This window comes from Orcinus orca, chromosome 12 (genome assembly GCF_937001465.1).
Source record: "Orcinus orca chromosome 12, mOrcOrc1.1, whole genome shotgun sequence".
Lineage (NCBI taxonomy): Eukaryota > Metazoa > Chordata > Mammalia > Artiodactyla > Delphinidae > Orcinus > Orcinus orca.
Genome location: NC_064570.1, coordinates 22,068,819 through 22,212,997, shown reverse-complemented (window position 1 = coordinate 22,212,997; position 144,179 = coordinate 22,068,819). Strand labels below are relative to the sequence as shown.

At 36.0% G+C, this 144,179-nt stretch overlaps 3 protein-coding genes across 6 annotated transcripts; 2 read left to right on the top strand and 1 right to left on the bottom strand.

The window, feature by feature from the left end:
- Nucleotides 1-33,703: 33,703 nt before the first annotated feature.
- Nucleotides 33,704-39,282, bottom strand: NMBR (neuromedin B receptor). The gene is given in 6 exon segments (XM_004263883.1): nt 33,704-34,190; nt 36,637-36,688; nt 36,691-36,980; nt 38,415-38,534; nt 38,986-39,060; nt 39,062-39,282. Coding segments are annotated over 6 exon segments (1,245 nt in total).
- Nucleotides 39,283-62,534: 23,252 nt separating this feature from the next.
- Nucleotides 62,535-64,392, top strand: GJE1 (gap junction protein epsilon 1). Its single transcript, XM_033403972.1, has 3 exons — nt 62,535-62,573; nt 63,250-63,432; nt 63,997-64,392. The coding sequence occupies exons 1-3, from the start codon at nt 62,535-62,537 to the stop codon at nt 64,390-64,392; spliced, it is 618 nt and encodes a 205-aa protein (XP_033259863.1).
- Nucleotides 64,393-74,700: 10,308 nt separating this feature from the next.
- Nucleotides 74,701-140,210, top strand: VTA1 (vesicle trafficking 1). 4 transcript variants are annotated; one of them, XR_007470666.1, is made up of 9 exons: nt 74,701-74,880; nt 93,034-93,128; nt 95,680-95,807; nt 96,444-96,519; nt 114,442-114,550; nt 119,931-120,104; nt 131,197-132,253; nt 135,537-135,579; nt 139,121-139,234. XR_007470666.1 is itself a non-coding variant. In XM_033406110.2 (9 exons), exons 1-9 carry the CDS (start codon nt 74,760-74,762, stop codon nt 139,152-139,154), a joined length of 861 nt encoding a protein of 286 aa, XP_033262001.1. In that variant the 5' UTR covers nt 74,701-74,759; the 3' UTR covers nt 139,155-140,210. The 4 variants fall into 4 exon arrangements, 2 of the variants coding, with proteins under 2 accessions (XP_033262001.1, XP_004263809.1); XM_033406110.2 differs by having other exon boundaries at nt 132,173-132,253; nt 139,121-140,210; XR_007470665.1 differs by lacking the exon at nt 135,537-135,579.
- The last annotated feature ends 3,969 nt before the right edge of the window (nt 140,211-144,179 follow it).

The window sequence follows — 144,179 nt, the reverse complement described above, 5'->3', positions numbered from 1 at the left end:
ACTAAGATCAGGAACAAGACAGGGTTGCCCACTCTCACCACTCTTATTCAACATAGTTTTGGAAGTTTTATCCACAGCAATCAGAGAAGAAAAAGAAATAAAAGGAATCCAAATCGGAAAAGAAGAAGTAAGGCTGTCACTGTTTGTAGATGACATGATACTATACATAGAGAATCCCAAAGATGCTACCACAAAACTACTAGAGCTAATCAATGAATTTGGTAAAGTAGCAGGATACAAAATTAATGCACAGAAATCTCTGGCATTCCTATACACTAAGGATGAAAAATCTGAAAGTGAAATCAAGAAAACACTCCCATTTACCATTGCAACAAAAAGAATAAAATATCTAGGAATAAACCTACCTAAGGAGACAAAAGACCTGTATGAAGAACATTATAAGACATTGATGAAAGAAATTAAAGATGATACAAATAGATGGAGAGATATACCATGGTCTTGGATTGGAAGAATCAACATTGTGAAAATGACTCTACTACCCAAAGCAATCTACAGATTCAATGCAATCCCTATCAAACTACCACTGCCATTTTTCACAGAACTAGAACAAAAAAATTCACAATTTGTATGGAAACACAAAAGACCCCGAATAGCCAAAGCAATCTTGAGAACGAAAAATGGAGCTGGAGGAATCAGGCTCCCTGACTTCAGACTGTACTACAAAGCTACAGTAATCAAGACAGTATGGTACTGGCACTAAAACAGAAATATAGATCAATGGAACAGGATAGAAAGCCCTGAGATAAACCCACACACATATGGTCACCTTATCCTTGATAAAGGAGGCAAGAATATACAGTGGACAAAATACAGCCTCTTCAATAAGTGGTGCTGGGAAAACTGGACAGGTACATGTAAAAGAATGAAATTAGAACACTCCCTAACACCATACACAAAAATAAGCTCAAAATGGATTAAATATCTAAATGTAAGGCCAGAAACTATCAAACTCTTAGAGGAAAACATAGGCAGAACACTCTATGACATAAATCACAGCAAGATCCTTTTTGACCCACCTCCTAGAGAAATGGAAATAAAAAGAAAAATAAACAAATGGGATGTAATGAAACTTAAAAGCTTTTGCATAGCAAAGGAAACCATAAACAAGACCAAAAGACAACCCTCAGAATGGGAAAATATTTGCAAATGAAGCAACTGACAAAGATTAATCTCCAAAATTTACAAGCAGCTCATGCAGCTAAATAACAAAAAAGCAAACAACCCAATAGACATTTCTCCAAAGAAGATATACAGATTGCCAACAAACACATGAAAGAATGCTCAACATCATTAATCATTAGAGAAATGCAAATCACAACTACAATGAGATATCATCTCACACCAGTCAGAATGTACCAAAATGTTCATTGCAGCTCTATTTACAATCACCAGGAGACGGAAGTGACCTAAGTGTCCATCATCAGATGAATGGATAAAGAAGATGTGGCACATATATACAATGGAATATTACTCAGCCATAAAAAGAAACGAAATTGAGTTATTTGTAGTGAGGTGGATGGACCTAGAGAGTCTGTCATACAGGGTGAAGTAAGTCAGAAAGAGAAAAATACTATATGCTAACACATATATATATGGAATCTAAGGGAGAAAAAAAAAAGGTCATGAAGAACCTAGGGGTAAGATGGGAATAAAGACACAGACCTACTAGAGAATGGACTTGAGGATATGGGGAGGGGGAAGGGTAAGCTGTGACAAAGCGAGAGAGTGGCATGGACATATATACACTACCAGCATAAAATAGGTAGCTAGTGGGAAGCAGCCGCATAGCACAGGGAGATCAACTCGGTGCTTTGTGACCACCTAGAGGGGTGGGATAGGGAGGGTGGGAGGGAGGGAGACGCAAGAGGGAAGAGATATGAGAACATATGTATATGTATAACTGATTCACTTTGTTATAAAGCAGAAACTAGCACACCATTGTAAAGCACTTATACTCCAATAAAGATGTTAAAATAAGTAAATAAATAAATTAAATAAGTCACTTAAAATACTTGTTTTGCAATTTGTACCTCCACTAGTGCTAATAGTTGTAGGGTAAATGTTAATGTTCCATATAGTTTGTAATTTTCAGAAAATAACACATAATACTTATGATTTACCTACTGGTTATTAGTAAGAGTAATCTCTTTCAAACATTAATTAATCATTTGCCTTACTATTTTTTGAATAGTTCCTGTGTCTCATCCAGTTATCCACATCTTACTTTAGGGTATTTTCCCCTCTATCAAGTGGTTTAATGTCTTTATAAATTAATAAAGCTAACAATCTGTCACATTTTATTTCAAATACATTTTCATATTTTTTTCATTTAACTCAGTTTTTTGCTTGTTTGTTTTCTGTTTTTTACTTTTGACTTGAAGGCATTGACATACAGTAAGATGCATTGGTCATTTGTAGGTGTTTGATTTTCTTCAGATTCATAAAGCTTGTCTTCATTCACAAATTTGATAAACATTCACCTATAGTTCCTGTTTTTTTTAATTTTCATTTTCCATTTAGCTCTTTCATCCTTTTATTTAAATTTTTATCCTTTTATAATTTATTTTGATGAGCTAGGATAACATAAAATCAAAATGGATTTTTTAAACTAGTTCATCAATACTCTAAGGAGTGCATTTTGAATGATCCATCTCTTTCACCTGAATCATCAGGATTCATTTTTCATGTGTTTACATTCATTACAGGCACTGGTTCCATGATAGCTATTCTATTCTATTGATCTTCCAGTCTATTTTTCACCCACTAATTACTATAGTTTAATCATTTAAATTACACATTTAATTATTCTACTCTTATAGAAAGTTTTATTATCTGGTAGGACTGGTCCCTACATATTATTCTTTGTTTGCAAAAGTTTCAAGACATTTCACATTCTGCTTGTTCTTTAAGGTAAGAATGATGTCCCCATTTTTGTTGCAGTTTTGTAGTGACTAGGAACATTGACTCCAAATCCGGTCTGTATAGGTTAAAAACTCCACATCCATCACATCTAGCTCCATAACCTTGGGAGTTATGCCTCAGTTTTACATATGCAACATGGGTATAATAGTAGAACCTCCCTCTCAGAGCTGTTGTGATGATAGCTTAAATGATTAAATTTATGTAAGGCACTTAAAATAGTACCTAGCAACATAATATAGAATATTATATAGAAATGTCTTCCTATTATTATTTGGCAACAAGCACTTTGCTAAGCTTTACATGCCTTCTATCATTGAATCCTTGCTTGGACCTGTCTCTCGGGATTCTCTCCTTCTGTATTAATGATCTTGTGAAAACTGATCAAGTTAGAATAATTTCATGTTTAGGGGAAAAAATCTAAGACATTTTTCCATTTCTATTTATTTTCAATAGTATTGTCTCACCTCAAGGTTACTGATTCTCTTGACTTTCTAATCAACAGGATGGAGAGAAAATAGATAAATGCTACTGTGAATATGTACATTTAAAATCATTCCTAATTCATTTTTATTAACACATTGCATTATCATATGTTTTTGTTATGATTTTATCCAATCTATAAGATAGAATTTAAATGACTCTTTGTAGCTTATAGCTTGGCATATATTTATTTATGTCTATATATAAATATATGCCTATATATACATGATATGATCTTAGTTTGTCTTTTATGATGCAGGCCCAGATGTACTACATAAAGCAGGGGAGAGAGAGAGAACAGGTTTACCAAGAGAACAACATTGAAGATTCTAGAGATTCTCACTTGATAGGTTTGCACATTTCATAAGACCCTCCCCAACACCCTCCCCATGACAGAATACAGATGGTTCCAAGGAGCATTTTGAGAAAAAATTCCCAAAGAAAAATTTCACACAAATGGAAGCATCTGGTAGTCTAACATGCCTATAATTGTGGCTGGTTCCTTATGAAAAAAAGAAGACCACTTCTCGGATTAAGAGAGGCGTTATCCGATTGCAGTGTGGAATATAATGAGTGAAGAATGGAAAGAATATATAGACACACTTAGATATGCTGCTGGTGTTGTAACAACGCTGTTTCAAATCAACAGCTGCATCATCCAGCAGTGACCCCTCTAGGGTCTAGAGGTCACTTTTCTTTCCCTGAGATGCAGAATCCCTGCTGCAGGGACCAGGTCCCCTTCCTCAATGCCACTTCTCTGGTTTTCACTTCCTTACAAAAAGAAAAAAAATCTGAGACAGTTGCCTAGTAGGAAAAATTCATACAAAGTCTCAGAACATTCCCTGTTTGAATCATGTCTTTCCATAATTGTCTTTCTTTAATGACTTCAAAATTCGGGATGTAGTTTCTGTGTGTCCACATTTCATGGCTGAATCCTTATTTAAATATGGTCAGTTTAAGAGGAAGTAGGAGGAGAAATCATTAAATTTTCCATACTTAAACATACAAATGTGACATAAGAATGTCTTTCAAAGTGCCTCGAATACCTGTCTAGGATCATACATTCAACAATTTTACACTAATTGAGATTTTAACTCTATAAGTATCATCACTATATTACGTAACATGAATTAAACTGCCCACTTTTCCAGTTGGCCAGCAGAGATGTCTTCTCTTGCATCTAGTACCTCCCTCTCTCCAATCACTTCTCTTACCATCAGCAGTTTATTGTAATGAATACCACATGTCAGTGAGATCCATGGTATTTTGAGAACCATTCTAGAGATTAATGTTTCAGAAAGTTCAGAAAAAGTGCAAAATTTGAGTAAGAACTAGAAGAGAAATGGGTTCCCAGAGAAGTATTCATCATGTTTAACTTGCAACAAATTAATATCCTCACGGTCTAACGTGCTTCAAGTGTACGATAAACTTTTCTAGACAGAAAATTATGCTGAGATTTTTTGTCCAAAAATTGATGATCATTTATTGAGCTTCTCTTACTCAATAAATGAGTAAGAGTAATACTCATTTGTATTCTACAATGTAATACTCAAGTGTAATATTTGCTTAGAATTTTACAGACCTTTCACTGGGTTCTGTTAGAAATAGTCGACTTTAAATGATGCTTAAGAATGGTAGTTTTTAATACAGTCAGTTATCTGGGCAGCAATAAAATAGTCAGGTAATAACATCCATCATCCTCAACTCACTGAAGGCAGGTGGTTTTAGTGAATGAGTTGTACATTTCACTGACCAATTTGCTTCACTTAGGGAACAGCCCCAGTAGTGACATAAAGTCTATGGAGCAAGATTTCAAAGAAATACAGAACAGGCAAAAAGAATCACATGAAAGACAGCGAACCAATGTCTAAGAACGAAAAAGTGGGATTCAGTGAACATTGAAAATCTGAGGTATGAAAATAATTGGCTCCTAATAAGAATGAAATAGAAACAGACTCTTTTTCTTAAGCCATTTTAAAGACATTTTTGTGATATTAACTATACCTGAGAATAATTTCCACCATGTCAAGTAAACAATTAGCAACAACTGGCAACATTTAAGATGACTGGAGTACCATTTAGGGAGCTTAATTTAACATTTTAATATCCTGAAAACTGTTCTGATAAGGAGGAACCTTCCCTCTGAAACTTGCCATAGCCTAGTCATTCATATATACAATCAGCTTTTACTCTCAGTAACTGTGGCTTTCCTCACCCCCATCCGCATCTCACAGACTGGTTTAATGCCAACAGATACCATGAGACTAGAAGACCACCATCCTAGAACTTCAGGGCAACTTTGGAGCCGAAAGAGAAAACAGCCCAGGAGCACCACTTCGTGACAAGGTCAACTTCCAGCTGAGTAAGGATAACCCCAGATATGGGGTCAGAAGGCCCAGTTTCAAATTCAGGTGCTTTGTTCTCTAGGTATGCAATCCTAAGCAAATCACACCACCCTCTAAGCCTCAGTTTTCTCACTGTGGAGCAGTGATAGTTACACCTAACTCATAGGATTAAGTGTGGCCCTGCATGTGAAATGGTCTTGTTCAGCTTTACATGTAGAAAGCACTTGGAATTGAACCTACATCCGAATGTTGAGATGATTCCATAGCCCCTTATTTAACTTCGACTCTCAAACCTAACAGTTCATGTCCACACCAAAATGGAGGGCGTGTCCTCTCCAGTGCACACGTGGAGTACATACATGGAGTGCACACACAGTGTCAGTAATCGTCCTGTCTATTACACATGAGGGGTCTGCATTGCCCTGTACCTATTTCATGTGCAGTTCACTTAGTGGCAGGAGAAGCAATTTAATAAATATTCCTGACTTGTATAAAAATAATAACAAACGCGATGTGCCAGGCACTATTCTAAGGGTATTACCAGTATTAATTTATTTAACCCCAACAATAAGGTAAAAAAAAATGTTAATTTATTTTTGTGTGCCTGAAAAGCATAGGCAACAAAGAGACTAGAATCCCTTGTGTCTTAGAAATATTTCTAAATAATGAGAAGCTTGATTTTGTGCAGCTGCTCTTTGCATCCCCTAAGGTCCAGTTTATTTTAATAATACAGGGAATCACTCCAAATCCAGGATATAGGATTCCATAGAAATTGTCCAGGTGGCTGGCTGTTTAAGAGAGGTGCACAACAGCTAGAACTATAAGCTTTTGCAGCTAAAGAAGAGGAAAGGTCAGCCTAATTCAATCACAATACCATTAATCAAAACAACTTTTCTGTAAATCACTGAGGATTATAATGTATAAAGAGGAAGTTTCTTCCTTTCACTTTTTACTTTTTCATGATTTTTTTGTTTTTACATTGATGGCAGGTATAGTCGTCTCTTGGATTCCATCAGATGGTTGGAAGTATTGAAAAGATCTCATTTTAAGATGTCAGAGAAAAAGACAGAATAAAGACAGGCTCCTGTTGAGAGCATTCAAGGGCATTTGGTGACATTTTCACCTTCCAAATAGCAGTGCTTCTTATTGTTCTTTTTCTTTCCTACCATACTGGCAGTTATATAAGTGTTTGCTGGGATTCAACACTTTTTGCTTTAAAGTTTGAATTTTTTAAATTATTGAATCATCTTCCAGCAAGAAGCAGCATTTATTATATTTGTACATTTTGAGGCAATGAAACAAGTACTTCAAAACAGACGTAAGACATTCAAAAGCATTCACCCGAATGTACAATGATTTTAAAAATCAAATTTTGAAAGCCTTGTACATATTAAATTTTCCAATATGATAAGGAGACAGTGCTTCCTTCTCTGTTATAATATGTCTTGTTTCTTCATATCAAATTCTATTTTTTACAGTACACTATTGCTAACTATAGTAATCATTCTGTAAGTTATATCCCCAGAACTTATTTATAATTTGAAGTTGTACCTTTAGACCACCTTCACCCATTTCTTCCATCCCCGCTCCAAATTCTTCAGTATGTGATTTTTCTATTTTTAAACGTATGAATCTCAGCTAATGTTTTCCTTTTCTTGTCATACCTTAATACAAATCCCAAAACTATGTTACTATGTTGCCAATGCTTACATTTCCACATAAATTGGATTCTCATTCGTTATATAATTATTTTTTAAAAGGAAAATTGTGTTCTTGCATCTCTACGTTGAGGGGTAGTGATGTTCTGATAATTGCTTGACACCTGTTCTGGGGATGTGTTGCCGGGAAGCCCTAGTTTATATTGCTTGCCAATTTACATGGGGTAAATACTCCCACTGTAGCTCATTTCGAGCTACCCAGGTAAAGTCACAGAATAGGGAAGAGATATGTAGTAACATTCATTTTGTAGCGTTTCCAACATAGAGATACAAAGCCAAATTCTGGAACTAAGTTGTGTGCACAATTTAGCAGTATATTAAATTGCAAGGACAGCTGTAGGTTTCCATCAGATGCAAAATAGACGCAAGGATCTATTTGTGACACCAGACCACAGTCTAGATGAGCCCATGGGTGACCATGGCATAGTGGCATGGGTCTCAAGAGATGTGGAGGAGAGGTGTGGAAAGACAGGCAGAGTCACAATGGGTGTAGCAGGGGCCAACGATCAGTTAACAGGCTCTTAACAGAAATCCAGCTGTGGTTCAGGGCCTTGGGTCATGCTAGCCCATAATAAGGTCTATGACATTTAAGAGAGGATTATACATCCCAGGTGAAGCAAAAGGAGGGTTTTAGAGTATGGGAACCACACAGGGTATAAAAGTGTTCAGCTTATTTGCACTAGCCCCTCTCCATTATCCTGAAGATCATCTCTTCCTCATGAATGGTCACTGCCCATGGGTATATAATTATTTACTCCCAGGATAGAGAATAAAGGCACTTTCTTAAAATGCAGGGTTTTTTTAATGTATTGTTTATGCTCACTAGTTAGATTCCATGCAAAATTAAAATGCAGTAAAACAGGCCCCATCAAATACTATATATGAGGAGAGAGGTTGAGTGCCCGAATGTTAAATGTGCTAATTGGAGTAGTCAAAAATGATCATTGTATCTGGTAGCTCATATAGTAAATCAGTTCAAGGGAAAAGCAGCTGCAAAGTGTCTGCATTAGTAACACCTTGAGGAGGAGGAGAAAGCAAGACAATTTTGTTTTCTAAATCTAGCACTGTTTTAGACCATTTCTGCTTTGAAATCCTTTATAGTCAACGAAAAAGCATGAAAAGTACCCTGATCTATTTCTTGTACTGAAATAAATCCTTTCAGTTTCCTCCTTGTATGTTTATTGTACTTAACAACAATACAAATTATGTTAATTTGTTTTAAAGCAATAGATCTCAAAAGCCAACTTCACTATATTTCTGTTTTAAAAAAAAAGAAAAGGAGCAAAAGAATTTTAAAGGCTCAAGAGTTTCTCAGTGCTGCTATAAGGGGGGAAAAATAAGTGTTTTGTTTTCTCTAGCACATTTTCTTTCCTAGTACTCTGATTTTTTAGACTGTTTCTTTAAAAACATTTCACTCATTCCATCGGGTTTCTATAGTAACAAAACTTAATTTCTGGGTTTTCTTCATGAGCTATGATCATGTTGAAACCAAAGAGGACTCACGGGTCTTACAAAATTCATAAAGTCCTGAACAAATAGGACTGCCATCTTCTGGCATTTGTCGGAAATGACAGATGTTGTACCAATTCTGCATCTTAACCGTCAGATTTTCCCCCTCATATTTCCTCCTGCTGTTGCCAACCCAGCACAATAACGTGGAACATTCAGATGATTCTTGGGTGACCTCATCAAGTTGCAAATAAGCCTTCTGCCCCACAGGGAACATGAAGAAGAGAGGATATCTTAATGCAAATATTTGTTCCAGAAAGTTGGACAATAAATGCACTGTTACTGAAAGGATCAGAATTTTCTCCCTTCTTTCAAGAGGTTATTTAATTGTTTCAGATTCAGAACAATTCAAAGAATAAACCATGCGGTTCAAAAGGAAATTCTACCAGTGATTACTATGACAGACCTTTTCTCTTCTAGGAGAGAAAGGAAGGAGGACAAATGGACGAGGGCATATAGGATGTGCGGACTTCCTCCCACCCTTTTCAGCTGACAGCAGTGAGTTATGAGGTGTTACAGAGTAAAACAGAGTTACCGTGAGAGCTATCCAAATAACTTATGACATTGAATCACAACACAATCTTCAGGAGATAATTCATGTCACCAGTGAATATTCAGTAATATGGATTTTCTCCAAAACACCATATTTAACAGGCAACACCACTGAGAGGTGAATTTAATGGCAAAGTGAATTATTTAATAGAATTGAACTATACTCCAACATGGAACAAGAGCTGATTAAAATGTACGCATAGTTGATAAAGTCATTTAAACTAAATACAGGTTGTGAGTGAGAAATAATAATCAGTCCAAAATGTTAAGAGGCAAGCCAAATCAAAGATTAAAGAGAGTAAAAAGTAATCTATTTAGGATTTGTGCATATTTCAACAACACCTTTTTATTATTACTGATGTAATAGTAAATTAAGCTTTAAATGGAAAAGCAGATATTTATTCTATCAGAATAGTTTATTGTTGTAATATCGGTTCTTTATAATATTAGTCACAATAAATAATTACTTGAATAAATGATTTACTTATCCTAATATTGATAGACACTACCACTCTTAAAAGAATATATTTCTCCATGATTAAGTCCTGTGCAGTTGTGGAGTTCGAGTCACAAAGTAAAAATGGCTCCATGAAGCGTTTCATTTATAAATTGAAAGATTATCTGGAGACTGTCCCAAATGTAAGCTAGAGTCTGCTCATCAATAATAGATTAATTGAGGTATCTATGTAACATTATAATATGCAATGATAGTAGTAAAATATTGTTATTCCATTTGAACAATATTACTACCACTTGCCTCAAGTAAAACTGACTCAAAAAGACCAAAATGGGGGTTTAAAGCACTTACCCCCGGATCATACCGCTGTGAAAAGAGTTGCAATATTATAATTAGTCATTGATTTTTGGCTCTATAATCAGTGTGACATTCTGTCCCAGTAGTAAGCCCCAACTTTGATCCATTTCTAACTGTAACTGGTCAGTTCACCCTGCACAACTACAAACATTTCTCTGGAATTGCTAATGCTAGTGAATTTCTCTGTGATGTGTAGACTTTAAGTTTCTCTCTGAAATTTGAGTCTTGGTCAGAGTGCCTTGTTCTCTTTCCAGATCAAGTAATTTTCCACTTCACAGGTTCCCTCAATAAAAGAGCTAATAGTACCAGTAAAAGTCTCAGGTACGGACAATTATTAAAGTGCAGAATAAATACCTAGTACAACTCCATGTACCCTGTTGAATACTCTGCGAGCGCGATTTACCTTTAAATTGTCTTTTACACCCACTATCTTCTTCCTATTCCCAAAACTCTAGTTCAGGTCTTCACAATTTTTCATCTGCACTATTCCAGGCAATAATCTCCAACTTGTTTCTAACAATTTCTCCCCTGCACAAACCATCCTCCATGCTACTTTCATATAAGTTACCTGAAGAAGCAACTCTGTTAAAACGTCTCTTTGCTCAAAGTCAGTGATTGCCCTTAGCTTGCAATACAGAATCCAGTTTTGGCATGTCTTTCCAACCATGCACAGTCTGACATCAATTTACCTTCCTAACTCTTGCTTCAACAATTTCATCTGGCAAGTTTATGCTCCAGCCAAAATAGACCTACTACTATTTTTAAGACTTACCTATTATACACTATTCCTTCCTCCTGATACTATCTCATCCCAGATCTCCACTTATTAAATCCTAACTATCTTTCAAGGCCCTGCTTAAGTACTACCAGCTCTTCAAGGCTTTTCTGATAACCAGCATCTAGAAACTCTCAACCCCTGAACTCTCATCATTTGTACATTTCCTACAATATCTAATACATTTCTCAAGATATTATAATTATCTGTTCTTATTTTTAGGTCCACACTAAAGATGAATTCTTTAAGTCAGATATAAAATTAATTTGCCTTCACTCTTTTATTCATAACATCAATAAACATTTGTTGAGGACCTACTAAATCCCAGTCTTCATGACAAGCACTGGGTATAGAGTTATGCGCATGCTGAAAAGATTTCTGCCACAAGGAACTCACGTTCCAATAGGAAAACAGAATGTACACAAGCTAATAAGTAAATAAATAAGTAGCCTAGATATTGGGACAAATTCTATAAGGGAAATAAATATGGTGATATGAATGTGAGAGATAATTTTGCCTAGGGTAGTAGAGAAGACTACACTGAGAAGAAAATTAGGCTGAGACTTGAAGAATGAGAAGAAACGGACTTACGAAGCATTCAGGCTGGTCATTCCAGCTGAAGAAACTACAAGAGCAAAGTCCTGGATATTAATGGTTTGGTACATTTTTTTAAAGTCCAGATGGAGAGTATAGCGGGGTATAAGATCAACTTGGAGAGTTCGTTAGATCATGCCAACTATGAAGGTCATGGATAGAGTTTGGATTTTGTTTTAGGAGCAATGTGAAGAGACTAAAGTTTATTTATAAGTGTATCCTTTCATTCTTTCAACAAACACTTATTAAGTACCCACTTTATGTCACAAATAATGATAGTTTTTGAGAACTTACAGTTGAATAATAAATTCCCTCCCTCAAGAAAGATACAGACTTTCATAAAAATCATTCAGTCTTTGTAGAGTTTAGGCATAGCTGGCTGCTAAAAGAATACAGAAGAAGCAATAATTTCAACAGAGACCATATTGAAGTTGTTCATCCCATTTCCAAGCAGCAAAAAAAATGTTTTTCTTTATTTACACTATATCTTCAACCTGCTTTAATGGCCAGGAAATAGTCACAAGCAAAGATGATTTTTTTTTCCTGTACTTTGGCCAATTTGGGGCTGGTACAGTCCTAGAGAAAAATCTGGAGAAAACCATGAATGATTAAAATCAGAGGAAGCCAAAGGAAGCTTGATGGTATCATGTTAGCTTGATGGCTAAAGTGAAGCACCACGGCTTCCTCATTCATCAAAGAACCAGGACAGGCTTTGTGTTACAGTGGAGTCAGTTAGTGCATGTAGAACATGAGGAGTGACATGATATCCCATAAAAGTTCAAGTGCATCACTGTGATAACAATGTCGTGGTCATTACTTGTCTCTAAACTTCTCACTATTGCAATCTTTTTATTAATCCCCAAAATGAAAATATGAGGGAGAAAGAGAGACTGCCAGGCAAGGTTGAATGAAGTTTACAGGTTGCAACTTAAACTTGAATGAATTTTTTGTTGTTGTTATTGTTGTTCATTTTGTTTTTATTAATGATAAAAACACTGATGTCAATGCCCTCCAGCCAAAGACCACCAGGAATGACCCTAGAGTTGAACAAGTTGATTTTTCGCTTGTGCTGTGAGGATGAAGACACATCATGGGACCCACAGGCTAGCTCAGTGACAGGGTGCTAGAGAAGACTTACGATAGGATGTGAGCTTGCGTTAGATGATTGTGGGGAGGATTTAAGGAAGCAGGACCTGGCTGTGGATTGGACGCCTCAGGGATTGAGGATAATTCTATGATTGGGCATTGTAATAAGCTAAACCCAGTCTAACACCATAACTGGTAAAGAAGAAGTAGTTACTCATATTTAGCCAGGATAAGGGGCTGTCAGGTAATTTCTGTGGCTTGGACAAGGCACATATTTTTCTTGGTCCATCATAGTTACCGCATGGCCTTATCTGATTTTAATGTTCTGCAAAATTGCTTATGTTCAACAGGAGAACACTAAGGTCTTGCTTGAGCCAGGGCCAGCTTCTGGATGTCAGGGACTGTTTCTGTCTTTCTCACAGGTTATTCTATATAGCTGTAGTAGATTATCATGGTTTCATTTATTTGTTTGTTTGTGTAGGCACAGTAAACTTTCCCCAACACTTCCATAGGGTAATAGCCCCCTTGGAAATAGACATGCGCACCAGGCCTTAGACAAATGCTTAGTCACTGCTGCATGAGACACCCAAGAAGAGCTCATCAGAATCCTTCTCAGAGACTCAATATGTGGCTGGTGGAAGAAGACATTTCTCTGATTCCTCTGATGTTTTTAATTTAGAGCTGCCTGAGATAATGTGCCCTGAGCCTTGAAAAAACAAGAGAAACACTTTTTTTTGTGCACAGAAACAGAGATAAGAGGTCCATACAAAGTTCAGGAATATCCATGGGCTTGGACACAGTTTTGCCTAACATCCCAATCCACCACTAGATTCCTCAATCATATGAGCCAATACATTCTTTTTTTTCTTAATCTAATTTTAATTCAATTTCTGTCATTTGCAGTCAAAAGCATCTAGAATAATATATAAATATCACACACATAAGTAAACTTCTCCATTCAAGAAATGAAAATCCTTCTATTAAAATTCGTACATAATCCAGCAACAACTCTTTGCATGTATACTCCCGTTTATATCTTATTTTTGACCACTTCTCCCCAATATACATTGCCACCATGCTGATACAAGACATCAGTGACTACACGTCTTTGTCCTGTGTACTACTGCGGTACACTCCTTACTCATCTCCCAACTTCTATTCTCCACAAAGCAGCCAAAATAATCTTCAGTAAGTAGAAATAAGTATACATCGGCTTGGTTAAAACTCTTTTAAACTTCCAATTTCCCCTCAAACAGATTCCAAAGTCTGGAGTTAGGACCACTGCCGAACTCCCAAACCTCGTCTCATTTTTCCCTCCCCCTCACCCACTCTACTTCAGTCACACTGGCCTCCTTTAAGCCCATCAAAAATATCCTGGTTTCTTTCTGCCATCAAGACTTTACATCTATTTCCTTTGCCTGGAACACTCCTCTAATCACCGCTGCCCAACAAACCCACCCTTTAACCTCCGAGGTATCAGTCAGATCTCTTTCAGGTACATGTAATAAAATAATATTAATAGTAAAATAATTTTGAAAACAAGCCTACTATAAGGTGTCTTTCCATCCTTCCTTTCAGCTTAAACATCAGAGGTCGTTTCTCATCCCCACCCACACATTGTTTTTCTCTGTCTCAGCCCTCTATTTCTCTAACAGCACCAGCATCATATTATAATCATATATTGATTTTTTTTGTTTTGTTTTCTTTGCTCTTGTGTCTTTCCCACACTTACCTATAAGACTCAACAATACCCATAAGGCTCACTTTAGCTACCTGACCATCCCACATAAATATTTGTTTTTGCCCATGTTTCTTGCCTAACTTTCCAGTTTCCTTGAATTTGGGGAATTCTTAATATTCTTCCCCAAGATTTTCCTTCTGTTCGAGTTAGCTAGTGTCCGTTCCTGACAATTAAGATTTCTCTGACCATGTCTGCTTTATTTACACTGTACACTCAGGACCCAACAGGGCACCCATTACATAGTGATGCTACATAAACATTTGTTCAAATAAAATTTTATGCTGTTTTATGAAGAAAAAACAGGTCTAAGAACTGTAATCAAATCAATATAGTTGAAGGTGGGACTTCCCTTGTGGTCCAGTGGTTAAGACTCTGTGCTCCCAATGCAGGGGGCCCAGGTTCGATCCCTGGTCAGGGAACTAAGTCCTGCATGCTGCAACTAAGATCCCACATGCTGCAACTAAAAAGACCCCGCATGCCACAATTAAGGCCCGGCACAGCCAAATAAATAAATAAATAAATATTAAAAAAACAATATATATATGGTTTATACACATCTTCTTTACTATTTGGGTCTGCTGAGTAGTTATCACAATAAAGTGTGAAAATGCTGTGTTGGGAAACTTAAACTTGAGGATGCCAAAAAAGTTATTTCATCTCTAATTGAACCATAACAAAAGAAAAGGAAGGGTAGACTACTGAGAAAAATATTCTGACACTGAAGTTGTACACTTCTATACATTACCAAGAAAGCTGTGCAGTGTTTCTCATGGAGATTTTAAAGATGAGATATCACAGTTCTCTTACTAGTGGTTTTGAAGTCATCTTATAGCAGATAAAGCTTTGGCACAGATTATGATTCTAGTGATCTACGGTTGTTCAGAAGTTAATGCAATAAACCTGTAAGAAACCACCATACTTGAAATTGCTCATCAAAGTTACAGTTTAAATGCCATTTTACCATGCAAAAGTTAGAGATAAGAATAGGATTAGAACCTACATTGGACCAGCAAAGTATAGTACCTGGTCATCCTGATGTGTTAGACTTCACATTTGTCCCAAGTTTGATTATTTTTCCCGCTTACTAGTGTTTCACCAATGTAAAATACATCCTGGGCAACTTTATTTTCATTTTTGTTACTAACCATAGAGTGAAAAAAAAAAGACCAGCCATGTTTATCCACACCTATATTTTCAATGAAAATATAAGTCAATGAAACAGTCTCTCTCAATCAAGAAAACATCTGGCACCCAGCTGGAGAAAAAAACCAAGAATTATAAGTCTAGCCTTCCTCAGTGCTTTTACTACATTACACCTCAGCCTTTTTAGGCAACTTGCATCCCAATGGATAAGAGAACCAAATCTGGAGGGGCGAGAGGGTGGTAAATCATACAAAGTATGGAATTTACAGCATTCAGGAGTTCAGAATTTTCAATACAAGAACTAGATCAGAAAAGCAGACACTCACGACAGCAAATGCCCACAGCTCACCCAAAGTCTCTGGCTTTTCCATCCTAACCAGTCAATTATATCCAACCATAATCATTTAAATTGGAAAATATTTGACAGATATTTCATGAATTTTACACGTTGTATTAGAAAACCATTTATCTGTACTACTTATAGTATTAAGAATACTATCTAAGATTATATTATACAATGACCCTTTCTTTCATTTTTTTCACTTAGTGGAACCTTCAAAAAGAACAGAATTCAGTCAGGTTTTAGTTATAAATCCCTAAAAATGGAAGTAAATTTTCATGCAGATAATAATGGAAGTCAGTGGATTACCTCCCAGCTATAGTAGAATCATGGTCCCACAGCCATAAAGTGGCTGCTTTAACCTGCAAGAGTTCTCAGGGTACCCTAAAAGTTGTTTCCTGATGACCAACTGTGAGCTTTCTTCTCATTTCAAACTACTGGACATTTTAAAATAAGGCAAATCTAAAGGCATGAGTATCTCATGAAGCTTTCAGAAAAAAGGGTTCAATTATGCTTTATGCCCTTGGCATTTCCCCTGAAAGGTATCATCCAAATGATACTTTGTCAGACACTCCAAGCTTTGCCTGACGTGAGGAAAGCCATGTTTATGGCTGCATAGTAGTGCAGAGGATATAGAGTATAACATTATGATGAACCCAATACTTCATAGAGTTGGATCAATTGTCTTCCAATTCCTGTTTGAAAGAAGGTTTCCATTTAGTTCAGTAAGAAAGAGAACTACAGGATGATCCCTTGAGGCGTTGTACAAAATGCTTCCATTCTTTATTTCCAGGGACCCTCTTTATCTCCCAGCCCAGCACCATTCAACTCTTCATTTATTCAGTCTGTAGTTACTTGGTGAGCACCAACTACATTAAACTATATTCCAGGAACTGTTTTAAGCCCTGAGGATATGGTACACATTAACACAGATAAGTGCCTGCTCTTATAGGACTTTTATTTAAGATGAAGGAAAAGGACCATACAAGTGAGTAAAAAAAGAAACAAGATAAATACCGTAGGAAAATAAATCAGGACAAGGTAATGGAATGAAATGATCTGATAGTGGCCTCTATGAATTGTTTGGTGACAGACAACCTCTCTGGCAAGAGTCAGCCATGCGAATATCTGAGAAAAGAGACTTCTAGTCAAAAGGCACAAGTGCAAAGACATTGAAGTGGGAAGCTGCCTGTGTGCTAGAGGAACAAAAAAGAGGGCCAGTGAGGCTGGAGTTCAGTGAGCTAAGTGGGAAGTGAATTTGAAATGGTAGTCAGAGACCAGATTATGGGGTCTAAGCAAGTACTTTTTATTTTATTCTAAGTCTATTGGGAAACAAAGGTGTGACATGGCCTAATTTAAGTTATGATTTCTGTTTGCAGCGTGGAGAATGCCTTTAATGTGAACTAGAGTGAAACACGGAGATTAGTTAAGCATTTACTGCATTAATCTAGGCAAAAGAGGAGGGTAGCTTAGAGCATGTGGTAACAATTGAAATGGAGAGATAGTGAAAGACTCAAGATATATTTTGAGAGTAGAATCAACAGGTTTTGCTGATATGGAGGGGCAAAGAAAGAATTAAGACACTCCTGGGTTTATCTCCCTTCAGTAAAGTGTGGAAGTCATGATATTTGCTGAAATGCAGAAGAAGGAGGGATCAAGTTTAGGAATGATGAATTAGATGCAGACACATTCATTTGAGAAGACTTTGAAATATTCATGCAGACAGTGTGATTTGCAGGTCTGGACCATAGCTGTTGCCCTCTTTAAGGCCCGTCCAGAACCTATGTCCCTTGCTCTTGGACAAATCAGTCTCCGAGCTAAAACTTGAAAATGAGCCTTACAGTGATTCAAAAAGCCCTCCCCTTTTCTTCTCTTTTATTTTTCTCATCCTTTTTGGAACTCTTCCTTTTCTTACACCCAAGAGTTAAACTGTTTATCCCAGGACACTGTACCACACTTCAGCATAGCTTTGGGACTTTAAACAATTCTGTATTTGATCTTAAACATACCCACTCTACCAAAAGAATTTATTCCTATCTCTGCTCTCTTACTAATGACTGATGGTGAGTCCTCATTAATCAGAATCCCCTTAATGCACCAACTGTTGACAGCCACTTCCAAATCAAACCCTTACCCACCGCATCTCTAGTTTAGTGGGCCGATTCAACTGAAGTCTAGGTTCCTCTTCAAAGTCTTCTACAAAGTAATAAACAATGTCCCCTTGATTTGTTTCACAAGTTCTGGGGCATCCTATGAAATAATTTATTGACTGCAACATTAAAGAGCAGTTTTTAAAGTTTTCTGGAACCTTCATAAAAGAATGCATTAAAGATGTCTAAATAGTCCATATCGACACAGAGAATGCTCTCTGAAATACATAAAAGCTATCATAAAACATTTTGACTCTGTTTCTCTGATAAATGCCCAGTAAAATAAGCTCCCATTAATTATATTTCTGATTTTTGTCTTACTCTAGAATATTTTTGGCTAAAAAAAGCCAATATCTACCTTTTCATAAGAAATTATATGTAAGAAGGCAAATCTTTTGCTACACCTGACCTAGTTATTGTCTCCTACTTTCTATATCTAATAAGCAAATCCACAGAGGCTTTCACTGAATATTTGCAGTGGTTATTATTGTTGCTAAGAGCTCAGGACAAAATTCTCATTTGTTTAGATAAAGAAACTATGAAAGAATAATTTTTCTTTCATCATGACTAAAAAGTAGGTGGAAACATTAAGAAAAATATTGATTTCATATACTTTGAGGTAACTGACTCAATTTAAGAAAAACATAAGAAACTTATACTAACGAAATAATTTATTTATAGTTAACCTAGCCACTAAGATCTACTACAAGAGTTTAAGCTGTAACAACACTAAAATATTGCAACAAGATGAAAGATTGACATAATCATATAGCTATTTCATCTAAACACCAAATAATAAGAAACAGTAAGGTGATTGTGTGGAAGTTTCACTTTCCATCCAGATGTTTGGCACTCTGTTGAAATACCATTGGTTTGTATGTTTCTAGTGGACAAGAATGCTATCCAACCGTAAAATACATGTGCAAAAAGGAATGAAAAATACCCTTTAAAGATTAATCAAGTGCAGCAATTTTTGCTTCAAGATTCCAGACCCATCTCTCACTTTGCAATGCATTACTTTATGAAAATTTGAGTTAAGACCCTCTCAGTTGTCACCACTTTTGCAGTCTTTCTATTAGGAGGGGTTGAGATACTAATATGCATTAAATCTTATAATACAGTTCTGAAGAGTATGTGCCCAGAAACACTTCCTCTAATGGTGGTTTCAATCGGTACAAAACTCAGTTACTGCAACAGAAAACCATGCAAGTAATTTAAATACCAGACATCATGATGCACCAACCAATTAAACTGTTAAAGCCAAAGAGACTTCTCACATCTTGAACTTTGAAGCGAAAACTCTCAACACGTATACTGAGAGGGCAAGATTTTCTCTTTCCTTAGAATACACAGTTGAAATTAAACCCACGTTTTTTACAGTCAAAGTATTTTTGTCTGAAATAACAACTTCAACTTCATTTCATTTCTCTGTAACCCTTATAGATTTCAAGTTTCTGACATATGACATCCTCCTTTTTGTAAGCAGCTATATATTTTACACTTTTTTAATGTGGATAATACTGCTCACAATTGAGTTTTATGAACAAATGCTATTATAATAAAAAATAAATTTATTCATGATGCATTGACTTCTTTTGTTTATTAAGTCAAAGAATATAAAAAGTAATTACACATACTTAAAGAGATACAATAATTGCAATCAATAATCTCTGGCCAGTCCCTCAGTGAAAATTCACTCACTAAAAGCACAAGGTTCAAAATAAATCCAAGATTATTTATTCAATTATGTCATTGACTGAGATAGAAAGGAAAAAAACACTCACGTTAGAACTGATTCTAATTTAGCTTGCATTAAATTTATTATCCCTTTAAAATAACAGTGAACAGTCATACTAATATATCAAATGGAATTATTAATTCCCCAATTCTGCACATTCCCACAATCTGTATGTTGCCAAATCATAACTCAAAATTTAAAGAAAATTACCATAATATCCTTTATCATGACATCTAATTCTTTAAAGTTTCAAACAATAGAATGAATATCAACTAATAGTAACAGCAAACATCTTAAAATCAGGTGTTTAAAATTCTAACGATCACTATATGGGTTTTTTACTTATAGTATTATTTTTCCGAACGAATACTTCACGTTGGCATTCATCTACCCCCATCAATATGAAAAACATAACACAGAAGAAAAGAATAGCTTCCTACTTTGAGCCAAGGGCTCAAAATCATAGGCAAATTGTCCTAATATGCACCTTAGAAATCTAAACAGCAGATTCTGATTGAAACAATCACACTAATGCCCTAAATAATTCTGGGGTAGGATGGTATGTCATTAAAATGGAATAAATACCACTTTGTAAACTTCAAAAACTTCATTCTTTTCTAACAAAAGAAAAATGTTCTTTATATTTGAAGCTGAGAGGCAGGTGGACTTGAGCGTAGTGAAATTGGTTCATCTGTGACTGTATTGCTAGTTTGATATTTTGAATTATTTCAGAGGGCAAATAAAATATTCCTCAAAAATATTTAGCAGCAGGCTTCCAGAAAGATGGCGGAAGAGTAAGACGCGGAGATCACCTTCCTCCCCACAGATACACCAGAAATACATCTACACGTGGAAGAACTCCTACAGAACACCTACTGAACGCTGGCAGAAGACCTCAGACCTCCCAAAAGGCAAGAAACCCCCCACGTACCTGGGTAGGGCAAAAGAATAAACAGAGACAAAAGGATAGGGACAGGACCTGCCCCAGTGGGAGGGAGCTGTGAAGGAGGAAAGGTTTCCATTCACTAGGAAGCCCCTTCGCGGGCGGAGACTGCGGGTGGCGGAGGGGGAAAGCTTCGGGGCTGCAGTGGAGACCGCAGCCACAGGGGTGCGGAGGGCAAAGCGGAGAGATTCCCTCACAGAGAAACAGGGCCGACCGGCACTCACCAGCCCGAGAGGCTTGTCTGCTCACCCGCCGGGGCGGGCGGGGCTGGGAGCTGAGGCCCGGGCTTCGGTCGGGGCGCCGGGAGAGGACTGGGGTTGGCGGCGTGAACACAGCCTGCGCCACGGCTAGCCAGGAGGGAGTCCGGGGAAAAGTCTGGACCTGCCGAAGAGGCAAGACACTTTTTCTTACCTCTTTGTTTCCTGGTCCGCGAGGAGAGGGGATTAAGAGCGCTGCTTAAAGGAGCTCCAGAGACAGGCGCGAGCCGCGGCTAAAAGCACGGACCCCAGAGACGGGCATGAGACGCTAAGGCTGCTGCTGCCGCCACCAAGAAGCCTGTGTGCGAGCACAGGTCACTATCCACACCCCTCTTCCGGGGAGCCTGTGCAGCCTGCCACTGCCAGGGTCACTGGATCCAGGGTCAACTCCTCCGGGAGAACGCACGGCGCGCCTCAGGCTGGTGCAACGTCATGCCGGCCTCTGCCTCCGCAGGCTGCCCCGCACTCCGTGCCCCTCCCTCCCCCTGGGCCTGAGTGAGCCAGAGGCCCCAAATCAGCGGCTCTTTTAACCCCATCCTGTGTGAGTGAAGAACAGATGCCCTCCGGCGACCTACACGCAGAGGCGGGACCAAATCCAAAGCTGAGCCCCTTGGAGCTGTGAGAACAAAGAAGAGAAAGGGAAATCCCTCCCAGCAGCCTCAGAAGCGGCAGATTAAAGCTCCACAATCAACTTGATGTACCTGCATCTGTGGAATACCTGAATAGACAATGAATCATCCCAAATTGAGGAGGTGGACTTTGGGAAAAACGATATATATATTTTGTTCCCTTTTCCTCTTTTTGTGAGTGTGTATGTGTATGCTTCTGTGTGAGATTTTGTCTGTATAGCTTTGCTTCCACCATTTGTCCTAGGGTTCTATCCGTCCGTTATTTTTGTTGTTTTTTAATTTTTTTTCTTTTTTTCTCTTAATAATTATTTTTTTATTTTAATAACTTTATTATATTTTATCTTACTTTATTTTATTTTACTTTATCTCGTTTCTATTTTTCCTTCCTTCCCTCCTTCCTTCCTTCCTCCCTCCCTCCCTCCTTTCTTTCCTTCTTTCTCTCTTTCTACTTCTACTAATTCTTTCTTTCTACTTTTTCTTCCTTTTATTCTGAGCCGTGTGGATTCAAGGCTCTTGGTGCAGCAGCCAGTAGTCTGTGCTGTGCCTCTGAGGAGGGAGAGCCAACTTCAGGACACTGGTCCACAAGAGACCTCCCAGCTCCACATAATATCAAACGGCGAAAATCTCCCAGAGATCTCCATCTCAACACCAGCATCCAGCTTCACTCAACGACCAGCAAGCTACAGTGCTGGACATCCTATGCCAAACAACTAGCAAGACAGGAACACAACCCCACCCATTAGCAGAGAGGCTGCCTAAAATCATAATAAGTCCACAGACACTCCAAAACACACCACCAGACGTGGACCAGCCCACCAGAAAGACAAGACCCAGCCTCATCCACCAAAACACCGGCACTAGTCCCCTCCACCAGGAAGCCTACACAACCCACTGAACCAACCTTAGCCACTGGACACAGACACCAAAAACAACAGGAACTACGAACCTGCAACCTGCAAAAAGGAGACCCCAAACACAGTAAGATAAGCAAAATGAGAAGACAGAAAAACACACAGCAGATGAAGGAGCAAGATAAAAACCCACCAGACCTAACAAATGAAGAGGAAATCGGCAGTCTACCTGAAAAAGAATTCAGAATAATGATAGTAAAGATGATCCAAAATCTTGGAAATAGAATAGAGAAAATGCAAGAAACATTTAACAAGGACCTAGAAAAACTAAAGAGGAAACAAGCAAAGATGAACAACACAATAAATGAAATTAAAAATACGCTAGAAGGGATCAATAGCAGAATAACTGAGGCAGAAGAACGGATAAGTGACCTGGAAGATAAAATAGTGGAAATAACTACTGCAGAGCAAAATAAAGAAAAAAGGATGAAAAGAACTAAGGACAGTCTCAGAGACCTCTGGGACAACATCAAATGCACCAACATTCGAATTATAGGGGTTCCAGAAGAAGAAGAGAAAAAGAAAGGGACTGAGAAAATATTTGATGAGATTATAGTTGAGAACTTCCCTAATATGGGAAAGGAAATAGTTAATCAACTCCAGGAAGCACAGAGAGTCCCATACAGGATAAATCCAAGGAGAAATACACCAAGACACATATTAATCAAACTGTCAAAAATTAAATACAAAGAAAACATATTAAAAGCAGCAAGGGAAAAACAACAAATAACACACAAGGGAATCCCCATAAGGTTAACAGCTGATCTTTCAGCAGAAACTCTGCAAGCCAGAAGGGACTTGCAGGACATATTTAAAGTGATGAAGGAGAAAAACCTGCAACCAAGATTACTCTGCCCAGCAAGGATCTCATTCAGATTTGATGGAGAAATTAAAACCTTTACAGACAAGCAAAAGCTGAGAGAGTTCACCACCACCAAACCAGCTTTACAACAACTGCTAAAGGAACTTCTCTAGGAAAGAAACACAAGAGAAGGAAAACAACTACAATAATGAACCCCAAACAATTAAGAAAATGGGAATAGGAACATACATATCGATAATTACCTTAAATGTAAATGGAATAAATGCTCCCACCAAAAGGCACAGATTGGCTGAATGGATACAAAAACAAGACCCATATATTTGCTGTCTACAAGAGACCAACTTCAGATCTAGAGACACATACAGACTGAAAGTGAGGGGATGGAAAAAGATATTTCATGCAAATGGAAACCAAAAGAAAGCTGGAGTAGCAATTCTCATATCAGACAAAATAGACTTTAAAATAATGACTATTAGAAGAGACAAAGAAGGACACTACATAATGATCAAGGGATCATTCCAAGAAGAAGATATAACAATTGTAAATATTTATGCACCCAACATAGGAGCACCTCAATACATAAGGCAAATACTAAGAGCCATAAAGGGGAAATCAACAGTAACACATTCATAGTAGGGGGCTTTAACACCCCACTTTCCCCAATGGACAGATCATCCAAAGTGAAAATAAATAAGGAAACAAGCTTTAAATGATACATTAAACAAGATGCACTTAATTGATATTTATAGGACATTCCATCCAAAAACAACAGAATACACATTTTTCTCAAGTGCTCATGGAACATTCTCCAGGATAGATCATATCTTGGGTCACAAATCAAGCCTTGGTAAATTTAAGAAAATTGAAATTGTATCAAGTATCTTTTCTGACCACAACACTGTGAGACTAGATATCAATTTAAGGAAAAGATCTCTAAAAAATACAAACACATGGAGGCTAAACAATACACTACTTAATAACGAAGTGATCACTGAAGAAATCAAAGAGGAAATCAAAAAATACCTAGAAACAAATGACAATGGAGACACGATGACCCAAAACCTATGGGATGCAGCAAAAGCAGTTCTAAGAGGGAAGTTTATAGCAATTCAATCCTACCTTAAGAAAAAGGAAACATCTCAAATAAACAACCTAACCTTGCACCTAAAGCAATTAGAGAAAGAAGAATAAAAAAACCCCAAAGTTAGCAGAAGGAAAGAAATCATAAAAATCAGATCAGAAATAAATGAAAAAGAAATGAAGGACACGATAGCAAAGATCAATAAAACTAAAAGCTGGTTCTTTGAGAAGATAAACAAAATTGATAAACCGTTAGCCAGACTCATCAAGAAAAAAAGGCAGAAGACTCAAATCAGTAGAATTAGAAATGAAAAAGGAGAAGTAACTACTGACACTGCAGAAATACAAAAGATCATGAGAGATTACTATAAGCAACTCTATGCCAATAAAATGGACAACCTGGAAGAAATGGACAAATTCTTAGAAATGCACAACTGCCAAGACTGAATCAGGAAGAAATAGAAAATATGAACAGACCAATCACAAGCACTGAAATTGAGACTGTGATCAAATATCTTCCAACCAACAAAAGCCCAGGACCAGATGGCTTCACAGGCAAATTCTATCAAACATTTAGAGAAGAACTAACACCTATCCTTCTCAAACTCTTCCAAAATATAGCAGAGGGAGGAACACTCCCAAACTCATTCTAAGAGGCCACCACCACCCTGATACCAAAACAAGCCAAGGATGTCACAAAGAAAGAAAACTACAGACCAATATCACTGATGAACATAGATGCAAAAATCCTCAACAAAATACTAGCAAACAGAATCCAACAGCACATTAAAAGGATCATACACCATGCAAGTGGGGTTTATTCCAGGAATACAAGGATTCTTCAATATACGCAAATCAATCAACGTGATACACCATATTAAAAAATTAAAGGAGCAAAACCATATGATCATCTCAATAGATGCAGAGAAAGCTTTCAACAAAATTCAACACCCATTTATGATAAAAACCCTGCAGAATGTAGGCATAGAGGGAACTTTCCTCAACATAATAAAGGCCATATATGACAAACCCACAGCCAACATCGTCCTCAATGGTTAAAAAGTGAAAGCGTTTCCACTAAGGTCAGGAACAAGACAAGGTTGCCCACTCTCCCCACTCTTATTCAACACAGTTTTGGAAGCTTTAGCCACAGCAATCAGAGAAGAAAAGGAAATAAAAGGAATCCAAATCGGTAAAGAAGAAGTAAAGCTGTCACTGTTTGCAGATGACATGATACTATACATAGAGAATCCTAAAGATGCTAACAAAACTACTAGAGCTAATCAATGAATTTGGTAATGTAGCAGGATACAAAATTAATGCACAGAAATCTCTGGCATTCCTATACACTAATGATGAAAAATCTGAAAATGAAATCAAGAAAACACTCCCATTTACCATTGCAAGAAAAAGAATAAAATATCTAGGAATAAACCTACCTAAGGAGACAAAAGACCTGTATGCAGAAAATTATAAGACACTGATGAAAGAAATTAAAGATGATACAAATAGATGGAGAGATATACCATGGTCTTGGATTGGAAGAATCAACATTGTGAAAATGACTCTACTACCCAAAGCAATCTACAGATTCAATGCAATCCCTATCAAACTACCACTGGCATTTTTCACAGAACTAGAACAAAAACTTTCACAATTTGTATAGAAACAAAAAAGACCCCGAATAGCCAAAGCAATCTTGAGAACGAAAAACGGAGCTGGAGGAATGAGGCTCCCTGACTTCAGACTATGCTACATAGCTACAGTAATCAAGACAGTATGGTACTGGCACAAAAACAGAAAGATAGATCAATGGAACAGGATAGAAAGCTCATAGATAAGCCCAAGCACATATGGTCACCTTATCTTTGATAAAGGAGGCAGGAATGTGCAGTGGAGAAAGGGCAGCCTCTTCAATAAGTGGTGCTGGGAAAACTGGACAGGTACATGTAAAAGTATGAGATTAGATCACTCCCTAACACCATACACAAAAATAAGCTCAAAATGGATTAAAGACCTAAATTTAAGGCCAGAAACTATCAAACTCTTAGAGGAAAACATAGGCAGAACACTCTATGACATAAATCACAGCAAGATCCTTTTTGACCCACCTCCTAGAGAAATGGAAATAAAAACAAAAATAAACAAATGGGACGTAATGAAACTTCAAAGCTTTTGCACAGCAAAGGAAACCATAAACAAGACCAAAAGACAACCCTCAGAATGGGAGAAAATATTTGCAAATGAAGCAACTGACAAAGGATTAACCTCCAAAATTTACAAGCAGCTCATGCAGCTCAATAACAAAAAAGCAAACAACCCAATCCAAAAATGGGCAGAAGACCTAAATAGACATTTCTCCAAAGAAGATATACAGACTGCCAACAAACACATGAAAGAATGCTCAACATCATCATTAATCATTAGAGAAATGCAAATCAAAACTACAATGAGATATCATCTCACACCAGTCAGAATGGCCATCATCAAAAAATCTAGAAACAATAAATGCTGGATAGGGTTGGAGAAGAGGGAACCCTCTTGCACTGCTGGTGGGAGTGTAAATTGATACAGCCACTGTGGAGAACAGTATGGAGGTTCCTTAAAAAACTACAAATAGAACTACCATATGACCCAGCAATCCCACTACTGGGCATATACCCTGAGAAAACCATAATTCAAAAAGAGTCATGTACCAAAATGTTCATTGCAGCTCTATTTACAATCGCCTGGAGATGGAAACAACCTAAGTGTCCATCATCGGATGAATGGATAAAGAAGAGGTGGCACATATATACAATGGAATATTACTCAGCCATATAAAGAAACGAAATTGAACTATTTGTAATGAGGTGGATAGACCTAGAGTCTGTCATACAGAGTGAAGTAAGTCAGAAAGAGAAAGACAAATACCGTATGCTAACACATATATATGGAATTTAAGGGGAAAAAATGTCATGAAGAACCTAGGGTTAAGACAGGAATATAGACACAGACCTACTAGAGAACGGACTTGAGGATATGGGGAGGGGGAAGGGTAAGCTGTGACAAAGCAAGAGAGAGGCATGGACATATATACACTACCAAACGTAAGGTAGATAGCTAGTGGGAAGCAGTCGCATAGCACAGGGAGATCAGCTCAGTGTTTTGTGACCACCTAGAGGGGTGGGATAGGGACGGTGAGATAGGGAGGGTGGGAGGGAGGGAGACGCAAGAGGGAAGAGATATGGGAACATATGTATATGTATAACTGATTCACTTTGTTATAAAGCAGAAACTAGCACACCATTGTAAAGCAATTATACTCTAATAAAGATGTAAAAAATATGTATATATATTTAGCAGGATTTTAGTTTTAACTGAAAAATTATACAATTACCTTAACAGAAAATTGTATATATAGTGATATTTAGATTTTGAGTGATTTAAGGAAATATTAATAAAGGAAAGAATATAGTTATTAGATAATTTAAATAGAAATTTCCCTACTTGACACCAGAACAGTGTTCTAAGAAGACTGTAGAACTTGACTCCAGAACTTTGTGATTTTTGTCTTCATATGTGTAACTTCGCACCCTGAGTTTATTAAGTAATATTTTATTAATTAAAGAGAAGTCAATATCGTATTCTAAATCTGAGGTCAATATAAAATGAAATAAAAAACATTAAAAGTGTTCAAACATTTATCTTTATTTTCTATGTCTTGATTTCATTCACTAATAATAAATTATCCTAAAGAAAATGTATTCTCCTGTCCTGTGCAGTGAGGCATGCCAAATCATTCTATTTAAAACATGATACATTTCATTAATATGCTTCTTGGCAAATTGCCTGGAGAGGAGAAACAAGTTCTAATTTTTAAATACTCTAGACAGCTTATTACAGCCTAGGCTGAAATACAAAACAAATGCAGGGAGATCAAGTACTCCTGAAATTCAGCATGCACTTTTACATGGTCCTTACTGATTCCAAGAGATTTATTTGATTAAACACATAAGCAGAAATAACACTGCTCTTCGTAACTGGCTATTTGGGTACATTTATGTTTTTAAAATAAGTTAGAAGTCTACACTAAATTCAATTTCCTATTGAATTTTATTTAGTATCTGCAATATACCACATATTTGTTTGACAAAATTCTTCCTGCTTTGAGGTGGAGAAGTTTTAGCCATTGAAAACCATGAACTTATGTGGATGAGTAAGTCTAATGGAGAAAGCAGTAATACTAAAATAATTTGTGGGTTTTTTCCTCCTACTTCTGCACTCTCATAACACCATGCTTTTTTATACTCTCCTTTCTTTCACACATGCACGTAAAGAAACATGCAAAATGGGGGAAAAAAGGATCATACTGATGAGGGCTTACACTTCTTGGTTTGAAGAATGCAGCAGAATACCACACACTCAAAGCAAATAGATAAAATTCATAAGAAAATTAGAAATTTTAAGCCTAGACTCATGTTTACCAGTAAATTTTTGCAACATATGCAAACAACAATTTGAACATTTAAGTGCTTGATTTTCAGATTTGATTATCTACAATGCCAAAATACCTCAAATGATTACAGGTTTCCCATTTCAACTAATTCTGTTAAGTACCACTAAATATTTTGTAAAATACTTTTTGGGTCCCTAAGTGGGTTACATTTATATTATTCTTCTACAATGAGTAATAATGGATAATTATTATCTGTTTATTGCCCAAGAGGAGAATTAGTTCCCAGAAATAAAATCCTGGTTAAATTTTGCTGTACACTACTTCAAGTACAAATTACCCACAACAGATTAAGACTTGGCTTTGTGTATAAGAAAATTTCCTGCTTGAAATTTTGGGAAGACACAACATATGGACAAAAATAGAGCTCTTAAAGTAACTTGGTAAAATAATTTAGAAAATGAAATGGTGTAAAATGCTGTAACCACAGTATATAAGTAAGGTTTCCTCCAATAACCATTAAAGATACAGTTATAATCGGACTTTCTTTAGCACTCTTATTTTATTCTGTTATAACATTACAAAAATGGCTTTCTGCACTAAAACTGGGCACACCTTGCTCATATCTATTCACTCACACCTTGCTCCTTGTTCAAAAAAGTCTAAGGAAAACAGGCACACATGCTAATTTATTTGAAGTTGAAATGCACATGCATTTCATTTCTCAGAAACTTAGTGGAAATAGTTCCTCAGTGTGCAATGAAGACAGTAATAAAATATGAGTAAGTGGAAAATTGTACTTGTTCAAAATCCACTAACTATTTTACACCTCTATAGAATTATAAACATTTAAGATATGTTCTAACAAGCAAATAGTCCAATAAAATATATGTTTTGGTATCAAAAGGTGTTCCATTAATTTTTATTATTTCTCTTCTCCCTTTTTTGTATAACATGCACAAAACGGAGAAAGAAATGCGGGGGCAGAAACTATGTTCCCACGTTGTTATATATGAAATTTATTTCTGTAAAAGTATTCACATGGGTGACCAGAATTTAAGCTATTATCCTTACCCCAGAATGAGAAAGGTAAGCTCAGAGAACTATTCTTTTTTGTCCTTTATTGTCAGGGAAGCTCTACATTCCAGGGAGGAAAATTTGCATGCTTATTTCTTCTTCCGGTGAATTATCTGATTTCCAGTTTCCTGACAGTATTGACTATAGATGAATTACACAAATTTAAAGTTAGATAGATGAGAGTTCAACACCAAGCTCTTCCATCCTGTACTTATCTGCTTACTAATCCTCAGTTCCTTCACCCATAGAATGGGAACCAGAATCATGCCTTCCTTATGAGCTGACATGAGGCATTCCTGCAAAGGATATACTACAAGATCTGCCACATAGTAAATGTTTAACAAATTTTATTATTATTTTACTACATGCGGAAAGATGACTTTAAAACATGATGATAGAAACTATATTTCCTGAACATGTACTGTTATGCCAGGCACCATGTGAGTACTTTACATGCATTATCTAAATTGACCCTTACAACGTTGTTAACCCATTTTACAGACAAAACAATTAAGGGGAGACATTCTCTAGTCCCAAGCATTTCAAAGATACTATATTTTTTTTTATCTCTTTTAAACTACTCTAGGCTTAAAGAGGAGATTCAGAGAAAAAGACGTAGCCTATATCTACGTTAAAAATAATAATTTGATGAGAAATTTCCCTCCATTATGGCAGATATTACCACATTAGACATAGCTTTTTTCCTAATACTTCCATGAATTACAATACTACTAGATGAAATTATATAAATCAATTCATTGATTGTGTTTTTTAAAGATCTATTTCACCCTACATTTTTAAACAGATTTGGAATCTGGCATTTTTGTTCCATTTCTGGCTAATAATCGGTTTGATTTGTTTCTGTTGTATGATTTCATAGATAATAAATTTGAAGCTTATGTCCTCTAACTTCATTCCTTAATAATAATAATAAAAAATTTAAATGTCCAGAAATAAATAGAAATATTTCACAATATATGTACAATAACTATAAATAAGCTAAGTATACATAAGATCTGATCAAGGCCAAAGTTAAAACTCTAATTTTAACATGAACCAAATCTCCCGTGTGTGAGCATATGTATGTGTGTATGAGGCATGAAGTTTTGTTTGACTTGGAAAATATATGATAAAAGTAAACATTAAATATTTACTTCATCATGCTATATATAGTATGATCATATATCATAGAATATATACTAATATAGTAACTCTCAGGTTTCTATTCCAAAGAAAGGAAATATTTGAAAAAATTGTGCGATTCACAGAACTCCTTGAAAATGAGAAATCATAAAAGTTTAGTGAGTGAATTAAAATTAGAACCCAGTTGTAGAATGCAACAGTCAGATTCACAAAAATGTCTGTACAGATAATCCTCAAACTGCTTAATTCATGAAGAGAGCTCTAAGTATTGAGCATGTCTCCAAAGAGCAGGGCTCAACATTAAGAGACAGTCTGATTTTCAGCATTAATATAAATAGTAACCAGAAAGAAAATTCTAAAAGGCAATCAAAAGTTTGATAATATTGATAACATTATGTAATCAGATATGTGGCTATTGTTAAAATTCTTTTTTTAAAAAAAAGGAAAATTGAAATTTGTGGTGCCATTATTACTCCATTAGTATCATTACAGAAAAATATTTTTAACAAAAATTTTTAATGTTTTTTAATAAAATAAAAATTTTCTAAGATATTTTATAAATAAATATTTTTTCATTCTTAAAAAACAAATCAGATATCAGAGTATATGTCAATGTTATTCTCTTAAACTTTAAATTATTGTATCCTTATAGTTAAGATGTATGTATGTCCTTTTAGTTTCTCATATATATAGCATATGTGAAACTAAATACATATGCAATGTATTGTGTATGTATTCATATATACAGTCTAATATAGTATATATTTATATATATAGTGAATATATACTGTATAATATGTATTCCAAATATCTGAAACTAAAGGGACATAGGCACATCTTAACTATAAGGTCCTGGTAATTTAGAGCTTGAAAGAATAATATTGTTATGTAATCTGATATGCATGTATCTTGTAGTTTTTCATATATACCTATTTCTACCATCACATTATTAACAAGGATAATGGTTCTGCATTGACCAAGGATTCTCACCCAGAAACCCATGGTTCTTTAGATTTTAATGGATGACACTTGAAAGATTTATAAAATACCCAGAGTCAATATAAAATTTGTGTGCGATATTTTACACCTCTCTGATGAGTGGCTTTCCAACTTTCCTAAAGGTTAAGAACAACTATCAGAGTTAGAAGAAAATCAATAGAGAAAGAAAGAAATTGAGAGATGATGGAATAGTGGGTGCATGCACCATGGTATGGTGTCTGGTTTTTAAATCCTACCTCTCCCACATGGCTGTGGAATCCTCTTTAGGTTTCTTTATTTTTTGTTTAATTTTAATAACAATTGATGTTTATTAAAATGGAAAATGTTTTGTTAATTATTTGGATTCCAAATCTTGCAATATTGCAAATAAGGACTCATTAATGTAATATTAAATATTGACAATATATTAATAAACTATAACTTATTCATCAAATTACAGGTGACATGAAAACATTAGGGATTCATGTTTTGTTTAAGTCTTTCCTTCCATGTAATTGTTAGGTGAGTAATAGTGGATGAACTAGGACTACTACTAATGTTTGGCAAATGCTACTAATGTTACACTGTATAAGTGCGACATATTACCTTATGTATTTATTGAAAGACCATCGTAAATATTTTAAATGTTCCTTTTTTAAAAATTTTAATCAAAATTATTCAGAGATGACTGTGATACTATGCAGAGTAAACTTCCCAAGTAGATTTATATACACTTGTCAGGTGCTATTGCAAAAAAAGGATGGTTGAACTCATTAAATGGTTGGACTCAGCAGAATTACATATATCTCATCACAGCTACACAGAATGACCCAAATATCCAGGGATTTAGCAATTATACAAAGATGGTCATGACAATTTCTGAGTCATAGTTTTACAGTTTAGGACATATGATACCTATTTTACATTCAGATCATATTCAGATGATATCTATTTCACTATGCATAATACAAATGTCATCATACATTTTAATCACATACTGAGAAGTTACAGATATAAACTATTTCTATAAATTATGATTAATCATAAAACGATTTGCTCCACCTTTTGAATTTTCTATTAGTTTATTCAAACAAAGGAGATATATACAGGCACTAGTTATGAATAAAATTCACCAGGAAAATATGACTTGTATTTCAGATATTTGGAGTTTGAATATTATACTCATTGAATCACTGAGTCAATAAAGAAATTTATTTCATGCTCCCAAATAAAACAAATTTAAGATAAATGTGCTAGGTTGGCTCTAGGAACAACTTCAATATTGAAGCAATATTGACTTATATGCATATAGCAATACACATATATTGCTTTTTGAATCACTTTTAATGTGAGTAATACATATATTTTTAATGTCATTTAAAGTCTTGTTCAGTGAAAAATGGTAACTCTGTTTGACTTGCCTTTTCTGAGTCAATCATGAAACTGTTTAATGAATTAGCTGAGATATAGTAAGAAAGAAAACGTTGTTTAGTTTTGCTTTACTCAGTAGAGATACGAGAGTAAGTTCTTTTCAGGTAGTGAGTTGAATGGCCAAAATCACTAATGTGATGGCACAAAATCACATGTGCCATTTCCTACTTCACATTGTGCCCACTAAGTAATACAGATTTGGTCACCATGTTCTTAGCATTTTTTTTCAGGGATGTCACACGCACTGCGGAGGAGTTGAGTAGGTAGGTGCTTGATCTCTCTCGATAGGACTTCCTTCCACAACACAGCTGGCTGTTGAAGTGCCTCCTGAAGCTTTCACTGAGCAGATAAAGAGTAAATGGATTGACACAAGAACTGCAAAAGCTCAGAACCCGGGCCACTAAGATGACAATCATGTGGCCTAGAGATGGGTCAATCTCATTATAGTTGAAAGACCTATACATGTAAAGGATGTGATTTGGAAACCAGCAGAAGACAAAGCAACACGCAAAGACCAGCACAATTTTGGCCAGGCCTTTCTGTGTTTCCATCTGCAAATATAAGGAAATAGTCCCACTGATTAAAATGAAAACGGAGGCAGCGACATTCTAAAACACATCATGGTACAAAAGATGTAAAACTTAACATGCAAATGCATCCAAAAGCACAAAAAGGATTTTCCTAGTCAAAGTAATGATTTTAACAATTTGATGAAGTCTATTTTGGTCACTATACTAATTTCACTTTAAAATATTTGACAGTTTATAAATGGGTATGTCTTCATGTTAAAACTGTGATCTTGAAAATTTTCTTATTTTTAACTCTTTTTCCTTTGCTTAACGTCTTATTGTGATCACTATAAATATAAATCATTTGTTTGTATTAAATCCATTGAATTAATAAACCACAGAATATATTCAAGTTTAGAAAATTTTTAAATCAGACTATTTTAAATAAGAAATACTGATCTATTGAAAAAGGGCATGACTTTTTAAAAACCCTTATCCACACACACACAAAAAAAAAACCTTGAGATTTAATTTAAACCCCTGACTCCCATAAATCAAAATAACCTGACATAATTGTCATTTCTATAAACATTACTATGTTTGGCTGCCTAGCCTTAAAATAAAAATAAAAACATTTTCTATCTTTTCATAAAATTCACCTCCTATGTTTACTGTTTTATAAGAAGGTCTTCAGGAATGTGATAAATAGACAAAATTCAAATATGGGACATTAATCGTTTTAAATCTAAAAATCATTTTCTAACATCTAGAGTCCAAAGTTTAGCTCACATTTGTCTAATTTGTTTGAATATTTAAATAAGGCAACATGAAAGTGAAAACATAATTTATTAAGATATTTATAGTAGACAACATATTTTCTGAGCTAAAACTATTGGTAGTTAACTAGAATATACCAGAGAAGTCTGGAAAGGTTTAGGATTGAAACAGATCTGACACTGGGGAGTAAGTAGTAGTGAATGGTGACAGTAAACAAAGGTGCAAGTGAAAAGGAATCTAGTTCAAGAAGCAGAATGTGGTACTCCAGATGTATCCCAGTGGCATAAATTAGGCAACTTGGCCTTATAAATGAGGTGGATGTGAAATTTACATTACTAAGCACAGTCCTCCCTAGCAGGTGGAGCATAGGTGCAAGAATTTCGCAGCAGTCTATACTTGGAGATTCAAATGTATAGGTAGGCTGTTAGCATTGACATTACTTCTTGGCAGATGTCAAGCCCAGTTACCCAGCCAGAGTTTATAAGTCCCAGTAGGGAAATTCACATACACACACACACACAAAAGTCAGAACTAAGACCACTGAAAAACAAAGAAGTGGAGGTGGGGAAGGTCAGAGGAACTCAACTTTAGAAACCAAAGCAAAAACTCAGATACCCAAACTGAGATACAAATTGGATCACAGGGCTCTGAATAAAAGGATTGTATATAAAGGGAAAAGTACAGTGAGCCTGTGACCCAGACATTTTTGCTTCAATGATGCCAGGTATTGAGGTAATAAATATATTACTTTTTCTAATAATTACTTTAATGACTGGTATTTTTTAAGCCTTTAAAGCAGATGTGGATCACTGATATTTATGGACATCAATAAATAGAGGTCACCATCTGCACAGGAAAACCTTAACCAGATTTAGTGCCCAAAGCCCCAGCCTGTGCCTCCAGCTACAGCCCATCAAATTTTAATCATCTGTGATTCAACTCCCCGTACCTACAGAGCCCTTTGGAAGAAGTTCCTCACTAGGAATGCACAAATGTACAACTTGAAACTGTCCCATAACTGCAGTATTTCCATCTTAACGCAACTGGTTTTACCTTACATTAGTACTATGTATTCTTTAGAGAAGAAAAAGTACATAAGGTGCAGGTCATAGTTTTAAAATTAGTATGTAATATTTATTTATCGGAAAAGCTATAAAGTTGAATTAGACCAAGTCCTATTTCAGCACCAGCCCACCTTCTGATCACTCTCACTATTGCTCTGCTGCCCTCTGTTCCCAGTCTCTCATTTTGGTATCTTAGCCAAACCTCATCCCCAGACCCCAGCAGTGTCCTACAGTCCTTTCCTGATGTGTCCTTCCCCCAGACTTTCTGTCATCTTTAGTGAGCTAATGGGAGAAGAAAAAATAATTGAATAAATATATACTTATAATGTGAAATTCTTTTCTGGTTTGTTATGTGTTTCTTTGCATAAACATTTGCACATAAAGAAAAGCCACCAGAGACATTAATTTCAAATGAGCCTAGGCCCAGATGTCAGATAAGCTGGACCTCAGTGGGCTTTTAGAGCTAACACATGGCCACATATTAGAGAACCCCCAACATCCCTTCCAGTTCAGGCTAGTGCGTGTTCCAGTGCCCTTCTGACTGTTCTAATCATTCCTGATAGTGAAAGCCCATGAAATAGAACTCAAAATAGCACCTAATGCTTCTGCCCAGCTTGCCCCCAACACACACACCTACCAAGCTTACCTGTTTTTTGGTAATGTTCATTGTATTCTCCCAGAAGATTATGTGCACTTTTAATTAAGTCCTTGCAATATGATAATAATAAATACTAATAATAACAAGTGGTATAAGGAAGTAGACCGAGAAGAGGAGCACTGAATGAATCTTTGGATGTAATTCATCAGTCTGAGGATAGGGTATACACGCCGTGAAGCTGCCATTATCCAAGCCACCGATGTGTGCCACTTGGGAAAACACGGCTTCTGGAACAGGCAACAGCACCGAGACCACCCAGATACCCATGGCCTTCACACAGGTCCACAGCACTGCCCCTGATGTCTGGATACCCATGGGGTTTACAGTGGCTCTGTACCTGGGCAGATAATACATTTCAAATTACTCCCTTAAGAAAGAAAAGTTAAAAAGAGAAAGGAAAAGAGAGAGAGAGATCTTACTAAAAGAGAGGTGCCAACACCCCATTATTCTCAGGCTGTTACGTACTGTGTGGAATAACTAAGATCCTTGGTGTCTCTCTGTCTACAAGTCATTCTACTGCTTATTAGCACAGAAGACATGAAGAGAAAAGCAAATATTTTAAATTGTCATTTCCCAAATTGCAGTAATTTGCTTACCTCCTTCACAAGTATTTTCTAAATCTACACGTACTACAAGTATCATTGTATATTGAATATTTTTATTTAAATACTTTTATTTCCAAAAAATCTATTACTACTGAAACTGATATAATATACAATAACCATAAAACATAAAATGTTCACAAAATAGTATTATTAAAATTTACCTGGATACTCTTCTAGAGCTTCTGAGGCTGGGTCTCCTACTTTTTTTTCTTAAGGACATTAAGAAATCTTAGAGGCTAATCCAGACTGGGATTTTCTCCCTAATTCAGTCATAAGGATGAAAAGAACTGAAAATGGAATAACATTCTGTCTTTACAGTTCAAATTTCTTTAATGTCAAGACCTCATGCAGTCTTCTCTCCTCCCACCTAACACCATCGTAGTGGTAAATGAACCACACTCCAGGATGCAATGGCTTAAACAATCCAAGCCTCTATACCTCATTCAATTACACATGACTATTAAGCAAGGTAATAAAAATACAAACCGAGCAAAATTGTACATAAACCTCAAATTACTTATATCTGTCTTTAAAAGTATTTCAGGTTACAGTATACCTAGGAGGTTAACAAGATACAGCAGAAAGTGATTTTAGTCAGACAAGTCTGCACTGTTATCTCATCTCTGATATCCTTTGGAAAATCACTTAAGATCTTTTTCTTCATCTGTAAGGTGGGGATAAAAACACCACCCTCAAAGTTTTGTGATTAGAAAAACTGTATAGAACACCTATTACTATGCCTGGCACCTAGCAGATATTAACCATGCCATGACCCTGTACCTTCTCCTTATTTACATTTGAATTAGTCTGATATTCTAAAAATTCATAATATTTCAAGCTACATAACAAGCAGATAAAGTCTCCTTCTGAGGTTCTCTAAAGATGTGTCTCATTGCCCACGGGAGAGGAGCAGCCCCCAGCCTCAATACCTTTCCGAGGGGAGCCTCTAATGCAATTTTAATTATTTTTAAAATAATGATTTTCTTATATTTTTTTCAAGCGTCACATCAGTCAATTTTAACTCCTTTTACTCTAATTCCCAGATACAGTCTCTCTCCTTCTCCCCTCCTCCTCTCAGCCCTTCCTTTCTCCCTCCTCTCCCCAGGTACACTCCCTGCCCCTCTTCACTGCTTTTCTAGGCCACCCACAGTTACCTATGCCCTTACCTGTGGGTGCTGAGGGCAGTGAGAGTGAACACGGACACCCCCACGGAGGTGAGCTGGATCACCCGGATGAGTTTGCAGCCCACCTTTCTGAACATCCACTCGTCAAAGAAGTAGCGGGATTTGTTACCGTATGCTAACACATATATATGGAATCTAAGAAAGAAAAAAAAAAGGTCATGAAGAACCTAGGGGTAAGACGGGAATAAAGACAGACCTACTAGAGAATGGACTTGAGGATATGGGGAGGGGGGAGGGTAAGCTGTGACAAAGTGAGAGAGTGGCATGGACATATATACACTACCAAACGTAAGGTAGATAGCTAGTGGGAAGCTGCCGCATAGCACAGGGAGATCGGCTGGGTGGTTTGTGACCACCTAGAGGGGTGGGATAGGGACGGTGAGATAGGGAGGGTGGGAGGGAGGGAGACGCAAGAGGGAAGGGATATGGGGACATAATGTATATGTATAACTGATTCACTTTATTATAAAGCAGAAACTAACACACCATTGTAAAGCAATTATACTCCAATAACGATGTTAAAAAAAAAAAGAAGAAGAAGAAGTAGCAGGAAGTATCCACAGGGATGCAGGTGATCAGCAGCAGCACGTCCCCAGCGGCCAGGTTAGAGATGAAGATGCTGGGGACTCATGGCGCTGTTGGTGATGAAGATCTTCACCAGCATGATGTTGCCCAGCAAGCCCACTGTGATGATGAGCAGGTAGAGGGACGGGATCACACAGCGGATCACGAACTCCGCAGTGGTCCCGTCCGGGGCGGGTAGGAAATCCCTTTCCAAGACCTCTGGAACGAAACCTCTCTGATTCACGCCCGCGTTCCGGGAGAGGTTGGACAGAGACTCGGGGGGCATGGTCTCTTTCCCAGGAGAGTCCGCTGGAGTTTTCATGCACCCAGGTGCCTTGAAAAGTGCAACGCACTCTTGGGCTTAATGGATTTCCCTCTTGCCAAGTTTACCTCCCGCGGGGATCGCGTCACACCGCCTTGTCCCGAGGAGGACCGGGCCGGGTGAGAAGACTGGCCACAGGCTCCAGCCTTTCACTTTTAGAAGGGGCACGCACATTGGCTCCTGCTGGCTCCGAATTTAAAAAAAAAAAAAAAGGAAGAAGTTGAGTCTTTGTTCCAGTCCTCAATGGTTTGTTCTCGCTTATAGATAGCGGAGAACAGCCTTTTTGTGAACAAAGATTTATCCCTCTGGAATTAATTAAAATACCTGCCAGGGCTTCCCTGGTGGCGCAGTGGTTGAGAGTCTGTCTGCCGATGCAGGGGACACGGGTTCGTGCCCCGGTCCGGGAAGATCCCACGTGCCGCGGAGCGGCTGGGCACCCCCGTGAGCCATGGCCGCTGAGCCTGTGCGTCCGGAGCATGTGCTCCGCAACGTCCCACAGCTTTGCTCTTGTTTCTGCAGTTCCTGCTGTATTTTGTGGGATTGGAGGGGCTGAGTCCTCTCTCGCACACTGCCTCCCTATATAGATCTATTCTTACTCACCTCCGAGTAGGAGACGCCCCAGACAGAAGTCTGTGAACCTCTGAAGATTTGGGGGCTGAGCTGGTGAGTCCCTGAGGCTCTCGCACTGAATTTAGGAAAGAAAAGGAGTGACAAAAGAGGAAGTAAATGAATGGAATTCCCTCCCTACTTTTCTTCCTTGATCCACTTTTCTCACCCCCAATATAGAAACTTTCCTACTGCTGGCATATTATTTTTTAACTTACAGTTTATTGAAATATAGCATGCATAAGGTACACAATTCTTAAAAGTAAGTTCAGTCTAACCACCATTCAGAATCTACAGTCTAACCACTATCCCCTAATGTCACCACTATTCATTCTGCCTTTTATCATCTAAAGTTAGTTTGCCTGCTTTTGAGAATCATATAAATGAAATTATAAAATGTTTAATCTTGTGTCCAGCTTCTTTTGCTCAACATTATAGCTGTGAGATCCACCCACATTTTTGTGTGTAGTATTTTTCATTGCTGTATACTATTCCAGTATAAATATACCACTGTTCGGGTATCCCTTCTAATGTTGATTGACATTTGGATTCTTTATAGCTTTAGCTAATTTGAGTAATGTTTCTGTAAATATCCATGTGCCTGTCTTCTGGTGCACATTGGAATTCCAGACGTGGATTTGCTAGGTCACAATGATTATGTTAAACTTGAGCAGAAAGTAACAATTTTTCAAAGTGAATTCCAAGTTTTTTTCTTTTGGAAACTTGCTTGACAATACCTATTAAGGCTGAACATATGCATGTCTATGACTGAGCAATGCCACCCCTAAGTATATTCTCAATATATATCTGATACATTGTTTTAAATAGAATGTCCCTAAGAACGAAATAACTCTCCAAATTAACACCATTTGAGTCTAATATAAACCTCTCAGGAGTGGCACAGTTCTGAAGTTAGCCAAATAACACTTTTTACATTAGGAAAAAACATCTGGCTAATTCTTGGTTAAAGGATAAAATTGTATGATAACAAGAAAATTGGCCAAGGACTGCCTACAATGATCTAGTCATAAGCTGATGAAAAGTGCCAGGCCATTTGTAAAATTTAAGTAATTTTTTCAGATGCTGCTGACCAAGAACAGCATTTAATTATCATAGTTTAATTAGACAAGGTAAACATTTGCATTGTAATCAGTTTTATGTTTTTCTAACACAATTACAATTATACTCTTCTTGGATTTCATTACTTAAAATAGTCTGTTATTGAGGTTGGCTAAATAGAATGCTTATATAATACATTTGAATATGTGTTAATGAAATTTATATATCATAGATATCAAGGCAATTAATATTACATATAAGTTGAAAATGTCTCTAGGAATTTTATCTTCAAAGTTATTTAAGTTTTCACTTTTAGCATCCTATCTCATTATGCAAGCTAAATTAACTACAAAGCAATCTTCTAAATTCTGAAATCTCTCAGCCTTTCAAACTGCAACTATACATTTTAACCTATTTTATATGAAAACATATTTTAATCTAAATTGCTGTATGCATAGCTGTATTCTCTTCTGATTGTGTCTGGATGATACTAAGGACTTAGATAAGAAAAATGTCTCATCTAAAACTGGATTAATAAATACCCAATTGCCTAGCGTTGTAGAAATAGAGCATCTGAATTATTGATTTTTTTCCATTTCAAGTGAATCCATATGCATTTACTGAAAGGCTTGGGCTCGTAGGAGTGGAGAGTATAATAAATGTGTTAATAGTGATGGCCTTCCTGATATTTTATTAAAATATGTTATAAAGTTATTGGCACTATGTATGTGTTATTTAGACACATCACCAAGTTACATATAGGTACACGAGTGTTGTCACATTTGTATAGGAGCAATATACATCAGAGATAAATATCTGTTGAAGAAATATCTGTTTTTTTTTTAAATCAATGTGTCACACACTACATTAGATTCCTTAGCATCATGACTAATTTAACATTTATAAATATTCTATGAAGTAGGTATTTGAATCTTAATTTTACATATGAGACAATCAAAACTCATAGAGACAAGATAACTTTCTTAATTTTATAAAGACATCAGAAAAACTGCATTTTAAAGCTTATTATATTCGACTTCAAAGTCTATTGTATCTCACTGTTCCCAGAGAATAAAAGTGCCTGGGAAAATGTGATTTCTATATAATTGAAGGATATATTTTTAGTACTAAGGCATTCAATGTTTATAAAATATACATTATACATTTCATTGCCTTAAACTGAACAAATGCTTTTCAGAACTATATATAAACATTTCTTGCTGTTTCAAATTCATGCAAATAAGTTGGAAACCACAACCAAAAATAAGGACAAAATCAGTCAATTTAAACTAAGCCAATAATGGCACAGATGATATAATAAGTAGATAAGGATATTAAAAATGTTAGCAAAACATTATTTCATGATTTTGAGGCGGAAGAGGAAAACATTAGCATGTAAGGAGAGACATGGAGCATATAAAAATAAATATATTGAATTTATATTGAGATAAAAACAATGTCTGTGATGAAAAAGAAACTTTACAGGATTAACAGCAGATCAAACACTGCAGAAGAAAAGGTAGAGAATTTGATAATATAGTAAGAGGAGCTATCTGAAATGAAATACAGAGAGAAAAAGACTGAAAATAATGAACAGAGTATCAGCGCACTATGTCTGTAACTAGGTCCCTGAAGGACAGGAAAGAAAGGAAGAGATTTTTAAATATTTGAAGAAAAAATGGCCTCCAATTTTTCAAATTTGATGAAAGCAAATCCCAGGCAGAAGAAACATGAAGAAAACTCTACCAAGATTGAAAACTAGCAGCTTTCCCACTAAGATCAGGAAAAAGGAAAGGGTGTCCTCCTTCACCACTTTTATCCAACATTGTACTGCAAGTTCTAGGATTGCAATAGGGAAAAAAAAAAGAAAATGAAAGGTATATTGATTAGGAAGGAAGAAATAAAACACTCCTTGTTAGGGAATGACATGATTGTCTATGTAGAAAATCCAAAAAAATCAACAACAACAAAAGAGCTCCTGTAACTAATAAGCAATTACAGCAAGGTTGCAGAATATAAGGTTAATTTATAAAAGTCGATTGCTTTCTTATATACCGGCAATAAGCAAGTGGAATTTGAAATTAAAAACACAGTACCATTTACACTAGCACCCACCAAAATAAAATACTTAGGTATAAATCTGACAAGGTATGTACTAGATCTGAGATTATTAATGCAGATGAATCCATGGAGAACATAACTGGGCTCAGATACTGGAGATCACATTACTTGCAATCAAGGTGGCCTATGGGAGATCCACATAGGTATATTGGGTATATAAAGGTATATTTAGGGGTAACCACTCCCACATGAGTTTGTCTTGGGAAATGGAAAAATTTTCTGTGCAAATGTGTTTCCTAATTTCACTCAGGCAGTTACAATACAATGGACACAACATATATGGTGGATAAAACAAAACTGGACTACCAGGTCAAAGAGACCATCAGGGGAAATGAGACTAGACATAGGTAAATCAACACAAACAGAATTCACCTTTAATGCAAAGAAACATTCAGAGGATAAAACCTTCTTGCAAGAGTATGGTGCCCCATGATATCTTATTCTAGGGAGAAGGCAAATGACAGTAAGCTTCTTAGTCTAGTAAAGAAGCTTTAACTAAATTTCTTCCAAAGGGAAGAAATGAACAAAATGGTAGGAAGGAGCTTGTACTCTGAATCGAAAAGAGCTGTTAGATATATTACTACAGATAGAAGCAGAAGTAGCCCAGGATGGGAGGACAATGTCTAGAACGGCAGTGCAAAGAGTCCACATACATTCTTCCTAGTGAAACAACCATAATTGGTGAAAATTATAAGTAAACATAAATAATCATTTAATGTCTCTAGAAATTGTCCAAAGTACATACAGCAACTGAAGAAATATTACTCAATATTATCTACTAAATCTAAGTGAAAACATCCAGTCTGACATTTGAGACTTGATCTTCTTTTTCTATCCCCGACACTGCTAGCTCTGCATGACAAAATCTCCTCTCTGTGTGGGTGCAACAACGAACACAAGACTCCTTCTGCACCCATCAGAGAAACCAATCATTAAGCACTATGAAGAACCATGGTAATGTGATATCACAGACACACGAAAAAGACAATTCTCCAGAAACCAAACTTAAAGTCATGGAATATTATGATCTAACTGATAAAGAATTCAAGATATAATAAAATAAAATAATTTTATTCAGGAATAAAATTAATGAACAGAAGGAATACTTTATCAAAGAGATTGAAATTCTAAAAACAAACCAAACAAATTCTGGAGTTGAAGAACTCAATAAATGAGATGAAGAACACATTAGAAAGCACTGGAAATAGAGAAGACCATATGATAGAGAGCATTAGCGAGCTTGAAGATAGAAATATAGAAATGAGACAAGTAGAAGAGGAGACACAATTAAGATGTTAAAAAATGAAGAAATTCTATGACAGTTATCTGACTCCATTAGGAAGGGCAATGTTAGAATAATGGGTATCCCAGAAGGAGAAAGGAAGGAGAAAAGAGCAGAGAGTTTATGTAAAGATATAAAATCAGAGAACTTCCCAAACCTGGGGAAGGAAATGAATATACAAGTCCATGGAACTAAGAGAATATCAAATCACCTAAAAGCAAAAAGGACTTCTCCAAGACATATTATATTAAAGCTGTCAAAAGTTAGTGACAAAGAAAGAATTTTAAAAGCAGCCAAGGAAAGAAGAATGGTAATCTACAGAGGAACCTCCATTAGGCTATCAGCAGATTTTTTTCAGCAGAAACTCTACAGGTCAGGAGAGAGTGGAATGACACACTCAAAGTATTGAAAGTATTGAAAGATAAAAACTCTCAGCCAGGAATACTCCACACAGCAAAATTATACTTAAGATATGAAGGAGAAATAAAGGATTTCCTAGACAAACAAAAGCTGAGGGAGTTCATCAACACTAGACTTGCCTTACAGGAAATAATGAAAGAAGCTCTTCTATCTGAAATGAAAAGGGAAAAGCACACAAAACTTTGAGTAAGATGATAAATAGACATACAGGAAAAATGCAACTCTGTTGGGATAGTTTGTTAAAAACTTAATTGTAGCACAAAGGTTAAAGGGAAAAAAGCAGTGATAGTACTATAACTACTTCAATTTGGTAACAAACACAAGAAAAGGGATAATTTGAGACAAAAAAATCAAAAATGGGAAAGAGGAAAAGCATGGAACCCATATAAGCAAATGAAGATAAGATGCCATTAGCAGAAAAAGGACTATTTTATCTATGAGACAGTTTACACAAACCTCATGGTAACCTCATGTCTTTCAAAAATAGGCAGGATTATAGTTTCTTGGGAGTTAGTAGCTCCCAAGAATTTCATTTGAATTCTGAATTTTGTGCTTAAAGGAATCACCACACTGTGATTCAACATTTTCCCCTCTTGCAGCATATGACTGGAAAGTAGTTCATAGAGGCAAACAACTTGACTCAGTTTTCAGTAGAAGGTGCTTTATGTTTTTCAAATATTATGAAGTAAACATGAAAGAATAAATATTATCTTCAAACTCAATATAAAGTAAGAATTGAATAAATCTCGAAAATCATTGGATGTGGCATCAGCACTCCTCAAATAAGAGACAGGATGACTAGCATGTCTTTACCCCCTTAATTCTTATTACTAAACTATAACGTATCTTCATGGGCAATAGGAGTTGACAATTCAATATTTTGTGTCTCATTAGCTCCACCTACTGAGTGCTGGTCACATTTCAGAAATAGTTACAAGTAAATGCAAAAGGAACCAAATCAAAGTAACAGAAGGATGACAATAGAATGATTGTATCTCAGCATTTCTTTTAATCCATGCTATTTGAGTAGACATGCAGTAGCCAGAGCAGTGACCGTCAGGTCAAAAAAAATAAGAATTATCTTTAAATTTCATTTATATGACACTTAATTTGATTAAAATATTTGACAAAAGCAAATATTAAGCCATACCAGCCTTACTCATCAGAATTATAATAAAAATTATATTAAAAATCCATGTGAAAAATCTTTGCAAACCACAAAACACTAAAAAATTTAAAACATTCTATACAATTTAACCCATAATGGAATGCCATTTTCAGTTTTAATTTTTTTCAAAAAACTTTAAAATGCTACAACTGAACTTATGATCTAAGCTAGGCTGTTACTTTAACTTTGATTAATCAAAAAATTTGGGAAAGCTGAAATATTTCATTTCACTGGAAAGAGATTTTCCATATTTGATGTTTAAACCCCTTTCTTAGTATTTTCTCATATCTAAAAATAAAGGGGGGGTATTTTTATAGCCTAAAGTCATATTTTATTTTTCAGTTTTGAAAATGAATTGAATCATACACACTGAACATGGTGTATTAAGACTCAATTGATGAAAATGGAGTGGTAATTCAAACTTCTGACTTCTCTGAAACAACTGAAAGAGTCAGGAAGCACATGAAGAACTTAAAGTGGTTAAGTATCAAGTTTATTGATATGCACCAATTTTGTCTGAACATTTCCTTTTCATGTAGAGCCTTTGATGTTTTGAAAATATAAACATAGCCAAAATATTGAAGTCACTAGTAGTCTCCAAATGCAAATACATGAATATTTAGCAGAAATCTTCCTTTGGCTCAATTCCTTCCTACATTCACATTTTCCTGGCTGTAAACCTCTGGTGATGCCCCAGAGATTTCTCAGCATGAAGAGCCCAATTATGAAATGGGAAAAGCTCACTCAAAGCCTATACATGCAGTTACAAAGTGCTCTGGAGAGGTTAAAAAACTGATAAGAATTTGGTCCACTGAATATAACCTGCAGTGATATTGCTAGAGAAGACAAGAATTTGAATGCACGTAGGTTGGAAAAATAAATTACCTCGTTGCCTTGAAGGCAATCTCCTTGGGTCAAGGCTAAGATCTTTTTCTTTGGTGTTGTGTGGAGAATTATCTTTATCACTTTTGTTTCTCCACATAACTAGGTGGTTTGTGGTCAGTAATCTGCTACTTTTTCACAAATTGTCTTTCAAAAAATGGAAAGGGTTCTCATTGGTTAAATGGAAATGATTGATCATGATAACAAATGTCTTTCTCAAAATCCATCATGACTTTAAATTAAGGTCAGGGTATGAATAGGACTTCTACCTTCCTCATATTTATTTTCTCTCTCTAGGTTTTATGTCAGTCTGTGTCTAGCTAATGTCAACAGCAGAAGAAAATAACATCATGCTTCAAGAAATGCAGTCTTGTTAATATTTATTGAAGAGGTACTGACTTGATCATCAGAAAACATTTCAGTCAAAAACACCCAAAAATGTACTTGTGTCTACAAATACATTTAATTTCTATAGCAGAAACTTTAATTCAAGGAGAAAATAAACTAGTCCTGAGACTAAGGATGGTGGCACAAAACATAATATTTGTAAAGGTCAGTACAACTTACTGATTAGGGTTTCTATGCCAAATAACTTGCTAGACAGTTTACATTCATTATCTCATGTCGTATTCTTACCAACACTACGAACTCCATATTATTATGCTTGTTTTACCAGGAAGAAAACTAAATTTATAGAGGTAAACTAACATATCCAAGGTCATCCAGCTAGACAGTGACAGAAGAGAGAACTGAAGTCTAGTGAATCTCCATTCACCAGGAAAAATGCATCCTGGCAAGGAGCTACATGTGATAGGATTAAGAAATACTTTTTTCTAATTCACTTAGAATCAGAGTCAGTTCACCCAGCTGTGCACCTGTGGGACTGTCTGCCCAAATTAAGTGATTCTTTCTCATTTATACAAAAATGTCCAGGGATCTAGTACCAGCCCCGTGTGGTGACAAATGTTCTACAACTTCAGGGAGAAGTTTGCTTTTAGCTCAGTTGATCAGAAATAGGATCATACCCATAAAATTTAAACTTAGCCTGACAAAAAGCATAGAATTTTAACTAGGAAGATGAAGAGTGGGAAGGTAAAGTAGGACGTTTTTTTGGAAAATGCAAAGGATCCACCCATTGTTCTGTGTATTCTATTAATCTCACAAAAACATATACCTACCCAAACACATACACCCACACCCACACAAAAACATATCTTCAGCCTACAATTACTATAGGAAGCTGTGCACAGAATATTTGGCTCAAAGGGAGTGTGTAGCATTATTAAAACCTTGTTTGAATGCAGATAAAGTTCTTCAAGGGGTTCTATTTTTAGAACCTTTTATGAAGAACTCATGCTCACTAACATGAGCATGAGGTACTTTCACTAACAGTCTTGAAATTCTAGAAGGTTGTTGATGCTTTTGAGTTGTGACATAGGAGGAATCAGGGGAAGGTCTCTCTATCATATCTGTGATACCACTTGATTCCAAATTACTCTGTCTACCAACTCCAGGGTCTTGCTTTTTCCAAGATCTCCTTTTGTCATTTGACAATTGATAAGCAATTTTCAGCCAGGTGTGACTTAGGCATTCTTTTATTTTCTTATCCATCAAATCCCCATTCATAACTGTTACATATCTCAATAGATTTAAGATCTATTGGCATAAAAACATTTTTCAGATTATTGTTATTGTAAATTTTATTCAGTGAGGCAAATAACCCCATAATTATTATCTTTGTAGTTAACATAATTGCTTTAAACAAATTAACTTATAACATCATCATTAGAAACCTGCCACCTCACCCAAAATAAGTTAAGTCTTACATACTTTTTTTTTTTTTTTTTGCGGTACGCGGGCCTCTCAATGTTGTGGCCTCTCCCGTTACGGAGCACAGGCTCCATAGGCGCAGGCTCAGCGGCCATGGTTCACGGGCCCAGCCGCTCCGCGGCATGTGGGATCCTCCCGGACCGCGGCACGAACCCGTGTCCCCTGCATCAGCAGGCGGACTCTCAACCACTGCGCTACCAGGGAAGCCCTTACGTACGTTTTATAGATAAAAAGTGTTATTAGGAACTTACAGCCCATAAACTCACCTTAAATTCTTTGTATCTCAAAAACATAAATGATGGGACTGGTTTCCATTCGTTGCAGTGTACAAGGATCTTGTGATGATAAGGTCACTAAAGGTCACTAGACATTCACAAAACCTTTCACTACATCTTGAAAAGTATGTACCCTGAACATATAAAGCTGGATAAATCATTCCTTCTAAAACTATCAGAGACTACGTGATGGTTTTAGTTCATCTGACTCATAAAACTCAAATAATTATAGTCAGTAGCATATTTATATAATCGTCTCACATATGGTTTCATATTTTACCAGCTCCAGTACATTTGCATCCTGAGATCTATATTAACATTTTAAAGGTAAATTAGCATATCCTAATACTTAATAAGTAGGAATTCATAGAAAAATGGATGTTAAAATTTGCTTCTAAAAGGGAGAAAATATGGTTTATATATTAAGTGTTCATAGCAGGAAAGTCATTAATCAGCTTTCAAAAGCTAAATTTGTCTCAAGCTCATTATTATTCAAAGCAATGAATTTTCCCTGGTAACATGTCACAAAGGGAATAAAGAATGGAAGTTCTAATGATAGCCCAGCAATTTAGAACAGGGTTTTAATTCAGTAATCTGGAGTTTATGCACATAAGACTGATTATATGCACCAAAGTTTGATACTACAAGCATTTCATAAATTAAAGGAATGCTATGTATTTCAACAATGCAAAATATGACTCAGTATATACTGAAATTAAGAAACTGTTGGAGTACACTGCTTTGCCAAATATAAAAGAACCATACTTTTCTCCACACTAAAGCATGGAACAAAAGCACTTACAATTTCTCATTATGTCCAACATTGGAAAATTACAGCAAATTGATCATTTATAGAACCTATACTGATGAAAATTGGGGTGAAATCAAGGATAAGCACTGACAAATGAGTAATATTAAGATTGGGCTTCTGAGTTTGACTCTGTAGCAAATAATTTCGCAAAAACCATTGACTGTCAGATGTTTAGTTCCCTGCAGATACTTGGTTCACAGAAAATAATTTAATAAAACTGAGCATGAATGAATTTTAAAATTTAGTATTTCTCAGGAAGATGAGTAAAGCCTCCAATCAATAAATCTAAAGGGTCCTGTTACAGTGCCATAATGCTCACTAACTCCTTCGGTATTGAAGTAATTTGAAATAATATGAAAACTTGGGCATGTTAAAGGTATAGGCTAATATGCTCATATCTGTAGTCATCACTAAGTTATTACTAAGAATATTAATCCTGTGCACATAGCCAACCCTAATACCTAAGTTTCTCATTTGCTAATGGCAATTTGTAATAACTTCAGATAAGAGCCCTCCAAAGTCAGGTCTATTGATACAGATTGTCTCATATTGGGAGAATCTGTTAATTGAAGAATTACACTAACACACCTTCAGGTTTATCTAGGAATCACTTTTAGGAGAAATGGCCATGTCTGAAAATCTTTTGGAATATGTGGACTATTCAAAAAGTGTCAGGAAGCATGGAAGTTTTGGGGAAGTTAATGTGAATCTGAGAGTTAAGAAATATTCCATCTTCCGGCACATCTGAAAGATAAACACCTCAGCTACCTAGAGCTATCTTTTTTTTTTTTTCCCAAAAGCGACTTTTTTTTTTTTTTTTTTTTGCGGTACGCGGGCCTCTCACTGCTGTGGCCTCTCCCGTTGCGGAGCACAGGCTCCGGACGCACAGGCTCAGCGGCCATGGCTCACGGGCCCAGCCACTCCGCGGCATGTGGGATCTTCCCGGACCGGGGCACGAACCCGTGTCCCCTGCATCGGCAGGCGGACTCTCAACCACTGCACTACCAGGGAAGCCCCTTCTTTCCTCTTTAAGATTGAAATGTATTCAGGAACACATGTATTATAAAGGTTTCCAATTGAAAAAGAAAAAACATTCCCAGATTCACTTGGGCTGCTGAAGGTTGTGTTTAAGCAACACAGGGAAGGAAGGCTTAGGAAACCATCTTAGCAGATGTTCAATAACTCTTGATCTCCATACTCCTGATTCTGAGGCCTATGTCTGGTCTCAGAGAGAGCCAGAGCAATGGATCATCTGTATGCCAAATTACCATTCTCTCACTTGGGTATGTCTCATATTCATGCTCCCCAAGTGTCTTAGATTGGGTTCCACAAGAATGGACTTTGAGATGATGACATGTGTGCAGAAGGTTTATTGAAGAGTGCTCTCAGGAGTTGACACTGTAAGGAAATGAGGAAAGTAGGACTGAGCAGATGAAGAAACACTTGCAATGTGGCTGCAACTGAAGTCTCCATCAATCCCAAGGGTTGCTCCAGAGCTGGAATGGCCCTTTAAAGTTGTTCTGAAATAGGACAGGAGCAGGCCTTTTAACTCTGCATCAGCCAGTTTCTGGCCACATATCCCTGTGCTCTGGGAAGGGACACAAGCTTGGGTGAGGCATTTCCCTGCAATGGAGGGCTGTGTTTGGTGAAGAATATATGCATTGCCACCAGCCAATATTCCCAGCAGCGGGGGTATGGTGCAAAGGCAAAGTGCCATAGCGTTCACCACCCCAAGAAGAGAGCTCTGGCTCAATCAGGTTCCTTCCACTAAATAAGAACACGCCATTAGGCATGGCCTTCTCTACTATACCTACTCATGGCCAGTTTCAGCTGGTGCCCTAAGAGCTTGTTCGGTCTGTTGAAGCCAAGTAAATTGGCCTGCTTTCACCCAAAACATAAAGCAAGGACTCTAGCAAAATGGGTATTTAAATGTTTATAGACTCATCTTCAGTACAACTTCTCAATAACAATCACATCAACAACAATAATAAAATAGTATTTTACGTTAATTTGGTACATACAGTGCTAGGTACCATGTTAAATACTTCTATTTAATCTATCTTACTTAATCTTAATAGCAACCCTATGAGATGTGTACTGTTATTTTTATATTACAGATGGAAAATTGAAACCCAGAAAAAAAAACTGACAAATGTATTTAATATCACATGACTGATAAGTCATGGAACTTAGGGTTTCACACTCCATCATTGTAAGAACTTTACTAAACTATCTACACAACTTGACTTATTACTAGCCATATACTACTTGACACTTGAAAAGAACTCTGTTGACGTCTTATTATTATTATTATTTTTTCTGGTACGCAGGCCTCTCACTGCTGTGGCCTCTCCCATTGTGGAGCACAGGCTCTGAACGCGTAGGCTCAGTGGCCATGGCTCACGGGCCCAGCTGCTCCGTGGCATGTGGAACCTTCCCGGACCGGGGCACGAACCCGTGTCCTCTGCATCAGCAGGCGGACTCTCAACTACTGCGCCACCAAGGAAGCCCGACTTCTTAATTTTAAATGTAAAGTTAGATCTACTGCGTTACAAAGATTGCAAAGTTGACGTTATACTTATTCAAAGCGCATATGATCTTAACTCTTTGGAACGTTGTCAAGAACCATGAAACCAGTGTAAAAGGTTTTATGTTCTGGTAGAAATGGAGTAATGAGGATTGGGTATTCTCTTCTACTTTCTGCATAACAACAACTAGAAAACTGGATCAAAAAAGCTAACCATCATTGTAAAATATGTGACAGCCATTGGAAAACAAGCAGCACAGGACTATAATCACCGAGAAGAGGGAAGCAAACCACGGGAGCCTTGAACACAAGAACTTACTTCCTCGAGGTAGTTTTCAGGCCACTGATCAGGAAGTGGAAACCCTAATAGAGCCCAAAGTCCTCACTGAATTTAGGAACCAGAGGCAGCATCTGAGGAGGCAGAGATGGCTAGAATTTGGAGGGCAGCGTACTACTGAGGTGGGAGCTAAACAGAGAGAACTTCAGAGCTCTGCAGGGGGTTCCACTTAAGGCTTTGACTGAGTACTGATATGCTTATGCATGAGAAGAAACTTCCCATGGCTAGAGAAAGAACCACCCACTAAGATTTAAAGTACAAACCGGGCTGAGAGTAATTTGTGTCTCCACAGGAGAGTGGAAAGACCTTGTAAAGCAATGTGTACCCTGTAGAATACTTAGAAACAAATTATTTGAGTTGTGAGCCTAAATACGCCATATACTACAAGTTAATCTAAACTCAGCTTTGCAATGCTTTGATCAGGCCTCAAGGGTATCCAACTGATTCCGGTGACCTACTTGCATGCCAGAACAAATTCTAACACTATTGAAAGTATGACAATACAATACAGCAACCAACAAGTCAAGCATCCAGTATTAAAAATTATCAGTTATATAAATACCAGGAAAATACAACCCATAATGAGGAGAAAATCAATCATTAAAAAGAGACATAAAAATGACAGAAATGATGTAACTAGAAAATAAGGACATTAAACAGCTATTAAAATATACTCCATCCTCAACATCACTCATCATCAGGGAAATGCAAATCATAACCAGAATTAGAAGTCACCTCACACCTGTTAGAAGGGCCATCATAAAAAGACAAGAAGTAACAAGTGTTGGCAAGGATGTGGAGAAAAAGGAATGCCTGTGCACTGTTGGTGGGAAAATTGGTGCAGCCTCTATGGAAAACAGTATGGAAGTTCTTCAGGAAATTAAAAATAGAACTACCACGTGATCCAGCAATTTCACGTCTGGGTATTTATCTGAAGGAAACAAAAACACTAACTTGAAAAGATATATGCACCCTTATGTTCATTGCATCTGTGTTTACAATAGTCAAACATGGAAACAACCTAAGTGTCCATCAGTGGATGAATGAATAAAGAAAATGCAGAATATATATGCAATAGAAAATTATTCAGCCATAAAAAAAGAAGGAAATCTTGAAATTTGTAACATGGATGGACCTTGAGGGCATTACACTAAGTGAAATAAGTCACTGAGAAAGACAAATACGATATAATCTCACCTATAACTGGAATCTAAATTTTTTTTAAAAAACTGAATTCATAGATACAGAAAACAGATTGTTATTGCCAGAAGTGGGACATGGTGGGTAAGTGAAATGGGTGAATGGGGTCAAAATGTACAAATTTCCAGTTATAAAATAAACTAGTCATGGGGATTTAATGTACAGAATGGTGACTGTAGTTAATAATAATGTATTGTATATCTGAAAGTGGCTACGACAGTAAATCTCAAAAGTTTTCATCACAACGGAAAAAAATTTGTAACTATGTGTGGTGATGGATGTTGATGAGACTTGCTGTGGTGATCATTTCACAATATACAAAAATATCAAATCACTCTGCTGTATGCCTGAAACTAAAATAATGTAATGTTATTTGTCAAGACAAAAAGTGAAATAAATACATATATTCCATCTACATTTACAAAGGTAGAGAAAAATATGAACATTATGCTCAGAGAAATGGAAGACTAAAAAAAGACCCAAATTAAATCTCTACAGCAGGGCTTCCCTGGTGGCGCAGTGGTTAAGAATCCTCCTGCCAGTGCAGGGGACACGGGTTCGATCCCTGGTCCAGGAAGATCCCACATGCCGCGGAGCAACTAAACCCGTGCTCCACAACCACTGAGCCCGCGCTCTAGAGCCCGCGAGCCACAACTACTGAAGCCCGTGCACCAAAAGCCCGTGCTCCGCAACAAGAGAAGCCACTGTAATGGGAAGCCTGTGCACCGCAACGAAGAGTAGCCCCTGCTCACCACAACTAGAGAAAGCCCATGTGCAGCAACAAAGACCCAACACAGCCAAAAATAAATAAAATAAAGTAAAATAAATACATTAAAAAAAAAAACCCAAAACGTCTAGAGCAGGGTTGGCTCTGGAAAGATTGGCAAATTTTTTCTTAAAGGGACAGATAGTAAATATTTGGGGCTTATGGGCAATATGATCTTTATTGCAAATATTCAACTCTCACAAAAGCAACCACAGACAACACATAAATGAATGAGCATGACTACATTGGAATAAAACCTTATTTTACAAAAAGAATGGGCTGATCTATGGACAATAAATAGTTCACTGACCCCTGTCCTAGAGATAAAAATATCAGAAATGAAAAATGGCCTGAATAGGATTAGCTTCAGATAAGATTCTGTACAAGATCAGGGAAATTAACATAGTGACTATTCACAACAAAACACCATGAGAACAATGATTTATAGAGAGAATCAGGTATATTTGGCAACATATCAAGCAGTCTTGTTATATATACATATTCTTAGTCCGAGAACAAGAGGTGAAGGAGAAAGAAAAAAATATTTGAAGAAATAATGGCTGATTTGTTTTCTAAATGTGTTGAAAACAAGTCTACAGATACAGAGAGCTCAACAAATTCCAAGCAAATGAAGAAACAGGTTTAGAGTTGTTAGATAATTTTGCCAATGTATTTCCGTTACAAGCTATGATTCAAATACATGTTTGCTGTTTAAAGAACCCAAGTTTTTACTTATTTGGTAGGCTTCCTCTCAAACTTGATAGAATGACTCTAGTCTCCATAATAAGAGCAAAGGTCATATTTGTTGAGAAGCCAAATATGCATCAAGCGCTGTGCTCCATGTTATCGCATATATTCTCTCATCTAATTACAGTATCTCTATTAAGATACAGATACAGTATCTCTATTAAGATAAGAATAATTTTCCCCATTTTACAGATGAAAAAACTAAAACTCACAGTTAAGACAGAATGTTTAAATAACAACCAGTGATGGTAGAAAAAGACATGAACTCAGGTCTTCTGGATTTACAGGCTGTGTTCTCCTATAGAGCTTGGCTATATGGATGGAGTATCTGAAAAAAGAAATAAAGCATACGTATTATATAACTAGAAACCATGTAGTTTAGGAATATTTAAAATACAAACTCATTGATAAAGATGGAAAACAAGGCCTTCAATTTAACCATTAGGTCAAGTAATTACTGGCATCATAAAAATTACTGACAATAAATTTCAGAGCTAGTAAAATAGCTCCAAGTATGGTTATAAGACTTAGAATAAAAAAAAAAAACATAGATTGTGAAATTATTTACAAATCATAGAATCCAGTCTTTTCATTTTGGAGAAATGGAAACACACCCCAGAAGGTTAAATAACTTGCCTAAAATAACATCATTGGTTACTGACCCTTTATTCTAAGCCATCCCCAGTTCCATTCCAGAAAATATAAATTATTCATGCAGAAGGACAAACCCAACTTTGGCAGGTCAGAGATTTCAATGAGATGTGAATTGGTTAAGGACTGTGATTTATGAAGTGAGGCAGCTATCCAGATTGCCTTATCTCAGCTGTCCTTCTGTGAAGCACACTATTGGGAGCACCTAAATTGACCTCTATTCCATCCCATTCAACAGTCATTGGATAGCTCATGTGGAGGAGGGTAAATACTGTAACGGTGCAAAACTTATATAGAGATCATTTCTTCTTGTTTGCCAGATATAAAATAACCCAAGATAGTTTACGACACTACTCTGAAGGATTTAATATGTCATGCCTCATTTTAAGCAAGTTCTCAGGAGTATACACATCAACTACATGCATGTATACACATGTACACATGTACATACATACATACAACACAAGCACACATGCTCTTATGTAAGCCCCATGAAGGCAGGGGCCACAACGTTCTTACATATTACCAATACCTTACACAGCAGTTGATACTGTAGGCGCTCAATATTTAGTGTATGAATGAGAAAAATGGGTGAATAAGCACAAACGCATAGAAAAGCATAGATCTAGAGCAATACATATAACTCAATTTTAAAGTACTAATTTAGAGCAGATTACTAAATAGTAATAATAACTAACGTATGGATTGATTTTCATGTGTAAGCTGTCATGAATAGTGCTTTTCTACACTGTTAATTTATTCAATACTGTCTTGGGTTCTGCACAGAATTAAAGGTTTACCCCCCTTCCGGGTTAGACCACAAAGGTCTTAAATGTTTTTAATCTCAGAAATTTTAGGACATCAAGAATATCTGTCAAAGATTATATGTGACTTCCAGGGTTTAGATTAGTACTGGAAGGTAGCAGCGATCCATAAATGCCAGCAATTTGTGTGTATGTGTATAGTAGTAGTAGCAGCAGTAGCAGTGCTACACCTGAGCTTGTCTTCACCCCGCTCTCTGAAGTTAAAAGCTTTAAGCAAGTTGGAGCAAGTAAGCTGGTATGGTTGCCTCAAATTTTTGGCCATTTAGTCAGGAAATTGATAGAGGTGTCCTGGTCATTTTTTTAAATCTTTGAGGCTTGGAGAGCAGAGGTAGCTTTTAGTGATTAAATTTACTCAAAGCCCACTGGGGTTCAATCCCACTAGTCCTTGCTGAGCAAAAGTCCATATCTTGCCATCTTAGTAATAGACCCTAACAGAAGAGACACGCCTCCCAAATAGATTAAACAGAGATGAAGAGAGAGACACTGAAAATAGACATGGCATTTGCATGTTATTTATCCTTCCCTGAAACATTCTTACTCTGGCCAACCCAAAGTTTCTTTACATTGAAGAAAGTAGTGGTTCTTCCTTGTTTAAGAAAGATTATTAATATGTTAATATCCTATAGTCTCCACAACAAGGAAAAATGAATAGAAAACAATTGATGGTTCAAGCTCTCATTAAAGACAGGAGGAATAGTCCTCCAAGTGCTTTAATAATCCACATGCAACAACCCTGTGAGGTAAATACTATTGTCATCCCCAGGTAAAGAAGCTGAGATTAAGATAGTAAATTTTCCTGAGATCTCAAATCTAGCCAAATGGTGAAAACAGTATAGATTTTCTGACTCCAGAGCCCCTAATCCCAGATACCATGTGGTCATTTCGTCTTACACTGAGGTCAATTGGGAAAGAAACATCAGCTAAATTCATTTCTGTGGAGTCTTTCATGTTTCTCAAGTACTCCCTCAGCATGTATTATACTTGGTTAGCTCTCTTCATGGCCTTTCATATTCACAATGAGATCTGGCCAGGAGCATGGGGTAAGGGCCAAGCTCTGCAGAACCATCCAGCTGCTGTGTGTCCTGATAACTCTCTGAGCTCTTCTCAGAGAAAATAAGAATGTCTGAGCTTATTTCCCCTTCATTCCCTGTGTTTCAGGATCCTAGCAATCAACCTATTAATATCCTCAATAATATCCTTTAGCTTGTCATTTAACAACAAGTAACTCATTCACTGTCTGTCCCTACCTGGTTTTACCACTTACTAACTGTAACTTTGGATAAATTGCTTAAACCCTCTAAGCCTCATCTGCAAAATAGATCTATAAGAGTACATACTTTACGGAGTTGTAAGAATTTAGAAAGATAATTTGTTTAAAACACTTAGTAGCAAATAGAAACCGTTCAATAAGTGTAATACATTATTATTAGCTTTTAACTACAAGAGAGTTCTTTTCCCATCTGTTCTAGTCCTTCTCATGTTCCTTTCACACCAGGAAGTAGGGGCTCAATGTAACAGCACACAAGCCTGACCTCAAACTTTAGTTCTCATAAATCGATTCTAGGATTCTCTACGAAAGAAAGTACATATCCATGATTCTCAAATTGCATTTTGAAACAGCCAAGATTCTTGAATATTAGATTTACTCCATTTATGCCCCCAGTCATGTGATAGATTGTAAAATTACTGGAAATTCTTCATCTTTCCACATCCATGCCACTGGAATGTGACTTCAGATCTTCCCACTAAGAGCTGGAATCCAAGTTTGCGGTGACACTTGCTTTGGCCAGTGGAACGTTAGCAATCATGAATCATGCAGAAACTTGAAAAGCTTTTGCACATTTGGGCTTTTCCATTACCTGCTGCTTTGGGAACTCTGCAATCACCACCATAATAAGCCTGGGCTAGTCCCCCAAACGACAAGAAACATGTGCCATAGTCACCCTTATCACTCCACCCAAAGCCTGCCAACCACCTGACACGAGTGAAGTCATTCTAGATAACCCTTCTGGCAGCTTATCTGCATACTGACCACACATGCACGTGAGAATCCAGCAGAGGTCAACTGAGCCAGCCCAGACAAGGAAAAATAATCACCCAAACCATAAGCTAAGTAAGTGTTTGCTGTTCGACCATTAATTGAGTGGCTTCCTATGAAAACAATTCTTAACTGATATAGATATTGGTACCAAGGATCAGGAGCTACTATAACAAATACGTTAAAAAAACATGACATCATCTTTGGGACCAGGCAGGAGGCAGAAGGTAGAAAAGTAACAAAGAAACTATTACTAATGTCAGGGAAAGCAATGAGAAACTATTAGTGAAGGCTGGAAAAGCAGTGAGGAAACTACTGTGACAGGCTGGAAATATGGTAACCTTTATTATATGTAGTGAGACAATTAGCACAACAGTCACCTGAAATAACTTGGAAGGTAGAAAATGTATTAATTAAATGTTGGATTTGACTAAGGAACATCCCAGAGAGAATACTAAAGGTAACAGTTTGGTACTACTGGCCACATTTTATAAGGTATAAGAAGAGAGAGATTACCTAGTGAAGAAGCCTAGAGATGAGTTTGCAAAGAAAATTTGGGGAAAATATAGAGGGATCAGGACTTGCCACACAGGAATTTCTTTCTTTCTTTTTTTTTATCCCTAGTGTTGGCCAGTAAAACTTTCTCATGTAAAACATGGTTTGAGGGTAAAAAACAAATCATTCATGTGACTATAACAGCCTTGATAAGACTCAAATACTTAAGGCATGACTAATGATCATCTCAATCAATTAGACAAAAGTTTTCTAAAAATCTTAAAAGCATGGTCTCAGAGAAGCTTAATCCAAAAATAGCAGTAAATAAATAAATAAATATCTGTAAAATAATTGTGGGTATACCTTTTTTTTCCAAATTAATTGCATTAAATGTAATATATAGAAAACTCAAAAAGTGATTAAGAGACTTGTACAAGTAAAAGAACTACTAATTTTACTTAAAATAAAATAGTGGTGAAATTGTAGAAATGACTTCTGGTGCCCCAACTTTCTTCTAACAAGAAGCAGTTTGAGGAAGATAATCAGCTTCGAATATAGCCATTCTTTTAAATGCAAAAGGGAAGATATTTTCAGCCAAGGACCCACTTCCATTAAGCAGTAGAGTACAGTAAATTAGGGAGCAGCTTTCGGGGAATAGTACTATACCTTAATCACGGACATTTTCTGACTCCAGAATAGGAAGAACTGGCAACATTTCCCCTGCAAGATTTCAAAATTGTCATGGACCAGTGACAGTGATGTGCCTCCTGTTGGAGTGGAAGCACCTATTGGAATCATCCTACCCCTTATCATCATTGTATATTGACCTTGTATGGAAAATAACTTTTCCTTTTGTTTCATTAGATTCTGGATCACCAAGAGTCACCTCTGAGCCACATCCAGATTTGCACATGAGACAAGTCACAGAACCCTGTACTCAAACTTTAATGCTATAATTAGATGAGAGTTCTGACATCCTGGGATTAAGGTGAAGACATATAGGAGAGATATGAATATATGTGATCATAGGGCACACTGTGGTAGAATATAAAGTTGGCCACAGATTTTTTTCTATCCTTGTACCCACAGCTCTGCAACATGACTTTGCAGGTCCATCAAGACATAGAATCTATTTCTCGAACCTGGGTTGGGATTGTAATTCATCTTGCCTAATGTAACATCAGCAAACATGAAGCAAGCAGAGGCCTAAACAATGCTTGCACACTGGGGATTGCCCTCTTTTGCTGCTTTTGGAAACTTGCAACTATTAACATGTAAGGAAGCTCAGGTTGTCACCCTAATTAACAGCCCTACCAAGTATCATACATGTGAGGCCAACCTCACTATCTTATCTGGTGAGTTCACCTTACATTTGGAAAGTAAAACTTGGCATACATCATTCATTTCTTAGCATCTTCCCCTTGGGAGCAGGTTGCCCACAGAGATCAATAGTTCTATTCTGCTCTTTTCATGCATAAATCTTATACAGGAGGGGGGCGCTCCATGCTGGAAAGGCAGCCATGATACAGCATTGACCTGGCCTGCACCTGTGTCTGCCTGAAAGTCACACTTTCCCAAAGAGTTAAGCTATGTCCCTTTTCCAACCAAATCTTTATGGTAGTAAGAGTGTAACAAAGGTGACATTTTGGTACCCATCTGCCTTATTCCTTTGTCTTATGATTCAGTCGGGTCATAACCCATAAGAGGAAGACCAGTATTATTTATTTTGCCTCTCATAGATCCCAACAATGAAATGATGCTGCATTTTCCTCTTCTACACATGCAACTAAGGTTCAAGACAATTTCATTCATCTCCGGAAAAACACAGGAAGAACTTTGATGATTTTTACAAGTCTGACACTTGAATATATTTGTCTAAACAAAAACATTTACTACTGTACAATGGTAGAAGTCAAAGCAGGATTCCTCTCATGCCAATGATTGTTTTGGCTTTTGGATACCCCTTCGAAGGAATCAACACACAGTGAACCTGGAATTCTGTTTCACAGAAGATGAGAATATATACCAATTTCTCTTACTCAACAGTTCTGAGGGGTGATTACATTGCCCATTTTTATTTTTTCCTATCCAATACAACAGTCTGGTTCAAAAGGCCACTGCCTCTTGCTCATTGGTTATAACTACATGTGTTATGCAATCACTTCTCCACTTGCTGACAAGAGCAATGAAGTCCATTGGAGTTATCACTTTCACAGATTGCAAACAAAACAAAGATGAGAAAAGCAAGTGAAGAAATCAAGTTTGATCAACCATTGGCTGAATAGTGTTATAGGCGGCTGGAAGATAGCAAGCAGATGTATTATCAGTTAGAAGGCAGCCACTTGTTCTTGGCCCCTGCTCATTCTCAGTACCCATAACCATGTCTAGCAGATGATGTGTCTATTGAGGACAAAAGAAAGGGAGGGTGGGATTATTCACATGATTTATGCTAGATCCAGGTCTTATCTTGGTTAGCAGTATCCTATCTTTTACCTTAGAATCAAGATCTAACTGCAGATTTTTCCATGGCTGTGGTAAGCATTCATCAAAAAGACAAAGATAGTAACACATTAGTAATATTCAGTGATGCAATAGCTATCATAACCTGCTTTACAGTTTCTTAAACTTCCCAGAAATCAGTTTTATTCCATGGAAGTAAACAAGAAAGAATCAGGAATATTTCCCACATACTTATCTTTTCAGACATACCTAAAAGGAAGTCAAAAAAAAAAAAAAAGATCACTTGACATTTCAGAGAAAACGCTAAGCTAGAGAGTCCGCTGCTTTACGCGCAGGAAATTCTTAGGTAACTGAGAGGCACTGAGTGTCAGAACACTTGCTGGCCTGGCCTCCTGCTCTACTGGCACTCCTGTCTGGCTGGCTGGCTATGCTGACAGTGTAAATCAAGGGATTATCAGATTGACCACATGCCCTAGTCTTTTGTTTCTTTGTTTTTGTTTTGTTTGGGGAGGGAGAGAGGAAAGTTGACTGGAGCCCCAGAGATCTATGAAAAAAAAAAAAAAAAGAAAAGGAGGAGGGGAGAGAAATGTGCAGTGATAAGTGCTTTCTGTTGTAAAAGTTATGACAGAAAATAAGAGTTTGATTCTGGCAGAAACAAACTGGCAATGTGGGTCAAGGATTAACCCACAGGGATGCTGGGATAACATCTCCTGAGACATGTCTCTAAATTACATCAAAAACTTCTATGAAGGATGTGTAAGTATTATACAAGCAGCAGCAACAACAATTGTATGAGTCCTATCTGTTATTTTAACATGATTTGCATGAGTGCTGATGAATAAGGTCCTCTACATGTATGGAGAATGATATAAATATCAACCGTTTGCTTCAACATATTCTGAATTTAAATAACTGTAACTAGAATAATTCAGGAATTACTTTTAGCTGTTGGTGCTTTAAAGCTGATCGCTCTCTCAATTTGATAATTGAGAAGAGAAGCTGTAATGACAACTAAATAAACATTATTTGCTTATTAAGATAGTGTGTATACTAATGAATTTAATGTTGGATTTATTATCCAATTATTTAAAAAGGTACTAGATATACTAAGATTACCTTGATTTTATTGCAAAAGGATTACAGGGGTAAGGGATATTAATTAAATTCAAAGCTTTTTACAAGTTTCCAAAATTATTTATGTCATTAGCAACAAGTTCCTATTTGACTGTTGCACTTCAGATTTTCAAAGTGAAAAGGGTAAATCTCAAAATGCAGGATTTGAATTGGGCTTGATGATCTCTAAGTTCCTGTCTTTCTTTGAAACTTTATGAATCTTAATTTTTTTTAAATGTGATAATGAAATCATCCTTTAAAATATCCCCCTTTAATGTTTGTTTTCAAAAGTTTTTTTTTTCTCCTAAAACTGTAACAGATGAAGCCTCCCACCGTGATCGGTCAATTCCACACCCTTTTCTTTGGATCGGTCCGAATGTTCTTCCTTGGGGTGTTAGGCTTTGCAGTTTACGGGAATGAGGCTTTGCACTTCAGTTGTGATCCAGACAGGAGAGAAATAAACCTCATCTGTTACAATCAGTTCAGGCCAATCACTCCACAAGTAAGTGTTTCTGTGTGCACAAATGTAAACCTTACTCCACACCAGATAAAATTGTTTTCTTTTTAAATGTAAAATAATGTCATAATAAGATGAAGAATATTCTAACAGGTATTATTTCTAGAATAATTACCTTTTTAAAATATTAGCTGTATATTTCAGGTAAATTAATTTGAGTTGGTCAAGAGTTTCTTCCAAGTCCAGCATCCTATTATCTATTGATGTTAGAATTATACTCCAGGCTTGTAATTAGAAATGGAAATTGAGTAGATACTAAAATAACGTATTCCATCATTAGTAGTAATTGGTAGGTGATGACAGTAAAATATGACTACATTTTTACAATTACTAAGTGTTTAAAATTTTAAACTCTAAACATCTTGGTATTAAATGAGATTATGTCCAGCATTACCACCTTCATTATATTATTTTTATCCTCATAAGACTTACAAAACTTAGAATTTTTAAATTAGCCTCTATTGAGGGTCAGTGAATTATGGTTTTTTTTAGTGTGTTTTTTCATTACGTGTTGACTGATTTGACTAAGATATTTCTGACATACTTTAGGTGTTCTGGGCATTACAACTAGTGATTGTCCTGGTTCCTGGAGCTATTTTTCATCTTTATGCTGCATGTAAAAGCATCAATCAAGAATGCATTCTTCAAAAGCCCATCTACACTGTGATTTATATCCTCTCTGTTTTATTAAGAATTAGTCTAGAAGTGGTAGCATTTTGGCTTCAGATTCACCTCTTTGGTTTCCAAGTAAAACCTCTCTACCTGTGTGATGCTGTGTCTCTTCGGAAAAAATTTACTACCATAAGATGCATGGTGCCAGAACACTTTGAGAAGACCATTTTTCTCATTGCAATGTATACATTTACTGTAATTACAATAGTCTTATGTGTTGCTGAGATTTTTGAGATAATATTTAGAAGATTATGCTTTCTAATTAAGCAATGACCAAAAGGTTGATTACCTACTGTCATGCCACAATTATTTATCAACCATTTTTATTTAGTTTTATCTCATTCAGTGAGTATCTCAATTTCAAACATAAATATCTGTTCTTCAAACTAACCTCAGTGTGTCTAAAATTTATGTCTAGTATAAAGTACAATACTCAGTTCTAAGGCAGGGATTCTTTTTTTTTTTTTTTGTGGTACGCGGGCCTTTCACTGTTGTGGCCTCTCCTGCTGCGGAGCACAGGCTCCAGACGTGCAGGCTCAGCGGCCATGGCTCACGGGCCCAGCCACTACGTGGCATGTGGGATCTTCCCGGACCGGGGCACGAACCCGTGTCCGCTGCATCGGCAGGCGGACTCTCAACCACTGCGCCACCAGTGAAGCCCCAAAGAAAGGGATTCTTGAACAAAACCTTTGTTCCATTTTAATTTTGTCACACATTAGGAAACATACATGGAACTAATGTTAACTCATTTTTAAATAGTACTTTTACAGAGTTCTTTCATATACAACATCTTAATCAATCACAGTATTTTATGGCCAGAGAAACTTTTATTAACTCTTTTACACAGAGTAGAAAAATGAGGCTCAGGGAGATTAATATATGCAATCCTAGGATTCAGCTTTCCTAACTATAAAGCTATTTCCCTTTCCACTTAACTATGCAGCATAAACTTTGAGGATGTAATTATTGTTGTATTCATGTAAAATATAACTTATTTAAGTGCAAAAGTTGTCAATTAATTATTAAAAGTCATTCTATAATTTGATGACTAACTTGAAGAAATGGAGCACTTACATTTTTAATATTATACTCATACTGTTGTCTTGAAATTTTAAATATTAAATGAGATGGTAATGTGGCCACCAAATAAACAAAAAATGCTATGGAAAATAGTGTGCATGGTTTCCTTGTTGCTTGTTGGGAAAAAAAACCCCTCTGTGCTCATAGATATCCTACAATAGTTTCTATATTCAAGATTATTGAAATAGCAAGTTATATTTATATTAAGCTAGACTTCCTAAATAGCTATGAAATGATTTCAAAGGCAATTTTTTAAACTTTTTATTTTATAAAGGAGTATAGCCGATTAACAATGTTGTGATAGTTTCAGGTGCACAGCAAAGCGACTCAGCCATACATATACATGTGTCCATTCTCCCCCAGACTCCCCTCCCATTCAGGCTGCCACATAACATTGTCAAAGGTAATTTTATATTAATTCAGTGCATTTCTTTTTATCTGCCTATCTTACCAAGAATCATGTCCATTTGACATCATTTAAAAACTTTATGTATGACTGCGTTATACTGGTGCTTTATTAGGGAAATAAGTATAGTCAGTCAAAAACTGAGGTTTTCAATTTTTTCTTAAGCATTATTCAACCTATGGTTCATATCATGAATTTCTACATTAATTTTTAAATCATTGAGGCTTTCTCCACAGAAAAGCACAAGAAAAAATCCAATTTACCTTCATTCAACAAATGGCTACATAGTATCGATTATTAAACATGTACCACATTAAAAGTTCAAATACAAAGATAAACAAGATGTAGTACCTTTATAAGATCATATTCTAGTGAGGGGCACAGTGATATGACAAGAGGCTGGGGGCTGTTGGAAATAGCCCCCTCTGAAGGGAAAGACTATTTGCTCATTGATTTTCTTTAGAATCACTGGCCCTTAGTGATAATAAGCAGCAACAATGTCTAGTATGTTTTATTCTTATTTTTAAATTATCTGTAGATAATATACCCTTTATTGCCTGTACCTAGGGTGGACTCCTCCAACCAATTCTCCCACAAACACATACATCTTCAATATTGTTCATATTTTCCTGCATCTTTAGAAGGCATGTAATTTTTTATTGGGTACCAGACATTGTGTGTTTTACCTTATCGGATGCTGAATATTTTTGTCTTCCCATAAATAATTCTTAAATTTTATTCTGGGGCACAGTTAAATTACTTGGAAACTGTTGATCTTTTGTACTTCCTTTTAAGCTTTGTTAGATGGGACCAGTGTAGCCCTTACTGAAGGGCTAATTTTGCCCCGTTACTAAGGCAAAACGTTTCTGAGTGCTCTATGAGATGCCTCTTTGGTGCTTTGGAAATGTTATCTTTCCACCATTCTCAAATTCTTGAATTCCTTCCTCAAGCTGGTTGACTCATTGTCTTAGTCCATTTGGGCTGCTATTACAAAATACCTAGACTGGATAGTTTATAAACAGAAGAAATTTATTTCTCATAGTTCTGGAGGATGGAAGTCTGAGATCAAGGTGCTGGCATGTTCAGGTTCTGATGAGAGCCATCTTCTGTGTTACAGACTTATTGTATCCTCACATGGTGGAAAGAAGGCCAGAGAGCTCCCTAGGTTTCCTTTTATAAGGACACTAATCTCATGCATGAGGGCTCCCTCCCCATGACCTACTTACTTCCCAAAGGTCCCACCTTCTAATACCATCACATTGGAGGTTAGGATTTCCAAAATATGAATTTTGGGGAGACACAACATTCGGCCCATTGCACTTATGGTTACAACAGAAATTGCTGTAGCTACAGGAAGCAGGTTTTTGCTGTGCCCAGGGAAAGAAGGGAGAAGGGGCAAAAAGACGTTCTTCTTGTTTGCCCCTCAGGATTTTTCTAAGGGACGATCATTTTTTAAAAAAACCAACAGACCTCCCTTAATATCACTGCCCATTCACAGGCGAACAATTTGATTTATTCTTATGCTGATTCATCCTAGGACATTGTCAAAGTATGCTCCTTTTTAAGAGGATTTCTACCCTAGCTGTTGGAAAAAGTAACTGTTCTCAGTTCTGTGCGAATCTTGGGTATTGTTCCTTTTAATCCTTTCGGGTAGCTCTTTTTCTGCAAAGATGTTTAAAGATGTACATTGATCAGGACTCAGTCGAAGACCCTTTACAGATTTCTGGAGCTCTCATGCTTTGTAACTTCTCCCTCTAAGGTGGTCTGTCCTATGAAAACTAGCCTCTTTAGCCCTGGACTCTCTCTCCTCAACTCACAAGGAGGAAGGATAGCATTTCTAAGCCACTAGAGGAACCCTGGTCACCTCTGCTTCTTTTAAGTAAACAGTCCATATTGTTATGTGTAAAGATACAGATCCTGTGAGAGTTGGTTTGGACAGTCTTTTCAATTCCTTAATGATCTATACCATTCTATGATTTCATTTTGTTAGTAAGTATGTCAGGATTGTTAGCACACAGCTGTATACTCCTGGATAAATGCTACATAAAAATATAGCATTTATAAAATATAAGATATTTAAATATAAGTAATACAGTTTAAAATATAAAAACTGATTTTTCTAACTAAACTGCAAATGTAGCAAAAATTAATAAGAATGTCAAAGCTAAACAAATAACTAACCACTTGAAAATATATTTAAAGTTATTCCAGAAAAAGTTGTTGGGTCAAATAAGGTAATTCAAACTGAAGTTTTTCAGTTTGTTTATAAATGAACAACAGTCAGAATATTACATATTAAAACCTATAAGATATTGTCAAAATTGTAGTGCATGGCCAATTGACAGTGGAAAATACATTTCTTTTTAAAAAATAAACAATAAATGTAATTCAAACAGCAAATGTAAGAACTTTAAAATAAAACTAAGGAAAACAAAAATAATTTAATAAGAATAAAGAAAGAAAGTAATAAATTAGGAAAAAAACAGCATACGATGGATAAATCCAAAATTGTTCTTGAAAAAACTATGTGTGGCATATCAAATCAAGTGTGGAAGTATATCCTTATAAGATTTTATAATATATATGAAGTTACATATCACTTGAAGTACACTGTGATAATTTAAAGATGTATACTATTAAATACAAGACAACCAGAAAAGCAACAGAATTTTAGCTACTAAACCAACAAAGGAAATTAAAACATTCAATTAATCCAAAAGATGACCAAAAAGACAAAAAGGGAAAAAAACAGATGGGACAAATTGAAAACAATAACAAGGTAGTAGAACTAAACCTAAAAATATCAACAGTTACAATAAATATAAAGGTCTTAGCACTCCAAACCAAAACAGGGATTTCTGACTGCATTTTTTTTTTTTTTTTGCGGTACGCGGGCCTCTCACTGTTGTGGCCTCTCCCGTTGCGGGGCACAGGATCCGGACGCACAGGCTCAGCAGCCATGGCTCACGGGCCCAGCCGCTCCGCGGCATGTGGGATCTTCCCAGACTGGGGCATGAACCCGTGTCCCCTGCATTGGCAGGCGGACTCTCAACCACTGCGCCACCAGGGAAGCCCCACATTTAAAAAAAAAATCCAGATCAAATTATTAACAAGACCCCACTTTAAATATTTAAAACATTTTAATATTTTTACAAATAAATAATAATAAAAGTGGAAAAAGATATATCATGCAAACAGTAAGCATCAGAGAGCTGAATTAGCTGTATTAATATGAGAAAACTCAAGCAGATTTCAGGGCAAAGAATAATGACGGGGATAAAAGAGACATTTCATAATGATTAAAGTATAATTTCATTAGGAAGCATAACAGTTATAAACGTGTATGCCACCGGTGCCAAAATAGAAGAAGCAAAGCCTGCTAGAACTGAAAAGAGAAATAAATCCAATTATAATTAAAGATTTCAACATTCCTCATCAGTAATCAATTGACAAAGTAGAACATCAGGAAGGAAACAGAACACAAACATTACCAATAAGCAACTTGAACTAACTGATATTTAGAGAACACTCTTACTAGACAACAGCAGAATATACATTTTTTTCAAGTGCAAGTGTAACATTCACCAAGAAAGTTCATTTTCTGGGTCATGATAAAGTCTCAATGACTTTGTTTAATTCACAATGGAATTAAACTAGAAATTAATAAAAATAAGATATCTGAAATATGCCCAAATATTTGAGAAAATAACAATACATTTTTATTAACCCATTGATCAAAGAAGAGATTACATGGAAAATTTTAAACTACTTTAAACACAATTTATCAAAATTTGTGGAAAACAATTAAAATGGTTCTCGACAGCATTTTAAAAGTTCTATATATTATGTTAGAAAAAAGAATTTTTAGCTTCCACCTCAAGAAATTATTTTAAAAAACAGTTTAAATACAAATTACATAGTAGGGAAATAAAAATAAGAGCATGAAACATTGAAATAGAAAACTGAAAGACAATAGAAAAATCAATGAAAGGAGAAGATGGTCTTTGAAAAGATTAGTAAAACTGACCAATTTCTAGCTAGACAGATTGAGATAATAAAAGAGAAAATGAAAATTACTCATATCATAAATGAAAAAAGAAAGAAACATCACAACAGAACATTTAAATGATTATAAGGAAACACCATGAATGATATTATACCAATAAGTTTGATAGTTAGATGAAATGGAAAAATTCCTTGAAAGACACATATTACTAAAAACTGACTCAACAATAAACAGAAAATATGAATATCTCTACACCTATTAAAGAAATTGAATTTAAAATAGAAGCTTTCCCAGAAAAAAAAATCAGGCCCAGATAGCTTCGTTGGTGAATTCCTTCAAACGTTTAAGAAATAATACTTCACAACCTCTTTCAGGAACTAGGAGGGACTATTTCCCATGTCATTTAACGAAGCCAGCATAACCTTGATATCAAAAACTCTTAGCAAAAATAGTCTAGCATATGTAATCCAGCAATATATATAAAGATAATACATCATGGTCAAGTGGGGTTTACCCCAGGAATGAAAAGTTTTTTTAACAGTCCAAAACCAATTAATGTAATTCAACTAGATTAATGGAATAAAGGAAAAAAATCACCTAGTCATCCTAATAGATGCGGATAAAAGCATTTGATTACATAACACCCATTTATAATGAAACAAACAAACAAAACCCCAAATCTCTCACTGTAAAATGGAACTAGCTAAACTTGATGAAAAGCATCTAAAAATACCTACAGGAAATATCCTATTTAATAGTGGAAGAATGAATAATTTCCCATATAATCGGGAAAAAAGGTAAGGATGTGTACTTTTACCACTTTTGTTTAACATTGAACTGAAGGCCAATAAGACTAAACAAAACAAAAATTACATGTATATTTAATATATACTTATTCAATAAATGCAGTAAGACAAAAAATAGAAGATATACAGATTAGAAACGAAGAAATATCATCTTTAGTCACAGACATAATCATGTAAATAAAAAATTCTAAAGGATGTGCTAAAAGTTACTAGAATTTGTAATTAAGTTATCAAGATTGAAATTTCTGTAGAGCAATAAAAAATGAAATTTAAATTTTAAAATAAGATTTACAATATTATTCATTAAGTATGAAACGGGTAGAGATAAATTTTACAACAGATATGCTAAACCTGTACAATGAAAACTACAAAATGGTGTTGAGAGAAATTAAAGATGTTAGGGCTTCCCTGGTGGCGCAGTGATTAAGAATCACCTGCCAATGCAGGGGACACGGGTTCGAGCCCTGGTCCAGGAAGATCCCACATGCCGTGGAGCAACTAAGCCCATGTGCCATAACTACTGAGCCTGCGCTCTAGAGTCCGTGAGCCAGAGCTACTGAAGCCTGCGTGCCTAGAGCCCATGCTCTGCAACAAGAGAAGCCATCGCAATGAGAGGCCCATGCACGGCAACGAAGAGTAGCCCCGGCTCACTGAAAATAGAGAAAAACCCATGCACAGCAATGAAGACCCAACGCAGCCAAAAATAAATAAAATAAAATAAAATAATTTATTTTAAAAAAGAAATTAAAGATGTTTTAAATAAGTGGAACAATAAACCAAGTTCATGGTTTAGAGACCTTAATCTTTTATAACTTCGGTCACTCAAAATTGATGTGTAAATCCAATACAATCCCAGTCAAAATCCCAGAAAGCTTTTGTAGAAATTCATAAGCTGCTTTTAAATTTTATATGGGATACAAAAGACCTAGAATAGCCAACATGATTTTGAAAAAGTAAAAGTAGACGACTTACATTATGTATTCTCAAAACTTACTACAAAGGTACAATAATCAAAACAGAGTAGGGTTGGTATGCAGATAGGCATATTGATTACAGGAACAATAGAGACCAAAAATAGTTCAGCACGTATATAGTTGTTGTTTCTTTTAATTCTCCAATTTAATTCAATGGTGCTGGAACAACCAGATATCCATGTTGAAAAAAATAAAAAGCATTTTTTTACCTTTACCCCTGTCTCAGCCATGGATGTGTAAATGGACCTGGCCAAGTCATTGGTCATCTCTTTCAGTCTTCTGATAGCAACTGTAGGGGGAAAAAACAACTCTATTTTAGGGGATGCTAAACAATCAGAATGTGAGTCTCATATACTGGAAGACAAATTTCTACCATAGAGAGTGTACCCAAAAGAGACAGCTATAGGTATACACTACCCTCATTACATTGGTTGAGCCCTGTCATTTCCCATCAAAATATTGGTGACCACAATTAAAATAGAAAGTTTTGCTGTGAGAAGACCACGAGTACACTGGAGTCCAGGGAATGGTGCAGAACATTTACCTTTTCCCACCAAAACACCGGTCAGTTCTGGTCTCTCTCCCTTTTCTTCTTCCTGTGGTTGCTCCTATCCCCTATCTCTGCCCTCCCCTAACTTGCCAAGATTCTAGCCCCAACCTGGAGGGTGACATCAGGTCCTTCAGCAACTGATCAGAGTTGGATGGAAGAGAGTTAGGTCCTTCTTCATAGTAAAATATCAGTAAATTCTTAATTGTAAATCATCAACCGGAAAAATCAACTTCATGTTGTTAATATTTACCTTGTTTACACTCATACTTACTAGCTGTGACCTGGTGCAAGTTAAATAAATTCTATGTGTCTCATTTTTCTCACTTGTAAAATAATGAAAATGATAACACCTTCTTTGCAGGGTTGTAGTAAAGATTAAATGATTTAAAGTAACTAGAAACATGCCCGATACACAGTAGATACTTGGCAAACTGCTAGCTAGTTATTCTTGCTTTGTTGCGGCACGGAAGAGGTGAAACAATTCATATTTGGTGAACTTAACTTCAGTAGCAGGAAGTGCAGTTTCTGACCAAGGCAATCAGGCTAGAGGATCTGACTTGAAGAGAGTGGAGAAGGCTTAAAACATCAGCCATGTACTGATGATTCACTAGGGCACTGGCCCTCAAACTTGAGTGTGTCAATTTACTAAAGACCTTTTAAAAATACTGGTATTTAGGATCCAACTCAGAACAGTAAAATGCGTAAGCCTGGGCGGGGGTACCTAGACGTGAGCTTTTAAAAAATTTCTGGGTTGGGGCTTCCCTGGTGGCACAATGGTTGAGAATCTGCCTGCCAATGCAGGAGACACGGGTTCGAGCCCTGGTCTGGGAAGATTCCACATGCCGCGGAGCAACTGGGCCCGTGAGCCACAACTACTGAGTCTGCGCGTCTGGAGCCTGTGCTCTGCCGCGACAGCGAGAGGCCCTCGCACCTCGATGAAGAGTGGCCCCCGCTCGCTGCAACTAGAGAAAGCCCTCGCACAGAAACGAAGACCCAACACAACCAAAAATAAATAAATAAATTAATTAATTAAAAAAAAATTTTCTGGGGTGAACTTTAAGGACAACCACAGTTGAGAATCAAGAACTAATAGGAAAGAATAAATGAGACATCATAAGGACAGAGAGATGATTCTGCTTTGCTTCATTAATTTCTCTACCAATCTAGCAACTTCTGACTGGATAGTGGGAATAGAGCATGAGAAAGAAACCATACTATCTTTGTCTGTTCTGGCTGCTATAACAAAACACCACAGACTGGGCAGCTTATAAACAACAGAAATCTATTTCTCACAGTTCTGAAAGCTGGATGGTCAAGTTCAGGTGCCAGCATGGTCAGGATCTGGTGGGAGCCCTCTTCCAAGCTGAGGACTGCTGATTTCTCATTGTATCTGCAAATGGTGGAAGGGCAAGCTAGCTCTCTGGGGTCTCTTTTATAAGGGTATTAATCTGATTCATGAGGGTTCTGTTTGCATGACCTAATCATATGCCAAGGGCTCCACCTCCTAATATCATCACCTTGGGCATTCAGTTTCAACATATGAATTTTGGGGAGACACAAATATTCAGTCCATAGTACATACGTTCTCAACTGGTAATGAATGTGTTGCTGAAATTGGGGAGAATACAGAACTCAAGTTTCTTGTAAAACAGGTAGCCCGCTAACTAAGGTGATGTACTCTGCAAAAAGGGATAGACAAAAATGTGGACTGGAGACAACACAAGGACACAGAGTAGGTTCTGCTGAGCTTGGGGGTGGGGATAGGGTGGAGTGTTGATTAGAAAATAGTAGGCAGAGGGAAATTTCAGAGCTTGAGATCTTGTTTCTTGGAGATGGTGTGATTCCAATGAAAACCAGTTTTAAGATGAACTCTCAAAACTGGGGAGTGAGATAAAATAAAGAAATAAAGATTAAGGTTACTGGAGGAGGTAAATAAAGTGTAAAGTCCTGATAGCATGGGCTGGAGAGGAGAGAAAAAGAACTGATGACGTCACTGATGGTAGAAGGAAAAGTTGATGCCTACCTACAATGGTATGAGTCGGCAGCATTGAGCAAGAACTACTACCTGAACGCCTTATCTGTGCATTGACAAGATAGTAGCTGTCAAATGACTTTGCAAATCTCTCATTACTCTCCAGAAACAAACGATCTACAAATTATTCATTCACTGGTGTATATGCTCTCCAGCTCAGAACAGAAGCTCAATTTTCTTCAAGCTTAATGTGTTAGTATTTATGTTGAAAAAGTAACTGGTTATTTTATCCAATGTGCCCATACAGAAGAGTGTAATTTAAAATGGAAACACATCATCTCTCATCTTACGCAAGAATTGAATTTAGAGTTTCTAAAATTAGAAAAGCTTCTATGGACGCTATTAATATAATCTGAGGTACTGCAAACGATAATTCCTGAAGGATGCCAAAGGCAATTCATGTCTTTACCTTTTCTCCCAATCAACAAACATTATTTTCTTTTTGTGTTTCCCTTTCTACCCATCCTTCAGCCACAAAGGCGGGTAGAGGCTGGAAACAGAAGAGAAATAAAACAAAATCTCTTCTCCCTCCGGCCAGCGGCCAGCAGGGAGCGCTGGTGCCATAGGCAGTATCACAGCCAAACTGCTCCACCTCCTCTGGGCTCTATAACGCTACGAGCCAGGCGCACTGAGGTTGTCCCTGCTGGGAACCCGTAGTTGCCTCGACGTTGCTGAGCAACAGGAAAATGGGCGGGATTTGCCTGCGCGTTAGTGCGCGCACCCTCCCAGACGGAAGCGGAAGTGTCGGTGGCCGGCGAGTAAGAAGGGCTTGTTCCTGGAGTGGAGATGGCGGCCCTTGCTCCGCTCCCCCCGCTGCCCCCGCTGCCTCCACAGTTTAAGAGCATACAGCATCATCTGAGGACGGCTCAGGAGCATGACAAGCGGGACCCTGTGGTGGCCTATTACTGTGAGTCTTTCCGAGTCGCCGCGGCCCTACTTACCCTCCGGGGCCCACACACCACCCCCTGGTTCTTAAGGCAGGCCCCGCTCCCCTAGCTTTAGATCTGAGCTTTGACCTCTGACCTGCCCTGGGAATCCCTTGGGGCCCCTCCCCCCTCAGGGATCTCCACCTTCTCTCCGCCCCCTCGAAGGCCCCAGAAAGGCAAAACTTCAAAAGGACCATGGTGTCCACGACCTACCCAGTCTTGTGCTTAAATATTTTTAAACAGAATACTTGGGTTCATGAACTCTGGAACACACTGTTCTAAGGGTTTTTTTCTGCGTGTACACACAAGAGGCTCCTATCGCTACCAGGGAATCCTGATAATAACCTGGGTAGTTAAGTAATTGAGTTGGAGCTAAAACGAAGGTAAGTGTCCCAAAGACAGTAGTGATGTGGACAAAAGGAAGATTGACTAGTTGAAACTATAGTAATAAGTGCAGGTGAATTAGGACAACATGCAAGCGCATTCAAAAATTCATAAATGGAGAGTAGCTGCTACAAAACAAGCACTTGGATTTGTCCATTCCCCCTTCTGCATTCAAACTACCCTGTCCCACCAATGAGAATTTATAGTCTTGATTTTGAATAATACCTGGGGTTGAGACATTTGGTAGCAATAGTCTTGCTTTGGTTGACTGTGATGCTTATAATCTACAGGTGATGAAAAACACAGATTAAATTTGTTGACACTTTTTCCTTTGCAGTGAAGAGAGTAGATCCGGTAAACTTTATTTCATATTCCATACTCTAATGTTATTGCAAATAAAACACGTGACTAAGCAACTATAAAGCTTCTGAAAAGGATTTTTAGCCTTGAGAAGCTCAATATAATGTGTCCTCTATTGTGGACGTTATAAGATTAGCTAAAAAATGGTCCACTGTCATCCCTGCCATACTCCAGGTAACCCCATTTTCATTTCTCAAATTGCAAGCCTCTTTCAAACCTCCATGTTCTTCACTGTCTTGGACCTTCTTCCTTTATTCTCCAATTAGCAAACTCCTTATGATTCAGGGTCTAACTCAAATGTCACCACTTCTGTGGGCAGTAAGTTGATTACTCTCAGGGCTTTACCTCAGCTTGTTCAAATCGTAGCAGCATTTTTCCATTATACTTGTTTTTGAGGTTCCTTAAGTAGGGACTATTAGTCTTTCATTCAGCTTGTATTTATTAAGATTCTACCTGTATGAGCATTACCAGGAACTGTGACTACAGTTCCTGCATTCATGGAACTTACGTACTATGGGGTGGGGAGATTAAGCAATAAAATGAGTATATTATATAGAATATTAGAAGGTTACAAAGAAAAATAAAGCAGGGAAAGTATAGGGAGTACCAGGAGTAGGGTGGTAGGAAGTGAGGAAGGGATTTCATTTTTAGACTGGTCAGGGAGAGCTTCACTGGGTTCACATCTGAACAAGACTTGAAAGGAGTGAAAGGCAGGCTTTGCATCACCGGGGAAAGAGTACTCTCCATAGAGGGGGTACACAAAAAAAGCACAAAAGTCTTGCTTGAAAGAGGATCAAGGTGACCATTGTAACTGGAGTGATAGAGCAAGGAGAAAAACGATGTGATTAAAGTCAAAGAGGTTATCTCTTATAACAATGAAATAGGAACCCTTGATTCTGTGTAAAACTAATCCCTGTTTATGGGTTCTGTATTATATACCTTTGTGACTGCCCAGAGACCCTTTATTTCCCGTGTCATTATCTTCCCTCTTTTGCTGTTTCTTTCTAAACTTGCCCTAGTTTCCTTTATTTAAAAACTAAAAGGAGCTCTCACTGTGACATTCCCCTAAAGTTGCAGTCCTGTCTGCCCAGCCTCAAAGATAAGCTTGAAATAATTGTCTGTAGTTGTCTTTACATCCTTATCTAATAGAACTTTTTCAGCCCATTGTGGTCTGGTTTTCATGCCCATTATTTCACTGTAATTGCTCTCAGCAGGGTCATGAACAAACATTTTTATTGCTAAATCCAGGTGACAGTTGAAAAATATTTTTGTTATGAAACATATGCATGTTAAAGAACATATATAATGTATGTAAGGAACAGTAAAATGAATGCTAATGTACTCACCATATTTGCTGCTATTAGACTTATATTTTTGCTGATCTGACGAGTGTGAAATGATGTCTCATTCGAGTGAAATTTGCAATTCACTGAGCCTTAATAAAGTTGAGCATCTTTTCATATTTTAATTAACCATTTGTGATTTCCTTTTGAAATACCTATTTATTGCTTTTGACCGTTTTTCTATTTCATTGTCTTTTCTTAATAATCTAGCTACTGATCCATTGGTATATGCGTTGTGATTGTCTTCTCCAAGTTTATAGTTTGATTTTTCACTTGATTTATGAAATCCTTTGATGTGCAAAAGTTTTTAATTTTAAAATATGGCCAGTTTATTAATCTCTTCCTTATGGTTCATGTTCTGATTTTCTAGACCTTGACTTCTTTTTGTGTACCTTATTTGGCACTTTGGCTTCCTGAGTTTGTAGGTTGGTGTCTTTCATTAAATTTAGAAAATTTTCTACTATCATCTGTTCAAGTACTGCTTCTCTGCTATCTCTATTCTCTCCTGCAGTTTTAATTAGGTATGTGTTGCATTTTTCTCCTTTAGCTTCTTTGTCTCTTAATGCTTTCATAGTTTGTATCCATTTTCTTTCTGTGCTACATTCTGTATAATTTCTTTAGGTCTGTGTTCACCTCCACATATCGTATTGTAGAACCCATCTGTTGAGTTTCTATTTCCATTTTTTATTTCTAGATGTTCTCATTTTGTTTTTAAATCAGCTAGCCATTTCTGATAATCTTTTGTTAACTGTGTTTTTAAAACACTCTTCTTTAAATGCTTTAAAAAATATTTACGTTTATATTTGCTGTCTGATAATTCCTGTGCATGTTATATTTTAGGTGTGATTCTGCTGTCTAACAGAAGATGGCTCATGATGACTTTTTTCCTTGTAATTTATGCTCTAGATGTACTAAACCAGTGCTCTTCAAACTTCAGTATGCAAATAATTCTATGGGAATCATTTTCACAGTTCTCAACTTCTGTATGTTTCTTTCCTGACAAAGTTCCTTTGGTCAAGGTAGCAAAGTAGTATGCTTCTTCCTTTTTTTTAAATCATATCCTGTTCTCAGTTGCCCTTCTACTTTAAAGAAGAAGGACATACTCTGATGCCTCATTAGCATTTTTATGGTGTATTGCCCTGGAGAAGAAGGTGGAAGGTACTCCAGGGTGTCCAGAAAAAAGGGACAGTTCAAATAAATTACTGGTATTAGTGAAACCTCAATTAAGGTATTAGGTAGAGCTTCCTATCTTTCTCTGTCTTATTTGGAAGAACACCAGTCAGAGCAAAGAGTAAGCTTTTATTTTAAAATGCTGGGCATGAGAAAGAAAGGATGTCAAAGGAACATTCTAACATATAACTTTTTATAAGGGGAGCGGTCAGGAATGAAACTCAGAAGAAGAAGGAATTGTTCTTAGCTATTAGCAGCCATTGTTTGGTCATTTTGGATTTTATCCAGAGGAGTGCAGAGGGACAGTGTGCGACCAAGATCAAGTGCAAGATGGTGTGGAGAGGCTTAGCTGTGGGAACAAGGACATGAATGTACCACAGTGGAAACTTCTCTGTATTTCAGAGTCTCTTACACTTGTATGTATATATATTAAGGGTAACATCTCATGTTCAAAATTGGCCTGTGTTGAGGTGTTCTGAAGTTTCAAAATGGTAAGAGTTTTCATTATATGACCTTACCTTTTTGTTCTCTGTTCCTTACTAAAGTGTCATTCCGGAGGTAAGAAACAAAAGGGAAATGCTGAAGTGGGGCAGTGCCTTATTTCATCCAAGTCACAAGCTCATGTAAAGGTCTGTAGGTTATCAAAATTTTAGAATTAGAATTCAGAAATGAGATGGGGCTTGCGGGGACGTGTTAACATATTTATTCGAATTAGGGAAGTCATATTTTTCTGAAAAAAGTAAACCTCCAGTGGCTGATTGGTTTGGCTTTAACAGCTGGTTTTGCCATTTATGTAAAATGGTGGACATTCTCCTTAAATGAGGTAAATCTTTAGCTCTGAAGTGTTTTGTTTTTTCAGAAATACATTTAAAACAAGTGACAAAATTAAAATACTAAAAAAATTTTTTTCCTGCCAGCAGATGTTGAAATGAACAGTATTTCCGTTTTCCCAATCCTGTGTCACTGTCTTAGGATAAAAAGAAGCCTTTGAAAGAAAATGATGAGTCTTTCTTTATAAGATCTTTTCTGAATACTTCACAGGAATTGAGAGAATGAATACTCTAATGATGGGGTGACAGATTCTTTCCTAGTCTTAAAACAGATTTTCAGGCAGACCTAATTAAAATGTCAGCTAAGAGAGATTATTAACAATATTATTTGATGATAAGTGATGATGTGGTTTTTAGCCTATAACCCAGAAGGAATTTAAAGAATTCAGTGATTTTGCTGTGACAGAGCTTCCATTCACATCTGCTGCTTTATATGAATGAATTTTCTCCCTTGTTAAATTCATAAAAATGAACGTAGGAATAGAACCAATACTCTACCCTGGTTCATTATGAGGATAAATCATATTAATTCATAGATAGGCAGTTTAACTCATTATTTGATGCATTTCCAAGAAAATTGTAATATTTATACTTAATGATTATTAAAATAAATAATCATGTTGTCTTGATCAATTATACATAATAATAATGGCCAAAACTCAATTCCAGAAGAAATATTTTAACACATAGTAGCTTCTCTCACAGGAAATTTTGTCAAAATTTCAATTTTTATATCCTTTCTGTTGCAGAGCAGTATGATAGGATAATCAAGTAGGACTTTTGAGCATACAAATACATTTTTTTATAATAAAATTCTATAAGATAAGTAAATAGAAATATGGGTTAAAAGAAAATACACAGTATTATTTCTGACTCTTAAAAAAGCTTTTTGTATCTTAAAATAGATTATAGTAGATATCAAATTACTATGGTATTTACAGTTGAAAGAGTGATATAATTTTTAGATGTCAATATTTGATGTAGTACAGAAATTACATTTTTTTACCTGTTTAAACTTCTGATGAAAAGTGGTAGATGTCAACTGAAAAATGTGTGAAGGGATACATTTCTATAAACTTAGAGCAAACAAAAATATTCTAAATTCCTAGAGCAACGAAGAATTTTTTGTGAGAAAAAAATTCAAGATTATTTTGCTAAAGTACTTGCTGATTTATAAAAGTTCCATATTCTCTTATTTCTGAGGCTTTATATATGTTGCTCTCTGCTTGGAATCCCCTCTGACTTACTCTTAATCTAATTTATGCTTACGGACTCAGTACTTTTTGCAGATTGGTTTTCCTGACCTCATAGAATGGTCTAGAAATTGTTTCACATATGTCCCCCATCTTGATCACATTGTGTTATAACACTGTTACCTTTCTGTCTCCTGGATTCTCCTGGAGGACAGGGATTGATACCTTTTTTTCACCTGGCACATAATTGGCATTCATAAATATTTAATGAATGCCATTGTTCTAAATATTACGAATATTCCGTTCTTACTAGAATGTAAGCTCTGTGAGAGCAAGAAGTATGTCTTAGTTGAATCTCTTAACTCCTAATACAGTACCTAAGCCATGGTGGAATTGTAAATTATGTAATTTACATGTAATATCTGTTGATTGAATAAATGAACTATACGGTAATTCTTAGTTTTTTCACATGCTCTTACTACAGTAAGGAAACGTAATGAAAAGAATTTCAAAACACAGTATTTTATGACTTGTGGGTATTAGATTAAGTCATAGATATGTCATAGGATGTGCCCATTGTGCCTCCTCCTTTCCAGTATTTTGTGATTTCCAAAAATGATTTATATCTGGCCTTAATGGGAATTAAACATTTCTAAATTGTTTGATCTTTTATTTTTAAGTCAGGAATGAGTGTTGAAACACCATAGATCAAATTATTTTTTGACTAACATGCTTAGTGTTTACTTCTCTGAACCTTTTAATGTAGTAACTAATAACAAATTATTAAATTTACTCATATTTGTAACATCTCCTCATTCCTGGAAAGAATCCTATTAGATTTTTTTTCATTAAACTTTTTATTTTGAGATAATTGTAGATCCACATACAGTTGTGAGAAATAATACAGAAGATCCTGTGTGCCTCTTACCCATTGTGCCCCAATGGTAATATCTTGCAAAATTATAGTACAGTATCACAACCAGAATATTGACATTGACACAATCCACTAATCTGATTCAGACTTCCGTAGTTTTCCACGTTTTCATTTACGTGTGCGTGTGTTTTTAGTTCTAAATAGTTTTGTCAGGTGTAGGTTCATGTATCCATCACCGTAGTGAAGATAGAGAGCAGTTTCCTAAGAAGAATCCTTCATGTTACCCTGTTACAGCCAGAACTTTATGTTTGGGGGGGAAGTTATTTTTTATATTTGTCAATTTACATTTTAAAAAATTCGACTTGAGCTAATGTTGATGTATTAAAGTTTTCTAGAATATCTTTCATATCTGTCAGATTTTCAAATTTATTAGTTAAAAATTACAAATTTAACCTTCCCATCCTTTCCTCATACCTGTCACAATCAGGCAGTCATCAACATTTAAAATTTTACTTATCTCCTTAGTTTCTCTGATATCATCCCCTCACCTTACATCTAAGCTATTGACATAGCTTCCTACCTTCTACTTCAAGCAGGTAATCCCTGTTGCTACTAAAAAGTTCTGCTTTAAATGCTTAGGGGAAAAAATGCAGAATAAAAGAATGATAAAGTTAACTAAACATTTAGGAATTGTATGTGACACAAACAGTACAATTAATTTATAAAAACATTGCATTAGGAAAAAGTATTTCCAATAGATGAGAGACAAAGATGAGAGATCCAAGATCCAATAGATGAGAGCCAATATCCCTGATATATGAAGCACTCATAAATCCATTTAAAAAAAAAGCAAAACTAAGATCCCCATAGATAAATGGACAAAGAATATGTATGTACTACTAAAGGAGAGAATACTAGTTATTAACATTCAGGTAAGTTAAAATGGCATACCTTTTTTGGACTATAAAGTTATAACTCAGTGCAAATGAGTATATGGTGAAATTTTCATTGATGTGGCTGTGTGAGTTGATTCATAGTTTTAGAAAGCATTTTGTCAGAGTGTATGGAATTGTAAAACTATCTGATGTTCAGTAATTCCAGTTTTGAAAAGCTTGTGCTTAGGAAATAATCACTAATATATTAAGAACTTTATGCAGAATTCTCTGAATGATTATTTATACATTTGTGGCAAGCTCAAAACAACCTAAATATATATCATTGTGGAAATGGTTAAGTAAGTTATGGTATATCCATTAGATAGAAAGTGATGTAATCATTTAAAAATTAGAAAGCATCTTTTGAAACATGGGAGAAAATTGATATAAAAATACAGGATATAAAATTATATATATACTACGATTTGAACTTTCTTATATATACATACATACATACACTTGGAGAAGAAATTGTGGCTTTTAGGTTTATATATGGTTTTCTTTTGATTGTCTTTTTTTTAATGTTTTCTATTCTGTAAGTGGGCATGTCCCATAAATACTAAAAAACAAAAGCTTTATTGAAAGCAAAAATTTTTGTAAAGGTACTTGTGGTAGCTCCATCTGACTATCAGAAAAACTATAAGTGCCTTTAGGAACCACTTATGATTTGAACATGGCATCATCTTTTGTAGTTTTAATCAAACTGAATTTCATTCCGTTTCTAGAACCTTACTGGCTTTCTGTTGTCTCCAAGCTTTCCAACATTGTTCTCTCTCCCTTGGTACCTCTTCCCTTCCCTGCCATCCCCGCTTCATTTTTATCCTTTGGATACTAGCTTGAATGTCACTTTTTATGGGAGACCTTCTCTTAAACTCCCTAGTTTTAAGGTGCATCATCTCTGTATCCTCATTATGCCTTGTATGGCTTTACCTAATTGCTTTTCATTTGCCTATTTTGTCTTCTAGGTGGTAAACTTAAGAAGGCTGCACGCTGCTGGGAGCTCTTTATTCATTTACTGTACCAGGTAGTGCTAGGCCACTAGACATATTTACACAATAAAGAATAGGTGCTCCAAAAATGTTAAATTGATCTGAATTTTAAGGCAGCTATGGTCCCTACAGGGAACCATGGCCTTATAGCTGTCACTGAATAAAGAGGCCAAATGACTAACATTTATGTAGCTCTTGGCATTAATAACAATACTTTTCTTCAGAGCATCGGATTTGAACCTTATAGTTATCCTGATCCTTTTATTAGTAAGTGATGGAGCCAGGACCTGAATGACAGATTCTAGATGAGAAATGGTTATATGTAAAATTGTTGATAGTAGGTAGTAATTAGAATACCACTTACAGAGTGAAGGTAAAGGGACTAGTTAAATTGGTGAAAAAGAAAGGGGGAGCCAATGCAGTAATCTGGAAGATTCCTAATAAGTGGAAGGTAGAAATGGAGGACAGGCTTGATGTTATTAACATATCTCTGAGCTCTGTTATGTCTCTTTTTTTTTTTCCTTAATGAAGCCAGAAAATACTTGAGTCCCTACTAAACATGGGCACCATATGATAACTATTTTGATTCTGTGAAGTTTGGTGGTGTGGATAAAGCTAAAAGTAGAAAGATTCCTTCCTTTTAAATTTGCTTAAGTAACTAAATACATAAAGATTCAAGTTTGTTTTTTTAAAGTTTCCTCTAGGGGGTGATATTGTACAGTTAATAGACATTCAGTGAAAGTGTACAAGTGTTCTTTCAGAGTCATGTTTATATGATCATAGGAAAATTAAATGTAGTTTTCAGGAAGTTGTAAATACATATGGTATATTTCATATACAAGATGTTATAAGATGCACAAGTGTAAATTTTTACTTTAGTTTAAAGGCTGAAAAATATTGGATTTTTTGCTTCATGGTGGATATTAGGATTAATAATCAGTTGCCTGTTATTTTTTTGTTGTTACACAGAAATCGGATTTTTTTAATGACAGATAAGCTTAACTAAGCCAGTGAAGATAAGCAGTGGCTTTTTTTTCTTTTCTTTTTGCTGATTTCTGAATCTGTAACAATTAATTTGAGGCCATAGTCCTCTTATCTAAGTACTTATCATTTTTTATTATAAGCTGACTCGGGATACTTTACTTTAGCAATGACAGGTTAATAAATATGCACAGAAAGTTGGACTACTGGCTTATCCATTAGTACTCCATTCTTTTTGTTTTTGCAAACATATATGCAGACATGCATTTTATATCGTAAAATAGTCATTTTAATAATTACTCCTTTTTTTTTTTTTTTTTTTTTTTGTGGTACGCCTGTCACTGTTGTGGCCTCTCCCATTGCGGAGCACAGGATCCGGATGCGCAGGCTCAGCGGCCATGGCTCACGGGCCCAGCCGCTCTGCGGCATGTGGGATCTTCCCGGACCGGGGCACAAACCCGTGTCCCCTGCATCGGCAAGTGGACTCTCAACCACTGCGCCACCAGGGAAGCCCAATAATTACTCCTTTTTTGAGTAAAATAAATCAGTTTGGTTTTAGACTCTTTCAACCTGTTTCTAAGGTTGAGGGGACAGGATCAGTGTGATCAAGTAACTTGTCCTTATATGTCATTGTCTTATGTTTGGCACCCATGCAAGTTTAAATCATCTTTGATAGGATTCTTTTTTTTTTTAATGACAATTATGATTGTTCAAAGTGAAAGCTTACATCCTCTTGAGCAGCACAGGTTTCAGTGCTTGATAAATTCTCACTTTCATTCAATTCATCATGTATTTTTCTGTGGCTTGTCCAGGTTTTTTGGTTTTTAGGTGTTTTTTAATCCCAGTTGTTTCTCTTTGGAAACACTTTGGAGTCCATTGTACCTCCACTGTGGGCTTATTAGATATTCCTCTTTGTTTTAGTATTTTTAATGGTTGCTCTAGCATTTACAGTCACTTATCACAGTCTACTATCATATAACACCTCACATATAAGTTAAGAACTTCACTTTCTTTTCTCCTGTCCTTCGCCTGTAGTTGTTATGTGTTTTATTTATACATATACCATAAACCCTAGAATATATTTTTTAACCATCCTTTTTAAAAAGATTCATAAAATGAGGAAATATAATTTTTAATATATTCCCACATAATTACCATTTTTAGCACTCTTCATTCCTTTGTGTAGATTGTTTTAAATCTGGTATCATTTTCTTTCCTGTTGAAAAGTTTATCATTTCATTTGTAGGATTGCCATCAATTCTTTCAGCTTCTCTTTTGTGAAACAAGCTTTTATTTCATTCTCATTTTTGAAAGATATTTTTGCTGGTTAAAAATTTTAATTTGTCAATTGTATTTGCCACACCTCCCCACCTTTGGAGGGGAGGATTCCAATTACATGTATGTTAGAGCACTTGGTGTTTTCCCACACCTCACTGAAACTCCGGTTTTGTGTTTGTTTCTCTTTTCAATCCTTTTTCTTCCTGCTTTAAGTAGTTCCTATTGCTATGTTCTGAATTTCACTAATTTTTTCTTTTATGGTGTCTAAACTACTGTTAATCCTGTCCAGTAAATTTTTTATTTCAGATAGTGTATTTTTCATCTCTGGATGGTCCATTTGTGTTCCTTTGTGTATGTTCTGTTTCTCTCTGCATTTTATTCATGGTTTCCATTAAATATACTTTATAATAGTTCCCCAGTATTTTAATGTCATCGTCTGCTATTTCCATTATTTTTTCATTGTTTTATCTTATCTTATTGTTTTATCTTACGTTCACATTCTTCTGCTATTGCCATCATTAGTCATTCTTGATTGGTTGCAGGGCAGAGTGAATTTTAAGTTCTTGAATGTCTGTTCTTGAAGGGATTTAATGTGACCAACAGCTAAGTTAATTGCTGTTCAGTTAGATTCTTTTGTGCTTTATTTTGTTTGTTTTTAGCTTTGGGGAGCAGGTCTAAAGTAGCCTTTGCTTTAGGGACAGGTTAACCCTATCACTAAAGCATATCCCTTTGGGGGTCTCTACTGAATATCCTGGGTAAGCATCTGGGGCTCTCCACTCCTTCTGGTTGGAACTTGAATACATCCCAGCCCTGTGTGTGCTCTGGGGACAGTCCAGCTCACAGTTTCTGCTCATTCTTTGGCCGTGTGGAGTTTTCTCCTTCACATGCACTATGGTAGGGTTCTCCTGAGCCTCAAGTTTACCCCTACACAGATTTCTGGATTTCTTTTCTTCATAGCTTCATCCTCTTCAGAACTCTGCCCCTCAACTTACAGCTGCCTCAGTCTCCGTGAACTCCAGTCTGTCTTCTCAACTCAGCTAGAGGTCTGTGCTCTGCTTTGGACTCTCCTCCTACTCCTTAGACTGGGATGTACCTCCAGGCAAAATGTTAGGCTGATATTGGTGTCACCTCATATGTTTCCTTTCTTCAGATGTCTTGGTCTTACCATGTTTGTTTCCATTGTCTGAAAACTTGTTTTGTATATTTTGTCTAGTTTTTTTGTTGTTTACAGTGGGATCGCAAATCTCACTACTCCATGTGGTCAGAATTAGAATCTGTGTTCTCATTTTAGTAATCAAATCATCACTTAGTGTTCGCTAAGTACCAGCATGGTCTTTTAGTAGGAATTCAGAAATAGCTAACTTTTTCTTAAAGCTACTATATTATGACAGAAGCTCTAAAAAATTTGTTTAAGAAGGAATGAGTGAAGTAAATACCCTTTATTAATATATATTCATTCATACTTTGTTTTTATTCCTTGATTTGGAAGTCCATTCACAAAAGATAATAAAATCCCTGCTTTCACAAAAGCAGGGATTTATAATATACTTATGAGTAGAGTAATATATTTAGTTCTATTTATTGGAATAAAATTTGCTTTTATACATCAGTGTATAGCATAATGATTCCTATTTGAGTGCTACATTAATTTAACCTATTAACTCATAACTCTTCACAATTGCTTTTATATACCTTTTGTGTGCTTATATCATGCATTTCATATTTTTAGATTTCTCATGTATAAGCAAGGGTGTGTTAGAATGTTAATGTTTAGATTTCATGTTCATACCTTCAGGATTAGTAAATGTTTGTCTCCTAAATGTTTCACATTAAAGTTAGGTTGGAAAGTATTTAATCCTTTTGCAAATATGTCTCATTACTCATCTTCAAATAATATTTATTCATAAAAATAAACATTTCCTTGATGAAATAAATCAAATATATTTTCTTATACATGATTCTAGCTACATATTTATTCTGTTTCAGTCGGCAACTTTCCATGTTAGACATTAATTTTTCGTCGTACTGCTGCTGCTACAATGAATTACTTGTCCTGAACAGAGTTCTATATGAAAGTGATGCTTTTTTCCATCCATTATGAAAAAGATCTTTTGGTGTATTTATTAATTTTCATAAGTAGGTTTAATGTCTTTTCACTTTTATTAATATTAGAAAGTGTATCTTGTGATACAACTTAAGAATTGTAAACCATGTAAGATATTCAAACATGTAAGAGGCCAACTTTTATCCTAAATCTTTCCGGGTCTGAGATGATTCTTTCCAGTCCTTCATTTAAAGGTGTTGCTTTATAATAATGTCCTATAATTGCGAAAACTGAATATGCATGTAAGCCAAGAAAAAAATGCATGTAAGTGAAACCATTAAACTATATTGTCATTAAACTATATTTTGAGTACTAGCCATTTGTATTAAGGTTAACTTTTAAAGAACAAGAAGCTGACATTTGTTTATATTTGTGTTGTGAGGGAGATTGATGATGGTTGTGGTGATAGTGAATTGGGAATAATTTGATTTTTGTTTCAAAGGAGATACAGATAATCTTCATTGCTTGGTAGCAAGAAAGTGCTGATTAATTTTATGCATGTTTGCTTAATGGGCTCTTACCTATGCTGGATAGCCATTTATGCCCAAAGTTGGTCCACTAGGTAGCTAACTACACTCCATAGATGGTAGGATTCATATATTGTTCACTACTTTGATAAAGTAAGGAAAAAGACCTCCTAGGGAAATGAAACTGTCAGTACTGTATTTCCTCACATTATTGTGTTATTGTGTTGACTAACAGTATATATAGATAGCGAGTAATTAATTAATGTCTACTAAATTTTCTGTGTGTGTGTTTGGGTGAGGTTTTGTTTGAAAGATGTTTGAAAAAGTCATTTGAGAGGTTGGGAAGATAAGGAAATCCGTCTTACACAATTAATATAAAATGTCTTCAGAGAATGGAGAAAACAGGAGAGAAGATGGTAAACAAAATAGAGAACTTTAATATTTTCAAACCAACTGTTTCACATTGGATGCAAAATGTTGGCACATCATAAAAATATGGATGTTTAAACAACTGTAGCTTGTGCTCAGTTTATAGTGATAGAAAGTGTATTTTACTTTGGTTGAATAAATAATACTGAAATATTCAATTATAAAAAAAGGTATTAAGCTCATTTGAGGTTGATAATTAATGGTATTTATAGTGATGCTGATCTGCCAGTTGTCTCTGTTGCTAGTATGTAGGCATAGGGAGAGAGGATAGTTGGGCTTATATATGAGTGTGCTTTTGCCAGAGGAATGTAATAAAAAGATTCAGGGATAGGAGATAAGACAATAAAGTTCAAGAAAAATCTATCATAAAATCAAAGCTGGTTGCAGAGGGAAGTTAAAGGAGAAAAGACTGGTTGTAATGAAGAAGTAGGGCAACACCAGTGAACTGGAAGCCTGTTGTAACAAGCAGAGTTTAAAATTGGAAGAAAAGGAATTATGCTTAGAGTGAGTGATTGATATACTGTTATTGACAGTACAGCACTTTGAGATGGTAATTTAGTTATGGGGTGACTGGCATGTAAAGGAGAGTATGTACAGTTATTGGAGATCATTGTTGATAAGAATTGAGAACACAGCACTCACTGTATGCATAAGAAATAGATTTGCTTTTTCATCACAGAAAATTCAAAATTACAATTGCTAAGTAAAATAAGGATTTATTCCCTCATTTAAAGGAAAGTCTGATGTTGGCAGTACCCAGCGCTAGTGTGCCAATTCCATGAAGTCATCAGGGACTCAAGCTCTTTCTAATTTCAAGTCTACAAACTAGCACGATTACCAAGGTTGCCTTGTGGTCCAAGATATCTGCTAGAGTTTCAGTCATCCCATTTCTATTCTTGGCAGCAGGGAGGAGAAAGGGGAAGGAGTTAGTAAGGTCCTTTCCTGCTGTCATTCCCCCTTTTAAGGTCCAGAAGTCTCTCCCAACAATTTCTGGTTATATGATATTTGTCTTAGGTAATAACGTGGCTGTATTTTACTTTGAGGAATACTGGGAAATATACTATTTTGGCTAGCTACATTACAACTCCCTAATAATGTGTAGGGATCTAGTTTGTAAAGAACACGGGGAGAAAGGATGCAGGTAGACAGCTAGCAGTCTTTGCCAGAAGTATTGATTATCCATGTGAACAGCGAAAGTTTCAAGATGGTGGAAAGACAAGGAGAGACCCTGAGGTCCATGGGCAATTACAAGCATAACAATCCAATGGAAGAGAGTGGATGAGCCCTAGACCAGCGTATTTAGAAAACATTGAGACAATACTGTAATAGTGGGATGCAAAGAGAAAACCAATCATACCTGCCAATTCTCTTTTTCAATTCTTTTACACACTAGAAGGAATGTAAGAGAATTAAAACTCATTACTTGAGAGGACTGCAAATAAAATTATTTCTTCAAGTGACATTCAGGTTTTAATTAAGACAAAGAGGAAGAAGGAATCTGAGGAGAGGTAAGGGGAGTTTGCTGATTCTGAAACAGTAGTTCCAGGGAATATGGTAGAAGGAACAGGGCTGTGTGGAGAAAATACAGTTTACAGTTGAGAAGAGTAAGGATGCAGTGAGCAGTTATTCTTAACCTTTTGCCCATCTACCCACGAGTTAAAAATAATTAAACACAAATCTCCAATAATATGTAATTATTTATAAATAACATTTCTGTATTGATGTACTAATACTATATATGTATTAGAAAAATACTATATGTGTTATAAAAGATATGTAAAAATAGGAACTTATAAAGAATGAGATAGATGTATTAATAGAAATGCTGATATCTTCTTCCCCACACTCCTGCCAATCCCTGGGATCTTATAGGTCTCAAAGGCTGCAGCCTCAGTATAGCTTAGGATGGGGACTATTAGGGGAAATAGGAGCAACCTAACACAGAATTGATCCCTACTCTCAACTAAAAGCCTTCCCCTTAAAAATAAGAGCAAGAACACTTAAAATTCTTCAGAAAAAAATTTGTAATACCATAAGACATAGTAAGATTAAATTTGGAGGAAGAAAAAGCATATTATCAGTTATAGGTATTATCATGTGAGATGACATTTAATCTGTGATCTCAGTGAAATCAAATAGCCAAGACATATAAAAAGCAAAAACATATTAAGGAACCACAAATCATTAGAGAAAGAAAGGATTATTTCTTCAGTGTATTTGAGACAGATGCCAGTAACTGAGGTGGATGCATGTTATTAAAAGTTAAATTCAAAAAGGAATTTAACTGGAAAAATCATAACTGAATATCCAGTTTCTTAGAGATAAAAGAGCTTTCCAAGCTTAGAATTGATCGGGGGAAAAAATCGCTTTGGGTACATAAATATTTTAAGCTTCTGTGTTTTAAAACAATATTCAAAAATTGGAAGATGGCACAAAATTTGCAGCCAATATTTATTTTCCAAAGAGCTCACGTGATGCACTTTTAATAATAAAAAAAAATGCAACAAAAATGCTGGAAGACCAGAACAATTCACAGAGAGGAGGTGTTGGGGAGTTCAGTCACAATTATAACAACAAAAGCTGACTAAAACAGGTAGAGAGCTTGAACAACTCAAGAGATATGACTGGTTTGAAGAGGGGAGGGGGTTCAGCCATGCTTTAAAAGGCGTGGAGTGGGGAGAGGTGATTAGAACCTGGTACTCAAATGGGTAAACGACCTGGACATGTTGTTAAGTATGACTGGTTAAAAGAAAGAGGAAAAGGCAAAATTTAGTCACACTTGTGATTAAAGCAATGGATAATAAGGGCTTTTTTTGCTTCTCAGATTTTTTTTTTTGTCAGAGTGATATCCAGTGCTGGTTACTGTGCAGTGAAAATGAAAGCATCATGCTTTTTACACTGTAAGTCAGTGTAAATCTATACAGTACTTTTAGAACTCCATTTTTTTCCTCTCATTAATACCTAGATGGATCAAACCCTTAAATTTGATATAGAAATAAATGTGTTAATTAATTAAGCTTAAAGCTCTATAACATGAGATAGCTGTAAAAGCCTAAGCCTTCAAAAGTAGTTCCCTCAGATACAGCTATTGAAATTAAAAATACATGCAGAATACATAACTGTATTATTTGTATATTAATACATCTTTAAAGAAGATATGATTGGGTTGACATAATTGAATTGGAAATCCTGAGAGTAGCTAACATACCAAGCCATGTTCTAAAGCTGCAGTAAATAAAGCAATGATAGACCAGTAGACTAACAAATAACAAAGCAAGATAGACAATATAAAGAATTAGGCCCTTTTATCCCATGAAAACTTAATGTATGCTAATGAATGATAAAAGTGGCATTTAAATCAGTGGGGCAGAATGCGCTATTCTTTCATTCATGTATTTATCTATTCAGAAAATGTTTATCGAAGGCCAGGCACTATCCCAGATGCCAGGGATACATCAAACCAAGTAGACTACAATCGCCATTTTCATGGAGCTTAAGTTGGAGTTGTAGTAGAATCAGAGGATAAAAAAATTGAAGATGATTACCTGCTGAGGAGAAAATAAAGCAGGGAAGGGGGATAGTGTTCACAAGATTCCATTTGGTGGGGAAACATGATCTCCCTCCTTTCTACTGTACAAAGAAATGCCACACGGCAATTTGTTAAAAAGCAAACAACCCAACAGAAAATTTGGCAGATTTTTTTCCTTTTATTTTGATAGCTATTCCTAATTCATAAAGGAGGATATAGAGCTATCCAGTAAATCTCTAATACCTTTGAACAGTGAAAATGCAAAATCAGACAGTGAGGTAACACAGTTCTGAGATTGATAAGTTTAATATCAATTTTTAATTTAATATCAACTTTTTGTGAGTTTAGGAGAAATGGGTGCTTGCATGTGTTATAGATATAACTGCATAGTGGTAATTCGTTTTGGAAGACAGTTTTAAGAGTAGCTCTTAAAGTGAGAAAGGTACTACATATACTATGAGCCAGCAATTCTCGTTCTTGGTATCTCCCTCAGGGAACTCTTGAATGTGTGCTCAAGAAGGTCTGGTAGCGCAACATGGTTTGTAACGATGAAAATCTGAGAACTACCCAAACGTGCTTTAGTTTGTTGTGGCCATAGTGTGGAGCACTGTAGTGCTACGCAGATCTCCTGAGCATATTGTTGAATGTAAGAGGTAAATTATAGGCAGTATATGTACATACCAGTGGTAACAACAATTACCACCAAACTTTACAGCTTTTATCACTGGGAAAGCTATTTAGGATTGTGGTAGCAGAGAGGTTTTTAGCTTCAGCCTTATCTCTAATATTTCTATTTTTTTAAAGAGATGGTATACTTATTTTTATTTGTATATATAAAAATGACCAAAAAAATTCTCCCTGTTAGCCTCAGCTTGAGTGGCATTTCCCCTTGTCCCAGCCCATATTGTGTATTTTATCAGTATTACTTATCTCACCCTTGGCAAGTGCTCTTGTACACATGGTTGTTTTTCTGAATGCCCTCACTTACCTATTAAATTGCAGGTCCCTTTGACAGCTTAGGACCTAGTCCTTTTATTTTTTAAACATAATGCCAAAAGAGAAGGCCTTACTTCATAGAAACTTATCATCATTCATCTTGCATTCTTTGGATAATATTTTTGTGTTCTTTATATTTGTGAATAAGAGCCATAGTAAATCAAAGTTTTATTTTATTTCTCAATTCACTTAAAACTTGAATTATTAATTAGACAAAACATATTTTAAACATTCAGTCCTGGAAATTGTTCAAATCGTATTTTTCTTTGTAGGTCGTTTGTATGCGATGCAAACGGGAATGAAGATTGACAGTAAAACTCCTGAATGTCGTAAATTTTTATCAAAGCTAATGGATCAGTTAGAAGCTGTAAGTTGAACACTGAAAATTTATTTTCTGCTTAATGTTTAAAATGCCATTTTATTTCATTTGTGTGTGTGTTGTCATTTTAGTTCTTCCTGTTGGCAGCAATCAGCAATGTCATAGCTGAGGAAAAATGAGACACATTTTTTTTTCATTTACATCATACTGCTTAGGGAGTTGTAAGTAGGTATAAGTCGGTTTCAGTATCTTTACATATACATTATATCTTGTTCCAGGTTATTGTAGATGACCTTTGAGTCATTCTTTTGTAAGTGACAAACCCTTTCTAACCTTCCTTCATGCAGTCACACCGATGATTGATTTGGGAATTCTTAAATGGCTCTTGTAATAATGAAATCGGGGACTTCCTTGGTGGTCCAGTGGTTAAGACTTCGCATTTCCACTGCAGGGGGTTCATGTTCGATCCCTGGTTGGGGAACTGCAATCCCACATGCTGTGAGGCACGGGCCAAAAAAAAAAAAAGAAAGAAAGAAACGGGCTATTTATTTAGTGAAAAGGACCATGAAGGAAGTTGCCTATTGTTTCTTCCTCCTACTCTTGGTCCCATAACAAGATACTCTTATGGTCTAGGCATTTTCCTCTGCTAGCAGAAATGTGGTAGGTGACCAATAAGTCATCTTGAACTGTGATAGAACTTCACAGGTTATGTAGAAGCACGAATCCAGGGAAAATTGAAGGATTTGATTGGGTGTCAGTGCATCAGGAAGGCATTATTAAACCATAGTAACCTTACTTAGTAAGCAGGGCTCCACCCTGTGCCTCCCATGCCCAGCCATCCCAGTTTCTTTTTTAACAATGTCAAGGTTTACTTCTCATTAATGCATCTCCTCCAAGGCAGTTATATTCATAGCTGTGGCTTACTTTTTATTTGCTTATTTAGTTATGTGACCGGCTCAAGAGAATTAGAAACCTAAATATTTATTTGATCAGTTGCATTATTTTGTTTAGAGAAACAAAATTCAGACATATTAAAAATCAATACACTTATACCAGTCGGCCCAGAACTTTTTTTAAATGTTGAAAGTTATTCAGATCAAAGCCTACTTGTATTAAGCAGCCATGGGCCATAGTGTTCTCTCTAACTTTGTATGGGTGCCTGGCCTTCTGACCCAGAATCCTGTCATCTGCTACTATTAACCATCCAAGGTAGCCTGGTGGCACCACTGATGACAACTCAGCTGCCCTTGGAGCCTGTCTGGCCTTCTACTTCTAATACTGCTTCTGTGGATGCAGGAAGAATTTGAGTACTCTTCTTTTGGAGGGTGGGGTTAGGAGGTGGGAGGAAGAATGTGTCTGACACGTAGCAATACATTTGTACAATACAGTCTCTTACAGACATTTTATATAGAATATATCTCTTTATTAATTTTACAGCTTAACAATAATAGCTAAAATAACAATAGCTTATGGATAAGTCAAAACTCAGTCTTTATAATATGCAAAATGTAAAATCATATTTATAAAGTGACTTACCAGGAATTTATTATTATCTACATTAAATAACAAGTTCATTCCATGGTGAGAACATATCTGCTTGTGCTATAATGTTTATATTTATAGTTGGAACACTTCAAGTATATTATGTTTTTGCTGCCAGTTTTTTATGCTGAAGGTGAGATGAAATGACATGCTCCCACTAAATTTTTCTAGAAATAAATTGCCTCTACAATTAAAGCATTTCGCAGTGTGGATACAGTAAACCAGTGTTATATGTGGGGCTTTCTTTCTGTTTTTGTTCAGGATAAGCATGCTCAGATGTCCTTAAATTCCAGTATTCAAACTCTTCTGGCCTTAATTATGAGAATATGTACTTTGCTGATTTTATGAAAAATCCTCTCGCTTTTTCTAAATTTAATTTGTTACTTTATAATGTTCTTTGAAAAAAGCAATTTTTAAACAGTAGTGTGGTGCTCAGATCTAATATTCCAGAAGGTCATTTTACTCCAATATGACAGTCTGAGTAAAATGTAGGAATTTAGTTTGTTGTTTTTAAAACACTTTAAATTATTGTATGTGTAGGAAAGGGATGTACTGACTGGAAATTTACGTGGTTGTAAATTGTGTTGATTTGAGGTATATATTTGTCTAAATTTTTAAAACTTCCGTAATCCTATTCTAAGTTTGTTTTCTTATACGTTACTTAGAATTAGATCTCTAATGCAGTGTGCTCTGAGAGATACTTTTTTAGGATATAATGATCCTTCTCATTGTATTTTTCTATATTTGATAGAAGAAATTGAAATAGGAATAAATTAAAGATTTAAATTATGTATGGTTAGGAAAGAATTTCTTAATCCCATTTTTAGGATACTTGTTAGTACATTTGAAATATTTGTCTGATGCTTTACATAGATAGTTGGATGTTTTTTTTTCTTGATTATTTTGATATTTAGAGCTAAATTAAACGTTCACGTTATCATAAGTGTCTTTCTTCAAAATTTTGTGAACGTTGGTTTTGATTATTGGGAATTTTTATACTTAAGTATATACTTCTGTGAGCCCAGAATCATAAGTTCTGTATCTCATTTTATTTTAGCTTAAGAAACAGTTGGGTGATAATGAAGCTGTTACTCAAGAAATAGTTGGTTGTGCCCATTTGGAGAATTATGCTTTGAAAATGTTTTTGTATGCAGATAATGAAGATCGTGCTGGGCGATTTCACAAGTAAGTAAAGATAGATAAAATTAAATTTAGTTACTGTATAACCAGAATTTATCCAGTTTTCTCTTGATTACTCTCAGACTTCCTGATTAACGATTTAGATTTTTTTTTTTTTGAATCTCAGAATGAGTTTGGGTTACAAGAGTGATCCTGGCTTTTTAGAGAAAATGGCTAAACGAAGAATACCCAGGGCAGATTCATTTTCTTCATAAATATACCCTAACTAGCCATTTAGTAAGATCTGTGTTGATTTTAGCCAAAAACAGCCTGGTCCAATGATACTGATTTTAAAAATTCCCACCCCTACCGATTCAAATGATTTGTCATTATTATAATAAGACTTAAATACAAAGAAATACACATGGCTTGATATGGATTCAGATAGTACTGTCATTACATTTTCTAAAATCAGACGCATACTATGAAACCTTGTTGTAGCGTATTCACCTGTTATATGTGTTGTAACTTCCTCCTAATAACAGATTACAGAAGGAGCTCCATTGTGTTCTTGAAATCTGATTTTATTTAAAACAATTTCAGAGTGCTTTTATAAACATTGGAAGCTTTTGTCTTGTAGCTACAAGACTAATTCTTACATTTTTTCATTTGAATTAGATGAACTTTTCTTTTCTCTTCCAGAAACATGATCAAGTCCTTCTATACTGCAAGTCTTTTAATAGATGTCATAACAGTGTTTGGAGAACTCACTGATGAAGTGAGTGTACATTCTTTATTGTCTTATTAGCTGGAGATCAGTATTGTTGCTTTTTATTAGTTTTATTATTGCATTGTTTAGTTAGAGCAGCATGTCCATCAGAAATGTAGTATAAGCAAAACGTGTAATTTTAAATTGTCTACTAGCCACATTTTAAAAAGTGAAAACAAAAGATGGAATTATTTTTAATGATAAATGTTATTTTTTGTAGTAAGTTCTTTAAATCCAGCATGTATTTTATACTTTAGTGAGTACATAGCTACTGTATTGGTCTCTGAACCCCAGGTTCAGAGTTTGATTTTATTAAGTGTTTAAATATTACTGATCCTGGATGCTGTTAAATTTCTGTACTGTTATTTAGTAAACATTACTGGAGGCAGAGACTTTTTAGTACTGCTTTTTTCCTATTTTGTTTCTAGCCAGAAATATTATTGTTAAAGATTTGTCTCTATTGTAAAATACATATAGAACTTGATATTTTACAAGATACTTCCTATCCATTTTATCAGTTTGTTTCTCATAACCACTCTAAGATAAGTAGAGCACATATTCATTTTATATATGAGCAAACTGAGGCTAAGTGACAAACTTGTTGCCGTGAGTTCAGTGTTGTTTTCACTGTAGCAGGCTTTACCATTGACCTGGAAATTTTGTTTTCTGAGAGGGGAGATGTTAATCTAGAAAGAGAACAAAAGAGAGAGAGAGAGAGAGGAAGGAAGGGAGGGAGGGAAGGAGGGAAGGAGGAAGGGAGGAGAAAAGAGAGTTACAAATGAGACTGATAGAGGCATGTCATATTAGTGATTTGAGATCTATGAAGAACATTGCTTTCTATGAAATTATTTTTTCAAAATGGTGAGCAGCTCAGTGTATCATTGCAAACAAAACAAAGTACAATCTATCTATGCGATATTTTACATGTTCGTAAAACAGTACATCAAAACTGTGCAATAAATGCTTTGTTTATATGTAAAATGTAGTTAAGCTCGAGGCCTGACGATCATAAGCTGAGTTTTTGAGTTGGCAGAGATGTGCAGGACATTTCAAAGTTGTGCCAAATGAGGGACACTTTTTTATTGTGTGTGACTGTCCCTTTCTTTCAAAACATCAAGCATCCTGTCTCTTGCCCACACAGCATTCCCCAGTCAGATGACTAGAAACCACCAACAGATATTTCCAAACACCCGCGAGGGTATGGGGCAATGCCCATTGAGAGCCACTGCTGTTAACTTTTCTTGAAATAGAGCAACATCAGAGAAAACTGAGGCCTGGAGTGTGAAAACCACAAATGCTTCTCACTTTTTTGCATTTTAGAGGCCCTGTGGATCCACTGTTTAGCTCCCTTTCTACTCCTGTCTCCTGTTACTACTGATCTGGATTTTTTTTCCTGTTTTACTAGTATGGGGCTCTATACTAAACAGGGCATACGGAGGACATAGAGGTGATTTAAGCATGATATTATGGAAAGCTGTAGATAGGTAGTAGGGTTTTGGCGAGTACCAGGTGGCTGAAGGAGAATAATGAGACCAGATTAGAAAAGTAAGTCATAAGCCAGATCAGACAGATGATGAAAGACCTGGCATCTTCAATTAGGGGATTTATATTTATTATATTTATTGAATAAAGAATTCTACTTTGGGGTGCTTGGTATGATAAGACTCTATAGAATGAACTGGGGTAGGAAAGAACTACAAGTCATTTGACAAAAGAACTAGTTAATGATTATTGTGGAACTTCGTACAAAGTGGGTTGTCGTTGACCTGAGGAGAAATAATATGTTTAGACTTAAATTTTAAAGTGTGAGGTGCAGGTGTAGCATACAAAAATAAATCACCACAAGACTCTTAGAAATAAAAAGACAAGAAATATGCAAAATAGAGATAAAAGTTCAAGTTAGGAGATTAGACAAACCCTCAGGTAAGAAGATAGTTTTGAAAGAGAGAGAAAATGGTCAGGTAAACATCCTGATAAACACCTGTATTTAAAAGACTAGAGGAAGAAGTGAATAAAGAAACACAAGTAGAGAAGTAGATAGAAATGTAAGATATCAGAAGAGAAGGTCATGGTAAAGCACAGTAGCAGATCAGTTTGCCAGATACTTCTGAGATGGATTTTCTTGCCTCTCCTACTTCTTACTTAGAGGAGCTGCTTTTGCCCATGTATCTCAGAAGCAAGCACACAGTTCTTTGAAGTTATAACTGCTAACAGTGGGGAACCCAGATAAAAGGTAAAGTAATAGATACAGGAAAAAGAACAAAATGTCCAGAAGTCTTAAGTGAGTAATGTAGGTTTTATTTTGTTTTTGTTTTACTTAAGGGACACATAAATACCTCCACACATAATTAGCATGTAATTCATCTGCATTTCAGAAGGAAAAAAAATCTAAGTTTACATACAGGTATCCTTAACAAAGAACAGCTTTCTTAGTTATTTGAATATAGTAGCTAAGGCAGGGACTCTTAATGGGACAAATGAGAGGGCTTCAAAAGGAGTTGGGGGAGAGATGCTTAGATACTGAGGATACTAAAGACTACATGTAGCCCAAGAGTGAAAGGGACATTTTTCCAAAATGTTTACACTCTTTTCTTTCCCTGTCTAATCACCCAACCTGCTACCTAAGTTTTTCTGCCTTGCATTGGCATTAAAGTAGGAAATAACATCTGTGTTGGTGGTTAAAGGATCCAGAGAGCAGGAGGGGTCTGAAATGGTATGGAAAAAAGAAATTAGGCATTGTAAGGCCAGCATGGAAAGGACGTCCCTATAATTATTTGATTGGGCTGAGGTTTATTCTTTGGGCCTTTATGTAAATCCTGCATTTTAAATTAGCAAATGTATGTACACACATTTAGTATGTAATTATATGTGGGTGCTCTTCACTAACTTACATATGCTTGATATAACATGCAAAGTTTATACATCCAATGAAAGTTGTATATATCAAAAGTTATGGGCTTCCCTGGTGGCACAGTGGTTGAGAGTCCGCCTGCCGATGCAGGGGACACGGGTTCGTGCCCTGGTCCGGGAAGATCCCACATGCCGCGGAGTGGCTGGGCCCGTGAGCCATGGCCGCTGAGCCTGTGCATCCGGAGCCTGTGCTCCGCAACGGGAGAGGCCACAACAGGGAGAGGCCCGCGTACCGCAAAAAAAAAAAAAAAAGTTGTAATTTGTTTGGCATACAATACTGACATTTCTCATATCCATTATTATACAGTGATCTTATCCTTATATGACTAGTGAACTGGTTTTTGGCCATGAACTAAGGTTGACTAAATAAAGGCAGCCGACAAGGAAAGTGAAATACTGGCAAGACTGTTCATACAGCAATAACATAATCCCCCAGCCAGCCAGTTTGATCAGCCTAGTTTCAAATTCTATTTTCCCTTACTTTTAATGTTGGTTTTTGTTCCATCATTTTCCATTTCTAGAAGTGGCATATTCATCATTATCACTGAGATACAGATTTTTCAAAATAATGATTTAAAATGTCATAACTTTAAATAATGCTCCACTTGAGTGGAATAGGGAGGAATACACTCTAGCTGTGACTTTCGCAGCTCCTACCAAAACAGTTAAGCAGAGTATCATCGGCATCAACCCTCTCTGGTAGGTCCTCATTGTTGTCTGAGGAAATCTAAGGCTTGTATTTATTTACTTGTGATTTAAGCACTCTGTGCCTAAAATAAGACACAAACTAGCAGAACATTTCTTATTTCACAATAACTATTAAAAATATGACATGTTTTAAAAGCTGGGTATAACTGGTTACTCAAAGCATTGTAACTCATTCCTCCTTTCCACTTTCACTTTAGTTTCATCCTATACTTTGAAAACACTAGCAGAGACAAAGACAGGAAACAGAAAGGTGGGAAAAGAATAAGTTTAAGGATTTCAGGTAGGCAGATTTTGTTTCTTGTTTTTGTTTTTTTTTTTTGCGGTACGCGGGCCTCTCACTGCTGTGGTCTCTCCCGTTACGGAGCACAGGCTCCGGACGCGCAGGCTCAGCGGCCATGGCTCACGGGCCCAGCCGCTCCGTGGCATGTGGGATCCTCCCGGACCGGGGCACTAACCCTTGTCTCCTGCATCGGCAGGCGGACTCTCAACCACTGCGCCACCAGGGAAGCCCCCAGATTTTGTTTTTTAATATATACTCCTGTAGGTATATTTCAGGAATTGCTGTTTCTTATTTGTTCATTTATAAAGGAAATGTGGTGGTGTTATTACCTGCATAATATCCCATAGCTTTTTAATAAAGCTGGAACTTTCTTCAAAAAGAGTTGTTTGCCTTGCTTCTCAAAGAATGCTGCTTGAGAAACATTAAAGACTACAATAACAGAAAATGAGGAAGGGGAAGACATTATAATTATCTTGTAGTTTTTATTTGTGTTTTTTTTTTTTTTTTTTTTGCGGTACGCGGGCCTCTCACTGTTGTGGCCTCTCCCGTTGCGGAGCACAGGCTCCGGACGCGCAGGCTCAGCGGCCATGGCTCACGGGCCCAGCCGCTCCGCGGCATGTGGGACCTTCCCGGACCGGGGCACGAACCCGTGTGCCCCTGCATCGGCAGGCAGACTCTCAACCACTGCGCCACCAGGGAAGCCCTTTATTTGTGTATTTTAAAATTATCTTTTAATTTTATCAGCTTTATAATCAAGATAATGGGGGTTTTTTAATTATATTTTTTAAAGTTTAAAAAATGGTATGGTTTTTTCCTGTCAGTTCTGAAAATTTATTTAAAAGAATAGCAACAGTGGTTGTCAGAGCCAAGCCTAAACTCCAAGCCAAGAGGTCATTTTACCTCTTAGGACTTGGTTTTTCTTCTATAAAATGGGAAGCCTGGTCAAGCAGATCTCTGAGATCCTGTGCAGCTCTACCAGTCTATGATTATATGTTCCAAACATGCAAGAAGAGATAGGAAAAGGAGAATAAAAAGCAAAGATGAAAAAGCAGACAAAAAAAGAAAAAGAGAGAAGCAAAAATAGTTTTAGATTAGAAGCTCCAAAAGGAGGGATGAAAAATTACCCATTTAAGTTATATAAATGATAATGAAAAGTAGAGCCACCAGAAATTATGACAGCAGAGAACTAATTTCTAGTAGGAAGAAAGGAGAAGAAACATGACATGGCAATGTAGAGGTTGTCAGTGTAGGGAGGGAGCAAGACGAACATCTGGGGCCTTCTTATGGCATTTGTACGTAAAGATGTTGAGTCTTCTAATTAAATTCCTTTTATTTAACATTCCAACCTTTTTTTTTTAAAGGTCGTTGGTTCACAAGCTACACTACTGCGGTTTACCTAATTAATTTTCCTATTTTAGGCTCTTTTACCCTGGAACCTATTCTCCTCTGTCATTGTTTTATTGAAGAACCTAACAGGGACTTTTCCTTTCCTGGCATTGCAAGTCCAGACTCCTTCCTATGCTACTTCTTACCAGTCCCATTGTATGTTTGTCAGACCATTCTGCTTACCTCCCGCGCTCAGCTTTCACCGTTGTAAACGTTGGTTTTTTAGCCTGCTTTGTCTAAGTGTTACCTTCTCTTCGAGTCGTAGCTCCATTATTCTAGCCCTTATATGCATTTCTCCATTCTCTCAACTCATTTAGGATCTTAACTTTATGAATGTTACACTATAAATGTGTTGACTTAAGATTTTTGTTTTTTTAAAATTATTTTTTTGGCTGCATTGGGTCTTTGTTGCTGCGCACGGGCTTTCTCTAGTTGCGGCAAGCGGGGGCTACATGTCATCGCTGTGTGTGGACTTCTCATTGCATTGGCTTCTCTTGTTGTGGAACATGGGCTCTAAGCACGCAGGCTTCGGTATTTGCGGCGCATGGGCTCAGTAGTTGCAGCGCGCATGCTCTAGGGCACAGGCTCAGTAGTTGTGGCACACGGGCTTAGTTGCTCCACGCCATGTGGGATCTTCCCAGACCGGGGATTGAACCTGTGTCTCCTTCATTGGCAGGCAGATTCTTTTTTTTTTTTTTTTTTACATCTTTATTGGAGTATAATTGCTTTACAATGGTGTGTTACTTTCTGCTTTATAACAAAGTGAATCAGTTATACATATACGTATGTTCCCATATCTCTTCCCTCTTGCGTCTCCCTCCCACCCTCCCTATCCCACCCCTCTAGGTGGTCACAAAACACTGAGCTGATCTCCCTGTGCTATGCGGCTGCTTCCCACTAGCTATCTATTTTACGTTTGGTAGTGTATATATGTCCATGCCACTATCTCACTTTGTCACAGCTTACCCTTCCCCCTCCCCATATCCTCAAGTCCATTCTCTAGTAGGTCTGTGTCTTTATTCCTGTCTTACCCCTAGGTTCTTCATGACCTTTTTTTTTTCTTTCCTTAGATTCCATATATATGTGTCAGCATACAGTATTTGTCTTTCTCTTTCTGACTTACTTCACTCTTTATGACAGGCTCTAGGTCCATCCACCTCATTACAAATAGCTCAGTTTCGTTTCTTTTTATGGCTGAGTAATACTCCATTGTATATATGTGCCACATCTTCTTTATCCATTCATCCGATGATGGACACTTAGGTTGTGTCCATCTCCTGGCTATTGTAAATAGAGCTGCAATGAACATTTTGGTACATGACTCTTTTTGAATTATGGTTTTCTCAGGGTGGCAGGCAGATTCTTAACCACTGCACCACCAGGGAAGTCCCTGACTTAAGTGTTATATATCGTATTTTGGAGTAAATTATACTGCAGGTCCTCAAAGGGGAGACTGTCTCATTCTACTCTTACATCTTCTCGGGCAGTAGCTGTAAATTTGCACATTGGGTAAAATCTCAGAGTAAAAACAGTAGCTATTTAGTAGCTATTTAGCTATAGATATTTCAAAAGTTGCTATAGTTTAGCTTTTCATTTTTCAATCTATAGTTGAAGATAATGTTCAGCCTTGTTTACATGGAACTTCTTTCATAACTCATCTAAAATGTAATAGATCTCATTTTTCTTGGTCTATTTCCTGACATATTTCCCTTTTAATTTCATGTCATTTTTCATAGTTCGCAGTATTCACAAAAATTTTTAAAGTCTGTATTTTCTTTAATCTTCAACTTAAAAAAAAATACTTTGTTGCTATTCTGTTTCTGAACACTCCTATCTGTTTAGTTATATGTATTTAACTCTTTTAACTGTACTTTATATATACAATTCCATCTCAGAATTTGATTAAATTTGTTGTCATTGTAAACTTCTACCATTCCAGTTATAACCGTCTTGGAATCAGTGTCCCAGTTTTAGGTATAAAGTCACCAAAAGTATATATTAAAATTTTTAATTTTGTATTTTAAAGCAAGCGATGTTCAAAATATAAATAAGTTATTTTTCTTTAACATCTTGTGTTAACTACTTCTGGCCAGTATTGATAGGCTTTCTTTTATCGTATTTTAGATTTATTTCACTTCTAGCAATGTTTGAGGAGCAGATACCATTTTGCCTTTATCTGTTGAGTTTCTGCTAGTTTGGGGGAATCAAATGAATATGGTATGTTTTCCTGCCCTCACAAGGTTTGTGTTCCAACTTGGAAAGGGAAGCAGAATAACTGAGTATGATGATATATGGTGTAGTAATGACAAAATACAGTGATGCGATCCAGTCCTACCATTTGCCTGGCACTGTGCTTAGACACTTTAGATATATCTTGTTTCACTTTCACAACCCTGAATTACAGTGAGAAAACAGAATCAGAAAATAAAAGTTCCTTGTCCCCAGATGCTATGGCCCACAACAGTATTAACAAACTCTGTGTAATAAAGGTCTAGCGTTTTTTTCTTCTTAATTTCCATTCTGTTGCAAGCTGATTGTTTTGTAAAATATAAATAATGATTAACTAGAAAAATAAAACCTTAAAAAGACATATAAAATACAAACCTAATTTGCTATAAGTTTCCTAAATGCTCTCAATTTCTGTATTGTCTTGTCACAAAAGTGGTAAACAGTTTGCAGGCCAGCTCTGGTTCTGGGACCATATTTTGATTGGCACTGATCTACATCCCTCTATGGGAGCTCCCAGAGAATCCTGTTTGTATCTCAATCATGGACTCTCCCTACTCGAAAAACAGGGCTGCAACATAACTGGAATAATAATATACATGAATAGCTGTCTGCAAAGGAGGTAGTCTATTTAAGGTATTCATTTGCACTGTAAGGTTCAGAATTAAGCAACATCTTCTTGCTAGCCTAGAAAACCATGGTAGATCAGGAGAAATTCATCTACTTACAAAACTGTGTTTTGTACATACACCATACCTTAAGTTTTCATGCTCTCACTGTACACTGAAGGTCTCAGTAATTGTAATAATAAATAGAAAGATATGAGGGTAGTATTGTCTCTCTTAGTAGAGTAGGAATTTCATGTATCTTGTATTCACTTCTGTATAATAATTGCCAAGAACAGTGTCTTGTACATGATCTTCAAATAGTTGTAAATTAATGAAGTATTTTTGCATACAATGTTAGTATAATGTGGTTCAGAATACTGCAGGCATTGGCCTCAAAATCCCATATGCCACTTCATAACTGTGTGACTTTGGGTAAGTTATTTGACTTATGTAAGCCTGTTCCCACATCTGTAAGATGAAGAAAATTGTAACACCTACTTCTTCACGGTGTCTTGGATTTTAAATGAGAAAATACATGTAAAGCCTTTAACAAAGTACCTAGCATATAGTAAACGCTTAAAAAACATTAATTTTGCTTTTATTAGTTGATGGATAATGTTCTAATATCCTGTATTTAGAGAGGACATCCACGTAAAATACATGAAAATTTTAATGGAAACTATCCTCATCTACTCAATCTTATATATTAAGATAAATTTATTCAGAAATAGGCGTATTGTGTATTATTACTACTATATTTGGAGGTCTAGCATGTACAATTGGAGTCCCAAAAAAGAGACTAGAAAGAAAATGTTGAAGAAATAATGACCATAGATTTTCTAAATTGAGTGAAAAAAATAGTTATGGAGCCAAGAAGCTCAGTGAACCTCAAGTAAAATAAATACAAAGAAACCATACCTGAGAGCATTTACTGGTTGTGATAGTCCAACCAGTAAAGTTCAGTGATGGAAGAGGAAATCTTGAAGGAGCTGTCTTGGGAAACGACACATTACGCACAAGGTAACAATGCTTTGAAGGAGGGATGGCTTCTCATTTTTTAAAAAAGTTGTGGCAAGAAGATAATGAAATTGGCATATTTAAAGTACTGAAAGAAAAAGCAAACAAGCAAAAGAACCTGACAGCTCAGACTTCTATGTAGAGCAAAGCTACCCTTCAAATAATGAAGGTAAAATAAAAGACATTTTTAGATAAATTAGTTCATTACTAGCAGATCTGCACTAAAGATCTAAAGAACTAAAGAACAGCAGAAAGGATGTTTTTCAGGCTGAAAGAAAATGATACCAGATGACAACTTGGATTTATAGGAAGGAATAAAGTACACTGATACAGTATATAAGTAAATACATTAAAAACTATATATTTCCTCTTTTATTCGTTTCTTTAAAAAAATATATATGCCATTTAACTAAAACTTATTGTAACTATACATATATATTTGGTAACCCCCCCTCTAAAAAAAAAGGCAGGAAAAGGGAACAGAGGGAAACAGAAGCAGATAGGACTAATATAAAACAAATAGCAAATTTTAGGCCTGCATACAGCTGTATCAGTACATACTATAAATGTAAATGGAGTAACACTCCAATTTAAAAGTAGAAAGCAAGTCCTAACTGTATACTATTTATAAGAGACATCCTTTAAATACAGAGACACATATTTTGAAACTGAAAGGATGAAAAAATATTCAATGCAAATACTAAGTTAGCAAAATCTGAGGTGGCCATATTAATATTAGATAAAGTAAACTTTAAGATGATGTTTTACCAGAGGTAAAATGGGACATTTTGTTATCAAGAAGATATTACAGTTCATTAAGAAGGTACCACAGTTATAAATGTCTATGTACCTAATAGCAGTTTTAAACTTTATGAAACAAAATGTGATAAAAATAAAAGAAAATACAGGAAAAAAGTCATAATAGTGGTTGGAGATGTTAACACCCCCCTCTCAGTCATTGGTAGGATAAATAGTTTAAAAGCAGTAAAATTATCTAAAATGAATAAAGGCTGCCCACATCAAATATTGGCTAGAATGTGTGAAAACAAGAGCTTTCGTACATCGCTTGGTGAAAATGTTAGATGTCATAACCAGTTTGGGAAGAGATTTGGCAGATTTTTATAAAGTTAAACATACACCTACCTTTTTACCCAGCAATTCCTTGGTGTTTATCCAAGAGAAATGAAAACATATGTCCAGAAAAGACTTGTTCAGGAGTGTTCATAGGAACTTTATTCATGATATCCCAAAGCTGTGTAAACAACCTAGATGTCCACCAGCAGAGGAACTGATAAATAAATTGTGCTGTTACTAAGGTATAAAAAGAGGCTACTGATATACCCTAAAACATGGATCAATTTTGTAGACATTATGTTGAGCAAAAAAAGACCCAAAAGAATACAAACTGTATGATTCCCTTCATGTAAAGTACTACAATAGACAACTTGATTCTAGTGAAGAAAATTAGGAGTTTTTTGGTGTATGGAAAGGGGAAATTGATCCGGAAAGGGATATAAAGGAGCTTCCTGGGGAACTAGAAATGTTGTATTTTGATAGGAGTATGTTTTACACAGGTAGATCTTTTTGTCAAAACTCAAACTATACACTTAAGATTTATACATCTCAAGGTATATCAGTTTTACTGCAAAAAAAGTTAAATATTGAACTATTGTTTGTAGGGTTTTTTTTCTTGATGATATTGAGTTGGCAATTCTAAAACTGCTTACTCTATATTCGAGGATTGTGCAAATGAGTAAATATATTGAGGAAGCCAGATTTCTCACTTCTGGGGAAAGAAGTTACAGTGGGGGGTGGGAGAAGACTATATTGTATTATATTGTTGGATTGGCATTGGAGATGTCCATATTAACTCATGCTTTTAAATATACAAATAAGGCAAAATAGATATATTTCTATAAACAGTATGTATGTATACTATAAATGTGTGCATATACAGTATATGCATGTATTTGTATATACAGCATATATACATAGGTGTGTGTACACATGCACATAAAACATAGTTCCTATATCTCTGTACTGAAAGAACCTAGAAGCAATGATGCATCAATAACAGTGAGCACCTCTAGTGCCTGATTTTGGGTTCTAAATACCCTTCGTCTATAAAAGGAACCAGGACTCTCATAGAAAGGACTGAATCTAGGGCTGGGTAAGGGAAAGTACTAAATGAAGCTGGATCTTCTTACTGTGCCAGAAAGTAAAGAAATGGTTCACATAATCACAGCAACATGTCAGAAGGATCCAGAAGCCAACTTGAAAGGGTTCCCACTGTCGGCATCAGGGACAATTTGACTATCGAAATATGAATGATATTAATAGGTAATGCATTGAATAAAATAAGAATTCATTCGTCCCTACTGAAACATACAATGGAATAAATAAATGAATGAATAAATAAATAATGGAAGGATGGAGAAAGCTCCTTACAGTAGCGTTCTAACTAATAAATAGAGAAATGACAATGAAGTTAGAAATCATTAATGGGATTTAAAACTAGTGGGTAGAAAATTTGGTGACGAGCAGGATATTTACATTAGTCTCTAAATGTCTCCCCTCAGATTGCTTATTAATTTTAAAGGGGAAAATAGTAAACCAGTAATGGAAAAACCTGTCTGACACCACTTTAACCAAGTCGTCAAACCTAACACATTCAATATTGGGACCAGCTGATATTATGTGGCTCCTAATAAGATGAAGTGAGAAAGGCAAATATCACTTCAGTGCAAATCCTGTGGAAAATGCATAATCTGAACCTAATCATGAGGAAACATCAGACAAATCCAAACTGAAATGTCAAGGTCAAGAAACACTAACAAAGGCTGTTCCAGATTAAGGGCTAAAAAGATAATGACAACTAAATAATATATGCTTTTTAAGTTAAATAGACCCAGGGGAGGAACTACCAAGGACATCATTGGGCCAATTGACAGAATTTATTGGGACTGTGGATCAAACAGTATTCTTGTGTAAGTGTTAAATTTCCTGATTTTATTAACCATTGTGTGTGAGATTGTCCTTGATCTTAGAAAATGATTAATGAAAGGGTAAGGGGGCAGAGTGACTTCCAACTTACTCTTAATTTGTACAGAAAAAAATGCAGTAAACATTTTGCACATTAATATGTGCATAGGAAGTCCGTGCATATATGAGTAGATTGATAATACAAAATGTAAGCAATTGGGTGATCTGAGTGAAAGATATCGTGTACTAGTTTTAAAACTTTTCTCCAAACTTGATGAAATTATATAAAGTTCCTTCACAAAACTATATATATATTTTTTTTTTTTTTTCTCCCCCAGAAGATAGCATTGGCTTCTTTTCTTGACCTGGTGGATTAGGTTTTAAATAGTTAATGTTCATACCTTCTTTGGATATCTTTCAGCTAATTGGAGTGTACCTTTCAAATATTATAAAAATAGAGTAAATTTAAGTATTTGTGTATTATAGTTAAGATTTTTTGGTACAGTTTTACTCTCATTTTTAAAATTTGTTTTATAAAATTCTAGTTGCTTTGAAAAATATAAAGGTATGAAAATTTTGAATAAGTCTCCAGGAAATACATATTATTTGTGATAACACTTTAATATTTGAATCATGATAGTAAGTTTGTTGAATATGTATTTTTAGTGTTTCTCATTGTGCTGTGTCCAGTGTTCCTGGGAGTTATATAGAGCCCTTGTTTGTGTAATATACTTGGGAGAATTGAGGGCCTAAGAGTATAAATGTGTTATCTGTGATGTTACCACCAGCTTAGAGATTCTTATTTTCTTTTGTGTCACTAACTACTTTGAAATGTTATGAAAGCTGTGGCTTCTCTCCCATGCATATGTGTATTGCTTTTTTTTCAAATAATGCAGGGGGTTTCACGGACACCCTTCACCCTATCCACTGACCCCTCCCTGCAAGCTTAAGTGAAACTGTGTACTGAAGTTTAATGTTCACATTTATTCGTTAGCAAGAAGTGTTTCACTCCAGTTCAGTATTTTTCTTAGTGCCGTTCTAGGACAGCCAGCTTCAGAATCGTTTGTGGTACTTGATTTAAAAAAAAAAATGGATTCCAGAATCTACTGTCCATTCATTCATTCACCAAATATTTGTTAATGTCTACTACATGCCAAACACTGTTTTAGGCAGTAGTAATACAGCAGTGGATTAAATCCCTGCCCTCCTGGTTATCACATTCCTCTGGTGAAGACAGACAATAAGCAAATAAACACATAAAATGTATAGTATGTCATATGGTAAGTATTGTGGTAGGGATCCCATGGTAGGGATAGGAAGGTCAATTTAAATAAGGTATTTGGGGAATGTCTCACTAAGAAGGCAACATTTTAGCAAAGCCCTGAAGAAATAAGGGAGTGAATCATTCAGATGTTCCAGGAAGAGACAAGAGAAAGTGCAAAGATTTGTGAACAGCACAGGTACCTGTTAAAGTTCAAGATACAGCAAGGAATACAACGTGGCTGAATCTAGAGTGAGGAGAGTGCTGGCAGGTGACGGTGGGGAAGGGGAGTTCAAATAGAGTTGACAGGATTTGACTGCTATCTTTAAAGTGTTATTACTTGCATTATAATGGACAACGGTGGAAATAGGGGCACCGTTAGTATATTATTAATAATCAAAGTGAGGGCAGTGGTGACTCAGACCAGAAATTGCAATAGAAGACATGGTGAGAAACTGGATACATTTTGAATGTAGAACTGACAGAATTTAAGATTCATTGGTAGAGTATGAGAGAAATAGAGGGCTCAAAAATGACTTCAAAGGTTGGGGCTTGAACAACTACAAGACATTTACTGACGTGGAGGAACGAATTGAGTAGCGGGAAGATCTGAAATCGGTTTTGAACTTTGGATGTTTTGAGCTATCAGATGTACGAGTGAAATGCTGAGTTGAATGTATACATCTTGAAGTTCAGAAGAGAGGTCTGAGCAGAGAATATGAATTTGGGAGTTGACCACACAGTATTTAAAGCCATTAGACTGGAAGAGGTCGTCAAGGTAAAGTGTTGAAAACAAGAAAAGAAGTCTAAGAACTGAAGTCTGTGGCACTCCCCACCCTGGAGATGAGAAAGAATCACTATGAAGGTCTGAAAAGGAACACCCAGTGAGGCAAAACCAGAAGACCAGGAAAGCAAGTGAAAAGGGGGTTGCGAGGAGGAGGGAGTACTCAACTTTCCACGTTAATGGGGACAAGTAAGATGACATCTAAACTTTGGATTTAGCAAGAGAAGTAATCCTTAACCTTGACAAAAGCAGTTGCAGTGCATGCTAGGGATAAAAACTTGACTAGGATGGGTTCAAGAGGAAGAATTGGAGACAGCTAATATAAAGCATTTTCTAACACACCATTGTAAAGCAATTATACTCCAATAAAGATGTTATAAAAAATAAAGCATTCTTTTTCAAGGTGGCTAATGGAAAATGCTAATGGAAAATGATTTATATCAGGTTTTCTATAATTTGGGCCAGGAATTTTTTTTTTTTCATGTGGACCATTTTTTTAAAGTCTTTATTGAATTTGTTACAATATTGCTTCTGTTTTATGTTTTGGTTTTTTGGCCGTGAGGCATGTGGGATCTTAGCTTCCCAACCAGGGATCAAACCCACACCCCCTGCATTGGAAGGTGAAGTCTTAACCACTGGATCACCAGGGAAGTCCCAGGAATTTATTTTTTTATTACACCCTAATATGATTCTTACATGCACCAGGTTTGAGAACCCCTGTTTTAACGTATGATTGGTGTTTGCTGGCCAGTCATTCTTCAGTGTAGCAAGTGCAAATGATTTAAAAATTAAATGAAAATTCTTATTTAACTGCTGACTCAGTGGCTAAAATTTGCAGTTGTCAGTGACTCTCATCAATCCAGTTACAAAACAGGAACATAGAGGCCAGGGACAAAAGTAAAAGTTCTTTTTGTAATTCCTGTTTCCCAGAAAGGATGTCTAATCAGCCAAAATAAGTTGAAAAATTTCAAAAATATTGACATCTTGAAATTCTCCTCTTCAAATATTGTTTAATATTTAGCATCCTTTATTTTAAAGAAAACAATGAAAAGGTGAATTAGTTTTGAGTTACAACTGCCAAAATCTGCTCAGAATTTAAGCACCAGTTTCTAGCGATGTCTTGGAAATAGTGTGGAATAAAAATCAAACTGTTGTGTTGATTTATCTGCTTTGGGGAAATTTTTTTAAATGTTATTTATTAAAATGAACCCATTTCAGGTTAGAGTAATGTTTTTTAAACTTCACATACTAATGAAGGAACCCAACGTGGTTTAAATGTCTCTACACTGTTTATACTATGAAATTAGGAATGAAGGAACCTTCTAAAGTCATTACAATACGACTTACCCAATTAAGGCTTTAGGCGATGTTAAATTATTTCAGACCAAAGAAAGTCTGTCTCATTTTTAAAAGACTCCAAAAGAAGGTAACTTAAACTTTCCTAAGCAATTTATTCATTTACTTTCAAAATGATTCTCTTTATATTTAAAGTAACATTTAAAAGCCCATTTTCTGGTTCTGAAGAACCTAGGGGCAGGACAGGAATAAAGACACAGATGTAGAGAATGGACTTGAGGACACGGGGAGGGGGAAGGGTAAGCTGGGACGAAGTGAGAGAGTGGCATGGACATATATACACTACCAAATATAAAATAGATAGCTAGTGGGAAGCAGCCGCATAGCACACGGAGATCAGCTCATTGCTTTGCGACCGCCTAGAGGGGTGGGATATGGAGGGTGGGAGGGAGACGCAAGAGGGAGGGGATATGGAGATATATGTATACGTATATCTGATTCCCTTTGTTATACAGCAGAAACTAACACACCATTGTAAAGCAATTATGCTCCAATAAAGGTGTTAAAAAAATAATAAAAAAAGCACACTTTCCCTTATTGTATATATTCCTATCTAAATTACAAATTGCAGTTTGCTAATTGTAGCTTACCAGAACAGCCCTAAATTGAATGGCTGGGTTGACTACTAGTGTGACATGGGATAAGTCATTTTACTTTTGTAATGCCACTTCCTCATCTCTATAATGTTGGCATTATAGAATCCTAAGAGAAAAAGATGAAGAAAATATTATGGACTTCAGATAATACAGGTGTCACATTTAGTGATGGAAGTTATTGCCTGGCTTTCACATTGGACTCCAAAGCTCATGCCTAATTTGTTCATCCCATTACCTCTAGCGCTTAGCATGGTGCCTGACTTGAGTAAATGATAAATAGCTGTTGACTTGCTGGGAGTCAGGGTAGCTCATTACGGGAATAAACATTTGAACTGAACTTAAGAGAAGAGGAGACTTTTGGCAGAAGAGGAAGCCGTATGAGACAGGGAGAATAGCATGAGAAAGACTGCAGGTGAGGCAGAATCCCAGCTGGTTTGAGGGAAATGGTAGGAAATGAGACTGAAGCCATGTCCACAATGTAGAAGGCCTTGAATGCCAGGTTAATCTGTATTTACATTGAGTCAGTCTTTTAATGTCTCAGAGCCTTAGTGTGAGTAAAACATGACCTGCCTAAATTTCAAGGTTGTGGTAAGGACCAGGTAAGGGGAAGTGGAGCAAAATATAATTGTACCTGGAAGAAAATGAAAATCAACGTATGGAACTTTTTAAAAAATGGAATATATGAGAGGATTGTTTTATAAGAGAAGAGAAGTTAAATATACAAATTCAGTAATTTGAAGGGTTACTTTTTAGGTTTCTGTATGTTGTACTACTTATCTATAGTAGTATGTAGAGAATCTCACATTACAGAATACTCAACTAAGTATCTGGACTGTATGCAGTACTTGTAGTTATTGATGACTTAGTGGATCTTTACAAAAGGCAAATTACAGTTGTTTTCAACGTAATAAAGTCATGTGTTCTCTCCAACTTTAATGTGCATACAGATCACCTGGGGGGCCTTGATGCAGTGCAGATTGTGGTTCAGGAAGTCTGGGGTAGGCTAGAAGAGTCTGCATTTCTAACAAGCTCCCAGGTGTTAGCAGTGCCACTGGTCCATGATTATAATAAAGGTCAAATGAAAATATAAACTGAAAATCAGTAGTCCATCCGAAATTCTAACAGATTTTACTCTTGTATTTTTAAAGCAAATTTTTGTCTTATTTTATAGCATGTAGCATAAATTTTAAGCCAGGAAAGAAGAAGAGGCAACTAGCAGGTTCTTCACTGATTTTGCATTTCTCTTTACAGCAACCCAGTGATGTATTATTTTCCCCTTTTTAGAACCGAGGTAACTGAGATTTAGAGCTGGTAAATAACATGTTAGAAGGTCAAGTTTGCGTAGCTGTCGGTCTAATGTTCATGTGTTTGCTGTAACCACTATAGCATCTTAGTTTTTTGTTTGTTTTCATATATTTGTACAGATTAATTTTTCCCTCTTTAGTGAAAATCGTTTAGTATGTTGTTATTTTACGTTTAATTTTAAATTCAATTTAGCCTATTTCTGTCCTGTGCATAAAAGTTGCCAGTTTTGCTGAAAGGACACTCCTGTAATTCCATTATAGACCTTTTCTGAAACACAAAACCACAAAAGAGAACTAGTTATGTGTCTTGAGGAAGATGGCTTTTCATGAAGTCTGTCAAGCCCTAGGCAGTTGGTAGAATCCCATGATAAAGTGGGGAGATTGCCAGAATATATCAGAGCTGTACCATGCAAAAATAGGTTTTATCACAGAAGTATGATTGTCATCGTAATGTATATTTTTATTTGACTTTTTTACTGCAGTCTAACATTGACATAAAAATATTTCTTTTAGAATGTGAAACACAGAAAGTATGCAAGGTGGAAGGCAACATATATTCACAATTGTTTAAAGAATGGAGAGACTCCTCAAGCAGGGCCTGTTGGGATTGAAGAAGATAATGGTATGTATTTATCTAAGTAAAATGATTTAGTAGAATCATAATTGTTCAATATATTATTATTCAGAGTTTTTAGAAGGAGTGATACAATTTTGTTTCCTTCATCAGGTCCGAAATCAGGTGTAAAATTATAAACTTAGGGACAAGTGAAAAATTAAGGCCAAACTGTTCTAATATCTGTCTGTGTCAACTGCTCTAATATCTGTCTCCGGCCTCTAATCAGATTTCTTTCCTACGTGGGACAGGCAGTCCTTTTTTAATCTATAAAATGTTTCCAAACCACAAAGAACACTGAATTTATTTTGTATATACCTGAGGTGGGTTTTTTGGGGGGAGAGGGGCAGGTAATACTTTCACATGGTTAAAAATTTATACAGTATATAAGAAATATGAAGTGAAATTCTCCTTTCCACCATACCCTTTATCTTCCCAGATTCTACTGAAACCCAAATAAGTAAATAATGTTTTTAGTGTTTTGTGTATTTTTACAGAGATTATTTTTTATAAATTACTAGTAAATAGGAATATATACCCTCACTTTTTTCACACAATTGGTAATACACACACTGTTCTACATCTGGTTGGTTGGTTTATTTATTCATTCATTTGGAGGACTATTTAGAATTTTATAATGCCACTCAGTAAAAAAGCAACACTACAGTTCTACCTATAAATACTATGTGTAAACTATTTTTGCAGCTCTTCTCCTAGAGGAGCAAGCTTTTATGCATCATTTCAAGTGAATTTTTTGCTATCTATTCCTGAAGGACACTTCATGATATATCCTTGTTTAATCTTGAGGTAGCCTTTTTCACATAGAATGCTTCTTGCAGTCATATAATAAATGCCTTGCATTCATATAATGCCTTAAAGCTTGCAGATCATTTTCATGTATCTCATACCCTCAAAAATCTCCAAGAGATAGTTGGTGTTATTTCTGTTTTACAGAAGAGGAAATTGAGGTTCTGGGTTTTGGCCTGCCTAATGTCATGGAACCACAGAGAAGGAGAACCAGAAGTTGAATTATTACTCAAAGTCCTTTGTTCTTTTTACTAACACTATAGCATGAATACTGTAATATTAAGTTGTTATTAAGTGTTTAAAGTTAACTATTCTAAGACATGGTTAAGTTTTGGAGTTATTTACAGCATGGCGGTGAAATTGGATTTTTTTCAAGTGTATTGCTACAACCTTATTTCTCACTTTTTCATTTAATATTTCGGAATGTTTTACATACTTCCTTCGCTGCTTTAATACTGACCACAGTCAGGCATGTTTTATGTTAGTTCTACTGTTTACAAAACCATTAGTCACTTCCAGTTTTCCAAAAGAAAAGATCCAAGATCCTTAGCCTACCAAGCAAGACTCACCACGATCTGGCACTGACCAGTTTTATTTCCTACTCCTGTCTCCTGTTGTCTTTGTCCGCTAGGGCTGCCAGAGCAAAATACCATAGACGGGGTGGCTTAAACAAAAGGCATTTATTTTCTCACAGTTCTGGAGGCTGGAAAATCCAAGATCAAGGTCCAGCAGAGTTTGGTTTCTGGTGAAAATCTACTTCCTGGCTTTCAGAGGACCACCTTCCTCTGTTCTCATATGGTGGAGTGTCAAGGAGAGGGGGCAAAGGAGGGGGAGAGGCGCAGATCATTCCTGTTGGATTAGGGCTCCTCCCTTATGACCTCACTTAACCTGTAGTTACCTCTAAAAACCCTGTCTCCATATACTGTCACATTGGGGGTTACGGCTTCATCATACGAATTTTGGGGGGACAGTTCAGTCCATAACCCCTATATAAACCCTTTATTATATCCATAGAAGTTAACGGCAAGAAAGTACCTTTGTTTCTTTCTTTAATTAAAACCATTTCTCCCTCCTAAAATGTTCATCTTTCTTTACCTGTCTGAATCCTGCCTTTCTGTAAAAGCCTTCATGTGAATTTCTGCAGAGCTATTTTATGTATGTATTTATAGTTTCTTATAAAATATATATTTAATAAAGTGAGTATTTTTATAATTTATGATAATATTTATAATTTATAGAGCACATGCTAGGTGTTAGGCACTGTGATAGACATTTTACATATATTATCTAATTTAGTCCCCATATAATTCTGTTGGTAGCTGGGCATCCCTATTCAAGCTCTAATGACTAGTTAATGGAACCTAGGATTTGAACCCAAATCTTTATCATTCTAACGTCTATGCTCTTATTCTACATTTAAGTGGATGTATTTTTTCCTCAACCAGATAACAAGACTTAATACGTATATATTTTCCCCATTGAGCCTTCCAGGAAAATGTCCCAATCAACCAATCAACTTAACATAATATAGTCTTCCCTTGAGAACATAGTACCAACATTATGAGAAACACTTCTGTGCTTTAGCCATGGTATAGAGCCCCAAATTTGTAATGACCTCCCATTTCCTAGGGCATACCCTTGTGCTTGCATTTTTTAAATCTTATACATTTTTTTCATTCATTTTTTAAGAAACTTTTTTTTCTTTTTTAAAGTCATTTTGTCGGCGTTACCTGGGTACTAGGGTTGGATAAGACATGGTCCTGTACTGTAAGAGCTTACATTCTCATGGGGAGCTATAGGTTAATAAGTAGTTATAGTACATGTTGGTAAGAAGTGGTGCCTGAGCTGAGTCTTAAAAGATAAATTGAACTAATTAAGTCAGGTAAAGAAAAAAGGGAAGGATGCTACAACTGAAGAGAATAGCATCTTCAAAGGCAGGGAGGCGGATTGAGAACTGGCCAACTGTAAGAACTGAAAGAAAGGGAAAAAAAAGAAGAAAAATGTTTTTGAAAGTGAATTGGAGAAAGATAATTCTGCAGGTTGTAATGTGAATCCAGGAGCAGTAATCCAAATTATAAATAATGAAAATCTGGGTAAGTTATTGGCCAGAGGGGAATAAAGAGAAGCAAGTATAGTTAAGGAAGTGTAATCAATAGGATCAAGGAATAGTTTAATATGAGACAAGAGGGAGAAAACAGAAAATGATTCCTGTTTTGGGCTTTTGTGCTCAGAGGCATGGTGATTCCATTCAAAGAAATGGCTAATACAAGATGAGCAGGTTGGTGGGAAAAGTCAAGGGAAGGCATTGAGATGCTAATGTGATTACTATTTGAAGAAGTTCAATAGCGATTAGATATTCTACCCAAGATTTCAGAAGAAAGGTCAAGGCTGAAAGTAGAATTTTGGAGTTGTCAGTTTGAAAGGAAGAAGTGAAGCCAAAGTAAAATGCTGGATCACCCAGGGGGAATGGGTTGCTTAAGAATTAAAACCAAAGGTGGAACCAACCTTTTTTCACCTTTAGTAATCATATTAAATTGGAGTCTGAAGCAGAGACACTTCTGTTATTACATATAAGGTACATACACATATGTGTAGTAAATGTAAAAATACATGTAATATTCATAATTACTCTCATTTGATTTGAAAGATACTTCACTGCTTATATATGCTTATGTATGAAAATACACCATGAAAAAAATCTTTGTTTTTTTAAACATATCATTTTACTTTTCAGTAGTATTTCTGAGGTATCATTCTAGATACACTGAAATACCTATAAATGATCAATTTTGTTTTTCAGGCACTCTTTCAGCATCAGTAACTTTCTCTAATCTTAAACTTTTTAACCTTTTTCTCTTGAAAGTGTTGATTATTATCTTGATCTCTTTTGTTCTGAAATGGTTGTTTTAAGCCCTCTATAATACTATAGATTATTAAATCTATGTAATTTTTATTTTGCTTTCCCAAAATTGGCTTAAATTGAGCTTGTAATTTTTATTCATTATTTTCATTCAGTTTTTATAGAGCTTCTGGATAGTAGAAAATTGTTAGCTATAGAATACTAATAATCCTTTTAGATATAAAGGAGTATATTTTCATTGTATACTTTTCAACCTGTTAATTTAAAAAATACCCTGGTGTCATTAGGTGTTAATGTCATAACATCTAACAGTGTCTGCTCAGAAATGGCTTACGGCTCTAAAAGAGGATGTTATTAAATCTGAATATGTATGCAAAAACTCTTCTTTAAAACTGATTTTTCTTTTTCTCAGTATAGCATTATATTCTCTTGTGTTTTTAAATTTTATAAGATATTCTAGGTGTAGAAGGTATTATGTTTAATAAAAGTCTAATTTTCTGTCATTCTGGAATTGAATTCTAGTAAAGCTAGTAAAAAATAATAGATACTATACCTTAGTTAATTTAGAGTAAGAAAAAAAGAAGTATACTTAATTTTTGAAAACAGTACTATGTCACCATATTGTCAGAAAATACTTAAGGAAGCCATATGATTGGTACAAAAAAGTGTTCTAGAAAAAATTTAGGCTCAACTCAAGGAATATCTGTTAACATTCAAACTCTAAGTTTCCATATCCACTTGGATATGGAACAACAAAGTGGCTCTCTTATTACTCCTTTCTACATAGACAGCTCAATGTGAAATTTTATTCCTTTGTTTTTGTTGATTAATTTGTTGAACAACACACAGGTAATCATTTAATAGCTAGTAAACAATAAATATTGAGTAAAAGGCAGCTGTCAGAAAGTAGAGTTCTTATGGAGAGCATAAATGTGACATGTTTTGCCAAAAATGTCCTCCATTTTTCATAAATTTAAAGAATGGGTTTAAAGAAAATTTATTTTTAAGAAAAATATAATATATGCAAAGATTTTACAGAGTTGGAAAGTATTAATTTAAAGAAATGTTGATCATACTGCCAGGCACAACTAAGTGTTTCAAGAAAAGGAAAAAAATTAAAACAATTATTTTAAGAGAAGCTGCTTATCAATTGCATTAAATAGAATTACAGTCAAATGTCTGTCATGTCCGTATAGCAAAATAAGAATATTTGGCATTTCTATTTCAAAATACAGATCTTCCTCAACTTACAATGGGGTTATATCCTGATAACCCATCATAAACTGGAAATATAATTTGAAAATACATTTAATACACCTACCCTACTGAACATCATAGCTTAGCCCAGCCTACCTTAGAAGTGCTCAGAACACTTACAGTAGCCCACAGTTGGGCAGAGTCATCTAACACAAAGCCTATTTTATAATAAAGTGTTGAATATCTCATGTAATTTACTGAATAGTGTACTGAAAGTGAAAAATAAAATGGTTGTAAGTGTATCGGTTTTTTACCCTTGTGGTTGCGTGGCTGACTGGGAGCTGTGGCTGCAGCTTCCCAGCATCACAGAGAGTACTATACTGCATATCGCTAGCCTGGGAAAAGATCAAAATTCAAAGTATGGTTTCTACTGAGTCCCTATCACTTTTGCACCATCGTACAAAAACCCCATGAATCAGGGACTGTGTGGACCTCATTTAACATTGCATGTATGTTATATAATAGATGTTGAGGAAAATGAAGATGCTGGAACAACCTCTCTGCCCAGTCAGCCACCTCAGCCGTCATCTTCAGCGTATGACCCAAGCAACATGCCATCAAGCAGCTATACTGGAATACAGATTCCTCCCGGTGCCCACGCTCCAGCTAATACCCCAGCAGAAGTGCCTCATAGCACAGGTAGGAAATTGAAGCTTAACGAATTTGAACTCTCCTTTCATAAATAACAACTGTGCTTCTCATATTTGTGCCTCATAATGATGGTCCTAAAGCATGATAAGATCTTTAAGTTCCACTTGAACCCACCAAAAAGTTACATCCTTTTCGTTGAAGTTTTAATATTAGTTGTATTTTAATTTTTTAAGAAATGACAAAATATATTTATGTGCAATTGATTACTATTGACCTTATGTTTTATTAATAAGTAAAGTTCCTGTGCTTTTCGTGTGTGTGGCTGTTTTCTTTTTCTTCCCCTCCCTTTTTTTCCCCTTCACTGTTCAAGAATAGCACTGAGGTGAGTGGGGCTTATTATAGGATGTGTCTGTCAGGTTCCCACTGTGATCGCAAGATTCATTTTTCTTGACTTATTCCCTTAGGACCCTGCCTTCTCCCTCAACATGGGTATTATTGATGAAGGAGCAAGCTTTGAGCACAGAATCTCAATAGCCGTGGATTCACAGACAAGTGAAAGGAGGGGGGTTGGGGTTTGGTGGTTTGGTTTTTTAATATTACAAACGTGTCTAAAAATAAACCACAGAAGTGATGCCTGCTATCTATGAATAAATTAGTACTATATGTCTGTGTTTTCATAGAAAAAAGATCTGACAAAACTAGTCTCCAGGAATAAGTCAATGTCATAATATAAACTTTTGAAAGTTGCAGATACTCTTATTTACTTGTATTGTTGACAGAGTATAACCCTTACTTCCAAATAGAGGGGCATTTAAAACCATAGTTTAAATAAATCTTATATTTAATTAATTTTTTTTCCAAAAATTGTTTTTAAACTTTTATCTCAGCATAAGGGTAATCTATGGTAGTAACCTATATATTTCAAAATATTTAATTAATAGAATAAAAGTTGCCTTTGCGCCTTGATTTCTACTATTGCGGTTATTCACCATTACTTCATTGACTTTCAAATTTTCAGCCTCAGTTTACCCAAACCATTTAGGTTATTTTGCATGAGTTGAACAACATTTAAGAGTTTTCTGTTTTGACCCTTGTAGCAGCAATTACGACTAGTTTCTTTCCTCCTATTTTACAGCTTTCAACTTCATATCATCTACAAATAATGCAAACATTTTTGTAAGCATATTGATGAACATGATAATTTTAACACTGATCTCTTTAGTATCATCATTCTGTATATTTTACCCTGCCTGACTTTTCATTGCTTTAAGGTCTATGTGATAGAATTAATAGACCAATTTCCATTAGTTTTGTAAGTAAAATTTCATAGAACACTCTTTTAAATATTTTTTTATTATCTTTTTAATTTTTATTATCTTTTGGAAATATTCAGTATTTCCAGGGTAGAATGAAGTAAGCAAAACCAGCTACATATTTAGATGTATTTGCCTTTGATAAATACTGCTCAAGTTATACTATTGGTAGTAAGTTTAAAAACTGACCAAGAGCCTCCAACACAAGCATCTTTACAGAAGGGTGAAGTGAGAATAAAATACACTTGGGAGTCACATAGTATTAGTAATTAGTTTCTACTCCTTGCTAAACCACAAACTCAACTGTTACTCAGTTCCTGACTGAGGTTATTCTCTCTTTTAAAATGAAATTAATCATACTTCTCATAGTTGTTTCAATTATTAAAGGGGAATAAGTATGAAAGTTGACTACTATGCCTAACACAAAATCAGTGTTCAGCAAATTAGCTTCCTTTTCCTTTTTTTTTTCCTTTTTCTTTTCCCATATATTTTATTACAGAATTTTTCTTTTTTTTAAGATGTTGGGGGTAGGAGTTTATTTATTTATTTTGGGTTGTGTTGGGTCTTCGTTTCTGTGTGAGGGCTTTCTCTAGTTGCGGCAAGTGGGGGCCACTCTTCATTGCGGTGCGTGGGCCTCTCACTATCACAGCCTCTCTTGTTGCGGAGCACAGGCTCCAGATGCGCAGGCTCAGTAGTTGTGGCTCACGGGCCTAGTTGCTCCGTGGCATGTGGGATCCTCCCAGACCAGGACTCGAACCCTTGTCCCCTGCATTTGCAGGCAGATTCTCAACCAGTGTGCCACCAGGGAAGCCCCTATTACAGAATACTGAGTAGAGTTTCCTTTGCTATACAGTAGGTCCTTGTTGGTTATCTTTTTTTTTTTTTTGACATCTTTATTGGAGTATAATTGCTTTACAGTGTTGTGTTAGTTTCTGCTTTATAACAAAGTGAATCAGCTATATGTGTATATATATATATACATCCCCATATCCCCTCCCTCTTGCGTCTCCCTCACACCCTCCCTATCCCACCCCTCTAGGTGGTCACAAAGCACTGAGCTGATCTCCCTGTGATATGCGGCTGCTTCCCACTAGCTATCTGTTTTACATTTGGTAGTGTATATATGTCAGTGCTGCTCTCTCACTTCGTCCCAGCTTACCCTTCCCCCTCCCTGTGTCCTCAGGTTCGTTCTCTACGTCCACATCTTTATTACTTTCCTGCCCCTAGGTTCATCAGAACCATTATTTTTTTCTTAGATTCCATATATATGTATTAACATACAGTATTTGTTTTTCTCTTTCTCACTTCACTCTGTATGACAGACTCAGTGTCCATCCACCTCACTACAAATAACTCAATTTCGTTTCTTTTTATGGCTGAGTAATAGTCCATTGTATGTATGTGCCACGTTTTCTTTATCCGTTCATCTGTCGATGGACACTTAGGTTGCTTCCGTGTCCTGGCTATAGTAAATAGTGCTGCAGTGAACATTGTGGTACATGACTCATTTTGAATTATGGTTTTCTCAGGGTATGTACCCAGAAGTGGGATTGCTGGGTCGTATGGTAGTTCTATTTTTAGTTTTTTAAGGAACCTCCATACTCTTCTCCATAGTGGCTTTATCAATTTACATTCCCACCAACAGTGCAAGAGGGTTCCTTTTTCTCCACACCTCTTTAGCATTTATTGTTTGTAGAATTTTTGATGATGGCCATTCTGACTGGTGTGAGGTGATACCTCATTGTAGTTTTGATTTGCATTTCTCTAATGATAGTGATGTTGAGCATTCTTTCATGTGTTTGTTGGCAGTCTGTATATCTTCTTTGGAGAAATGTCTCTTTAGGTCTTCTGCCCATTTTTGGATCAGGTTGATTGTTTTTTTGATATTGAGCTGCATGAGCTGCGTGTATATTTTGGAGATTAATCCTTTGTCATTTGCTTCGTTTGCAAATATTTTCTCTCATTGTGAGAGTTGTCTTTGTCTTGTTTATGGTTTCCTTTGCTGTACAAAAGCTTTTAAATTTCATTAGGTCCCATTTGTTTAGTTTTGTTTTTATTTCCATTTTTGCATCTATGTTCATCAGTGATGTTGGTCTGTAATTTTTTTGTGACATCTTTGTCTGGTTTTGGTATCAGGGTGATGGTGGCCTCATAGAAGGAGTTTGGGAGCGTTCATCTCTCTGCTGTATTTTGGAAGAGTTTGAAAAGCATAGGTGTTAGCCCTTCTCTAAATGTTTGATAGAATTCGCCTGTGAAGCCATCTGGTCCTGGGCTTTTGTTTGTTGGAAGATTTTTCATCACAGTTTCAATTTCAGTGCTTATGATTGGTCTGTTTATATTTTCTATCTCTTCCTGGTTCAGTCTTGGAAGGTTGTGCTTTTCTAAGAATTTGTCTATTTCTTCCAGGTTGTCCATTTTATTGGCATATAATTGCTTGTAGTAATCTCTCATGATCCTCTGTATTTCTGCAGTGTCAGTTGTTACTTCTCCTTTTTCATTTCTAATTCTGTTGATTTGAGTCTTCTCGCTTTTTTTCTTGATTAGTCTGGCTAATGGTTTATCAATTTTGTTTATCTTCTCAAAGAACCAGCGTTTTAGTTTTATTGATCTTTGCTATTGTTTTCTTCGTTTCTTTTTTATTTATTTCTGATCTGATCTTTATGATTTCTTTCCTTCTGCTAACTTTGGGGGTTTTTTTGTCCTTCTTTCTCTAATTGCTTTAGTTGTAAGGTTAGGTTGTTTATTTGAGATTTTTCTTGTTTTGAGGTAGGATTGTATTTCTGTTGACTTCTCTCTGAGAACTGCTTTTGCTGCATCTCATAGGTTTTGGGTGGTTGTGTTTTCTTTGTCATTCATTTCTAGGTATTTTTTCATTTCCTCTTTGATTTCTTCAGTGATCTCTTCATTATTGAGTAGTGTATTGTTTAGCCTCCATGTGTTTGTATTTTTTACAGATTTTTTCCTGTAATTGCTATCTAGTCTTATGGGGTTGTGGTCGGAAAAGATACCTGATATGATTTCAATTTTCTTATATTTACCAAGGCTTGATTTGTGACCCAAGATATGGTCTATTCTGGAGAATGTTGCATGAGCACTTGAGAAGAAAGTGTATTCTGTTGCTTTTGGATGGGAATGTCCTATAAATATCAATTAAGTCCATCTTGTTTAATGTGTCATTTAAAGCTTGTGTTTCCTTATTTTCATTTTGGATGATCTGTCCATTGGTGAAAGTGGTGTGTTAAAGTCCCCACTATTATTGTGTTCCTGTCGATTTCCCCTTTTATGGCTGTTAACATTTGCCTTATGTATTGAGGTGCTCCTATGTTGGATGCATAAATATTTACCATTGTTATATCTTCTTCTTGGATTGATCCCTTGATCGTTATGTACTGTCCTTCTTTGTCTCTTGTAATAGTGTTTATTTTAAAGTCTATTTTGTGTGATATGAGAATTGCTACTCCAGCTTTCTTTTGATTTCCATTTGCATGGAATATCTTTTTCCATCCCCTCACTTTCTGTCTGTATGTTCCCTAGGTCTGAAATGGGTCTCTTGTAGACAGCATATATACAGGTCTTGTTTTTGTATCCATTGAGCCAGTCTGTGTCTTTTGGTTGGAGCATTTAATCCATTTCAATTTAAGGTAATTATCGATATGTATGTTCCTATTACCATTTTCTTAATTTGGGGGGGTTTGTTATTATAGGTCTTTTCCTTCTCTTGTGTTTCCTGCCTAGAGAAGTTCCTTTAGCATTTGTTGTAAAGCTGGTTTGGTGGTGCTGAATTCTCTTAGCTTTTGCTTGCTGTAAAGGTTTTAATTTCTCCATCGAATCTGAATGAAATCCTTGCTGGGTAGAGTAATCTTGGTTGTAGGTTTATCCCTTTCTTCACTCTAAATATGTCCTGCCACTCCCTTCTGGCTTGCAGAATTTCTCCTGAAAGATCAGCTGTTAACTTTATGGGGATTCCCTTGTATGTTATTTGTTGCTTTTCTCTTGCTGCTTTTAATATTTTTTATTTGTATTTAATTTTTGATAGTTTGAGTAATATGTGTCTGGCATGTTTCTCTTTGGGTTTATCATATATGGCACTCTCTGCGCTTCCTGGATTTGATTGACTATCTCCTTTCCCATGCTAGGGAAGTTTTCAACTATAATCTCTTCAAATATTTTCTCAGACCATTTCTTTTTCTCTTCTTCTTCTGGGACCCCTATAATTCGAATGTTGGTGTGTTCAGTGTTGTCCCAGAGGTCTCTGAGACTGTCCTCAATTCTCTTCATTCTTTTTTCTTTTCTCTGCTCCCTGGCAGTTATTTCCACCATTTTATCTTCCAGCTCACGTATCCGTTCTTCTGCCTCAGTTATTCTGCTGTTCATTCGTTCTAGAGTATTTTCAGTTTCAGTTATTGTGTTGTTCATCACTGTTTGTTTGCTCTTTAGTTCTTCTAGATCTTTGTTAAATGTTTCTTGTATTTTCTCCATTCTGTTTCCCAGATTTTGGGTCATGTTTACTATGATTACTCTGAATTCTTTTTCAGGTAGGTTGGCTAATCATCTTCATTTATTTGGTCTTGTAGGTTTTTACCTTGCTTCTTCATCTGTAACATATTTTTTTGTCATTTCCATTTAAAAAAATTTTTTTTGATGGATGAGGCTTTATTCCTGTCTTACTGGTTGTTTGGCCTGAGGTGTCCAGCACTGGAGTTTGCAGGCAGTTGGATAGAGCTGGGTCTTGGTGGGGTCTTGGTGTTCAGAGGAGGACCTCTGGGAGGTCTTACTCTGATGAATATTTCTTGGGATCTGAGGTTCTCTGTTAGTCCAGTGGGTTGGACTTGGAGCCCCCACCACAGGAGCTGGGGCCTGACCTCCAGCCTGGGAGTGAAGATCTGGCAAGCTGCATGGCACAGCAAAAAAAAAAAAAAAAAAGAAAGAAAGAAAAAAAAGGGAGGTCAGGGGAACAAGCCAAAGAGAGAGAACAATAACAAACTATAAAGAATAAAATAAATTTAGAAAAATAAAAGCTTTATTAGGAAAAATAGAAATGTAAATGAATCAACAACAGTGAATCCACAAGATAAAACAGAACCCCAATCTAAAAGAGGAGGGAAAAAAAAGCCTTTGTATGGGGCAGAATTTAGGCGGGGGTGGAACTTAGGCAGGGGCGGGGTTTAGGGCAGGGCGGGGCCTAGGCGGGTGGGGGGGGTGACGTTTGAGCGTGGGGCGGGGCCTAGGCTCAGGACCCAGCTGGAAAAGGCCCTGGGGACGGGGCCTCTGCTTAGGACCTGAAGGGAAGGCGAGAGGCAGCATGTACAAAGGAGGGCCTCTGGAGTGTGGAGTTCCGGAGTTTGGAGGTAGGGCCTGGGTGAGCGTGTGGGAGTGGGGCTTGGGCTCTGCACGGCAGGAGGTTGGCTCCGAGGGCAGAGGATTAGGCCCAAGAGCCCAGCAGGCTCCCCCGTAGCTAAGTGGACAGGGAAAGCTCTGGCCCCATTCCCTTCTGTTCCTCTGAGTACCCCCCCCCCCCGCCGTTCCTCCCCAGGGTCTCCCCCATCCCCACGGGACCCCTAACCGTGTGTGGGTCACTGGGTTTAGGAATTCCTCCCTTCCCCCAGCCACCCCTCAGGGGCGCTGGTTCCAGAGGTCCAGCCTTTACTTTTGCTCCCCCTTCCCTCCCTCCCGCTCTGTCAGGACCCGCATGGCTGGAGGGAGCCTTGGTGGGCAGAGGATCAGGCCCAGGATCTCAGCAGGTTCCTGGGGGCCCAAGTGGGCAGGAGAAACCTGGCCACGCTCCCTTTTGATCCTCTGCCCTCCCAGTGGTTCCCCAGTTTCCCCCTTCTGGCGTGGGATCCCTTCCCCTCCCCCAGCCCCCCCCCCCCCCACAGGGGCACCAGTCCCTCCCACCTCCACTTCTCCTCCCCCTTCACTACCCCCCCACGCCCCACGTCCTACCCGGTCGCTGGGGGTTCCTGCCGTCCCCTTAGGTGTCCGTGGTCCTCCACAGGTGCCAGGTACGTGCCTTAGTTGTGCTTCCTTTTTTTTAATGTTCCTTCCTATTTCTGTGCCAAAGAAAGGGTATTTAATAGGAAGTTAATGAACACTTAAAATCATTTTGTGAATCAAGAAAAGTGTCACTGTTGGGGTAGGACATTGACCTTACAAAAAGATTGCCTAAGGGGTATTGCTCAGGCAGTGTATCTTAGGGCAGAGTTGTGGTATAGGCCCATATACATATATTTTATATGTAGGCATACTGTATGTATATATGAGAGGGAAAATATGCTTGTAGTAGGAGGGTTATAATAGGTTGAACCAAACAAAGTGTCTTTTTGTACAACAAAAGTGATAAAATATTAGTAGTTTCATATGTTCAAGCTAATAGACTCCTGCTCAGAATATCCACACATAAAGATAGATATCAGGAGGTAGTCTTCTATTTCTGTTAGGAAGTTTTCTGGCATGAACAGTTCATTTTGATCCATTTAAATCTGGCATGAGCCTTATTTTTTTTTTTTCACTCTCTTATGTTCTTCAGAGTGAGACATAAAACTAAAAACCTTGGAACTGCTTTAGGGCATCAGGTGTACATTCTTATAGACTTAGCATTTAAATAATTATCATAGCTATTTCATAAACTTATTCTAACAGAGCTATATTAGATATTGCTATCCCTACTTTACAAACTAAAGAAATTAAGCAGTTATCCAAAAAAAATACACATAGAAACATACCTAATAAGTAACAGTACTAGAATTTGAATCCAAGTCTTTTGGATTTCATGTTTTTGGCACCTCCCTTCTGTTTCCCTTCCAAGGAACTAAAGTTCTATCAAATCAAAACCTACATTTCTCATAATATTTTTCCTCTTAAGGTTGGCTTGAGATATGGGAATCTCCTCTTTGCTGGCAGATTTTTTTTTCTATTATATTTAAAACAGTAAAAAAAAAAAAAAAGTTCATAGTTGCCTAATAGAAAGTGAAATAACATTTTCAGTTTATAAATATAGCAGATGTTTCCCCTTTTACTCACTTTAAGAATGATTTACTTTCTCTCATATAAAGGTCCAGGATGCACTTTTATCAAAGGGAAATCCTTAAGATAGCTGAAAAGAATAGTATGTACTAATATACAGTTTTTAGTTCTTCCACAGAAAAGCAGAGGGTGCAAGGAGGGCCGGGATAGAGATTGTTTGAACAGCCAAGTGTTTACCTCTTTGTGCTTTTACCACTGTGTAATATCAGATAGAGGCAATACAGCCTATGGTTTTTTCTTTCTCTTGAAACATGCTTTTCACAGTCTGTAAATATTGAAGATGTCAGTGATAAATCTAAATAGATTAAAAGAGTTATTTTAGAATTAATGCTAGCCTTTTAATTATAAATGCAGCTCACCTCATAAGTAAATCCAAAGCTTAGCTCTTTTATTGTTGTTCTTTTAAGTGACAGAAGTACTGCATTTGAATTCTGCTGTACAGCTTTCAAAGTGGTTAATATTCTGGCCTAACCATTTCTATCAGTGCTATTTTCCATGACTATTCTAAGGTTTATTTAACCCAATCTTCTCACATTTGCTTACAGTGTTCCTCATAGTTAGCATGTCTTTCTCTTTCTCTGCCTCTTCAAATGCTACTGACCTTCAGAGTTCTGTTTAATTAATACTTTTTACAACATCTTCTAGAGTTTTCTAACTAACACCCATTTCTCCCTTTTCAGAATCCCCACACCACATAGTCAGGAGAACAATTTAGTACTTAATTAGAAATCATATAGCATTTAATTCTTGAATATAAATCTCATCAAATAGCCTGTGTAACAACCATCCGCTAAAAAATTAACCAGAAGTTACTTGTTAACATTGCTTTTTGTTAAGTAATAGAAAGAAAGAAATTTCTAACACAGTTCTGCTTTCCCCCAGGAATGTTTTTATGGTGACATCATTCCAACATACTGTAGTCCAGGGGGCTGCAATCCATTCAATAATTGACAGTTGAAATCTTTCCAAATCAAGAAAGAAGGAAAATTAACTAGATTTGGGCATTTCAAAAAATAAATAACATAAACTAAAAACCATCTTTACTGATTTAACAGATATTTATGCACTTAGTTGAACCTGTATGCTAGGCCCCAGTGGGAACATGTCATGATGGCTGCCAAGAACACAGGCCTTGGTCCCTGGGCGTGGAAACAAATGAGAAGCAGCATCTTCTGACTGCTGCATGAGGCGTGTTGAGCAGCCTGTGCTGTCTGTTCAAGTCTTGGTTGAATGACTGTGACCAGAGTTCTTAATAAAATGCAGATTACCTGTGTTTTTCTTTTAATATCGCTCAAGTAAAATTTTACTACGTAAGTAAATTATTTCTCTGTAAATTCTGTTTTGTTCTTGTTAAATAATATTACCTACTTAATTAATCATCTGGAGATGTACAAATAAGCATTTAAAAATTAATGCAGGAGGCTGACCAAAGAAAGTATGCCTTCTCCATAGAGAAAAGGGTTTGTTAGGAGAATTTTAATTTAGGCAGAAGCACAAATTACTTAGTAAGGAATGGCACTGATATCCAGATTGTGAGATGGTTGTCAACTTATCCTCTTTTCTAAAGATCTGTGTGAAGAATATATATAGTCACCTACCTGTGTTTTTATGCTCAGCTGCTTCAAATCACTGGACTTCACCAGGTAGTCTCAAGAGCCCTCTCAAATCTTGCATTCTAACTTTAAAATATATATGTTATGTAAATTATGTGCCTTTGAAAGTTCAAGTTTTATGGGGAGAATTATGTCATATGTTTACAGTTTAATATAGTTTGTTAGTATTTATCAAAATCAAGCAAAAGATAGACATTGAATTGGTCAGTTTAAATTTGTATGTCTCCTGACTTTGCAGTTATACTTCTGTAATTTTTTCCTGTAAATATATTCATGCATATATATGTATACAGTGTATAAAAATATTCATGTAGTATTAGCTTTAGCAACAAAAGTTTGGAAACAACGTAAATGTTTGTCAGTAATGGATAGCATTATAAATTGTGGTTCATGCATGGAATGGAACACTATGTAGCCATTAAAAAGAACAAGGAGGATTAGGGACTTCCCTGGCGGTCCATGGGTTAAGACTTTGCCTTGTAGTGCAGGGGGTGCAGGGTCAATCCCTGGTTGGGGAGCTAAGATCCCACATGCCTCATGGCCAAAAAGCCAAAACATGAAACAGAAGCAGTGTTTTAACAAATTCAATAAAGATTTTAAAATGGTCCACACACAAAAAAAAATCTTAAAAAAAAAAGGTGGATTTAAATATATTTAATCTGGAATTATTGCTAAGGCATATTAAGTGAAAAATGCACAGAATAGTACAGTATGCAGACATATTACCACTGGCAAAACATACATACCAAATAATGCATTCTCCATAGAGAAAGGAGTTTGTCCGGAGGGTTTTGATTTAGGCTAGAACACAAATTTCTTAGCAAAGTACATTTATTTCCTTGCACACACACGCCTGGACACACACATGTTTGTATGTGCATAGAAGGGTATTCTAAAACTAGTGATAGCCCTCAAGTGACCTGGAATAGGAATGAGAGGCAGGCTTTTCACCGTTTTTTTTTCTCTGCCTCTCTTTTTTTTTTTTTTTGTACTATTTAAAATTTGTACTTGACTTTTCATCCATACCCCTTTGTACTGTTAAAATTTTTGTTAGTTCAATTTTTAGTTTAAAAAGTAAGACTTTCATGACTTAATAGCACCAAGCCTGTAAAGTGAAACTAGTTTGTCCTAAGACAAAATTAAATGAGATAAAATAGTATATATTTAAACCATTTTTTTTCCTTTGGATAGGGATTGAGAAGATCCTTCACACTCAAGACTTCATAGCTGCAGAATATATTTCAGAACTTCAGTCAACCTTTGTGAAACCATAGCTCTAGAACTCTCATTGGCTATGTATCCGTGACCCTGAAAACTTCACAATTTGTTTTCTCCCTCTCTTCTGTTCCCGTCTTCTTGTCCTAGTGTCTATCCTACTTTACCGTTACTACAGATTGCCTATTCAGATTTAACCTCTTAGCTTAGGGCAGCAGAATCCTCTTAGCTTAGGGCAGTCCATTAATCAAGAGCAATCAACTTTTCCTGTTCATTTGCTTTCTTGTTAATTGAATCACCTAAGTCTCTTTTGGGAAGTTTCAACAATTTATGTTAATTTTTTAGATGATTAATAATCTTCAACTCTAGTATATTACTTAGTATTAGTCAAGAATGCTAGTTATCCACTGAATATGACAGTCATGACAGGTTCTAATAGGAAGTCAAAACTAATTGCTTATTGGATATATAAAAATATTATCTTAGAAACATAAACTGGAAAACTGGAATATATAATTTATAATTTCATTCATAGTGATGAAATGGGACTCATCCCATAAGTTAAACTAAATCATAATTATAGCCCACCTTGTCCCCAAAATTAATTATTTATTTAAGAAATTAAAAGGTAGGAAGGGAGTCTGTTACTTCTACAGATATTAGGTAAGCTTTACTTGAGAAGCAACTTGAAGTATTAGACATGATCGAAAATGCAAAATACATAATAAGAAATGTGTGGCCAATACATGTGTGTAAACACTCAAAATGTATTTTTCTGCATATTTCCTATAGCAGCCTCCACTGTCAAATAAGTATATCAAATTTCAGTTCATTAAGGTTTCAAGAAAGTAATTAAGTAATGAAATTCCTCCATGATCCTTTGAGCACTTTCCTAGAATGTAATTGAGAGGTGTAACACTTTTATACCCATTTATGGTTTTCTGATTTGCAGGTGTAGCAAGTAACACTATCCAGCCTACTCCACAGACTATTCCGGCCATTGATCCTGCACTTTTCAATACAGTTTCCCAGGGTAAGTCAGCTGTTTTATGAGATATAGTGTTTCTGCTGTTTGGGGGCGTTGTTTTGTACTTTTATCTTAGGAGTGCAGTGTATTTGAATGTCTAGGTAATTTGAAACACATTTCTTTGAATGCCTTTATTCACTAGATTCTCCAGTAAACCAAGATTGTTTCTTATTATCAAAAATACCTAAATCCAAAGGCATTCTCTCTCTTTTTTTAATCTTTTCAACTTCTTTTTTTTTCCCCCACTTGGTTGTTCTGTTTGTTTAATTTGGTCATTCTTATTCAGAGTTTTCTTCATGTGTCTGCTGAGATTAGTCCTTTTATATTTAGAATGAAGATGTTGATTGATTATTTTCAGTAGATGTTATTGAATTTCCCCCGATACTATGTCTGCAGGTCTGTTTCTCACTTGATTTTTCCGTTCTCCCCTGTGAGTGGGAACAGGCCATTCAGCTTCCTCCTGCATCTCAGCCATGGATGAGGAGATCTTTCCTTGGAGAGGGATGGCAAAGGGTGTACCACACATACCTTGTCCGTCCTAGCTCTGTCCAGGAAGTTAATTCCACAATTTTAGAGAGACATTCTCTATCTTTTTTGTCTAGGGTCTCATGTGAGAGATGGAAAGCCATTAAGGCTGAGGGTGTACAGGTATGCAGAGGTTGATAGAGGGGGGAAGGATGTGAAACTAGCGCAGGTAATTGTTTTAGACTGACTCAGTAAAGATCCCCCCAGTCCCACTCCTCATACAGCTAGACCCTCTCTGAAGTTTCTCTGGATAGGCTCCCCAGTTGCCTCCTATATTACATGTTCTGAGTTGGGATTTTTTTTGACACTGTTTTATCTAACAGCATACCTTCACTTAATTTCTACTTTTCTAGAAGTTTCTTTAAATCTCTTGTCAATTATCCTTTCCGGTTTTTACAGTCTTTTCTCTTCTCTGCTTTTCCTTCAGTTTTAGAATTTTATTTCGTTTTGTTTTACCTTATCATTTTAATATAGTTTCAGAAGGAAAAATAGTCAATTATGTATGCTTAGTCTACCATCTAGAACTGAACCCTGGAATTCTTTACCCAACCAAACTGTCAGGTATGAAGGCAAAATAAATATTATTAAATATGTAAGGATTCTGAAGTTTTGCCTACCATACACCATTTCTAAGGAAGTTATCAGAAGAAGTTACTCCATCAAGAAAAGAATGATAACCAAGAAAAGAAATATGAGATATAAGAATTGGTGAAATTAATCTTAGGTCACCTAAAGAAAAAGTCCATTGACAGCTTTTCCATAGGCTTGAAAAGCAATTGCTCTAAAATTAGAACAGAAAATCAGAGCTCCCCTCCTTTAAGAAAAATCAAGTGGATTCTATGCAATACATAGAATAAGAAGCTGTAGAATGGGAAAGAAATGGATAAGAAGCTGTAGAATTCCTTTCCCAAGAAGAACGAAAAGATCCAAGAAAACATTTTAAATCGTACAAGTAGTTTCAAGTAAGAAGCAAACTGAAATATGCCATGATTTTGAGCAATAATAGAATTATGAAATATAAGAAAAGGGATTTTGTTTGACTTGGACACAAAGAACATTCTCCTTGCAATGGCATAGGCTTATCACAAACAGAATACTTTATTCAGGGCAGAATATAAATCAACACTGACAAGTGAAGGTAGAGAGATATTTCTGGAAGTTGAAAGGTGGAATAAAAGAAAGCTGTTATTAGGATGAGTGTCCAGAAGTGAAATGTTGTGATTTTTTTCTAGAGTTGATGGAATGAGAAGTAGAAGACAAAAGTAAGCAACTAAGAAATTTAAAAGCACTAATAAATTTAGAAGGAGACAGTGCAGGAGAGGAGGATAGTGAGATAAATTCTTTACCTTTCATAGCAGAGTGTCAGTAGATAAAGCCTAAAGACTGATAAATCAAGAAATGGTGGTATAAGCTTATCAACTGGGGTTAGGGAAGTAACCTAGAGAAAACAAAAGATAGAAATAATTCAGAAGTGAAGTGGGCAGGGGCAAGGTAGATGACTTATTTAAGTGTATGAGTTACGTTAAGTTTATTCTACTTTTCCTGGTTTTATTAAAAGCAGATAAGTTATAAAACCTAAAATCAAGAGCTGCAATGGCCTTTGAATCCTGAAAGGCCTAGTTTAAGAGTATATGTATGAGGCTTCCCTGGTGGCACAGTGGTTGAGAGTCCGCCTGCTGATGCAGGGGATACAGGTTTGTGCCCCGGTCCGGGAAGATCCCACGTGCCACGGAGTGGCTAGGCCTGTGAGCCATGGCCGCTGAGCCTGCACATCCGGAGCCTGTGCTCCGCAACGGGAGAGGCCACAGCAGTGAGAGGCCCGCGTACCGCAAAAAAAAAAAAAAAAAAAAAGAGTCTGTGTATGTTTCATGGGGGAACACAGTGCTAAGGTAAGAAGAGTAAAGAAACTATAATAAACTAGCAAATTACCCAAGAACATAGTGGAAAATGTCTATTAGTAGACAGATAACCTGCCCAGTAAATACTATATTCCTCTGTTAAACTTGTTTTCCAGATTCCTCTCTACAGTCCCATGTACCTGTAAAAGCTCTCCCTAAAATATGATGTGAAAATATCAGAAGCAGACTAGGCAGAACAGTGAAACAGAATGAAGAATCCAGAAATCAGGCCACACAGTATGGGAATTAAAATTATGACAAAAGTGGCATTTGGAACAGTGTGGCAAGAAAAACAAAACATCAAAACTGATGTTAGAAAAAATATATATTAGATACTATCCCCCAATTCCTGTATCTCATTTGGTTGTATCTTAACAGGTTAGACTAATGAAAAGTAATAAATTGCATACAGCAAAAGATTTCCTCTCCCCATTATATTGTTAAAATGCAGCTAATAGACCAGGAGGAAATCCATACTTAAAAAAATAAAGAATTACTGTTCAGAGCATATATAAAGAGCTCCTGCAAATAAATAAATAAAACTTAATAGGGAAAAAACCAGAGAAATAAACATGGGGAATGATTTGTATGCTGTTGGTGGGAATATAAATTGGTGAAGCCTTCTTCAGTAGCATTCTGTCACTGTCAGAATTGCAAATTTTTTTTGACTCAGCTATTCCACTTTTGGGAATCTATCTTAGAGAAATATTTAGACATGAGCACAAAATGTATTTACAAGGGTATTTTATTTCAGCATCACTTGTATTAGTAGAAAACAATTTTAAATGTCTATTAATGAGAAATTATGGCTCATCTGTCCTATGGAATACTGTGCACATATTAAAAAAGGTTAAATACTTTTATAGTGAATTTGTGGCTCACTCTGAAGAGGAGAATGGAATTGGGAAGGTAGGTATTTGAAGTTCAGTATTTACTTTTTTAACTTGTGTATACCTGATAGTATTAGAGTGCGAATAACAACTTACTTCTTAAAGGTTTTTTAAAAATTAAATAGAATATATGAAAAATATTTAGCATGGTTCGTGACATAATAATATTCTGCCTCTAATCATTGCTGTTGCCATTATTAAGTGATGTGTCCTGGCAATGCCTGGATTTAAGGGATCAGTACTGTACTTTATATTTACCTCCAAGATTTACTTCAGGGAATCAGATGATTCCCACATGATTTTTGCCTATGCTTTCCATTCAAGTCAGAGGATAATTGAGTACACTAGGATCAGATTATCCAAGGTCCTTCACATGCATTTCTAGTTAAGTAGGAAAAAATCTCTAAAGACCCATTTCGGAAATATTTACAATTAAGTATTCCATCTTCTGCCAAGGTTAGATAACTCAACCTTGGAAATAGATGCTTCTAGCAACTGAGCATGCAGGGATTTCTCTTTATACCAAATAATGTTACCTTTGATCCAGTGCTGACCCAGGCTCTTTCCCCCGGAATAGAGAACTTAACTGATGGCTCTACCTCTCCTCTGCCCGGTTCTTGTCCTGCCCTATGAAGGGGAGAAGCAGCTCTGTGATAAAGACAGTCTTCTTGAAGGCATCTGGAACTTATAAGCACAGATTTCAAAAAAGAGATATTATATTAAATTAGACAACTTCTCTGATTCTTTTTTTTCTTTTTAACGGTTGGATTAGCTGTATGTGATCTTTCTTTTTTCTAATTCTTTAAACACCTTTTAGGTCCACAGTGTGCTCTCTCTGGTTCTGATTATGGCTTCTGGTAAATTTTAATGATAGGAAAAAAAACAGCTTTCATTTAGGTGCATTAAGTAATAGTTACTATTTTGAATATAAAATCAGATAAACTGAAAGTGAATAGTTGTTCTCTTCCTGAAATGTGTTTTCCTTTGTTATGTCTTTTTTACTTTCTCTATTTAGTTTTTAAATGCTAATTTAAAAGAATCCTAACTAGGAAGCAGATTTTATTTTTATTTAATTTAAAATTTTAATTCATGTGTTTTATTATTAATGACTTATAGGTAATATTTTTAAAGGAAAGAAAGCTTGAAATATTACAAAATAGCAAAAGTATTTGACATGGCTTTTTAAGTTCTTTATATATTTATATATATTATATATTTATATAGAATATTTTTATATATTCTACATAAATATATATTTACTTATAAATATTTATATATTTAATTGGTAAAAATAAATCTTAACATCTATATAAATTTGTAAATTACATTTTGCATCTAAATCTAAGTTGGTTCTTATCATCTAGTTATTACATTTTATAAGATAGTTACATAATTTGTCATACATGCTGTAAGCTATATATTATGTATCTGTAATTATAGTTTTCTAAGATATTCATTTTATAAATATTGAAATTGTTATACCATAAAAAATTGCAATATTTGTGTTTTTAAATAGTTTTATCACTAGTAGATAAGTTTAGTTTATAAAAACTAAAATAGTAACGGAGTTCTTACTACTATACACATTTTTATCTTATTAATAAATAAGTGATATGTCAGCAAAACAGTGTTAAAGCTGATGCTGTAAAAAATAAAATTAGTCCTGAGCATTAGGGCTTTCCTCCAGCAAGTCCAGTAAATTCTGGATAGATGTCTTACATATTTAAACATTGCCTGGAGATAGAAGAATAGACTATTAAAGTACAAAATGAGTAGTATTAAGGTAAACTTAATTTTTATAGATGTCTCACTCACCTAGATAATATGTCTCACTCACCTAGATAATAGTATACATCTAGGTGACTAGAGCCTCTCAATATACTTTGAAAAAACATTGATGAATCTTTCAGTAAAAAAAAATAAGAAGTGTGCCTGACTAAATTGTCAAAAGAACTGCAGGACAGTTGTTTTTTAGGTTTAATGGGTAAGAAATGCCAAGTCACTAAAATACTAAAAATAGAACTGTGGAGAAACTGTTTTTTGTTTTTTAAATATATAATTACATTTTACTAGTTTATTCATTTGTATTTCTTACGTTTAGGCAAGACCAGAATTCAGGGAAATTAAAATAAGTTCTGTTAAAATTGGAATGTGTAATCTCTGATTCACAACAGTAAGGACCAACTCCTTAATATAAGCTTTAGTAATATTAATTCAACAAATATTTGAAGGCTTTGTATGTGTAACACACTGGGCTAGTTACTATACGTAGATGTATAAGTGCATTATCTTAAAATCTGAAATTTAATTAATGTTTAATTCTATGTGAACTTTTATTCCTTTTAAAATGTGGGAAAGAATTTAAAGTACAGACAGCTTTTTTATACTCCTTTGTTGAAGTTATTCAGCACTTACACTGGGCTAGAAACTTTAGGATACATTGTTTCAGTATTCTTTTTTGAAAATTTTTAGAAAATAATAATTTGGATAAGAATTTATCAGAGTACCTGGAATTGCTAAATACTTTGAAGTCCTTGCCTAGGGAATGTCAAAGTTTTCATTTAATGCTGTACTATCTGGCAAAATTAAAAGCAACTAAAAAAAGTAATTATATTTATAACTACAAGCTTATAAACAGGATCAAAATATATGTTCATTTAGAAACAGAATCGAAATATATTATCTTTTCGTTATATTGTATGCCCCCAGCCTTCTGACCAGTTCTCCTTAGAGTCCTCATAAAAATTTCTAAAGAAAATTGTATTTATTTCCAAAGATAAGACACAAAGTCAGTTTTAATTTCACCTTTAGAAATATATATTCAAGTATATTCAAATCTTAGATTAAATGAAATGTTTTCAGTGTGTTTTTTTTACCCAAATTATTTAGTTGGGCTCATCCTTATCAATCATAGTGTAACTAGAAAACTTGCTGGAAAAAATTTTGGACAAATAATTGGTAAGGGTTGTTTACATGTTTAAAAATTGTGTAGTGTAATGATATGTCTTAGTTAAACCTTAGAGTTTTGTATATGGACAGCACAAAAATGCAAACTATTTTCTTGCTTAAAAAGAGTTAGATGACTTATGTAATTTTTTAACATAAAGTTTGTTATTTAATTTTTTTTTGAGTTATATTTATATTCTAGTTCAAATGAGGGTTGAATGGTTTAGTCTGTGTGTATTTATTGTTCCATGAAGAGAGTCTCAGCAATTCTAACATACACACCAAAGCAATTTTCCTTGTTTTATACAGAATATTATTTTTTTTGCAGTTAATTTGCCAAAATATAAAGGCTTCCAGTTTATGACTTCTGGTAGGAAAATCTTGCTCATATAAGTTGTTATGTATTGACATCTGTATGGTTTATATTAGTAATTTAAAAATTTAAAAGCATAAAGAAACTATTCAAATACAACTGGGGATTGGGGAAAACAACCTTCAGTTTTTAATATAACCTTAAACATTTTCTGTAATCTTGACTATAAGCATTTACCTAGCCTAAAAGAACGCTTCCTATATTCTTTATAAATATCTTAATTACTCTGTATTTCTCTTAGGAGATATCCGACTAACACCAGAGGACTTTGCTAGAGCTCAGAAATACTGCAAATATGCTGGCAGTGCTTTGCAGTATGAAGATGTCAGCACTGCAGTGCAGAATCTACAGAAGGCCCTCAAGTTACTGACTACAGGCAGAGAATGAAGCCTTTGTACAACATCCATGCATTTTTGGCTTAAAGAACTAACAGTCCACTACTCTATCTTCAGCCTATCAGGAGCATATTTTAAGGAAGACTTCAGTTCCATTGACTATAACAATGGAATCTGTGTCTGTGTATCAGATTCCTGTTGAAGCATTCATCAGCAGCCTCAACCAGTTTTCATTGTCCATTTAGTGGATTCAGTAGTCTCTGGGTGTATAGGGCTGATGTGAGCAAGGTCCTAAAAATGCCCATTTGAACCCTGCTTGTTCAAAAAATGAGAACACACTTCTATAAAATGTATTGGGAATTAGCTTTGTATCTTAATCTACGTAAATTAAGGAATTTTTTAATCTATAATTTGGACAAACACCATATTACTTTGCTATAAAATTCTAAATTTAACTTTTAATAAAGATTGCCAGAATATTCTAGAAATGTTTTTGTTTTCCTCAGGACTTCTGAAACAGATACGAACATCCTAAACTGTTGAATCTGAAAGAGATTATGTTCAAATTTCAATTTATATTCATATTAAATATAGCTACATTAAAAGTTAAAATGTTCATGGAAGGAAATGTAATAAGGTAAAGAGGTAGAATCAGTTTTAGACGTAAGAGTAATGTTGGTTGCTCAACTGTTTTTCCTTATTCATTGATGCTTAAGGTGAATTGGTATTTGCTTCCTAGGCAGTTTGACTGCATGTGTTAGAGAATGAAAACAAGACATTTGTAATAATGCCTGGAAACTTGGTGCTTTGAGTTAAGGTTCTCCTCTGCTGCTATGGAATGGATTCCATAGAGTGAATAGTTATGAATGATGCAGAAGATTATAAAAACATAGACTCTCAGTTGTTAAGTTTATAAGTTATGTGGGAATTATGGACTTCCTATGTCACCTGCATTTGTGCTGTTTAAAAAATAAATACAAGGATTCTTTTAACTAATTCAGTTTATCACAGAGCCAAATGTCTGTTTTGCATGCTAAAATTGTCACTTTTCTAAAGTCATTATTTTTAGTTATAAGAATATAAAGAGAGAGAAATTTGGCAGATTTACCTAAATTATCTGGTCCATTTCATTCATTCCACTAATATTGGGAATCTTTTAACATAGGGGTCAGCAAACTATGGTCCATGGGCTGGCCATTTGTGTAAATAAAGTTTTATTGAAACCAAATAATAGCCATTTATTTATGTTTTGTGTTTGGTTGCTTTCCACGATAGCAGAATTATATGGCCTGCAAGTCTAAAATATGTACTACTTGGCCCTTTAAGGAAAAGTTTGCTGACCCCTGTTCTGACAGTCTGTTTGAAAGAAAATGAATCATTATCTCATAATCTCTTATGTCCTCCTATTTTTCTTTGCATAAGTGTAATGTTATTTATATAGAGTTCGATAGAATGAATATTGACAGAATAAACTGTTCTAAATTATTGCAAAAACAAGCCCCCCAAAAACATGCCTCCTGAAAAACATTTTCATATCTTTCACAGCTGAATTCTTAAAACATTTGCAGGGTTCAACATTTGCATCTGGAATTCCAGGACTCTGATATAGTTCTATAGAAGTTTATTGAAGTAGAAAAATGACTAGGGTGATATTTCATGTTATAAAAGATAAATGTAAAATACAGTTCAGCAAATTTTAATTCAAATCCTAACATGTCTGGCCACTAGGAAGAAAACTGTCACCTCTCATTTCACACCCTACCTGTTGCTCCCAGTTGGGAGAGCACATGGAGGGGAGAAGATGCTGTGGAAACCACGGAGTCCACTGAGAAGTGAGCTGTGATGTAGCAGAAATCCCAGTTGTTTTGTGGCCCATTACTTTAAAATGCTTTCTTGCATAAAGGGATTGAACTATAAAGATTTTTTAGCTTTCATCTGCATATAAAATCTGACAGGAGAAAGTTAGAAATTTTCTGATGTAACACTAGGGTAAATAGTTTTCATTTGGTCAGTCAACATGTATTTATTGAGCAGCTACTATGTGCCTGGTATTGTCCTTTGCATGAGGAAACAGCAGAAAACAAGAAAAAGAAATCCCTGCCTCATAGAGTTTTATTCTAATGGGAAGGAAATGGACAAACTTAATAAAAAGTATATCATATATTCTATTCAACCAGTGGTTTTGAACATGTAATTGTTAGAAATGTAAATCTCAGACCCTACCCCAGTCCTACCCAATCAGAAATTCCAAGGGTGGGGCCCAGCCTTCTGAGATTTAAGAAACACTTTACAAAACACTTCTTGTAATCTGGTGGTCCCTCAAGTCAGTGGTTTAGCCCTACTCCCATCGGAAAGATTGAGAGTCTGGGAGGAAGATTCGCCTGAAGTGTGCCTGGACGCCCAGCATCAGTGTCACGTGGGATGGGAATCACACTTGAGGAACTTCTGTATTAGACAGAGAGAAATGCTCTGGAGAAAACCACAGTATGGGATAGGAAATGCTTGGGTGTGTGTGGGCCTGTGCACGTTTAAATAGGATGGGATAAGCCTCACTGAGGTGACAGTTGAGTGAAAAGGGAAAGGGAGGAAGCGTATTTGTGGCAGAGGGAGGTCGACAGAGGAGGGAAGAGGGGATAAGTGAGGAACGCTGGTGAAGGAGCGAGAAGCTCAGGATTACACAGGCTTTTTGTAAAACACTAAGCTTTTCCTCTGAGCAAGATAGGGAGCCACTCAAAGGTTTTGAACAAAAGAGTAGCCACAACTTTTAAAAGGATCATATTGGCTACTGTGTTGAGACAAGACCGTAAGGTGGGCAAGGGTGGAAGCTAGGAGAGGAGTTAAAAAGAGTATTGCAACAATTCAAGGTGCAGTGTTATGATGGCTTAGATCAGGAGTAGAAGTGGAGGTTATACAGTGTAGTGGGTTTCTGTAGAGCCACAGTATTTCTGATAAACCGGATCTGAGGTATGAGCATAGAAGGAGTGAAGGTCGACTCCCCAAATTTAACTTGAACGCTTAGAAGGAGCAAGTAGTCATTAATTGCAGTGGGGAAAGTCGCGGAATTCTGCTGACATTTAGGCTGAAGTACAGTGTTCCCAAGTTCTTGTGAGCATCCCAGTAAAACTATTTGATAATATTGTTTTGTCAATACAGACAGAGGAGGAAGAAGAAAAGATAAGTTCTGTCTACAGTGATTGTCACAGACATCTCACCAAATCACTGCTGAACTGGACCTAGAAGCCAAGAACGGTTCCCAAGGTTATGGTCAAGGAAGTTTGCAGGCTTCAAGATTACACCCATGAAAAAGACCCCAGTTACAGGTCTTGAAAATTAACATCCTAGTATTCATAGAATTTATTTATATGTAACTTGTACTTCTAGAAATGTGACGTCACTGTGTATGGGTTAAGAAATGGTTATATACTGTCCTTTCTAAAGAAACTTAAATCCTAATAGCATTGTTACAATTATCTTCAACTTGAAAACAACAATAATTGACTCAGGGTTGAATGTTTTTGGTGATCTGCACGGCTTTCTCTACCCATCCCCATTTTTTTTTAACTTTACTCATTTTATGTTCCAAAGCAATTGGATCAGATCATCTAGTTTGGACAGTACATAAACCTCCACCAGTAGAAAAGTTCTATTTTCAAGAGATCACAGAATTTTAAGGCACCCCTCATATGGAAATATGCTCACCTGGTTGGTTGTAATCTTTGATGTCCGTGTGGGATTCTGAGACTAAAAGCTCATTTAATGGAGTATACTTAAGTAGGACTAATTTCAACTAAGTGATACTTTAATAATAGTAAATATAATAACTAATATTTGAGTATTTACTAAATGTCAGGCACTATTCTGAGTATTTTACATGTATTCATTTAATCTTGCCAGCGATCCTGAGAGGTGGGTCCTACCATTGGTCCCCGTTTACAGATGAGACAACCACAGGGTAATACATTTGCCTGAGGCTACACAGCTAATATTGAAATTTTCTAAGCTCAGGCTGCCTATTTCAGGCAATAATATTATCATCCATGTAGGTAAAGGATCAGTTAAATTATTATGAGAATGAGGTGTTATCAAGGTCACTGGACAATTCCTTTTATTAGTGGGACGTGTAGCAACTAGATTTTTTTGTTATCTGGACAATATGTTCCAATTAACTGTGGGTGCTAGGCAGTGAATACAGGGCATGATCACACACGCTGGAGCCATGGCCTGATAACAAATGGAGTTTGTGTCCAGAGAGAAAATAGGCAGATTTGAATGACTGGTGCAATGGATTAATATGTCATCTGGAGAGAGTTCCACATCACTACGGAGTCTTGGGTTTCCCAGACACACCTGTCTTTTTCTCTTTATTTTAAACAACATAACTGTTTTTCCTAATTACGTAGCTGTCACAGGACTTCAAAATAACAGTAATGTTTATAATTAGTTATTTCTTTAAATTAAATTTTTGCCCAAAAGTATGAGACAAGAACACCTATCCCTTAACTTTAGATATCCCTTAAAATTGCGGGGAAAAGAAATGATTGCATAACAATAATCCATGAATATAACTTCCTGGAGAACTATCTTCATAGTGAGCAATATTGGGAGATTTTGTAAAAATGTTAGTATCATCCATTTGTTGAAAAATATGAATATGTATTGAGCGTCTACCATAAATTAAAGTTTAACGTGATAGTGCTGTACCGTATGAGAGGTTATGTAGGAGACACAGTCATTCTTCCTGCAGAAAGTCAGGGAAGGCCTGGGAAAAGAGATCGACCTGCAGGTTTGCCAGAGAGAGAAGCAGGGAGAACTTAGCAAAAATAAAACGTGATCAAAAACATGGAGAAAAAAATGTTAGAAATTCAGGGAATTTGAGGAATTTAGTGTTGCTGTGGCAGATGGCTTATCAAGACCAAGAGTTATAAATGTGAGATTGCATACGTGGGAAGATGTTATGGACTAAAT

What these genes read in the sequence shown, in the direction of transcription:
- GJE1 (XM_033403972.1), top strand. Translation starts at nt 62,535, where the DNA reads ATGTCTCTAAATTACATCAAAAACTTCTATGAAGGATGT. An exon ending in AAAACTTCTATGAAGGATGT is followed by an intron (nt 62,574 to 63,249) that starts GTAAGTATTATA and finishes AAACTGTAACAG; the next exon opens with ATGAAGCCTCCCACCGTGAT. An exon ending in TCAGGCCAATCACTCCACAA is followed by an intron (nt 63,433 to 63,996) that starts GTAAGTGTTTCT and finishes GACATACTTTAG; the next exon opens with GTGTTCTGGGCATTACAACT.
- VTA1 (XM_004263761.3), top strand. Translation starts at nt 74,760, where the DNA reads ATGGCGGCCCTTGCTCCGCTCCCCCCGCTGCCCCCGCTGCCTCCACAG. An exon ending in CCCTGTGGTGGCCTATTACT is followed by an intron (nt 74,881 to 93,033) that starts GTGAGTCTTTCC and finishes TTTTCTTTGTAG; the next exon opens with GTCGTTTGTATGCGATGCAA. An exon ending in TAATGGATCAGTTAGAAGCT is followed by an intron (nt 93,129 to 95,679) that starts GTAAGTTGAACA and finishes ATTTTATTTTAG; the next exon opens with CTTAAGAAACAGTTGGGTGA.